The sequence below is a fragment of the Andrena cerasifolii genome, chromosome 5 (genome assembly GCF_050908995.1).
Source record: "Andrena cerasifolii isolate SP2316 chromosome 5, iyAndCera1_principal, whole genome shotgun sequence".
Classification (NCBI taxonomy): Eukaryota; Metazoa; Arthropoda; class Insecta; order Hymenoptera; family Andrenidae; genus Andrena; species Andrena cerasifolii.
Window position 1 is genome coordinate 6,157,085 of NC_135122.1, and position 111,660 is coordinate 6,268,744.

Consider the following 111,660-nt stretch of genomic DNA (forward strand, 5'->3'; position numbering starts at 1 on the left):
GAGACATTACTTTGTGCCATCTCTTTCGACGGCATGTTCTCCTGTTACAAAGCCCAATTTTGTGCATTCTGAAAATTTTTGCCAGATTTTGGCCCAGGTATCAGGAGAACATGAAGCGAAAAGAGGTATTCTGAATTTCAGCTGCGAAGGCATCCTCGATTCTCTCTCCGGAGACATTACTTTGTGCCATCTCTTTCGACGGCATGTTCTCCTGTTACAAAGCCCAATTTTGTGCATTCTGAAAATTTTTGCCAGATTTTGGCCCAGGTATCAGGAGAACATGAAGCGAAGAGAGGTATTCTGAATTTCAGCTTCGAAGGCATCCTCGATTCTCTCTCCGAAGACGTTACTTAGTGCCACCTCTTTCGACGGCATGTTCTCCTGTTACAAAGCCCAATTTTGTGCATTCTGAAAATTTTTGCCAGATTTTGGCCCAGGTATCAGGAGAACATGAAGCGAAAAGAAGTATTCTGAATTTCAGCTGCGAAGGCATCCTCGATTCTCTCTCCGGAGACATTACTTTGTGCCATCTCTTTCGACGGCATGTTCTCCTGTTACAAAGCCCAATTTTGTGCATTCTGAAAATTTTTGCCAGATTTTGGCCCAGGTATCAGGAGAACATGAAGCGAAAAGAGGTATTCTGAATTTCAGCTGCGAAGGCATCCTCGATTCTCTCTCCGGAGACATTACTTTGTGCCATCTCTTTCGACGGCATGTTCTCCTGTTACAAAGCCCAATTTTGTGCATTCTGAAAATTTTTGCCAGATTTTGGCCCAGGTATCAGGAGAACATGAAGCGAAAAGAGGTATTCTGAATTTCAGCTGCGAAGGCATCCTCGATTCTCTCTCCGGAGACATTACTTTGTGCCATCTCTTTCGACGGCATGTTCTCCTGTTACAAAGCCCAATTTTGTGCATTCTGAAAATTTTTGCCAGATTTTGGCCCAGGTATCAGGAGAACATGAAGCGAAAAGAGGTATTCTGAATTTCAGCTGCGAAGGCATCCTCGATTCTCTCTCCGGAGACATTACTTTGTGCCATCTCTTTCGACGGCATGTTCTCCTGTTACAAAGCCCAATTTTGTGCATTCTGAAAATTTTTGCCAGATTTTGGCCCAGGTATCAGGAGAACATGAAGCGAAAAGAGGTATTCTGAATTTCAGCTGCGAAGGCATCCTCGATTCTCTCTCCGGAGACATTACTTTGTGCCATCTCTTTCGACGGCATGTTCTCCTGTTACAAAGCCCAATTTTGTGCATTCTGAAAATTTTTGCCAGATTTTGGCCCAGGTATCAGGAGAACATGAAGCGAAAAGAGGTATTCTGAATTTCAGCTGCGAAGGCATCCTCGATTCTCTCTCCGGAGACATTACTTTGTGCCATCTCTTTCGACGGCATGTTCTCCTGTTACAAAGCCCAATTTTGTGCATTCTGAAAATTTTTGCCAGATTTTGGCCTAGGTATCAGGAGAACATGAAGCGAAAAGAGGTATTCTGAATTTCAGCTGCGAAGGCATCCTCGATTCTCTCTCCGGAGACATTACTTTGTGCCATCTCTTTCGACGGCATGTTTTCCTGTTACAAAGCCCAATTTTGTGCATTCTGAAAATTTTTGCCAGATTTTGGCCCAGGTATCAGGAGAACATGAAGCGAAAAGAGGTATTCTGAATTTCAGCTGCGAAGGCATCCTCGATTCTCTCTCCGGAGACATTACTTTGTGCCATCTCTTTCGACGGCATGTTCTCCTGTTACAAAGCCCAATTTTGTGCATTCTGAAAATTTTTGCCAGATTTTGGCCCAGGTATCAGGAGAACATGAAGCGAAGAGAGGTATTCTGAATTTCAGCTTCGAAGGCATCCTCGATTCTCTCTCCGAAGACGTTACTTAGTGCCACCTCTTTCGACGGCATGTTCTCCTGTTACAAAGCCCAATTTTGTGCATTCTGAAAATTTTTGCCAGATTTTGGCCCAGGTATCAGGAGAACATGAAGCGAAAAGAGGTATTCTGAATTTCAGCTGCGAAGGCATCCTCGATTCTCTCTCCGGAGACATTACTTTGTGCCATCTCTTTCGACGGCATGTTCTCCTGTTACAAAGCCCAATTTTGTGCATTCTGAAAATTTTTGCCAGTTTTTGGCCCAGGTATCAGGAGAACATGAAGCGAAAAGAGGTATTCTGAATTTCAGCTGCGAAGGCATCCTCGATTCTCTCTCCGAAGACGTTACTTAGTGCCACCTCTTTCGACGGCATGTTCTCCTGTTACAAAGCCCAATTTTGTGCATTCTGAAAATTTTTGCCAGATTTTGGCCCAGGTATCAGGAGAACATGAAGCGAAGAGAGGTATTCTGAATTTCAGCTGCGAAGGCATCCTCGATTCTCTCTCCGGAGACATTACTTTGTGCCATCTCTTTCGACGGCATGTTCTCCTGTTACAAAGCCCAATTTTGTGCATTCTGAAAATTTTTGCCAGATTTTGGCCCAGGTATCAGGAGAACATGAAGCGAAAAGAGGTATTCTGAATTTCAGCTGCGAAGGCATCCTCGATTCTCTCTCCGGAGACATTACTTTGTGCCATCTCTTTCGACGGCATGTTCTCCTGTTACAAAGCCCAATTTTGTGCATTCTGAAAATTTTTGCCAGATTTTGGCCCAGGTATCAGGAGAACATGAAGCGAAAAGAGGTATTCTGAATTTCAGCTGCGACGGCATCCTCGATTCTCTCTCCGCAGACATTACTTTGTGCCATCTCTTTCGACGGCATGTTCTCCTGTTACAAAGCCCAATTTTGTGCATTCTGAAAATTTTTGCCAGATTTTGGCCTAGGTATCAGGAGAACATGAAGCGAAAAGAGGTATTCTGAATTTCAGCTGCGAAGGCATCCTCGATTCTCTCTCCGGAGACATTACTTTGTGCCATCTCTTTCGACGGCATGTTCTCCTGTTACAAAGCCCAATTTTGTGCATTCTGAAAATTTTTGCCAGATTTTGGCCCAGGTATCAGGAGAACATGAAGCGAAAAGAGGTATTCTGAATTTCAGCTGCGAAGGCATCCTCGATTCTCTCTCCGGAGACATTACTTTGTGCCATCTCTTTCGACGGCATGTTCTCCTGTTACAAAGCCCAATTTTGTGCATTCTGAAAATTTTTGCCAGATTTTGGCCCAGGTATCAGGAGAACATGAAGCGAAGAGAGGTATTCTGAATTTCAGCTTCGAAGGCATCCTCGATTCTCTCTCCGAAGACGTTACTTAGTGCCACCTCTTTCGACGGCATGTTCTCCTGTTACAAAGCCCAATTTTGTGCATTCTGAAAATTTTTGCCAGATTTTGGCCCAGGTATCAGGAGAACATGAAGCGAAAAGAGGTATTCTGAATTTCAGCTGCGAAGGCATCCTCGATTCTCTCTCCGGAGACATTACTTTGTGCCATCTCTTTCGACGGCATGTTCTCCTGTTACAAAGCCCAATTTTGTGCATTCTGAAAATTTTTGCCAGTTTTTGGCCCAGGTATCAGGAGAACATGAAGCGAAAAGAGGTATTCTGAATTTCAGCTGCGAAGGCATCCTCGATTCTCTCTCCGGAGACATTACTTTGTGCCATCTCTTTCGACGGCATGTTCTCCTGTTACAAAGCCCAATTTTGTGCATTCTGAAAATTTTTGCCAGATTTTGGCCCAGGTATCAGGAGAACATGAAGCGAAAAGAGGTATTCTGAATTTCAGCTGCGAAGGCATCCTCGATTCTCTCTCCGGAGACGTTACTTAGTGCCACCTCTTTCGACGGCATGTTCTCCTGTTACAAAGCCCAATTTTGTGCATTCTGAAAATTTTTGCCAGATTTTGGCCCAGGTATCAGGAGAACATGAAGCGAAGAGAGGTATTCTGAATTTCAGCTTCGAAGGCATCGCCTTAAAGTAGCAGACAAGAGCTACGCCTTTCATGGGCCTTTAAACAGTTCTCGGTTAATGTGATGCTTTTGAAAGACTGGAAGCTTGTAATTTCTGAATAGTATTCCATGGACACTAGTTGCAAAATTTTCTTCAATATCGACTTATTAACAAAGGAAATCTATGGTATTCTTAAGGAAATACCATAGATATTTGAAATTTGGATAGGAATATGTAAAAGGTATTTCTGAATAATAATACAGTTTGTTTCAAGTTTCTTTCATTTTATTTGCATAAAAGGCCTTTACAGTGTTACAATAAAGTATAAGGTATATAAAGTCACTATTTTCTTGTGATTACTATCAAGGTTTCCATCATTCCGTCGAAATATTCCGAAGTTAAAACCTGTAAGAAGAAAAATATTTTTAGTAACTTGACTTGTCTATTATTGAAAATGGGAGAAACGTTACAACATTTTGTCACGTATGAAAATATATTAGTAAAGGGAATAATTCGCTCCAAAATTCTGCGTCTCTTCGTTAAACAGTCACTGTCTCGAAACATCTGCGCCACTTCTCGCTCTTTGATTTGCTCTCTCGTATGATCCGTTTCGAACTTCGCGCTTCTAAAGTTTTTGTTGAGCGCCACTAGAGCGAGAATCGCAACTCGCAACACATCTAGCAGACCATAGCGGAGCGACGTGACGTGAAAATACGCCAATGCCGGGAAGTGGATCGGGACTTGATTGCCAAGCAAATACTTAAATTGGATCCGTGAATTGACGTTGCATCAGGGTCCTCGCGAATTCTGCCTACAATGTGCGCGAGTGATCGACAGAAGAACGACAGAGTTAGATAATCCGAAGACAGAACGGTGTTTTCGTGCGGGAAATTCTTGATCCAGTATGTGAATCGCGGCTCAACGGTAACGGCGTGTTTTTCTTTTGGACTAATTGATTCGTCGATGCTCGTTAAAAGGAGACAGTTGTAAACACAACAGCGAGAATCATTTGGCACTCGAATGCTCGTGTGCCTACGTGAAATTGCACAACATAACCTTTACGTTGTCATTCGTTTCAGATGCTTTGCGTGAAATATGCGAGAACAGCTAACGGCAGGGTACTACTTAACCTTCTCTCGAAGAATCGTTATTCCCGACGTAGCGACAAGAGTACTACCTCGTACAAAGTGGTTAAGACGAATAGTGAAAACTTGGACGGTAAACCTGCAACATTTCGTCATAGCTCGTTCACGAACACGCAGAGCCACTTTCGTCACTACCGATATTTTTTTTCAGACGTGGACGGCGCCGTGCTTGGTATAAATTCTAATTGGGAGTTACTAACGCCGAGAGGCTTCAGATTTTATTTACCAGGGAGCGTCGGTCCCGGTTGGTCAGACGTAACCACGACCGCGCAAGTGAGAACGCACTTGGTGGACATTTCAGATAACGAGGAACGGGGTACCATAGATTATTCCGACGAGAAGTCTCTAGAAACCAGTCGTTTGAAAACCGATGCTCCGCGACCGATGCTTCACTGCGTCGCCCAAGAGTGCCCCTTGTTGCTCAGGAAAGGCATAGAAGAGCTCTTTCCAGGATGCTTAGACGTCGGATCGCCGCAGCTGACAATCATTAGCGTCTGCCAGAAATTAAATTCAAAAGCCACCAGATGGAGCAAAGAAACAGAAACAGAGAAATTAGCCCAATATGTAAGTCTTTGCAAGTACCCAAGGCCGTACTCGGCGAAATGTTGAAAACAGAGGCAGCCGAGAAGAAGCAGCACGTTGTACAATGTAAAGTAAACTGGATGTCTTCCCCTTTCGATAGTTTGTACTAGCCGCTTCTGATATTTGCGCGAAATTAAAGATGATCGGATACTGGGCGGACTTTATCAATCCATTCAGCGGACAGCCACATTTGAACTTGCAAAAGAGCGGCGCCCTTTACAAGACGGACGAGCGGTTTCGTTGTTTAGGATTTAAAATACTGCATAGGAACAATTGCAAAGTTATCGTGAACGAGAATAGCAATAAGAACTTTATAGGTAAGTGTGCAAACTTGCTGATTTATTCGTAAGATAGTTTAAGGACTGACGCGGGCGTTGTGTCTTGTAACGCGGCTACGACACCACGCTCAATACGTTACAGGAAGTCTCTACACCACAGCGCCGGCGAGTACAGAGTTTTTAAAAGAGATTCTGCACGATTGCGAGCTTGTAAATGTTAACGAAGCCTAATAAAGTGAAGAGTACAGACACGGTGTACGTTTCGTCGTAATGTCGGTGCTTTGGTTCGACATAGATGTAGCATAAATTTTTCAGTTAATCCTGTATAAATTCCCAGAGGAAAGATTGTTACAAATAGTCGTACGCAGAGTGTTTTTCTTTCATCTCTTACACTTCCATTCGCCGCGTTCTACGCTACGGATATCAAGTTATTTCGCTAAGTGGGAGCGGAATCGTCGCACTTTACGTTACGCTGCACGTAAATTTAAACAATCGTAGGTAACTAATACCACCGGCAAAAGTAATACTTAATACTTTTTATAAAGGTTCGTAGTATTAACAACGAAGGCTAGTCGCGCGCAACTCTTGTCGCGCCACTCGCCACGAGATCGTAATACATCGAATAATAACGCTATATGTATATTTAGTACGCTAGCAACGAGGTTGGGGGGGGGGGGAGTGGGCCCGAGCCCATAGACAACTGGGCCGTCCGGCACGCGAAGGAAGTTGAAAGCAGGTTTGTTGGTGCGGGAGGCGAGGAATCCGTTAATCGACTTCTAGTTTGCGGAAGGACCCCGGTATACCGTTTAAATCGTCGTTGGAGGGAAAGTGGCAATTCGTGGAGGAAACCTCTATGTACATATCGTCGAGCGCCTTTATCCGATCCCTTCGTTCTTTCAAGGTGTTCTTGAAAGCGGCTGGAAGAAACTAAAGGTTACAGTACTCCGAAGGTGGTATATCGATATAATTACAATGCGTGTACACATACCGATCATTTCGGAGAGCGGAATTACTCCTCCGTATTCCCTCGGTAAAATTCGTGGATCGATCGCGTCTTTCAACTCTTGCAGGTTTTTGTGCACCTAAGGGAGGAAAGCACGCCACGTTGGGATATCGATATTAATATACGAAGTATCGCTAGAGGAATAGAAAGCCGTACCGAGATCCGAGCCCGCAGTTTCTCATTGAGAAGCGAGACGGCGAATTCGATGATCTTGTTAGCGCAGCTTGGAATATTAACAAAATGCGTCTCCTTGTGTCTGATGGGTGTGCTGTTCTGGATGCACCGCAACATGTTACGAATGTCGGTCAGTGACCAGGCGCTCAGGTGACCCATAGTCAATCCGGACTCGTCGTTGATGTGCGTGTAGCCGCGGACCTGGTTCTCCTCGTCGTCCATCAGGCCCTCCACCACCAGGCTGTGAGCTCGAGCCATCTGGGCGGACGTGTATTTGTACGGATCGAAGCGCCCTTGAACAGGTAACGAGGAATATCGCGGAATATCTGCAGCAAGCGAAGGATAAGATCGTCGAATTGCTTACCGGCGCACGAAAGTATCACTCGACGACCATGACGATCGCGCTCCACTAGCGGTATCAAATAGCCGGCGTCTATGATGGCCTCGATATCTGGATCCTCGATATCCAGGTTCTGGAACCAGTTTGGGTACAGCTGTCTGATAGTCAGATACCGTTCGAGCATTTCTTCCGCCATCGGTAGACTGAACTTCTTGGTTCGGAGAAATCGGAGGAGGAACGGCGCGTCGGTTCTGCAGCGCTTAATAGCTGGATGTTTCTGAATCCAGCATCTGAATTGGTCCAAGGCTTGGTCCTTCGTTGTATCGTCTTCCCGAAGTTCGACACGAGCGATCGTCCTCGTATCCTCGCTGAGCGTGCGCCCATAATCGTCCTCTACTCGCGACTTGGACATTCTCGCCGCTGTTGGAAAGAACGGTGACCAGCGGCGATTAGGTATCCTTACGGCTCGCGCCTTTCCTTCTGCGCTCAGCTTTTGCGCCTTTCCCTCACCCAGACCTAACCCACCCACCCCCCTAGCCTCCCCCACCCCCCGCCAACCGACCCCCTTTCCCACCGTTCCCCTGTTTCACACCGCGAGTGTCCTCGTTTAGCCTGTACGAGCCGAGCTCTCGATGATTACGAGACCCGACGAGTTCTTACGCCACTCGCCGATTCATCGTCCGGGAGAAAGTTCGACATCGATTTACTCGCGAAAGAATAGCCGTCCTCGCGCTTCTCCGCAGCGCTTTCTACCCCGCGGCCGGTCATGTACGATCGGTCGATCGCGCAGCCGTAATTCCTTGCCGAATTTGGGAGCTCTCACGCTCCTGTGTATACGTTACTCGAGCTGGATGCGATTAAACGAACTCGTCGAACATGCACCACCGCGGAAATCGCGTGAACGCGCACTAGAATCAACAACACTAGTGCGCACTTTCTTCCACGCGTTAAGACTGCGGAACGTACCGTGTCGGTAGCTTTCTCTCGGACCCAGGCCACATGGGAAACTGTAAGTTCCGCCAAACACGGTGCGGATGTGCCCTTGTTCGTTCGCGGTTGGAGTTTGAGAGGCGGCGACCGGGCACAGTCCGAGTCTGCGCGCGCTCGCTTTGCGTCGCGTCGAAAGGAGGTGGACGGGCGCGGAAATACGCGGCTCTTGAACCGAACCGAGACGAGACACGAACACGTTCTTTCTCCACCAACTTGGACCGAAGTAACCCGCTTGCTTGCTCGCCCGATCAATTTAAGCCGTCGCTCTTACCGCTCTTACCGCTCCTTCTGCTCTTCCCGATGCTGTTCCCCTGCTGTGGCCGCGTTCGACGCACCTTTTCCTCCTGCCTCGGTTTCGGCTTTCGAAACAAGCCTCTCGTTTTTCTGCTTGTCGCTTCCTCCTCGCCAGTCCAAACGTCAATCATCTTGTCCCATAGCGCGTTCATTTTACCACCGCGTACGATTACTACCGGATGCCCCGCTGCTCTATTTCTCGGTTCTTCATTGAAATTGTCATTTTTCGTTCGAGCAAGTCAGTGACCCATTTATCGATTCGATTCAGGGGACCTCTGCAAACAATACTTATTGAAACACTCTCCGCGAGACACCGACTACTTATTGTTAGTTCGTAGGCAAGGCATACTTGGAGAAAGGAAACAGTGGGTGGTCGAAGATTCACTTTCTTCTCGTAATCCTACATTTTACTTTCACCGTGAGACCACTTTCGACCGGTACGATGAACATCGAGACTATCCCGTTTTCTTGTCGTGGGACGAAAACCAGCGATTCGTCGTACAAATCGCTGGCCAAGTCTAGTTGCTCTTTGGAGCTCGATCTCCGCAGTTTTCGCGTGGTGGGCACGTTCGCGCTCGGTAGAACGAGGCGAAGGACAGACGATCGCCGTTTAATCGGGGCTTGGCCTTGCTGGCTGATTCAACCATTCTAAGGCATCGGCGGTCTTTCTAAAATCCTATCGGTCTCCGTGCAGCTGATTTCCTCGGTAATCATTTTGTCAAATGCCGCCTTCGATCGCCTTTGAACGGTGTAGGATTGCGGTGTAGATTACACGTGACTAACAATAAGTAGAGTTTCTTCGCGTTCGGCCGATTGCGTAATCAATCGTGTATCAGGACGTTTCTCGGCTCGGTGAAAGTTGCGCTTCGGCTACATTCAGGGCACCGTACCTTTCTACTCTTTCCTGCCTCGTAACTCCGGTATAGTGCCTACGTATGTACATGCATATGTATCTGCGCTTTCCCAAATGCTCCGAACACCATCATCAAAGCTGCAAGCGATTTGCTACTCGATTTCTTACTTTTTGTTTTCGATGCGATTAATCGGGGGTGTCGAATCTGTGAGAGAATTAGCAGTGTTAATAATAATTCCATACGAGGAAACAGACATCTCTCTCTCTCGCTCGCTTGCTCGCTGTATAAGGAGCTTCGTAATCTTAATCGTTATCTTACGGTAACACGAGAACGGTCCAACAGGGTTCGTTTCGAGACCTAATCGGTATAGGGTAAAGAAAGGAAACAAAAAAAGAAAGTAGACTTTCGTTTAACCAAAGTATAATTGGCGTATAACGTATAGGTGAGGAATACCATCGTCGAACGAATACGTGCAGCAAACACTGCGCTCGATACGTTTGACCAACCGTTTGTACAGTTCCATCGTGCATTTGTCCACCGAGAGACGTCGAGTTCTTTGCGACTGATCCCGTATCCTCGGACTTCGAGGTGGCCTCTATGGACTGGAGATAGCCTCGGGATATAGCGCGCGTATGAATATACAAGTACAAGTATATGCATATGTATTTATAGAGATACGTATTATACAAAGTCGCGAAGAGACGCGTGACCGTTGCAACATAAGTTTGGCGTACGTCCAACGCGGAACGTCTTTCGAGGCTTGACCGTTTCCCCGACGATTCAACCATCATCTCAGGATAACGTTATCGAACGTCAGGTCCCTGCTGTCGCGCTGAGTGCTCGACTTCTTGAACGGATTCCATGGTAGCTTCTTAGCCACGTGAGCTGTAGTCACGGAGCCGGCTGGGCTCGGTTGACCGGAAGACACTCCGGAAGAGCTGCTCGCCGAGACGCTCCCCTTGTCCTGCTGGTTTGTTTTACCCGGCCTCTACGATCGGTAGACAATTAGACATCTCGTTACGAGGCCGACAATCGCGATCTTTAATCTCCGCGTTTACCTTCAAGTAATTTCTATCCATTGGCGTGACCAGCTTCAGGTTGATAAAATCCCCGGATTGCTTGATCAGTCGAACCACCTGTTCGTGAGACGCCCATTTCACGTCTTTGTCGCCGATTCCTACTATGAAATCGCCCTCCTTCATTCCACCCAACTGAAGCGAGTAAAGCGGGAATAGGAGAGAACCGGTGTGAGCCATCCGACGTTCCACACTCGACGTTACCCGTATCGTAGCGATACTTACATCCGCCAGCGAATTGTGATCGACCGCTGCTATTATCACGGGAGCGTCCCCTCGAACGCTGAACCCGAACCCTTCGCCGTCGGGACCCCTTTGAAGCTGTATCAGTCGCGGGGCTGTCCAATGCCTTTTAGCCGAGAATATAGCCACGGGACCTAACGATCTGAAAAGATCATCCACTCCGTGCTGCCCAAAATCCGGGTGAGTGATGCTCAGTTGAAATTTTGTGGATGCTGTGATTTCGTGATTTGTTAATCAGGCATTAGAATTAACTATCAAGGGATGGAGGGGGGTACACGATCGGTCGATCAATCTCTGCTCTCTATTTACCAATGATATCTGGGGGATCTAGCAATCCTCGGAAGTCATCATCGTCTCCGATGCAACTGTAACTCTCCACGGTCGATTCTTGCACTTTCTTCAAAACTTTGGCGAGCGCCTGCTTCGCCTTCAGGTCTCGGCACATCCTTTGAAGCCTTTGACTCTCCTCGTGCAGGAGCAGAGACTCCCTGAGATGCGCTTTTCCTAAAACGAACCGGTTTAAATCGATCGAATCTCGACAGGAGCGATGAAACGCGCGCACCTCGAAGCATCCCCGTTATCCATGTACCTAGCAATTTCCTTTCGTTCTCGTCCCGCGGCACGGTCAGCTCCAGTTGAGTCTTCCCGTCGCTCTTCTGGGCGTGCTCCAGCGCCAGCTTGGTCTCTGCGCGCCATTCGACGCTCGGACGATTGAACAGTCCGAGCGCGAGATGCTTGTGAGCGAGTGCCAGATGATGCTCGCGTTTCACCAGGATCAGCGAGATCCAAGTCTCCGGAACGTAATCCCGTACTGGCTCGCGCGATATCAGCCCGTGAACATCATTGTAGACAGTCGCAACCTAGGCAAACCAGCGACCAGTTGCTCAGTGAAAAGGCTGGATATTTCCATCGAATTTACGTACAACGTCGACGCCAGGTGCCCGACGACCAACGCTACCTGTGACGCTTCTTGCGCGAGGTCCACAGAAACGTCCACGTTCCTCCCATCTTTCGACTGAAGCTCCAGCTTCTCGAACAAGCATTCCCTCGCTTGGGCCTGTAAACGGGAAAGCGGGCGACGCGTGAGAATCGCAGCCACAATTGCTTGCCGACGCAAGTACCTATCGGTGCGAATGTTTACCAGCATCAATTGAACCAGCATCTCAAGCATGTCCGGTCCAAGATCCATACTCGGCGCGTTGGTAAAGTTTTCGTGTATGTAACGAAAGGTACCAGCGGCTCTGAGAAATGCGTCGATCGCCTGGTCCAAGCCCCGCGCGGACAGGCGGTCCTGCTTGGCGGCCAATTGAGTGTAGAGGGCGCCCGCGTTGAACAGCACGGAGGCTTTCTCGAACGCGACGGTCCGTTGACAACTCGGAACGCCGGTCAACGAGTCGAACCATTCGAAATAAATGCCGAGGCTCCGATCGGGAGGGAAGAACCGACGCTCCACGAAATAGAGCTGATTGTAGTAGCGCAGTAGCAACGCGATGCCAGCCGCATCCCTGGTCGGTGTTCGCGTCGCCTGGAAACGTACCCAACCGACATTACGCGCTCCTCGCTCCCTGGATACAATATAGAATTTATACATTCTCCTTAGTTTCTCTGCTCACCTGCCTGGTTTCCATGAGATCCGCGATGGCTTCCTCGTAATTACTTCCATCCTCGCTGTAGTGCTCCAGAATAAAATCCTGCGCAACGCCAAACAGGAAGAAGAGGCTAACAACAAGTGTCATTTATCGAGCTGCTAGCGAAGTATCCGCTCAAGTTACTTACGCGTCGTTAAGTCGATATGCTCGACGCTACTTAGCAACCGCGAGGCTAACTTCGTTAGGAGCCAATTCATTCGCCATTCACGAATGTGCGTTCGTACATTTCATTATAATGTCGAGGATCACGCTCGATCTAATACGAAAGCGTTCGGAGCACAACGAGGGCGAGATAGGTACGCTCGAGGAGATCGCTCTGCACCAGGAGAATATCAAGAAGATTGAAACGATCGATGGGACGTGCAAACACTTGAAGATTCTGCTGCTGCAGCACAACCTCATATCGAAGATCGAGAATCTGAGCAAGCTGAAGAGGCTGGAGTACTTAAACTTGGCGCTAAACAACATAGAGGTGATCGAAAATTTGGAGGGTCTGGAGAGTTTGAAGAAGTTGGATCTAACGGTAAACTTCATCGGCGATCTACGGGGAATCGGGAGGTTAAGGTAAATGCCGGGATCATTCCTAAGCCGAGTAAACAGGGGACACTGAACAGGCAGGAGCTATTCGCGGCGGGTATAATCGAGTTTCGATACGTTCCGCTGTTCTAGAATAGATGCAACACGAATTTGGAGCAGCTGTTCTTGATAGGAAATCCGTGCGTGGACTATCACGGGTACAGGGAATACTCTATTGCGACGTTAACGCAGTTGAAGGAACTGGACGGGGTTCCGATCGACCGATCCGAACGGATAAAGGCGTTGCAAGCTAGAGCTCGGATCGAGGGAGATATTGTCAGGAGTTGGGCACAGTACAAGAGAACGAGGGAAGTAGAAATACTTGGCTATCGCGAGAGAAGAGCCTCGGAGGCGACGCAAGTAAGTGCGCATGTTCAGTTCCGGGGTTGCTCGACGAGATCGGAGACTCGTAACGCGTGCTCGTAGGAGGAGGCGCTTGCAAACGAGGAAGAGGACGAGGCTTTTTGGAAACGAGTTAGTCGACACACGCCGGAGGAACGAATCGACATTGCTGAACGGTTTCTGCGAAAGGAGGAGCTCAGAAGTCGAAAGAGCAACGAAGGCAACGAGCCAATCCGCCGCGAGCCAAAGCTGTTCACCCTGGAGGGCAGACCGTACAACGTGAATCAGGCGAAAGTGCCGTTCAGGCTGAACCAGGACGAATACGAGGACCGCGTCGTCTTGGAAGTTACCGTGTACAAGTATGTAAGCTTGCGTTCAGCGTTAGCCGTCGCATCGATTCACAAACGATTCGCGACTGTGATTTTAGGTACCTGGACACCCAGTACGTAGACGTGGACGTACAGCCCGAATATGTACGGATCACGATAAAGGGAAAAGTGTTGCAGCTGGTCCTTCCCTGTGAGGTATCGATAGAAGACAGCGTGGCCAAAAGAAACACGACGAACGGTAAGTTGGTGGTAACGATGCCGCGCTTAAATCCGCTACCAGCCATTCGGAAGAAAGCCGCAAGGTCACAAGTGATGCACAACAAAAAGGAACGCGATTGTACAGCGGAACGAAAATTGTCAGCCAATATACGCCGGCAATACCTAGAGATAGGACCAGCCACTGAAGATTTAGATTTTTCGAGGATCGTCGATCGAAGCGAACCACCCCCCAGAAGAATACGGGAACGCACGGCGTGCGAGGACAACGACTGGAGCGATTCGGAGGTGCCCCCTTTGGAATAACGACTGGATACCGCCACGGTAGCTTTCGATACAGGTCTCTGACGCGACAGGCTCGCTCACCTTAAAGGGATCTCGAAAGTCGATATCTTTGGTTTCCTTTAGTCCCAGAGGTATCATGGGCATCACTGGTTCCTCGCTGAAAATATAAAAGATCTTTAGCTTCCTACCGATTACAGAGATTTAGTTTAACCCTTCCTTGACACTCTGGGTGCGAGCCACCCATAAGCTGATTTCAACGCTCTGTACCTTCTATACCCAAAATGAATACCTTTTCTCCGAAGCTGGCTTACAAAGTATTTTCTCTCTGAAAATATTATATCCGAGCAACAACTCTGTAGATTTTTAGCTTCTAATATTGAAATTTGTAAAAGTTACAACTAATTAAAGATTTTCTTCGTTTTTTTCTCGACATGTGGTAATGTAGAATTTTTTTACAAAAACTGTGATTAAATTTCAATGAAAAAACTATTGGGATATATTCTAGAGACCTTAAAACTGATCCATGATTTTTTTTATAACGATTGGATTCCTCAGATGATAATGGCAGTTGTTCAAAAATTGCTCTGGGTGTGAGCCACCCAGGTATGCGAAGGTTGATCGAAAAGGGAGGTGTGTCAACGAAGGGTTAATTTGGTGACACCGCGGTCTTCCTCACTGACCTGTCTACATTCTGGTAGAGCTCGACCGAGCTGTTTAGCTCGGCGAGCTGCTCCTTCAGCAGCTGCAAATTCGAGTTGACGAAGCTAAGCTCCAGAGCAACGGTTTCCCGTAGTTTCCTGTTCGTGGTCGCCCTGAAATATAAATCACTGTGAACAACGTAGAAACCGACAGCGCGAACCAGTTGGACCGCTGTACTCGCTTCAGATGCATTAAATCTCCCATTAAATCCTTACTTGAACAGATTTTCCGCGCCGGCTCGCAGTCGCAGCTCTTTGTTTATTTCCTGGTTGAGCTTGCTTCGTTTGTTCTGCAACTTGCCGCGACAGGTTGCCACTCTGGGATCGGAGCCCTGCGCAAGGTTAAAGAAACATTGGTCGCTTCGCCGAGTCGCGGGAATAATTAATATCTAGCGTAGATTGGGTAACCGTAACCGCTGAAATCTAAATGAAAGCCGTCGACAAACACGCGAAGGCGTCTAGGACCAGTGTCGGAGGGAATATTATCGGATGGACGGCGAATCGGTGGAGCAGAAACAAAAGTTTGATTCTCGTATTTTTCTCACCCCGAGACACTTTCTTGCCGACGATGGTTCTCGGAAAATTTCTACGTCCTCCGAGCGAGAAGGGGAAGCTTTTCCTACGCGCGAATAAAGCGGTGGTGGCGTAGGCCGCGGTGCACTCTCGCAGCCAGTCCTCTTCTCCCGCTCGTTCCACGGGGTCGGCGGAGATGCGCGATTCTTCGAGAGAGGCGTATAGTAAGCCCACTTCAACATAGTACTTGTACTTGCTCCCGCAGCCGCATCGTTCGGCTTCGCTTCGGTCACGCTTTATCCCGTGTCCGCTCGGAGCTGCGGATCGGAAAGCCGCTCTTCTTCTGCCGGTATATCGCGCGGAGAGCGAACGATGCCACGGCCACCCTCTCCTTCTAATCAAACCCGTTGCGCGATTCTATTATCGCACGTACCTTCTGTGTCACCGTAACCGCGTTCCAGTCTGATTCGATCGCGGATCTTCGACAAGGGGGGAAATATGCCGCGATAAACACGAGTACCGTATTACCATCGGACGCCAGCTTCACTCGGATCGGATTCGATCGGGTTCGACCCAAACAGAATCGACGACGCGCGATCCCCGTTGCCTGCGACTCGACTCGACTCGAGAGTTTTCGGTCGCGCGCCAGCCTTCTTGCTCGCGGAAGGGTTTCGATTGCTCGCGAACCTCGATGGTTCGCTGAGCTCGTCTCGGTGCGCTTCACGTGACTTTAGTTTGTCGGTCTGCTGCACGACGCCGCGCCGGCAATATTACGCGCTTCGATAGCCCGGACTACCTAACTGTAACGTTTGCTCGCGGAAGCTGCTACGGACATAGGAAGCATTCTCGTACGCGATCGGCAGCGCTCCCCATCTCCCTCCTTCCTCTGTCTCTCTACTCTCCTCTTCTTCGCAATGTCTCTCTCTCTCTCTCTCTCTCCCCCTCGACACTATTATCTTTAGCGTAGCTACGGGTTTCGATGCCATCAATACGTGAAACGCGTTATCGCGTACCACATTAAGATTACCGTTGGGGCGCCAATTCGCTTACCGCTAAAACAGCTTTGTCTCTTTCTCGCCTCGGTCTCGCGTTACACGCGTCGTGCCCCCAAGACTCCGCGTGTCTTGGACCAATTCCACGGAAGCAGTCGACTCTCGGTGAAAGGAGAGAAACTCTGCGAATCACGGGTGGGGACTTGGGGGAGAAGGATACTGCCCGCTCTGTCATCTTGGGTACGGCTTCTACGCATCGCGGTAATTTTAAGGTCGGCCCGCTTCTGGTTGTCGATTACCGATACCGTGGACTACTTCGACCGATTGGGCGAAATTTTTGCTCCGGTTGTACCACGAAACGGGGGGTGGGGGGGGGTGGTCGGGAGTCGAGTGCACATTCGGGGGAGGGGGGCTAGCTGGTCGCGTCGATCGCGGCAGGACGGGAAACCGGGACGGAAGCGGAACAGAGGCACGCTTCTCGAGAAGCAGCGGGAAACGCGGTCGAAGACCTCCGCGCGACACGCGATCCATCTGGACGCAGAAGATCGAAGAGAAGAAGTTGGGTGAGCCGGCGAGAGAAGACGCAGAGATGCGGGCCACTAACGGGACTATTTTCGAGCGACGATCGAACGTCTGCGCAGCTCGTTTTGTGTACATCGCGACAAACAGAGAATCCGAGGTTCCGATCGTGAGCCGCGAGACGTCAACAACCATAGGCGAGTTCTGTTGCGGGCAACCAATGGTGTCGGCGTTAGTCGTTACGCATTGCATCGCGCGGAGAGTTCAGCGGACCAGGCACGGTCTACCGGACCCGAGGCACGCCGCTCACGCGCGCATTGCTACAGGAAATGCAGGCTTCGTCCGCCCGTTGCCCGCCTCCTGCAATATTCCAACCGTCTCGTGAACGTTGAAACGTTCCTTTCGATATATCACGATGAACGAGCACCGTTATCGAGCAGCGCTCTGAATTTCGCGCGGCGAAACGCTCGCGAGTTTCCTCGTTCGACGGATGTATGGTTCTGGAAGCAGCGGATCACAGCAGCCATACTAGGTACATACACGTACATAATGCATCGCCGACAGAAGAAACAGGGACGGCTGTCGCGATGGTTGCACGGAAACGGCGTGGAAGGTTTGTCGCACAGACAAGAGGGGGCGGAAGCCGGGAGGTCCGATTTACCTGTAACTTCAAGTCCGGTAGGATCAACATGCTTCTGGACTGTATCGAAATGCGCTCTATATCCGCAAAAACGTTACTCTTCGATTCGTGATCGTCCCTCGATCGGTGTGCCGCTCGTACAGTTTTCTGCTCCCTTGCTTTCTGCCTCTGTGACGTCCGGAACTCTGTTGGAGACCAACTCCAAGATCCTTGGGTGCGCCGACGAAACGACTGGCTACCAAGGAGGGCATTCGTCGGGAGCCACGACCACGACGATATTATCAATCCATCCGATCGGTTACATAGTTGGTCGCGCGATCCAAGGCACCGGCTCTGATCGATCGGCAGGCAACACCAAGACGGAGACCAGTCGCGTTCCCTCGCATTCCACTCGCGACGCGGCCGCGGACGTTGAAACGTTGGTGCGAATGGTGCGGAAACGCGTAAGCTCGGAGGAGACGAAAGTATGACGCGCTCGATGTTTCCGCGGAGCGTTTCTTTTCTACGGGAAAGCGGAATTCCCAGAGCCGCGGCCGGAGAGAACGGTGCCGCGTTCGCGAAAAGGGAAGGGTGGCCAGGGGGGGAAGGAGGGGGCTCTCGCACGAACGAAACAGATGGGAGGGGGAGAGAAGAGGAAAAGATCGCCCGAGAAGATTTACGGATCACCGTTGACTCGCGTCGATCGACGCGCACCGCGCAATGGGCAACACAGCCCACCGGTTGCTCACCTTCCACGCGCTATTCTTTCTAGCTGCTAACCGACGCGGACGCGACCGATCGGGGCCGTAAAGCCCTTCCTTCCATCTCCTCCCATCTCATCCCATCTCCTCCCCGCGCCACTAGGCCGGGGGCCCCATACGACGCGCGCAGGCCGCAGAATATTCTTCCTGTCTTCGTACTGACGGTTGCTTCCCATTCGGCAAGTTTCGCTTCAACTCGTCGCAGTTCGCTCGACATCGCTCTCGGTCGGATCGCTTCGGATCGTCCCATGCTCTACCGCTAGCTTCGCTCGCAAGTCACAATTCAGTGATTTCACAATTGTCAGGCGCGAGACGCGACCATTCGATGGGGATATCCGTTTCAATCCGATTCCATTCCTAGGTATACCGATTGAACGCACCTACGAAACGCCTTGCATTCGAGCGTAGCAGTCTCGACTTCTATTGCGCACGAATCTATCTCCCATGACATTTCGCACCCGGTGAATCTTTCCGATTCACCATTTCCGCGGATCCGAGCGTCATCTGTGCGCGTGATCGTTCTACGATGGCGGTTCTAGAAACAGGATTAGACATGTTTTGCCGTTCACCTTTTGATCCGATCGATTTGAAACTTGGAAACCTTACCGATGCGACGGCGGCGGCGACGTCGAGAGGAAAACCATCGAGACGATCGTGGTGTGCGATAAACTTTTACGTAATTAATTGCGCAACGACCTATCGATTCCTACGCTTTGTGCTCGTATCGATCGTTGTAAAGTTGGACACCTACCTTCTACGTCCAACAAGTTCTTTGCGTGAAACGTAAGAGTTTACGATTAAAGCAACTTCACAACGGCGTCGTTCCTCGTCTTTATGTTCAAACGCGGTGTCTTATTGTTAGGGCGCACAACGTGGTACTCTTCCGTGAGACGACATGCGTCGGATCGAGACGTCAACATTCTCCGTCGATCAGCGGAGAAAGTCGAAATTCGATCTTCCGCGTTTCACCTTCCATTTTCCAACGATCGATAGCGGAATTCGCAAAAGTCGAAAACCCACGCAGCCATTAGCGTGACTTTGACTCCTTCGTGTGAAATATTCTGAAGGCAAGGAATTTGAAGAAACGTACGTACCAGACGGTACGAGACGACTGCCGACACTTTTGAACAGGGTTCGAATCCCGCGTTACCGAAATGCCATCTCTCTATATAGCTTAGCACGCGTGCTTTACGAATTAGCCGTATCGCGCGCAGTACCCTTCTATCTTTCTGTTGCTTTATAAAACGTGAAATAACCGTCACAGTTAACGTTCTCCCTTTCTACGAAGTCTGTGTTGTGTCCAGACGAACCGCATCGGTGGGATTAGCGTTTGGTCGTACTGTGGCGCTTCCTACTTACATGTACATACGTATACATATTTTCTATCGAAGATTGATTAGCCTGGCGCGGCGTATCGGTTGATCGTGAGGGAAGAGGAATATGTACACCGCGATAATGACGGGTCGGTGGAAAGTGAGATACGCGAGAGATACAATAGAACAGAACTGGAAGCGAGGGAGCAGTGGTTGGTGGATTAACGATGGTATACTTACCCGAAGAAAACGCGGCTTGAGGGTATCCTCTTCGACTATGTCTCCCGATACGATGGGCACGTTCATTGTATCCTTCTCATTATATCGGTCGCGCGCGACACGCTTCCTCGGTGAAACGTGACACGATTCGACGACCAGCGTCAGAGATCGAATAGTGTGGTAAGTGGTAGGACCGGTAAGTAGTGAGTGGTGCACGGCAACGGATTCACGAAACGTCTATGAACAAAGGGTGGACTCGCACGATCGAGCAGAGATACGAATTGACATAGGCGAAAGCCCAGAGGGGCGAGAGGCCAGATTCCAGCGTCGATCCGTCGTCCAGTCGTGGCAGTCGTGGTACGACGTTGCTCCGTTGACAAGTCGATGTCGCAGGCAATCCGCGTACACCGTTTTCTTCCCGGTAATGAGGCAGAACAAGGTCGTGGCACGAGCCATCGGTTCAAGATGTTTCCACGCTCGAAATCTCGTCGTCTGTGCGTTCACTCGCGTTCGCCCGCCTATCAACCGTTTCGAGCAGCTCAACCAAAAAGTATCGCGCGGTCGGTTGTCGTCGCTTCGGTAACGATCACCGTACGGTCCTCGAGCGGCGTGGATCGCATCCGTAACCTGGTCGGAATGTCAGAAATGGGTGCGGACACGAATCGGTGGAAACGCTGGAAACGCTGGAAACACTGAGAGCACGTCGTTCGCGCGTGCATTTACCCCGTTCACCGTACAGTGCACACTCGTCACTCGTCACCCAATGCACGCGTATGCGCGCGGCGAGAAAAGTACGAATACGCGACCCCGCCTGTAGACGTATCAACCGTTCTCTCGCAGGTGTTCTTTAGTACAGGATCGTTCGCTCGCTTACTCGCTCGCCTGCTAGCGCGCGTGCGTACATGAACGCGCATCGGAGCGTGCGCGCGCCCCTGCGAGAGCTCTAAGTGTTTATACACCAACATGAACAGTAGGTGTGTGGGGTTTCTCGGCCTTCGCTTATCTTTCAAACAACGGACCAGACGAAATACCATCCCCGACAGCTGTAGAAGTCAGGATAAGCGTATCAACCGAATGTTCATGTCCAATAGCCTAAAAGAACAGACGAGGTATAGAATTGTATCTGTCCAACAATTTTTGGAACTCGTCACTCCATTACCATTTCCGTGTCACGTCCAACGTTATCGGCTCGCAATGGAATAAGGATGTAACATTACCAGCGGTAGGAATTAACATCATAACCACAGACGAGACATAGGATGGATCGTTCGCGGAAAAATCAGAGGTTTTGACGCGCACTCTGTATTTAAAGCCGGTGACTGTGGGAACTAATTTAACATAATCACAGAAATCGGCAAAGTTAGCAAAGGGAAAAACAATGGCAGGAATGGCGATGAGCATTTATTCGAGAGAACAAATCGAGCTTATAGGATGAAAATACTGGAGATTTCACTATATTTAATGTTAACGTTCTGTTGAGACGGTTGCATACGACACGATAGTGTCATGGGGTCCCTATCCTATACCTTGTCTGTGGCACGACGATCTCATCGACGTGTTCATTAGTTAAACGGCGTACATACATATACTTTTGCCGAGGATATTTCGTGCGTTGCGTGAAATGAAATACGACACGATCGATTGTACTGATCGCAATGTATTCATGCTATCTAAATTCACATATTCACAATATAGGTACAATTTTCTTTAAAATTCAGCATTATTGCATACAATATAAACAATCGTCGACGTTGAGTTTCGAAAAATAAATTCACTTCTCCTAAAATTAGCTGTATGTATATGTGTACGATATTGAGTTGCTGCTATTTTTACAATCCCTACGATTCGACTCAATCGTTTCGCCTTTCAAATACGTTCATTCTCGATTTGGCACAGCTCTCCGAGCTTACGGAGGTATCAGCGCGCTGAGCGCTCTGACCGTGTGCTCGAAATCAGTCTCTGGACGAACGTTCGGCGAAAGGAAGCCGTACGTGTCCACTGTCCGTATACGCACTAGGTATTCTGTAGAATGCGACTTTACGCGACAGAGGCGGTACACGGTACGCAGCTCACGGCTTACCCTATTCGACTACCTATAAGTGTGTGTTTGAGCGCGCGCGCGTATATATATATTATACGTGTATATAAGTATATATGTTTATAAATATATATATATATATATGTATGTACATTATTTCCCGATCGCAGAAAATGTTTCGTGTCATGTATGGGCGATATCAAAGTTAAACGAGTGAAAAATAGAAAATACATCACTTGGGAGAAAATGTACAAGATCTATCAGACTCGCTGCTTTACCTTCCGTTTCTTTTACTTTCACAGCACGTGGACTGATCGTTGCAAAAATAGCCACAGTCGTACCGTACATACGCGTACTACCTACTCGACCGTGTCGAACGATTCAGCCAGTGGAAGGAAGACTGTGCTGGTGTAATTGTAACTCGGAGGTGTGCAGCAACTCGGAAATATCGACGGCTGTCGGTGTGTGATATATCTCACATTCACTCGACATTCTCTGAGCCCTTCGAAATTTCTTATTTTACCGGCTCTCATCATTTTCTATGCGTGTCGAACGACAAAACGGAAGTTCGATCCATCACAGTTTCGAGTTTAGGACGGAAACAGGTTATTCCATGGATTATGCCGAGCTTAAAAGTTCTCTGCAACAATGATTATTACACAGGTATTATCTTAGAAACAGCCGTTTACCCTATCCCGGTTCCTCGGGTCTACATTGATCGATCGGTATCGAGTACAATCGTGGCAGGGTGTACGAAAGTATAAACGTGTGCGCACCGTCGCGGAAATTGTGCATTTTCCAACTAAACGGATAGGTATTTCGTTGATGTGATTAGGTGAATATACTTACGTTGAAAGTTCTCTTCCCAGTAAACCAGTTCCAACTAATCCTGTTCGCGATCGACTTCTATTAAGTTGCGCTCTTCTCTCTGCTGGAAAAGTAAAGAGAAACATTTTACGTCGTTTATATCCGCACCTTAACGTTTGTACGTTAGTTTAGACTTTGGCTGTATTACATTGCACGCGAGGACGTGTGCATAATCGACGAAAAGCTTCCATGGCGAAAATGGTTTGCGGTACTGATCAACGGTGCAAAAAGTAACTTTATTAAAATGTAAAATTGCGTTATTTACAACGAATACGGTAACAAGCGATCGATACAGATTTACGTGGATTCGACGCATTCGTCATTCGCCGTCGCTCGAAAAGAATGGGACCGCATAACGTGTACACAAGAAGTAAATAGTTATAAAACACAGCCTTCAATTTCCCTGGTGAAAGTGTATCGCTGAAAAAGGTGTTTAGAGAATTAACCGGTATGCGTCGGTCGGTCCTGTCAGACGATCGTTCGAGGAAGAAAAGAAATGTGCGTCAATGATAGGACGATTATCTATCGGTGTGCTTTACAATTTTAATAATCAGAGCGCCGCGATTCGTCGAATTAAAATGTTGTAAAAAGGTAAAAAAAGAGTAGGGCTAACGCTCGAAATTAAAACCGTGTCGGTAGTATAGAGTATTTTCAGTATCAACAGTCGTCTCGGTAGAGTAACAAAGGATGCGATAACAGCGATAGTTAATCGAGCAACAGTCTTTCTTAACTACTAGAATAATAAACGCGTTCTACTGGCCGCGTGGGAGGAATCGAAGAGACGCGACTACCAAAATTTCCAAAGCTTTCTCCGATGTTTTCTAATTGGGAGAGTCGGCCCCGCGCTCTCGATACTTTTGGCACTCGCGTTAACGAACGTTGCGCAGGTGGGTATCGTGTTATCCGTAGATCCGTCTTCCTTGAATATATTCTGGTGAGTAGCCGAAGTGGCGATTCTCGAAGGGCGAAGTCGCGACAGACACGCGATACCATCGGCGGGATCAATGGAATGCTGAAGGAAATCCCAGGTGGCGGATGCGACCGGCCTGTGAAACCGCGGACTGGGATATCTACTGTTTGACCTGCGTACCGACACGTCGTTTTGATTTTCGTCCTTCCAACGAGCGATATCATCGAAATTTCTCGTTCGAATCAACTTTAATGGCGAGGAGATGGTTTTGCCGACTCTGGTCGCAAAGCTGTCCACGGACTTGGATATTCTATTCCGCGTATTCCGGGATGCACGTAAATTCGAGGAGTCGTCGTCTGATCGACTGGGCAACGAAACGCTGTCGCTCGGCGGACTACCTAAATAATCGAAGGCGGCCTTCTCTTGCGACCATCCGCGGCGATGATTAGATTTCGAATGTCTCAGCCTACGGGTTCGAACGGTACGGCGCACGATGCTGTTTCTTTTTCGTTTCTTGCTCACTATGACACGCTGCTGTTTCACCGGTGTGAGTTTCATAGCTTCGCCTATCAAAACTGTTTTATAGAGTGACGGTGATCTTAGGTTTATTCGCACACTGGCGCTCGGCGAGCTAGGCTGCAAAGACGAACGACGTTCGCCGGACACATATTTTTTTAGCTCGTCCATCACGGATCCGTACAAGCCGATGTTCCCATTGTCACGAACGTGCGTACGAGTCACGGGCGGAGGATATCGAATGGAATCGCTCGACGTATCGTTACCGTCACAGTCACCGTCATCGTCACCTACTCCCTCGAGCTGCTCGAATCTTGGACGCATTCTTACAGAAACTCCCCTCTTGGGAGTATCTCCGATCACCGGATGACGGTCGAAACGAATTTTTTTGCTCGCGATCTCGCTGTATCTCTTTCTCTTAAACGAGCTGATTCGAGATACACATTTCTCTGGCTTGGGTGTTTTCGAGACGTTATCGAGCAACAGCCGCTTATAGAGATCTTGATTCTCTTCCGGTGTCGTGTACCAATTGGTAGAACCATTAGCTGTTCCAAGAATCGTTAACGGCGGGACGCGGGAAAAGACCCTATCCGTATTCGTATTCATATTCTGTTTCGGAACGCGTTCTTTCGCTTCTTTCAATTCGTACGGTTTAGTGACAATCAACTTTCGTTGACGAGCGTTCTCCCTCCTGGCAGCTTTTGTCGAAGCGTACGTAGTCCTATAAAACTTACCACCAGCGGCGCGTGCTTGACGTTTGCGTCGTTGATCCGGTCGACTGAACGCGGAACCAGTTTGAAGTGCCTCCATTAAGCTGTCCATAACGCCTTCCTGTGTTTCATGCGCATTCATATCGACCAGAGCGCGTTTACGGGCTGCTCGTGCCGCTTTCTCGGCTTCCGCTTTTTCTCGCGCCTCTCTCGCTCGTCTCTGCTTCTCCTCTCCCTCCCGCAATTTTATTATTTCCCTTTGCGCTTGCTGAAAACGGGCAGTACACATGAGGAACGGGAACTCCCTATTATAGCCAGCTCTCCTCCAAGAAATTATGCGATCGTACTTACCACGAAGTCGTCTTTGAACGTTTTTATGTCGCCAAAGAACTCCTCTATGGTGTACTTTTGTTTGTCGAAGGAGAAGAATTCTGATATCTCGGTGTAGAGGCTGTCCATATTTTTGAACATATTCTGCAAAACTTCGTAAGATTCCCGAGCTTTTTTCGCAAACGGCTGTTACCACGGAGCGCGGTTAAGGAAAACAATTATCTTCCGGAGCCTAACGATTACGGTAATAACAATAAGAATAAGCAGCGACGTTGGCGAGAATAAAAAGGATACTCCCATAACTTCGACAAACATATCTTCTTCGGACTGTGGAATTTTGGCATTCGACAGATCTTGCTCGAGATTGCGGATGTTGGAATCCATTTGTCGCAACGTTCTCTGAACATTTTCCAACGAGACTCTGCTCGCTCTGTCCACGTGCGCGAGTTCCTCCGGAAAATTAAGGCATTCTGGAAACTTTTGTTCTATCGTGTTTACCAAGTAATGCATAAGGGTTTGCTTGTTGTCGATGTCCTTCGTGCTGGTCAGCTGTAAGTGAGAACGAAAAGAGGTTGGGTGGGTGGTTCGGCGTGTCGCGCGTCTCGACGCACTACGGACGAACCTTTGTGAGGAAGCTGATCTCGAACCCGAAGGCTTGCCCGTTCTTCGACCCAGAATTCATGTAATTGCCAAGCAACAAGATTAATTCGAGAATTCTGGCGAACTTTTTGCTGCCTTTCACTTCCTCGCAAGCCGCCGTGCCCGCTACTATGTCCGGCTTTACGTCTTGTACCAACTCTTCGTACCGTAACATAAAGCTCAGCGACCTCAACCTTGGCAACAGTCTCTTGATCGTCGATATCTAAGGAATTACCATAATAGCCTTCCATGATACTCCTGATTATTAGCGGAAAGTTAATTTTATAAAGATTTCGAATACTTACGGTAACACAAAACTGCTCGGCTTCCGTCAGGTCTTCGTACTGGTCTTTATGCAGTTGCAACTTTGACAGCTGATCGGGAGGCGGTAAATACTGGATCAATCCTTGGAGTATATTGTCCGATATAACCGGCCCCTCGCACTTGAGCAAACACGATTTAACCTCGTTGTACGACGTGTGCTTCAGAGTACCGCTAAGAAGTATCAGTATGTTCTGAGCGGCTTTGCTGTCGAGGACTTTCAGATCCTTCACTTTCTTCGCAGGAGCCGACCTACCCGAACAAAATAGCGTGTGGCTGTTACGTAAAAGTAATGTTAGGTTAGAGGATGCTTACGCGCGATATTTACTTGTCTACGACGTCATCGACCTTCTTCCCGCTCGGTTTCGACGCAAACTTTTGGGCTAAACCGTCGAGGATTTCGGGACTCGCCAGCCTGTCCTCCTGCACTTTCGTCCAAAACGACTTTTCGGTGAGCTTGTGCGGCAAGATCTACGTTCACGCGCGAACACGTTAACTCGGATAGAATCATGAATTTTAACGGGGGTGGAAGAAAAGTAGTGATTGGGCCGTTTCGGATACTTACAGCCTTCCAATTGGCTCTTTTCAATGGAGCCTCCACTTCCCACTTCTTCTTCGGCTTGAGACCCAAGGGTAGGGGTTGTGGGGCGCATGCATTGGCCAGTAAGCCGAATCCTGGCATTAATGGGGGAGGCGCTGGTCCTAGTCCGGGCATCGGCGGCGGTGGAACCGGGCCACCTAGCATGCCAGGCATAGGCGGAGGAGGTGGTCCCATGGTGCCAGGCATCGGTGGTGGTCGAGGCCCTCCTAGGCCGGGTAGTGGTGGCGGTGGTGGGGGCGCAGGACCAGAGTTTGGAAGCGGTGGCGGCGGAGGTGGAGGAGGCGCACCCGTGGCTGCGTGCGTAGCCTGTCCCATTCCAGGCAGACCCGCTGGAACTTTCTGCATGAAAGTATCACGTGAATCGTCCCAGCTGGAGTAAGCTGAGTCAGCTAAGTAAGACGAGGGAACGCGGACACCAGCGGTAGTCTAGGTGTTACAGCTAGAACGGAGATGAAAGTTTACTTACCGCGTTATTACCACCTGATCTTGTCGTTACTCCTTGCTCCAGCTCTCTGATCTTATTCTCTGCATGCTGAAGTTTCGCTTCAGCTTCCTGCTTACTGGCTATCGCCTCCTCTAACTTTTGCGACACCTCGATCAATCGTCTTTCTTCTTCCGCCCGCGACTTTTCTACCAACGTGTCGATCAGCGGTTGCACGTCGATTTGAAATCGTTTGGTAGCGCTAAAATCTGGGTCAGAGCCTGAACGATGCAATACTATTTGCGACACGCATTCTTCTATCAATTTGTAGTAAGCGGGCCTGTCGGCAAAAACAATACAAGCAACCGGATAACGGAATTAGGGGAACGGAAAGGAAAGAAAAGAAAAGCACGCGCGAATATCTGGCCGTTACGCGTTCACCCTACCTCACCAAAGCGTCGTCCCTGACGAACAGCAGGTGCTGGAGTATCGATAAGAAATACGGTTCGGCGGACGTTTCCATCACCATGTTCTTGATCACCTCGAAGCAGTCGTTTACGTCGTCCAGTTCCAATCGGACGTGATCGAACCTTTGCACGAACTCTTCGTAATCTTCCTCTTTGTGATCGTTGAAGATCTTTAGATGTCTGGACAGGTCCTCGGACTCGTCTTTCTCGAGCATCTCCAAAATATCAGCCAGACCTACTCGCATAATTTCGTTTCGCAAATGCAATCTGAAATCCAACTCTTCGGCCGAGGAGATGATCGAATTGATCAATTGCAGGCACTCTACCTGTACGGCGGTAAGTCATGTTGACGATGAGTTAGTCGCAAAGATATATCGATGCGTACGGTTAGAAGAAACGTAGGACTAGTTATACCTACCCTTAGGTTTTCGTTCTTTTTATTCATCAGTCCCTGCACGATGGGCAAAAATCTTTCTCGCCTCTTGAATTCACCATTCATGGTGATCGCGTCTAAAACTTGTTTATGGCTGTCGCTGGAAATTAGGCAAACCGCACCGAGTAATTTCACAGTCTCGGACATGACGGACGGTTTGGTCGGCTCCAACGACCTGGCCACGATCGTCAGCGCTTCGTGATGAGCCAACATCTCCTTTATGCCAACGGTATTGTTCATGATAGCCTTCAAGCATCGGATGCATTCGTATTGTATTCGCTCGTAGTGATGTTCACTGTTAAATGGCAGAGAAATATCGTTTTAACGGGAGAAGAATTACTGTGGCAAAAATGGATTACATCTAAGTTTCTTGGATACGCATCGCACAGGCAAACCAAATCCATCATGCAAAGAATCCACGAGTGGCAACTATGCGTTTTGCTAATTCTTTGCTAATTACCGAGGCGTTAATTGAAACTTGTAATCCTGATCCTGAGGGGAAAGACAATCGTGACTTTTGGTGAACCTCGCCACCACGAAAGTAGGGGTACAGTCTTCCTCGGATTACTGAAATGCTTTTCTCCCCCGGATTACCGGGAAAGACCTACCCACCCCACAGTTTTCCTTCCTCGCTGTGAGCGAGGGCCTGTGGTCCAGGGCCCAACCCAAACCTGACCCTGACAAGGGTCAGTTTATTAGGTGCTATAGTCTGATTTTCGAGAGTTGAGACCTGAGGCGGGACAATCAGAATATAACTACTTCCACTGCCTCGGTTTATAGAGAATTCCCCGGTCCCAAATATTTCTCGATAATCCGGGGAAGACTGTACATACGTTACGTTACGTTGCGCTCGCGATACGTACGTACGCGAGGGCACGCGACGCACACACACAAATACACTATCTGCCTCGCAAACGTTATATGGAAAGCTAAGAGCAAAATAAAGGAGTCGCTGCAGAAAATTCTATCGCTAACAAAACTAAAGCAAATAGTATTTTTACGTGAGTTACCTATCGTAATATATGAAGGCACTGGAATAGAACAAGACGAAGATTAGAAATTCTTAATCGGACGATATCGAATATTGATAGCCATGGCACTTAATGACGGTGACTATTAACTGCATCGAGAATACACTTACTTCCGATAGCATTCGTTGAGCGTGGCTAAAACCTGTTTCAGCCCCTTTGTTCCAAATTCCTGTACCCAGCTGAGTGGATTGTTGGTCAACGCGATTCTTAACGATTCGATGCAACTGTAGATCTTGTTTACGCTCAAATCGGCCTGGGCCAAATATTGTATGTAATCGGCTGGCTTGTCAAACTTTGACCGATTCTCCTGTATGCTACCTTTGTAATGTAAAACCAACATTTCTTTCTTCTTTGCTTCCGATTGTTGCCGCAGGGGCTCCCTCTTCTCCTCGGTTAGATTCATGTTGGCCTAAAGAGAAAAACATCGAGGAGTACGCAATCGGCGTGTTTCCGTGGTTGAATCGTCTCGGTCGAGCAAAATCTACTAACCAGCATCTCTTCGAATTTGTCGTTCACAGTTTCCTCGTCCATTCTCTCGATGATACAACGCTGTTGCTCGATCTCGTTGAAATCATCGCCCGAATGTGGTCGGGGCATCGTGTGACTTCCCGAACCACTTCTGACCCCAGCTCCACGCCCGGATTTTTTTGGCCGGCCAAACCATGTGTCCAGCTGAAACACAAGCAATCGTAAGAACGATGGAAAACATTCTGCGTCCAAGTCCCATGTCCCACTGTAATTGAGAATCGTACCCATTCCGTCATCATAACTCGAGCCGTTCAAAATAACGGACGGAGTAATAACGCTTTCCTTTCCTGTCGTTCCCGGCTCGACCGCGCGATTCATCCAACTCCTCGTCAAGAGGATCCGCAGATCGCGATCGAAACGAAATCGTTCGCGGTCCGCTCAACAGGTGTTACGGTCCGCTTGACACTGCGATAGCAATATCGATAACAACAGCGCAGCCTTTTGTAAACTCGCGAGTTACGCCGGTGGCCCCGATATATCCAGTCGACTCGAAGATTCGAAGTCGGACAGATCGAAGCAATGGGCCGGGGGCCGATCGATTTCCTACCGATGCGCGATGGACATTTCGTTTCTTCGTTCGCCGATTGAGAGTAGTGTGTTCGTGAATTTAAGACGCCAACCGTTTACGCGATAACGTCCGAGTAACTTGAGGTAGAAAAGATTAAGGTAACGGCATCACTGACGGCCGAGTCATCCAACGAACCAAAAGAAGGGAAGATCGGACTCACGTTGGCCCACGGAGTGGAGGAACGCGCGTGCGTATTCGCCACTGCCGTCATCATTGCCGTGACCGTTGCCGTTGCCTTTACCATCGCTACCCACCTTCTGATCGTCCGTTCGTTTCTTGGTTCGCTGGCGTACATATCCGACGTATATATTCGTGCCTTTCGATGTCTCAACAATGGAATGAAAAAAACGTTTTCTCCGCGCCACGCGACTATTACGAACGGTTTTGCTCGGACACTTTAACTCCTAGCAATAATATATATATATATATATATAAATATATATATATGTATGTGTACTATATCTCGATCTCTCTCGCGCACGCGCTTTCTCTTTTCCGTTGACGATTGTATGGTTGAAAACAGAATGAAAAGTGACGACAAGGAACCTCGAGGGACATAAAATGTCACGAGTCACATTCCACGTTTCATACGTCGGAATCCTTCCGATCGAGTGTCATGTCCGAGTATGTCATGTCCGCGAATAGCTCAAGGTTTCGGCAATTCGCATGAAAACCTTGTCTCGAGAAGATTAAAGTATTATCGCTGATGCCGTACTTTCGGAGTTTCAGCCGGATATCTATAATCCAAACATTAGCATCTTAATATTTATCAGTGTGACCGACGCACAGTGTTTCGCGTAATGCACGCAAGTCGAGAATCCGAAGTGTCCGATCAACAAAATCTTGTATGTTGAAATGTTAATAAAGGAACGTAGGTTTTAATGTTTCCCATAACTTCTGCTGAATTTACCAGTTTGTTGTCAAAAATGATGCTTGAAATTTATTGGAATTTTCGGTGCGTTTCTTTAAACACGTGCTATTTGCCGAATGTTTATCTGATTAATTTGATTTTTTATAAATTATGTTTAGTATTTTTTTACGTTAAATGTTTATCATCTATGACTTGAGTTTTAAAAAAAATACCAAAAAGTACCTCCGTGATTTTTTGTATATTAATTGAGGGAACATTAAACTTTATATTAACGTCAATTTCAACCGCCCGAATTTACTCGAAACGGAAAAAATAGCCGAAATCATTACGACGTTCACCGCTCAGGCGCGTGCTACGCCCGGCGCGTAGCGTATGAAACACTTGATGGTAGATGATTCAAATTATTGCGAATCGTCAGAAACAAACCCAAATACATGTTCCGAGTCCGATTCTGATTTAATATGTACTACGTAATGAAAATTACAAACCAAATACAAGAAAAAATTTGAATGTATACGAAGTTATGATATTTGTTTCCCAAATCCATATATGTAAAACGGCCGAAACGGTTTTCAGGTATTTCTGCGAGACTGATGAACAAATTTTTCCAACCAAAGTGAGTCAGTATTCAGTTGACAACGAATTGCAAAAGTAAGAATTAATAAAAAAAACTTTTTATTCGATAAATAATCAAGATCACCTCATTTACTTTTAATGGAACTGCATATTTTTTATACACCTATCGATGCATCTTCATATTCTCTTTAAAAAAGTATTAGTCTACTGAGGTCGAAAACTGATTAGTTCAGAAGCTATGAGTTTTGCCCCGAAGCCCATACACGCGAAACACTCTGCGACGACGCGCCATTCCAAACATTTGAAACAACCAAACGAATGACTGTTTGAAGTTCATTCAATGTCATTGCTGCGGCAAGAAAAATGTTGCTCACACGGGTGAGATCGCTCGAGCGAACGTTCGATGATGTAACCGACCACAATAGATACACGCGTGTTTTCGTTTCGTTTCATTTCATTTAATTTAGTCTTGTGTCATGCGCTATCTTTTCCCTGCTGTACTTTTCCACTTAGCCGATTAAAGAAAAGCTCGAGATAGTATCGTCATTCCCTCTGGCTTCCTTCGTTTCCGGGTATTACTCTAATTAAATATACATATATGCACCGACTGGAAACCTAAACTAGATCAATTTTAAGCCGACGAATAGCATGATTCAAGTTCGCGTTAGCGGCTAGTTAGAGAGGAGGGAGTTCGAAACGATGGGGAAAAATGGAGGTTGGTCGTGTTAAGTTGTAGCGGCCGTGATAACTCGTTACCTTGTCCTAGAAATTTCTTCGTCCCGCATCGCAATTTCGCGAGCGTAGTCTTTCCACTCTTTCCCCCGGAGTGGAACGGTTCACCTTGAGTAATTTTTCGTGACTCATACGGAGCAGCACCTTATCTCCCATTGCCGATTTCGGAAAGTTCTTTACCGAGTACTGCAATGTTTGACGCGTGCCTTCGGCAGTTTTTTCGTTATCACGTCGCTCTGGACAGAACCGATAACTGCAAGGCAGGAAATGCAACGCGAGCCTACGTATGCCTACGTGTGCCTACGTATGCCGCCGTATCGCGGTACCCCCAATACTGTCCATGTTTAACTTCCACACTCTAACGTTTCTAATTTTCCACGGCGCTAACATCCACTCTTTCGCGTTCTCTTTAATCGCGCCGGGCATCTTTGCCTCGATATCCCGTGACTCCGTCCGATCGATTTAATAATTAATTTGCACGACCACAGTTCCGCTGCGAAGTCTATTAGCATGCATTTATGTCGTCGCGATGTTCAATTGCCGCGCTAACATGTACCAAACTTTCTATCCTCTACATGCTCGTCGGCGAATTGTATACGAATCGACGCCGATACTCGAATGCCAGTAACCGAATCGCCGAACGAAAAAGAGAAACTGTTAGGTACTTACAAAACCAGTAGACGATTTGTCTTTTCTATTGGCCATAGCTTTATCTTCTACAACCGTTACCTCCTACTGCACATCTTCTTTTCCTGTAACAAACAAGGGAAGCAATGATGTATATACTCCTAGGTTACTCATAAGTATACATATAGAAGTGTATATTTATTTCTGGAAAAGTAGCGTTCCAAATGGCAAAAGTTACTCCACCGATCTATAGATCGTACGGCCAGCCTGCACACCAAGCTGCTCTAAGCTTAAGAGAAACTCAACGAGTCCTTTCAATCAGAATTGTTTCTTATGGCGTTTCGAGCAACATTATCTACAAGGTGATGATAAACATTTATGATTCTTATATATGTGGAATACCATAAGAGAAGTCCAAAAAGAACTGCTTTGGGAAGAATAACCAATAGCTCTAAGATGATAACAAGAGTAGATTATTGCTGTAACAGAAAGAACCAGACAATACGTATTAAAATGTGTCCGAGCAATCAACATGCACGTTTAAACCATTCGAGAGTTTATCCTTTAAGCGATACAAGGTAGATTAATGAATTTGACGAAGGGAAAATTGCGCGTCGATAATGGAAGACGGGGGAAGAACAAAGTGGGAATTTAAACGCGAAGTGTTCAGTTCAGAATTCGAATAAGCTGTTCTGAACGTGTTATTATATTAGTTACCTGGTTTAATTCAAGTTTCGTTGGCAGTGTACAGTTTAGTAATCACAGATTTTCGATGGTGTTCTCACTGCTCCGCAAATTACGTTAAATCGCTTGGAGATATATTAACAGATTGCTATGGGCCAAACAAAGCATACTCGCAATTTCTCAGGCGAAGTAGAATGACCTTTCCAAAGAAAAATATTCATTTCGTCCGTTATGACGATGAAACACCTGCCAATACAAAGCAACCTCCTCTATAGACAAGAACTGCTAAATTATGCGTAGCGGAATTTTTGCCGTTTGACGACGAACAGACAACTCGCTAAAGGAACGCCGATATCGAGTAATAGTGAACTGAATTAGAAAAAGTTCGCATCGGTTAATATTCGTTGAAAAAATAGCCGTATTAGAAGAAGAAACACCAACACGCGAAACGCTGCGAACCTGCGAGAGACAAGCGCAACAGCGCCAACGGGCAACGAACCGCGAATGTCATTCCCTCGATGCCAGTTTCTGTGTCGGTGTTACAGATATCCTTCATCACTTTTTCGCAATGCTACGGCGATAATGCTGTATATCCTATCTCCCTACGGTTATTAATCCTACGGTTAATCCTTAAAATGCTCTCTACATATTTGTAAAAGTAGACGTGAAAACACGCTCGTGTGCCAGGCTACGAGATAGATTCTATTTGTTGCTTGGAATTGTCGTGTTTTCACGTCCACTTTAGTACGCACCATTTACCGCTGCGTGGTGATGCAGGTTATGCAGCTAGTCTTAATAATATAGGAAATGAACATATTAACAAGTTCAACAAGTTCAATAAAATATTACCACAGACGAGGTACAGGTACCTAGGGAGGGAAAATGAACTTATAGGTAGATATTGATATTGCAGGAGTGATGAGATATTAATGAAATAAGTTTCAGGTAAGGTTGAAATAGCCGGTTTACAAGTAAAAGATAGGTATTACTTCTAAAACAAAAACTCAAAATATTTTCAAAAATCAATAAAAGAAGAAAGTAAACAGTTTTATTCACTTTAATTTTCTCTTTCCACCCTTTCCACCAATTTTGCCGCTCCGGGCGGTTGCCCCACTTGCCCTGGTAGGATTGCGATCGAATTCCACTCTGAATCGATAAAGTTGCATGCGGCACGGAAATGGTAAGCGTGTGATACAAAATCACATAGATGACAGGTCTATCCTATGCTTTGCCGATGCTACCAAATCCACTTTTCCAGCTCTAACCTGGCAGTGACGCGTTTTTCTCTCAGTCTTGCAGGGAAATTATTCACATACACGTGTAATCTAGATACATTTCAGACTAATGCTAGCAAACACAATTTTATAGTCCCGTAAATTTAATATATATTTCTTGCAAAAACTTCCTAGGCTAATCATTCCATAAATTTGAAAAATCAATAATCCTCTAGCGCGAAGATGAAATTGAAGTAACGCATTACAAATTACAGGCACAAATCGGTCAAGCGAACTTTATAAAAGACGCTGTCAATTTCCCACAAACAGTTGGTAATCGGGGGGGAAATCATTCGAATCGACTTTGTCTTTCACCTCTCAATTAATCCGACAGAATCTAAATACGAATTAATACATAGGATGCGCGCTACTATTTATATCCAGGCTCGCCTGTAATAGCTGCGGAAGTGATCGTCGAGACCTTTAAGACCAAACAAAAGACGTTGCGTATCACGTGCGATAATGATATTAGTTTAGTCGTACCGTGCACAGTGCACTGTGTCCTCTTACGGCACGTGGAAAAAATACGACCCAATGTACTGTGCGATTTGTAGGTCACTATAACCTAAAAACGTTGCATTATGCAGAATCAATCCGTGAGAAGTGGCCTTTGAGCGTGGCGTATAAGTTTAAGATATCGTAGCTGAATCTTCGTTTGCCCTTGCCACCGTCACAATGGCAATTATGAAGATATTGCTACGACCGGGCATCGCGAGGCTCACGGGTGTCAGAGTAAGTTATATTCCGCTATCATTATGTTTCGCATTCTAGTTTTATGCACTTCAAGGTGGACTCGTCATGCATGCCTTCTTTTGTTTATGACACAAAACAGCTGACCTACTTTCGTCAAAGCGCAGCGTACTCATAAAAGCTTAATGGGAATTAATTCGTTTACACTCCGCGGTCACGAATTAATAATTTCACTTGCAATTAGACATCGTCTTTGTCAATTTCCTTCGTTTTCATCGACGTAATCTTCTGTGAAAAGTATTTAATTCGATGTCTCCGTGGCACTCCCTATTTTTGCTCGTCAATCATCGATGTATTTAGCGTAGAGCTCTACTATCGTTTGCGCGTGAAATGACTTTCGCGCGGAACGTTTCTCTTTTATCGTTATGGGACGATCGATTACGAATTGCGATTATAAAATTGGATAAGATAAATGATGCAAAGTTTATGTGATATTACGCTCTCTGCTGGTGTAAAAATATACCGCCTAGCATCCAAGTCAGCGTAGCAGGTATATTTTTATATCCTGCCTCAAGGTCTCTGCAGCCGTTTCAATGTCTTGCTCCAAAAATATGAAGCAGCTGTAGGACTCCAAAGAGCAACTTTCAGAATTTCATAATAAAAAATTAACAGCGTAATATATTAACGTTCTGTTCTTTCTTTTCAGCATCTAAGCTCCAAGCCAAAGTTTGGTCTACTTTTTGACATCGACGGTGTCATAGTGCGAGGCAAGAACGTCTTACCACCAGTACCGGAGTCGTTTAAACAGCTCCAGGGCAAAGATGGCAAATTTCGCGTGCCAACTGTGTTCGTCACCAACAATGGAAACGCTCTGCGCAGCCAAAAAGCGGCAGACTTATCCAAATGGATAGGATACGAGGTGAAAGAGTCGCAGGTCATCATGGCCCATTCACCATTGAGAATGTACCAGCACTTTCACGACAAGCAAGTGTTGATATCGGGGCAGGGCCCGATTAGAGAAATAGCTCGAGAGCTGGGCTTCCAGAGAACGATAACCATGGAAGAATTAGTAAAGAATTTCCCCTCCTTGGATTATGTAAATATGCAAAAGAGAAATCCACAATGTGGGCCGATAGATCCCAATTTTCCTAGAATCGAAGGTATCGTGTTATTTAGTGAATCAATCACCTGGGAGACGTCGTTGCAACTGATGGTGGATCTTCTGATGACTAACGGCTCGCCGGCTAGCTTGCCTAGCACTATTCCTTACCCACACATTCCGGTCCTGGCGTGCAACATGGATTTATTGTGGGTATCGGAGGCACCGATTCCAAGATACGGTCACGGTGCTTACTTATTATGTTTGGAATCTCTATACAAGAAGATTACAGGCAAAGACATGGCGTATTCTGCTCTGGTCGGGAAGCCTAGCGAAGTTACGTACTACCATGCGAATCATATGCTCCAAGAGCATGCTAGGAGTATTGGAATAGATCATAACGTGGACACGATATACGCTATTGGGTAATTAGTCCCTCGACGACCCGAGAAAAGCAGAGCTGCGGGTGGGTGTTAAACAGTTTGTATATTTTTTTCAGAGATAACATCAACACCGACATTTTCGGCGCAAATTTATACGACAAGTATCTCTCGTATCGCGCGAAGAAGGAAGTATTGAAGCCTGACAAGCTGCACAAGTTGCTGAGCAAGGAAGTAAAGCCGCCCAGCGCGAAGGCTTGTATCAGTATTTTAGTCGAAACTGGTGTCCATCAACGGGATTCGGAGTTCATGCCCGAGCACAGCCCGAGAGACTTCTTGGCGATCGAAGACAGTCTCTGCAAGCCTGCGTTCATAGTGAAAGACGTCGGCGAGGCTATTAATCTCGCGTTTAAGGAGGAAAAGTTCGACTGAAGTAATCCACGTAGAGCGTACATTTAGCCTTGGAGTGTTCACGTTCTAATTAAGAAAAGTAAGAAAGTAGTTAGTAGATGTAACTTTGCTGACGCAAGTATTACGCTGATTTAGGGGACATTGGCCTTTATTTTTCAAGGCGATACTCCACAGCCAGAGGCTCCAAATCGATAGGGAAGAAGGAAGCTGTAACACATTGCGTAAGCACGATATTTACTTTGCTTCTTTATCGTCAACTAATTCTCGACAGTTTTACGGAAGGAAGGTCGCGTCTGCGGAACCAGGCGAATATTAGCTATCGTTGCGAGCCAATGATACCGTGTACACCAAGGATACTAGGTAGAACAGAAAACGGTCTTTCAGTCTACGCAGATTTCTCTGTGGATTGGAAGCTTCTAGGATTTATGTTACGATTATAGTATTTAGAAGAATGTTCGAAGGATAGTGCTGTATGTACATATAAATACGCATGTATCGTAAAACGGCTATATATGCACATATATATCTCATGTCTATATGTATATATATGTATAGGCAATTTTTAGTTTGATTTTTACTACGTTATATAGTCGGTCCACTGTAGTACAGAGGTTGAATGTGAAAATTATTTTAACGCACCTGGACGCCGACGGCGATGTTCACGCTTGCGATGCGCTAAGTGCCGATTCTTTTTGAGAAACCGATGATAATAGGAGAGCAATGGCGAGCCCTATGAGACGCGTCTCCGTTGCTTAGCCGACTAGAACTCTAACTATCCGGCGATTTAACATCCATCGCCGAACAGCGCTTTGTACATTAAACTTCATCTAGTCCCATGGAACAGTCTCACGCGACAGCGAAGGGTGGAAGCTACCCTTAACGTCGTTCGGGGAAGTGACGCGTTAAGACGTGCAGGAATAGGATTTGAAAGCGCACATTGCACACAGCACCTGGCCCAGCCAAGCATCTCTGGCTGGCATGCACACGACGAATGATATCGAGACGTCTGCCGAGACGAAGACTGACCCACCCATCCCGAGTAGAATGAAATCGACGGGCGCGCTTGCAGGAGCCGGTCCATGACTTGTTTTAATTTTAGGAAGTTAAAGGGAAGGAAGGAGATTATCGTTTCGACGGGGCACAGGGGACTGCGTCCTCGAGGGCCTCCGCGGACTTAGTAACGTTGTAGATAGCGAAGGGCAATTACACTCGTAGATCGTTGCGAGATCGAGAGTAATACGTGCACGCGTTATATGTATACCATTTTGTCAGCCACGGCACGATTATTTCGTAGCAGCCGTATCCGTAGAGTGCCTGTGACTTTTATGGAGCAAATTAGAATCTATTTTAGTAAACCGCATGTTCGTTCATTTCATCCTATTCACTCCCAACGGCCGTGTCCTCTATGAAAGCCACAGGACGCGCCGAGCTCTTAGCTTTCCCTTTTTCGTTCCGTGGAGAGTGATCTTCGGGAGATATAAACGTCGGTAGGAAATCAGCGGAGTTCCTTGGAGACGGTTTCCGAAGGTCGCCGTGTAATTAGCACATATCAGCTGGGAAAGATGCGAACCCGAGGGCCGTAGAAGGGCACGAGATCCACGTGCTGATGGATCCCATCAAATTCGTATAGTCTAGCCTATAGTTGAACGAAGTAATGTTGACTTCGTTGCAGGCAGAAGTGTGTCGGTCTACGTATCTCCGTTTCTTCAGCAATTATTAACTAGCGACGCCTCGTTAGAATAAGAAGAGCGTATTAAACAGAGGAGAAGCAAGCATCGCTTCACGAGCTGTGATTTATTTTCTTTACGAATATGTATATATGTTAACGGTCGATCATGTAACAAGGCGCTGTGTTCCACGAATCCCGCCGATAAAGAATGGTGATCAAAGGGGGACCAAGGTTACTTTTGCCGATCATTTCCCTTTCAACGCGACACCCCTGATTTCTGGATCCCCGTCGCCTACCGCAAACAAGTTGTACTCATGGGGAAGCAACGAAATATACGATATATTTTTCGTTAACAGAGCAGCGATCTTATTGTGACTAACGATGTTGCGAACTTTTATTGATTAAAGGCGATTATTCTTTCCTACTCTGGTGAATACTTTCTCCGTCGCTGATCTACAGTTAAGATTTGGGCATTTAATGGCCCACAAAGTGTTGAGTTGAAACTAATAATTGCCCCCTGTTGCGGTGGAGCCTAGTAACGTCTGGGTCCCATGACCCATGAATTAAACCGTCAATCGTTCGATTAAATAATTCAATTACCATCGAGTCGTCAACGTCCGCGGGGAATAGATCTATATACCGAAGTCGGGACCGCTGGTGGGCTCGTTGCTTTTTGTTTAACCAGACAGAGCAATTTTATCGCTCGTGGACCCTCTCGATTAAACGCTTGGCCACTAACAAGGGAACATCCCGAACCCGGAAATTCAAGAAATTCTGAAACTTTGTAAATATGTGGAGAATTTCCCCCCGATTACAACACAATTTTTGTTTGCTGCCCAAATTCACTCTAAGGGGGTGTAATTGGCCCCCGAAAATTCGGTTACTTTCCGATTTTCTATTATAACTCGTGAACTGCAAAATATTTTTTTACCAAATGATAGATCTAATTAAAAGAAGTAACTTTTGTCTTGAAACTTTTTTTCTATCTCTTACATTTCGCGAGTTATAATACAAAATCGGAAAATAGCCGATTTTTCGGGGGTTAACTTCACCCCCTTCGAGTGAATTTGGGCAGCAAACAAAAATTGCATTGTAATCAGGAGGAAATCCTCTACGTATTCACAAAGTTTCAGAATTTTTTGAATTTTCCGGTTCGGGATCTTCCCTTGTAAGTACAATAAAACCTTTGCATTTCTAGAAATGAGGAGTAAAACCATTTTCTTCGCAGGTAAGTCTTCGGGATCAGAGGCCTCCAAGAAGGAGCTTGACAAAGAGAAAAGAGATTCCTAGACGCCATTGAAAGGGGAATCTCATGGACTTCCGGTGTCTGAAGTGCAAGTCATTCCCGAGGAGACCGGTTCTTCGCTGGGGACGTGCTTAACATTTTTATGAACTTAAGTTTAGGAAACGTCGCGGAGTTAAAAAAAAAAACGACCCAGTCGTCGCACCGATGAAGTTCAGAAGATTAAGTGGAACAGCAGGTTCCGCGTACCGGAAGAGAGGCTCGAAGAAATCTCGGCCGATTTCTTCGACGATGAATCTTCGCCTGGGTGCATGCCCGAGCTTAAACGACCGGAGCTTCGTCGCACGCGAGACTGAGCTTAATTCACGGGTTCATTAATGGCCAGGTTATCGTAATTGACCCTGTCGCCACGTCGCTAATCAGCGTCGCGTACTCCGGCTACGTTACCGACCGAGGGGAGTTGCAGGGGCCCCGAAAGATGTAGAAGATCGGGCCCGAAAATGTAGAAGTCGAGGCAACAGCGACTTATCTACAATCGAACGCTGTTGATCAACTAGTTTCAGATCAACTCGCATCGGGGAGGCATCGAAAGCCGGAGACGATAGGATTACTAAAAGAAACGTAGCCCGATTAGGTTGACAGTGCGCTTACTAGGCCAGTTTACGGAACAAGTTCAGGATTTATTAATGAAAACTGACGCGCGGTAATACTGACGCCGAGTGCTGAAACCGGTTACCCATTTCTGTGTCATGATGCACTTCAGCGCAGTGAATCGCGGATGTCGTTACTGATTCGGAATTCAGGGCTCGTCGCGACGCGCGAAACGCTCGAATGTAGGCCGCAGAGCGCTATGCACAAAACAATTCAAAATAGTCGCAACATTTACGCACATCCCAGTTATAATCGTCGCGCCTACTCGGCCGAGACGGGAGTTACAAACGCGAGTCAGATCACTGCCATTGATCCAGCTCGCCGAGTACTTGTCTGGAAAAGTAAAAGTCGCACAGGGAGCAGGCGGAGCGACTCGTGCTGCACCGATATCGTTGTTAATTAGAGGAGGTCTGGCAGTGCACCCACCAGTACATGGCTGCGAACAGGGTCGTAGGTAATTGACCCGCGAAAGTTGTCTTCTCACGTCGGCTCGTTACAGAAGCGTTTTCACTGTCACCTTCTCCCGCTGATAGCGGCGGTCTACCGCGGGGGATCAATTTATCGCGCGCAATCAACTACCAGCAGCGAGGAAGCCTATCGAGGAGAAAGCACCGCTGGCTCTTTGTATTTCACTAACGTTACGCTACTATTATTATATTACAGGCAGTATGTACATACGAGACTCGTGTACCTCCACGTTCGCTTAGAATAAATTAGTAAAGGGAGCTAATCATGCGTCAACAGTCATCCACGCCGGCGTCCCTCTTCCTCCTCTTCTTCTCGTAGCACTCCACAGCTCTCTGCAGCTGCTCGAGGTACTCCTGGATCGCTTCTTCCCGCGAAACCTCCCACGAGGCAGATCTGCCCAGGGACCTCTTCTGCACGAGGGCGGTGAGCATCAGAGTGACCACCGGTAGTGTCATCCCCAGCAGGAACGTCGGCGTCATGATGTTCTTCAAGCCGTGCTTCTTGAAGCCCCGGTACAACTCCGCCCAGATGCCTCCGCCAGCTTCCTCTTGGTACTTGCCTAGCTTCCCGTACAGATGAGGCTTGATCTTGCCTGTTTTGGCGATGTAGTTGTAGTAGTAAGGGTCGTAGGACTGCGCGTACAGCTGGGAGTAGTAGACGTCCTTAGGGGGCGGAGGGTGGTCCGCGTCGGGGAACCAGGCGCTGGCGTCTTCGTACGGGACGGGAGGGTTGCTGATGGCCGGCGGGCCGCGGTGGAAACCTGGGGGTTTCGTGTAGATCACCTCCACTGGCGGCTTCTGCTTGAAGGGAACTGGGGACACCCGTCATGGGATTACGGAGTGTTTCTACAAAGTTGTAAGCTATTTCGGGGGTAGTCGCGGGACAGAGGAGTTACGTCTAGTCCAGGGGTGGGGATAATAACCACGGAGGCCCCCTAAAAATGAAAATTTGCGGATGGCAGAATCTTGAAAAATTGTTCGATTTTTACCAAAGATTTAGCTGTTTTCGGTCTGTAAAATTAATTTTTTACACTATTATCTGTGTATATGTGCGATAAAAAGGCCAAAAAAAAAATTGAGTACCACTTCAAACACACCTTAATATACAGGCAAAACGCCAGACAGTATAAACGTATAGTTTTTGTTAAATAAATTCCCGAAGATGGCATTGAAAAAGGGGCAGTTACACTAGAGTACCCCCTTTAAGGGGTTATGCCTACCTGTAAGGAGTGAAAACACAAGTATTTTCGGGATTTTTTTCTCAAGGTGGCGTAACCCCTTAAGGGGAGGTTCCGGTCTAGAGCCCATCAAAATAGGTGATTTTTAGGAATTAATTAAAGGAAAACTACTATATATAATTTAATGGAACTTTTTGCATTGTATTAAGGATGCTTTAAATTATAGAAATATATTTTTTGTTTTATAATTAATCATTGCAGACCGCACTGGGGAGTCATTAAAGTCGAGGCGTCAAAAAATTCATCCAAATCGGTGGGACCTGTATCTTCAAAAGTTATTATCCGATTCGACTGAAACTTTTTTTATTTTGAAGAATATACTTCTAGCTAGGGGGGGAACCAGAAATACATGCTACCCATGCATTTGCCGCTACTCAAATGCCTATAACTTTGGTAGTTTTACGAATTTCAAAACATCCTTTAAACATATATTCCTAAAAGGTTGAACATTCGAAAAATGAAATAAAAAAAAATCGATTTTTATACCGGAACCTCCCCTTAAGGACCTAGAAGGCCACAAGTTTTCCACCCCTGGTCTAGCCTATTCCCACGGTCTAGGTACCCAATCCTTTCGACAGCAATACAATTACCCTAACAACAGAAATTCTATAATCTCCATAACCATCTAACCAGCGCAACTTTTAAATACCCCTATTTCATAACTCCATCGCCGACCATCGCGCTTAATTAAAAGAAGATTGGTAATCCCCAGCAGGATACCTACAGCACCTCCTTGTTGTCTCACCTGGAGCAGGCCCATTGTAGAACACCGGCCCCCCCCTGGACTGAGCCAAGGGAAACGGCTTGCCGCGTATCCTTCTCACGCGATGATGCCATCCGGGAGGATAGAAGACGTCGTTCCTCGGCTGAAGCCCGCCGACGTACGGCACCTGTTGCTGCAACAACTGCTGCTGCGCCAGAGGAGCAGCCAAAGCAGTCACCTGTGGATTCACCGGCAGTCCGTAAACCTGCTCGCTCGCCTGCTGCCTCTGATCAACGGGGAAAGCCTGTCGCTGTTGCATAAGTTGCGCCGTTAAGTGCTGATTGACTGGGGACGACAGAGCCAGGGATTGCTGGCTGAGCTGCGGCGCGGGCTGCTGCGTTAATTGCTGCAGATTAGCGACCGATACCATATGCTGGCTGGGCTGGTCCCGAACGAGGTCGTTCCGCGGAGGCTCTCTGCTCTGCAGGTAACTGTCCAAGGAGTAACGAGACTCCTCCGGCGTCTTCGAGTTCAGAAACGTGCTCAACGCGGATTCCGCTGGGCTGATAGCGATGGGCTCGGAGCTACTGGCGGACAAGTGCCGAGCAACTTGGGCAGGCTTGCTTCGTTGAACGACGAGAGGACTCGAGGGGCGTGCCATTTCCTCCTCGTTCATCGAATTGCTTCTTGGCTTTAGCTCCTGGGAAACGTTTCTCCCGGATAGTGGATGAAGCTTCTGGAGGTCTACCGCCCCGTTGGTCACGTTCGCTGCGGTCGCTTCTTGCCTTGCGGTTCTTTCAGAGAGCCGCGACTCCTCGGCAGTGTACTCGGTGTTCTCCGTCAAAGGACTGCCCTCGAAGTTCAATTGAGCGTTCGCCAAGCCTGCCACGAGCACGAGGAACACCGTGGTCGGGTTCATGGTCCTGGAAGCAACGAGAAACGTAATGGTCCCTATTATTACCCTGGTGCACATGGAGTAGGTATGATCCTCTGCTGCTTAGATCGCAGAAGAAGAAAAACCAGGGAGGAAACGAAGATAGCCTTCGAAGGAGATCAATGCCGAAGCTGTAGCCACGCTAATTACAATTTTCAGTTTGCCTTGGTAATTAGAACGACTAAGGAGAGCCGCTGCGAAGCGTTCTCTCGCGCCGTTCTACTTACACCGCAACTGACCAGGAAGAAGTATCTACACGGAAACTATCGTAGGACCACCAACGACCATCGATACGTGCCTGGAATAACCCTCGACGAATTCGTTTCTCCAATTATCACTCGCGTAAACCCCGTTTTTTAATAGCCTGCTCGTGTTCGGTCAAACAAGGTATAGCCATTCTCGTTTTGGAGATCAAGCCAAGCTTTGCAGATATTAATATACGATGTTCTTCGGGGTACACCCTGTGGATTGAATTCATGGAACTTCATGCATAATGTAAGGAAAAACCGAAATTGTGAACGTAATAGGGCGACGAAATAGACACGTGGCTGTAACCTCGATGCATTCATGAATCTCGCAGCGCCGGTTAAAGACCCCCGTAACACTTTCTTCGGTCAAGGCGAACGCAGCTAACGCGAAAACGCCTTCGTTGATCGTTTCCTGACGAGAAACACCTTTTCCTCTATAATACAATGCGTAATCATCCACACGCTTGTTTTTGCTCTGCCTTCTACAGTGGCGGACGAAAGAAAGTTTACACCTTTTAAAAACGATTAACTTTTTTAGAATTGGTGCGAACAACTTTAGTTGTTTTTTTTTTAGATGCTAGAAGGATTAGTTTGCTAAGTGACGTGTTTCGTCGTTTTGAAAAAAATTGTAATTGGTCGGGATAGCGTAAAAAATAGTAAAGGTCGTTTTTTAAATTGCTGATTTCGGGAATTCCGCGATTTTCGACTTTATTCTGCGATCTTTAAGCGTTTGTAGCTCAGAGCAACGTTAGAGAAGTTTACGAGAAATTTTCAGCATGTATACAACTTACTTGAACCTGCAAACGGGATTTTTGAATTTTCGTTACAGACTCAGAAAAAAGTTTAAGAAACGACCTTTACTATGTTTTTTCGCTATTCCGACCAATTGCAATTTTTTCCAAAACGACGAGACACGTCACTTAGCAAACTAATCCTTCTAGCTTCTAAAAAGAACTAAAGGCGTTTGCACCAATTCTAAAATAGTTATGCGATTTTTAAAGGTGTAAACTTTCTTTCGTCCGCCACTGAATATTCATAAAAATTGATTGTGATCACAAGAATTCAATACTAAGCCCCGATGTACCACGCGCACTCAGAATTCAATCTTGGTGGGAGTTGAACGGATAAAAATATTTTTTTATTATTATTATTTACTTAAACGGGAGTAGCCCTTGGTATACAAATTGTACAGTAACAAGTAAATATCTGAGGTAATATCTAGATAAAAAATTTCGTCGGTGCAACAGCTCTCGGTTAATCGGTGGGAGTAATTTTATTCTCAGTGATCTGAAAGGACGCTAATGACTTATTAAAGAAGTCTAATACAGAACTATATTTCTTCGCTAAGTTTAACTCTTACTGCAAAATCAATAAAGTTCACTAGATGATTACAAAAATTTCTTTAAAGAATAAAATCCAGTTTTCCTTTCTTCTTGCAAAGCTCTTGAATTACTTCAGCCGAGTTTAACGCACGTGAGTAAATGTATTTAATTTCAAATTCAATAAAATTCACTAGGTGATTATAAAAATTTATTTTCAAGAATAAAATCCAGGTTTCTTTTCTTTTTCACGGATGGAGATTTTACCCTACAAAGTATTTCCTCCTCGACTTGAACGCCTCCAACAGTATACCGTTCGAAAGCTCAACCACCCCGGCAGTAACTTCGTGAATCTTTCATACCTGCTCCGGGGAATTGCAAATAAATCTAGGCGAATAAAAATTTGCATCAGGGTTTCGCCAGACAAAGCGACGCTAGAATTATAAATGAAAACAGTGGACGCTAAATCTGCCGACTGGTGCGATGCTCTCATGCGTATAAAGCTGCTGTATAAACCAGAGCGCTGAAGAGATGCTGTAGGTGAAAAATGGGGATAGACGGATGATCCCGGGGAAAAGCGTGATACGCGGAAGAAAAAGTCGTCCAGAGAGAGTGGTTCCGTTTAAAAGTCAGCCCACGTGCTCTGTGCTCTTCGAAGAGAGTTCAGGGTCGCCTGTGACACATTCTTTTTCGAACTTAGGACCGAAAGTTCTGCGCAAAGCGCTGCCGAGAACCGAACGAGGCCACCCGATGAAATCGATCGAAGAATTCTAACGATTTATTCCTGAGAATGGTACGCAAAAGGAACGGCACCTACGCGTTCACCATTTGTCGATGTCCATCACAGTTCCCGAGATAAAAGACTAGCCACGGTAAAAGCTTCGCCGATCCTTGCCCGTGTGACCGAGACTTTCTAAAAACCGTTAATCCATTATGAATTCAGCGATCGGCCGAAATCCGCAAAAAGACGCCTCGATCATTCTCTGGCGTGCAGAACCGGCTGTTGACACCGTTCGTGGGTACCTTTCCTCAGATTTCAGGAGCAGACCGTGAAGAAGAGATCGAGACCACTCTTTTGCATCAGACTACGGATCCTCTGCGAACTGTCTGTAGAAACGCGAGGGGAGGAAAGTAGGCGATAGTTAGTCGAACAACACCATGGCCCGTTGCGGTAATTAATCGACGAATGCTGGAGTAACAACGAAACAGCACTGACGCGCAGATTTAATTACCATTGCCTGCACAACTCGACGAGGAATTCTCTGTGAAAGATTCTCCGAGGTGTTCTACTAATTCGAGGATGAAGCTCACCAGGAATCCGCCGATACATCGCGTGCGGCGTTAAATAACAGCTGAAGTAATCTAGCGATTTTATTCGAAGGAAAAAAAAGACAATTCTATTAATTACTATGGAACAGTAGTTGAACGAGTGTTCGTGGGATTTCTACTCACGTTTCGATGAATACCGTCCAGGTCGATCGAGCACCGACGTTCAACCACCGATTCGGCTGCTTCCACTTGGTCGCGGTTCAATTACGGTTCAACATTTACGAGTGGATTGGTATATGCTCGATGCGGCGAACGGCGCGCGTTGAGAGGGACCGTCCATCGGCCCGAATGGAACCAGGAATACTGAAGATTCACGGGGTGATGGGAAAGGCATTCGCTTCGACTGCTCCCTACCTTGCTCGAGTGGCTGGAGCCGGTTCCGCGGCGCGTTTTCGTCTCACCTGTACGAAATCTATCCCCTCGATCGCTTCGACGCCTCCGTGGGACCTCTACGATCTACAATTACGGCGTCGATCCTTCTGGCCCGACGAGCGATCGGGCACTAAAGGAAAGGTGACGCGCGGCCATTTGAAAATAAACAGGGCCCCGATGTTCCACGCATCGGCCGTCAACACCGCAGGTATACGGGCCACCCACTATTCGCTGCACCAGAAATGTATTTCACTGAGGATCAAAGGGCTGATCCTGGAGAACTGGAGGCGCCAGGAATAAAGCTGGGGATCCACCTGGATGATAAGCTAAGCTATGCTAAGTTTTAAAAAAATTAACTCCAATACATCCTTATGGAACCGTTTCTACCAAAAGCTAAGTTCAGCTGTGCTATGTTTTTTCGGAAGCTAACTTACAAGGGAAGATCCCGAAGCCGAAAATTCCAAAAATTCGGGAACTTTGTGAATATGTAAGGGATTTCCTTCTGATTACAACGCAATTTTTTTTTTGCTGCCCAAATTCACTCGAAAGGGGAGAAATTAACCCCTGAAAAACCACCTTCGCTACACAGTGCATACTCTCGTTTCAACTCCCCTTTTCTTAAACGTATCGCGGAAAAATATTTCGCAGTGATATCAAAATGCTAGCAAAATTTGCGGATGAAAAACGTCCAAGAGAAAGGCTCTTGGTCGCGATATGAAGCAGCGAAGTTTAACTCGCTTCCATTACCCCCAATGTCAGTAACGAGGCCTTAGATAATGGCATCGCGGACGCATCGACGCGCCTCGTTATTGAAACAACCGGAGAAAGCCGGCAAAAATATCGATCGCCTCTTGCAGAACTCTGTCCAGAAAAATCACTCTTTCCGCGGCCGTGAACGAGTCACTCAAGCTTCAAATGACTATGCATCCTAGAAGCGGAGGAAGCAGGGGCGCGGGGGGAGGACGTGGGGAAGCTCGCGTACGCCAATTACGTCGAAATTAATAAGTCGAATCCGATGCGCCATTTTCGTTCGGGCAATTCTCAGCCGCCACTCCGAGCCACCCACGGAGCATTATCTATCTTCGGACACATCAATTTGTTATTCCCATTAAATTGATAAGACACCGGTGCCCTTCGACGTCGCAGCGTTGCGCAGGATGAAGCGCCTCGCTCGCGACAGGATTAAAAAGACCGCGCGGCGCGGCCGTCCACTTTCGAAGAAGATCCGATAATTACACGGATATGTGGGTCACCTAGTCGCAGCGCCGATCTTCCGTAGATCGGACGCATTACAGCCACGATAACTGTGGTCATCGAGCGATTCCTACCCGGCGAGACGAGAGTGAACCGAACGGTAGTTTAAGCATTTTGTTTCCACTGCCTTTCCAACCATCCGCCTCGGTGACATTGTTTAACAAGCCGATCCCTACCTCCTCGGACCCGCAACGACGGGTACGAGGACTTATACGAGGCACCGATAAACTCGACTTGAAAGAAATTTAGAAACAAGTGGCACGGATCCAGAATATCGAGAGCGTTGTAAAAGCGCGCAGCGAATAGCATCTGCTTTACAAGAGGACGCAAAAGTCAAGGTCTTCTGAGGTCGAGGAAAATCGTCGAGGGTATTCCTGTCTTCTGGTGTTTCTCGATCTGCTTCATTTCCATGAGTCATGTGACTCTTACATAGCGTACGATTATGCTAATGGTGCCGTATAAATCGCGCCTCGGAGAGATCAGATTACCGCAGCAGACTGGCTGCTCATCTGGAAATCTGTGGCGATACAATTTCTATTGAGAGGCGAGGGCGATGCGCTTTACTATAAATATAAAACAGACTTCCTTTCCTGTGACTGTTGACCACCGCGTGCCCCAAGTTTTCGTTGACTCAAAATTTCTTCCACTGTTCCTGAATGTTAATGCATCGACGTCTGGCGAAGGACTCCGGAGGATCGGTTGGCGGTGTCGTTGGAAAAACGAATACCCGATGGAAGATGAAGACAATAGGGAGGGGTGATCGGTGTTCTCCTCCTCGGCCACTCGATGGCATCAGCCGTGCAGGCGAGCCTCCGTAGCGAACGTTATATAATTGTGGCAGATTACTGCCGCCGTTGCTCACATCCATGCTGCCGCACTCTGGCCTGTGTGCTGGCTGACGCTCTCAGTGGACATTCGGCCACGGAACGACCTGGGCGTCGCACGGCGATGATGGAAACCCAGCGAGCAAACGCACCGTCCAACGCGATCACGTGGAAACGCCTCAAGGATATACTCCTCGACCTGCACCTCAACTCGGATCGCATCTTTTACCGGTAAGTGTAAGCGCGGCGAGCACTTCCTGTCGCCTCTCGAGGAATCTTCCTAGTCAGGAGCACCGTGCCAGGGATTCGAGCGCTCTTATAAACGATGGTTGCTAAAATAAAGGGAACTGTTAATTTGTGAGACCAGTTGCGTTCGTCAAGTGGTCGTCTGATCCCCTTTCTAAGGGCTTTTCATTGAAGAATGATAGCTCTAAAGACCACTGCTGGGCGCATCGTTCTTCTACAGACGATCCTGAGACCGTTCGCCGGGCTTTTTTCTTCTAGAGCGAGGAGTTGTTCCGGTGCAAATGGCCTGGAGAGGAAAAAATAGATCGGATGTCAGCGAATTAAACGCGACCGCGTCCTTCTGTCGGAACTACGCTATGTAGACAGAGTGCCGGCGTTTCCGCGGCGCTCCTGCATTCCGCATTGTCACCGGAACGTCCCCGCCGGGTCTGGGTTGAATAACAGATTCCCTCCAGCGAATTGGCATTGAAATATACGCCCGTTAATGATAGTCTCGCGCGGAGAACATAATTGTCGGGGTACGAACTTCGACGTGGCTGTAATTTTGCAACGATGAGCTTCTAGAGTAGCAAGAAACCTTCCACGTGACATTCTCGCCGTCTGCCAATTCTGTCTCAGGTTCCGAGCCACACACTGGTTCTTTGAATCGTCCGCGACTGCATCTTATAAAGAGGATTCAAATATTTTGATCCGCGCTTTGTACCAGTGCTAAACGTGAATGAAAGCCTAACACTGGACTGACACGTGACGTCGGGTCGACGGCGTGAACTTATGCATGTACGAGCGCGGTATCAGATAAATTTGATCTTCAGCCGCGACGACGAATCGATCGGCTGTCGCGTGCCTCTGTGCGCGGTAGAATGCCAGCGAAAGGAAGAAAGCGTAATAGGTCTAGTTGAGGATAACGACGCTGCTGCCCGTTCAATTTCGGGGCTTGAACTTTGCTCCGTTTAATCCACTTAAGGTGAGATCACCGCGGCCCTCTTAATTAGCTGAATGAAGAATGCTCCTTTCGTTCCACGAATTATGACTGGCCTACATAAGGCCGCCAGTTCAGGCGCCAACCCCCCCCCGCGTCCTCTTATTACTTCATTCAGGGACCGTTGCCCTTTGCATTACCCAATTATATCGACGAATCTTTCTCCTAATTGAACGTTTTCGTCCTCGAGACAAGGAAGACGAACTCCCAAGGCTTAGCCATTCACTGCTTGGTCATCCTGCACACGCTTATACCCAGGCCCGGCTCGTCCTATTTTTTTAAAATAAATGAAATATTGCAAGTTGTACTATAACTGTTTTAAGATACGAATAAAAATCCAGAGCAAGGTCATCGGAAAGCTCGATTAAATGTAGATATTATAAATAAAGGGCGCAATTTGGCAAATTCGCCTGAGGCGCAAATCCTTCAATCATTCATACTTAATTAAAATTCAATAGACTAACTCCTGAATCTCTAGCAGCAGCTCCTCGTAAAATTCGCTCGATTTCAGTCGCGATGTCTCGCGCTTCGTCTGACGCTGCGCTCAGCACACTTCTTGCCTGCACAGGAAGCTTCCCTGACGCAGCGTCGCAGGAAACGACGAGCAGTGCTCATGTTTCGCCTGTTCAGCTTGGAAAGTGATCCTCTTCGATCACTTCGAGAGCAGAGCTTTGGGTGATTTATTTAACAGCGTGGGCTGTACACCATTCCTTCTTCCTCAGTATTGGCCTGAACATCGGGAAGAGGCCCTGGCTATGGCTGCTGGTGTCCATCTGCATCAACTGTGTCTGCGCACCCGGGATCCTCTTCTGGCGAGAAGAGCTGGACGACGTGCAGATGTTCGTGCCCGACGGCTCCGCGCTGCGCGTGGACGCAGCCTGGGTGAGGAGCCACTTCCACGACGACTTCCGGTACGAGAGCATCATCGTCACTGCCCCCAACGTGTTGGAGCCGGAGGTGCTGCGCTCGGTACATAGGCGATCATGACTTATACGAGTATCTGCGAAGGTTCTTTTCCACTTTCACGCATGGCCCTTTAAGAGATTCGTGCTGAACAGACTCTGCTTGCACACGTACACCAGGTCCCATCCAGTCGAGCCTTACATTCTCTTCCTTCCTAGATCAGCAAGATCGAGCAAACAGTGAAGACCGTGATGGTGAACAACAATACCTGGGAGGACGTCTGCGCTGGGTAAAATCGCCATATCCCTTGAAACTAACTTGTTGCCCCTATTGAGGATGTTGCAGGATGACGCCTCTGTGTCTGCAGGTACTTGACGTGGTTCACGAAGGACGACACCACGGACCTCTTCAGGGAACTGGAGCTCTCCGAGGACATCCTGCTGCAGCTGAATAGCACGGTGCTGAAGAATGGGTGTATATACCAGTCGATCGTGCAGCTCTGGGAAAGTGGCTTGTCGAAGGACGTTCGGAATCTGACGAAGAAGGAGGTGCTGGAGGACGTGAACAGAGCAGCAAGGCATAAGTGAGTCCCTGGCGAGAAACTCCGGTATCCGTTCGTTCTTCTCACCCATCTGGAATAATCAAATCTGTAGGATCGACGGAATTGGCGCTCTGCTGGATATTGGGCCGCTGCTCTCGGGCGTCGTCTACGACAAGAAGGGTCGCATCCGTGGCGCGAAAGCGACGATCCTGAATTGGATGCTAAAGAAATCGAACCCGAGCGCGGCAGATTGGGAGCTGGAGTTCATAAATAGTGTCCTCCACGCGAACACCACGCTCCCGCCGGGAATGAAGGTTTACGCGATCGCCACGCGCAGCTTCCTAGACACCCTCCACCAAATACTGAACAGCAATCTGACAGTGCTGTGCTGCGGATTGTCGTTGATCGCGGTTTACCTGATGACAATGATCGGTAAATGTAACGCGCTGGAGCAACGAATTTATTTGTCAGTAATGGGTGTCTCTGTGGTTGGCCAGGCAATCTTGTCCTCATACGGGATCTGCTACTACTTGGGGTACTCTTACGGGCCGATACATTCCATTCTACCGTTTCTGTTGCTCGGTATAGGCGTCGATAACATGTTCGTGATCATGCAGAGCCTCGCGAACTTGTCGGAGACCGACCAGGCTCTGGAGATCCCCGTTCGCATCGCGAAAGCGTTCCAACAAGCGGGTACGACGCTGGTGGCTTCTTCAGGGCGTCGACATCGAAATTGTTACATATAATGGACTGTGTATTTCGATTTCGACGCTCTTCTCTAATAACGTCCGCGTGCTCTGCCATTTCAATCTTCAGCTGCTCTCCTCTCTTCAAGGCTTGTCCGTGACAGTGACATCCTTCACAAACGTAATCGCGTTCGCCTTTGGCATAACGACGGTGATGCCATGCCTGGGGTCCTTCTACGCGTTCGCCACGCTGGGTATCTTCTTCCTGTACGTGTACGAGATCACGTTCTTCATGAGCTGCCTGGTGTACGACGAAAGGAGGCTGGAGGCGAGGAAGGACGGCTGCTTCTGTCGTCCCAAATTGAACTGGAAGCCAAACGAGTGCAGCCAAAGGAACACTCAGCAGATCATCTTCGAGAACTACGTCGGCCCCTGGGTGACTAAGAACACCACGCGAGTGATCGTGCTGATGATCACCGGCGGTCTCCTCTGCGTCAACACCTGGGCGGTGTTTCAATTGGATCAGAACTTCGATCCTCTTTGGTACATAAACCAGGACTCCTATCCCATACAATTCAACGAGAAGCTGAAGGAGTACTTCCCCAAGTACGGGAAGCGAGCCGCCATTTATATGACCGGCGTGGACTACTACGAGGACCGCGAGTCCCTCGCCCAGCTAGTGCAAGATCTCAGGAGCAACCAGTTTATTAATAACGCTACCCTCGAGCCGTGGTTCATTGCGTACGACAAGTGGCTCAATGTTACTGACAAAGGTAAGTGTCGTTGAGCTTAGGATTGCTTAAAGATAAGTAAATGGTAACACTTGCTTTGTAGGTGATATCGAGAGCAAAGAGGAATATTACAATGTCCTCACGGAATATTTACTTTTAACGAAAGAAGGCCAGGCGTACATTAAAGATATCAATTTCGATAAATTGCCAGCTGGAGAGTATAACATAACGGTACTTATAAAGCTCTATCTAAAAGATTTTCACTCGCTCTTTTTAGAGAAAGTACAGTTTATTTGCTTGCTCTTTAGACGTCGCAAATCCCGATACAACACGTTCTCATTAACTCGACGTCGGACCAAATAAGAGCGATGCAGTCGATCAGGGAAACAGTTCAGGGCACTAACTTCTCGCAGGGGCACGATCACATTGCCATTTTCTCGCCTGACTATGTTTCATGGACAGCAAACAAGGTGAGGGGGAATCTTTGTGTACGATCCTTTTAGTTACTAGGTCGTTAAGTGGTGATTCTTTCGCAGGTGATAGGAGAAGAATTGATAAGAAATTTATGCCTGGAAATAGTGACCATCGGGGTGGTGATAGTATTGTTCCTCAGGAATCTGCAAGCCTCGCTTTGGGTGCTCTGTTGCGTTTTGTTCACGCTCATCGACTTGTTGGGTTCCATGTACTTTTTAAACCTGACTATCGAAATGTCAGCGAGTATTATGATTCTGTTATGCGCCGGGCTGGCGGTCGATTACGCTGCTCATATTGGATTGGAGTTCACGCGAACTCAGGGTAGCAAGAAAGGCAAGGATCAATGCGCGTGTAGTGGAGACTAGAATAGCATATGAACTCTTTGGTCTTTTGTAGAACGCGCGATCCAAACACTTTCCATCATCGGCCCGGCTGTGTTTAATGGAGGCTTAAGTACGTTCCTAGCGTTCGTTCTGCTGGGTTCCAGCGAGGCTTACCTATTCAATACTTTCTTTAAGGTATTGTTAGACAATTTCGTGTAGTACTTATTCAACTATCGAGATAGATAAGAATTCTTTTATTTCAGTTATTTACGTCTGTGGTAGTGTTTGGTCTGTTCCACGGCCTACTATTTTTACCAGTAATTTTAAGCTTATTAGGCCCGGAAGAGAGAGTGAGTAATGCGAAGAAGGAGAATGTTGTGCAAGAACAGAATGGATACTGTATCGTTCCTTTACCTCGAAATGAAAAAGGTAATAGTCTGCGAAAGTAATCGGATTTAGTCGATACTATTTCATGTGGTTTGATGATTGTGTTTGATTTTTTAGATATAGAAACTAAAACTGCCAATTAACGTTTGGCAGTGCCTAAAAGACTGCTTAGATAAGTATTTGATTATGAATATCCTAGCATACGAATTGCAATCGCAAGAACAACGCACATGTACTGTAAAACAGTAGTTTGTATATTCTTTTATGAAAGAGAACAAGAACGAAAGAGTACCATTTTAAATGCGAAATCTCAGTTATCTTTTCCGCCTACTCTTCACTTCCGTCCACTCGTCTGCAACCTCCATATCCTTAGCGCTTTCCTCCTCCCCTTCGGAACTATCTTCCTCCACTATGGAGCGACTCTGAGTCCTCCTTACAGGCTCGTTTGTGACTAGCCATGGCTGCAGCGGTGGTAGCTTCTCCAACTCCGCCACCGCCAGACCTTCATTATTCTCGGTGCAATAACGGTGGAATCTCAGTAACTCCTCTGCAACCTGCATGGCACTGTCGTCGTGAAGTTCCGTATTAAAGTGCTCGTCCATGTAGTTCTCCAACTCGTTGGCAACTTGACTATTGTCCAGGTTCTCTGAACAATCATCGAGATCTCGATTACAAGGTGTTTAAGATACGAACACAGGGTGCTTAAATGTTTCTGACCACGTTTCACAGGCATACACCACTGATCCAACTCGTCAACGCGAAACTATACTAGGGTTTACACAAAAACCGAATTTTGAAAAAACCAGTTTTTGAATTTTCACAAGAAATGTAATTAAAATAGAAAATAAATATTTGTAATTATTCTAAAAATTTCAGTTTTTTTAATATTTATGGAATTACAAAAATATAACAAAAACTATAATAACTAAAATCCGCGTACAAAATATAAATTATAAAAATCTTTATTTCATTTAGTATTTTTCTTCCGAAAATATGAACTCGTGAAGATTAGTTTTACAGTAAACTGTTACCTACTACAATATGCTTGTGTCCGAGGCGATTTCAAGTCAAAATGTTATCCGGTTCTTCGAATTTCACAAGTTTATAAAAAAAAAACGATTTTTACTCCCAGTTTCTAAAAACCGACAAACCCTAAACTATACTCTGTTCCACAAGGAGATGGATCTCTTCGCACAGCTTGTCCCCATATGAAAACAGGTCAGCAGACGAGTTCATTACCTTGTGAAGCAGAGTATATCTCTTTAATCCTAAAATACGCGCAACGATCCTTCTACGATGCGCTTGCTGTGAATCTTGGTCAGACATTCTAAGAAGATCCTGTGTGAAAGGAATTAAGGGGTCATTCTGGTAATCACGCCACAAAATTCGGCAACATTCGATAACGGTACTCATAATGATTAAGAATCAGCATGGTTTTTTTTTTGTTTCAAATGAGTCTGTGAGCTGAAATCACTCCCGCCGTCTTTTCAAAGGCGCGATTTTTAACTCCAGAGAACATTGAAAAAACACAATTAAAAGTGAATTTAAACAATTGTTCCGTATACATTATAAGTAGCTTAATAAATGAAAAAAAGTTTGACATTGTTATTCATTGTATTCACTGAGAAAAAAAAACCTGAATGTTGCCGAATTTTACGGCGTAATTACCAGAATGACCCCTTAAATAGAAGAACCAACCATTCATGTACATAACCTCTGTCATGTAAGGACAAAAGTCTACCGCTCGTTCTTTCGGCCCCATTCCATGTTCCACTGCCATCTAACAAAGAAATATTCAATAAAATACACAACAAGGTAACACAATTATTTTCCATCACAAGCTTCGAGGAAAGAAGCGTGCTTACCTTCAATGCAGTCCAATTACTAAAAACGCGTTGCGTGACGGATAAGAAGAATTCCGTTGCGTTCGACATTTCACTTTTAATTAACAACTCCTGGCAATACTTATTAACGGTATTTAAAGCACAACTGCCCGATTCACTTCACACGTGCACTGACCTAGCAACTCGGCCATGTGTTGCCGTCTGCTCTCGTCTCAGGTGAAGATAGGTCAGGACAGGTTAGGTTTTCCGTTGTTAGAAGTCAGTGGTTTGCGGTCGTTCAGCTTGTTTATAAAAACGCATGTATTTCTAAGCGGTTTGGAGTACTTTGACTGGTGTCGCAAGGTAAAGAAAATTCTAAACTTTTTCGCTGATTAATATTAGCAATTTCTGTGTATTAATATATCAAGTATGCACAGGTGTTATATTTTAATTTGTAATGTTTCATTTGGAAACTTTCTCTGGAAGACATGTCTGACGCCTTTGAGGAGATCCAGGCTATTAAAATAAAAAGGAATAGCTTGAGGGAGAAGCTACAGAAACGAAAACGAGAGAGACATGAATTATTTACTCTTACTTCTGCAACACCGGTATCATCCACCATGACAAATGAATCGTCCAATACTAATGGTAATTCAACTATTCGATAGCGTTCTTTCAGATGGTTTTACAGATTGCGATCTTTAGTTTGCAGGAGGGTAATCAAGTTATTTGTTTTCTTAGACTCAACGGGGCATATTCAACGATCTGACCACAGCGAATACGAGAGGGACGTTTTATGCATCCTGCACGAATCATTGCCCAATTCACCTATCACATCCGCAGAATTGATAGATCAGCTTCGTAAGAATTTGAACGCTGACGTGTGTTCCGCGGACATTCATAAGATTTTGGAGAAGCTTGCTGCGCAGGATATTGTTAAGTTAGTAAGTCTCCGCATTATCGTACACTTTTGTTCTACGTGCGGTTGAGAAATAATTGAGCCTCTTTCTAGGATCAAAGAAGTGACGGAGAACGGTGTTTTTGGATATACAGTATTATCGGTGACAGAATCACACTCGTCGTACCAGTCGCAGTCAGATGACACAGAAAATCCAGAAAGTGCGGAGACATCTGCGTCCGAATTGAATGATTACGCGCCTGCAGAGAAGCAGCTGAAATTAGATAAAAAGAATACAGAGGACATAATGTCTCTAATCTCGATGCCGACGATCAGAGAGAAGGAGAATAAAAAGGTTGGGGAGCAGATATTAGATTTGTTGTCGAAACAGACATCTAAAGAGAAATCATTGGCTGAACGGTTTCGATCCCAAGGGGGGGCCCAGGTCATGGAGTTCTGTCCCCACGGCACGAGAGTAGATTGCGTTAAACTGAATGGCGGGCCCGGGTTCGCAGAGAAATGCAAGAAACTGCATTTCAAAAAGATTATTCAAAGTCACACGGACGAGTCTCTAGGCGACTGTAGTTTCCTAAATACTTGCTTTCATATGGACACATGCAAGTACGTATAGCGAACGAAACGCGTCCCCAATTAAGTGTAATCCATTTCTTAAATTTCTCGCCGTACAGGTATGTTCACTACGAAGTAGATGGACCGACAACTCAACAGAAGGAGTCGAGCGACGGGGACAGCGTTACTAATGCCGCGGCAGCTAAAGCTTTAACGTTAGATAGTAAAAATAGTAGCAGTGCTCCTTGCCCGGCTGCCAGTGGATCCCTTGTGGGTAGCGAGCTGACCCTGTACCCACCGCAATGGATACAATGCGATTTGCGTTACCTTGACATGACTGTGCTGGGTAAATTCGCTGTTATAATGGCTGACCCTCCATGGGACATTCACATGGAGCTACCGTACGGTACCATGTCCGACGACGAGATGAGGCAGCTAGGTATACCTGCGCTCCAAGACGAGGGTCTCCTGTTTCTGTGGGTAACCGGGAGGGCGATGGAACTTGGTAGAGAATGTCTGCAATTGTGGGGATACGAGAGGGTAGACGAGATCATATGGGTGAAGACGAATCAATTGCAGAGGATAATAAGAACAGGCAGGACGGGTCACTGGCTGAATCACGGGAAGGAGCACTGCTTGGTTGGCATGAAAGGAAACCCGAGGATTAATCGGGGATTGGATAGCGACGTTATCGTGGCCGAAGTTCGAGCGACCAGCCACAAGCCGGACGAGATTTACGGAATTATTGAACGTATGAGTCCAGGAACGAGGAAGATCGAATTGTTCGGTCGACCGCATAACGTTCAACCTAATTGGATAACGTTAGGGAATCAAGTAGACGGTGTACATTTAATCGACCCTCAACTCATCAAAGCTTTCAAGAAACGTTACCCAGACGGAAACTCGATGAAACCCGCTAAACCATAATAAACATTTTAGAGTATTGTAACGTACATGGACTGTTATTTTATTACGAAAATTATAAGAATAAAATCGTGTTGGACAAAAACTGAATGCGGATTTCCAGCTCTTATTTTTTATATTGTAGCGTAAGAGAATTTTAGAAACATAGTTTCGTTTTTAAATATATATGTATATATAAGCTGCATTTAACGTAGTAATAGTACATTCACCATCAATGAATCATTCCGAATTCATTGAGAATACATATGCGCAGTGGAGAACGAGTCATCGATGGCCTCTGTACAATTGCATTATTTTACATGTTAGCACCCCAATTGCTATTTAATTATATATGATCTATATATTTTACAGTAATGTCGTTTATTATAAGTACGCGCCTTAATATAAACTTATATCCTTTTTGCAATTGTACTGAGAGCAGAATGCAATCTCTGAAGACATTTTAAGTACCTACACCAAAGTGTTGTATAAAATGAGTATAGTACATGGACATAAAAAGTAGCTTAAAACGGAATGTAGAGCTTTTAATACCAAGTATAATCAATACTGTCGCGCTTTTGCTTCAAAAGGCTTCTCTTTAATGTCAGAGAAAAAGGATTTTCACTTATTTTATTCGTGGATGACCGAGTAGGCGGATTCGGTTTTACGGTGTCGAAACATGCCGATTCTCTTTTTCATCGGCATCGATTACATTTTCTAACAAATCAATACGCTGTTGACAAACTTTGTTGAGCGAGTCGATCCAGTGCCTCTTTCCGTGGCCATCTTCCGTAATTAAAAAGTGATTGCCAATTTTAAACCCACCACTCGTGAAAGACTTTTCCTCTGCACTTATACAAATCTGGTCTTTCGGTATAACAGGGAAAGACAGATTGTACTTTTTACTCGTGGATCTTGTTCCACGAGTTATTGCAAAGCCAGTGTTGAAAAGGAAGCACTGATATTTCTGAAATGAAAGTTCAAGATTCCAATTTATTTTACAATTATCTATAAAATGAAATAATCATTCCTGAACAGAGTTGGACATTATTCGACTAAATTGTTCTTCGACTAATCTTCGAATACAAATTTCGAAAACAGTGAAGTTATTCGAGAATAACGAATAAATTTTTAGTCGTTATTCGTTCCTCGTTATTCGAAGGACCGACGTGGCGACTAAAGGTGCAATTTCATGCTGACGCTCAACGCTCGTTTTGAGCGTCAAAATCGGTCACGTGATCGGTCCACGGGACTTTCAGCGTCGACGCTCGTTTTGAGCGTCAAAACCAATCACGTGACCGACGCTCAACCAATGAACGAGTGAGTCAGAGCAAGTCGGAGTGAACGAGCGTCTAGCAGAAAAGCTAGATTCGCTAGATTCGTGTCGCTTAGTCGCCACGGCAGTCCTTCGAATAACGAGTAACGACTAAAAATTTAGTAGTATAAAAATTTATTCGTTATTCTCGAATAACTTCACTTTATTCGAAATTTTTATTCGAGTTCATTCGAATAAAAATGTATTCGACTAATGCCCAACTTTGTTCCTGAATTAGCCTTACCATTCCTCGACTATCTTTAAGTTGCCCTTCAATGATAAGTTCCGTTGCACTTTCAATAGACTTGGCAGGGTCGTAGTCCGACTTTATATTAATTTTCGACTGAGCTAACTTGCATTCCGCAATTCCCATGGTTCTGTCTATATCGTTAAGTAACTTGGATAGCATATCGTATGCCTCTTTCAGAGATGTCTGATCTATATGCGTGGCCGCAGTGTGCCTCAGTATCTCTTTCACCAATAAAGGGTACTTAACGATTCTTGAGCGTGCCACATCTATGTACGTCCACAAATCGATCGAATGCGGAGATTCCAAACGCTTTTTTAAAAAAGATTGGAAACGTTTATTTGTCAACCTTTTCTCATCCAACAAATGTTTCGCCCATATTTGTGTTCTACACCTTTCCAAATACGGTTTCGTTAATTTTCGGATCTATAAACATTGAGGGATTAATAATCCTGTGAGATCGACAGTGTTGTATTAAACACTAGAAGTTAATATAACTAACCCAATTTAACACTGTAGGAGCAACGATATCTGTAAATCCATACTGATCTCTTAGATCCACCAACTCATCCCTCAAACTACTATGTATCTCAATGAGATGCGTTACACCGCCGAAAAGTGTAAGTAACTCGTCCGAATTAAAGATACCAGTGGGTATCAATGGTTCATAATAAAAGTCTTTCAGAACGCACAGGTCATTGATAACCACATTTTCTCCGCAATACAATTCATAGATCGCTTCTTGTCTCTTAACTTCCTTCCTACTTAAGGAATAATTCGATCTCTCCTTGGTACTTATCTTTGCCACGTCGAGTGCCCAACTCCGAAGCGTAAAACTGCTAGTGTTTTCAATACTGCCCTTGCACCTGAGAAATAAATCTAAAGTCAGATGAAAACAAACCCTTTGGAGTTAAGCTAGAAATATCATAAACGTCCGCACTTCTTCCTCAACGTCCCTGTATCTGCTTCGTTTTCGGCAAACGACAGATCTGTCGCACTCGGGTGAATGGTGAAAGACCTATGAAGAGTATTCCCTTGTTTAGTTAAGCTAGAAGCGGAGAAGATACTGCTGGCCACCTCTGTAATCCTCCTACGTTTCTTCTTTTTACCCACATCCGACTCGATAGACATGTCCATTGAACTGATACTGATAGCGTCGCTCTTTGGGCGCTTTCTCGATCGCTAAACCAACAGGACACCAAATAAGACTGCTTATACTTTGTTATAACAAAGGCGACCTCTTAAATGAAAGCTATGTACAGACAATAAACAAATGCAAAAATGAAAAGAACGTAATACGCATGACTGATAATTGAAGAGTCTCTTATAAAATATTTATTTTTCACTTAAAACAAATGAATGACGAGTGGCATGAAACGTCGGTCACGTAACGGTTGAAGTCGATCGTGCGTTATTTTTAAATATTGCTGACAGCACGCGCAGAACTCACCAGCCAGAATTTCTTTCTGGGTTCTTGGAAAGCATCTTTGATTGTACTGCTACTATCATCGTTCATTGTTCCGTCACTTTTAAAAAATTAACGACCAAACGATTCAGGTACGATCATTCATATTCCATCCATACACGGTCGCCGTGTAACCGTCGAACTACGCAGGCTTTTGCGAAAAACAATCGTCGGTGCAAACTTGGCAGACGTAAACTCTAGAATATTTAGTTTCCTAGTTATTCTAGCATGGTCATCTCGTTAATCTTCACCGCGTGCTTTATTGTTATGGTATTATTCATAAGGTAAAATAACATCCGCATTAATGAAAGGCGTCCTTCGCTGTTTCTTCGCTAGCACCAATTTCATTTCAAAGAACATAACCCCCCGACGAATATGAGCATCACGAACGGAATTAACGATGTTTTTGATTACAATTTCCCTTTGATATATTTCGTTTCATTCCTCACCGTGAATGCTATCGCGAATAGGAATCAATGACATATCAATTACAGTTTATAATTGCAATATCTTCGTTCGATAACGTTCATGCAAGGAAACAAAACTGACAGCATCAGTTTTAAATTGTATGTATAACCGTAGTCTGAATTTATGCCGCCATATTTAAGTTGACGCATTATCTAACATTTCCCTGCTAATTGCAATTAATTTTTGCATATTTCTGTATACCTTATGGAATAGACGATGCATATTTTGACGTACGATTAGGATTGTATGAAAATTTAATAGATCCGTGTTTCTCTTCTTACACGTGTTAAATGAAGAGGTTAGGACACGTACCGATCGAAACAATTTGTACACGTTATTAACGTAGAGTGTTGTAAGTAGTCTTTCCCATTGATGCTTGTAGGAAAATGGAGGAGAGAAGGGAAGAATGTTGTTGTAAAAAGTCTGCTATCAAACGACCTGTGGACGAAGAGGACAGAATAAGCTCTCTGCGCGTCATCCCGCATACGGAGCGGAACGCGTCCGGTCGTAACTGGGAGCTGTCCAAGACAATAATCTGTAATTCATCAGTGAACGAACCCGAAGGTCTGAACAAAGAGCACGTTAAGAAAAAGCCCAACCCCCAGCACGTTAAGAAAAAGCCCAACCCCCAGCACGAGAAATCGAAGAAGAAGAATCACTTGAAAAAGGAGGAAGTTTACGACGAGAGGAAAAAGAAGTTAACTAAGCAGGTGGCGATGGACTGCGAGATGGTGGGCATAGGCGACGGCACCAAGAGCATGATAGCTAGGGTGTCCGTTGTGAATCTCCATGGCTTCTGCGTCTACGATAAATACGTCAAGCCACGAGAGCCTGTTCAAGATTACAGAACCAAAGTCAGCGGCATTCGGCCTCATAATCTCCAGAACGGAGAAGACTTCCAAGTGGTTCAGAAAGAAGTGGCGGAGATCTTAAGAGGACGCGTTCTGGTTGGTCACGCGTTGAAGCACGACCTCGACGTGCTGTACCTCTCTCACCCGTGGAAACATTTGCGAGACACGTCCAGGTTCAAAATCTTTCGGCAGGTATCCAAGGGAAACACACCCAGTTTGAAGAAGCTCGCTTGCGAACTGTTGGGCTGGCAAATACAAACTGGGGAGCACAGCTCCGTCGAAGACGCGAGAGTTGCGATGCAATTGTACGTGCTGTACAAGAGCAAGTGGGAGTCTGAATTCTATTCTAGACGGTAGTTACTGTGGATATGTAAGATCTCTTTCATCTAGTTAAGACTTAATTTAAGTACAATCCTAAAAAATGTTCATTTTTATGTAAGTCACCGTTGCGCGAAATGTTTTAATTGTATGTTACAAGATCATTACTTATAAGAAGGACCAATGTTTCTCTAGCTCCAACACTAAACACATACGTATGATATTGTTGTCAGAGTGTAGAGTTGTGTTAAAACAAATTTGAAATATATTTCCTTTTCATACACATCCCGCATTGCCATCTATTTCTCCTTTCGAAACTCTAATTGCTCGTATGTTGCAATTAGAATGACAAGTAGTTACCATCCATTCAGATAAGACGCGAAAAATACGGCCGAGATCAATAATCACTGATCCTTGTTACGTGGATTCTGAGCGCATTTCGGTTAATGGACAACACGGGGGTCGTAGGGTGACTCCCCCCCGTTTTGAGTAGCACGACTTATTATAAAGCGAATGATTAATGCACGGTCATTTCGAATCTGCTTCCTAACTGTGTGACATTGAAGCCAGTGACTCTACACTAGGGCTGTTCGAGTATTCGAATATTCGAGTAGCTTGAAATTCGGATCCAGCCGAGACTCGGCTCGCTTTTTCGGATTGCTCGAACACCTTTACACGCGATTAGTATACTCGTGGATCTGCGAGGTGATTAGTGTACTCGTAGTTCTTCTCTGGATCTTAACTCGTAAACTACCGGTGTAATAATTACGAAAGTGTGTTGTACGAGGGAGAGAAATCAATGACTGTTAAAATAGCACGTGTGCACCGTAAACTGAATCGAGGTGGAAGATTAGGAATATTTCGCAAGTTCCATTGAATTTATAAGTTATGAAGATCGCTGTGATCGGTGCCGGAGCCGCGGGCATTGCGGCCGTGCGGCATTGCAGAGCCAATAATTCCAACGAAGTGATCTGTTACGAGAAAACAGACCAAGTTGGAGGCACATGGGTTTACAGAGAAGAAACTGGCGCGGATCAGTATGGTTTAAAGATACACACTAGCATGTATAAAAGCTTAAGGTAAAGTGCCTATAAATGGGCACAAAGCTCAATGAGCCGTTCCATTGTCATTTCATGTGTAATATTATAAAATTGTCGATACTATCCAGAGCAAACCTTCCAAAGGAGATAATGGGGTACCCAGACTACCCTGCCCCGGAGGATCCTGAGAGTTACTTGACCCGCGCGCAAATACTCCACTTCCTGAACTCCTATTGCGATCACTTTAATATCAGGGAGTGTATTCGGGTAATTTGTCAGCCCTGTGAACAATTTACAATATCTCCCAACTGCAATGGATATTTAAAATCGAGCTTTGCAGCTTCTGCATAACGTTGAGTCAGTGGGACCCTCCAAAGGGGAACGGAAGTGGTTGATCAAGGCCAAGGACCTCCAGAGGGATGTTGTAACCAGTGAAACCTTCGACGCGGTTATGATCTGCAATGGCCACTTCTCCGAGCCCAGTGTTCCAAAACTGAAGGGCCAGGACATTTTCCAAGGCGAACAATTGCATAGTCACGATTACAGAACTCCCGACGTGTTCACCGACCAGACCGTAGTCATCTTTGGCGGTGGCCCTTCCGGTACCGTATCACATAGCAGTGGCGCACTCAGGATTTAATCTTGGGGGGAGCCGAGTTCAAGGGATAAAAACATTTCTAATTCAAGTTCAATAAAATTCGCTAGGTGTTATTCAAATTTATTCAAAGAATAAAATCCAGTTTTCTTTTCTTCAGTCGTGGTTGCATTAATCCCTTTTGCCTTTTTCTTCGGGGGGTCCCAGGGCCCCTTGGTCCCCCTCTGGGTGCGCCACTGTCATATATCATTCCTTTTTACTGTATCTTTCGTTATTCGACCGCATATATCCCTTGTAAAAACTGCAGGGCTGGATTTGGCACTGGAAGTATCGAGAACGGCGAAGCGCGTGTTTTTCAGCCACCACTTGAAGGGCATGGAGACCAAGTTCCCTGATAATGTCGTTCAGGTAATTGGCTCAGGGTGAATTTAAAAGGGACTATGTGCAGAGAGAAGGTGGTACTATGATTAAATGTTTTCAGAAACCAGACGTGGCAGAGTTGACCGAACGTGGTGTTCTGTTCGAAGATGGCACTGGTGAAACCGTGGATGCGATGTTCTACTGCACAGGTAAATTGGAGCAATGTGTAAACGCATCAAACGATACCAAAGGCGTCCGCAGACTTTTTTCTGGCGAAGGGAGGGGGACAACTTTGAGAAACTAGACAGCGTTGTAGCGCCAATTTGATTAAAACTTTAAAATTGAAACTGAAAAATGTTCAGTTTTTTAGTATAAATTTAATAAAGATTAAATTTTAAAAATAAGCAATTTTTTCTCAAGCCAGTTGCCCAATGCGGATGCCCACGAACGATACACAAATTGTTGATTTTTTAATCGCAGGGTACGACTACAGTTTCCCCTTTTTGGACGAGAAATGCGGCGTTCGCGTAAAATCGAGCATGGTCACACCGTTGTGGAAGCACGTGGTATCGATCGAGAATCCGAGCCTGGTATTTATTGGCCTCCCCAAAGGTATCTGCGCCTTCAATATGTCCGACCTCCAGGTGCGATCCAACAGAAAATCATTATAATCTATTTTACGGAAGCCAGCCACCGTTAGCATAATCGTTATCTATCGGTTGCAGATTAGATTCGTCCTGGAATTCTGGAGTGGTAAGAAAGACTTCCCTTCCAAGTCGGACATGCTGCGAGATGAAGCCGAGGAGCTGGAGCAGCTCAGCGGCAAGGGTGTCGCGAAGAGGCAGTTCCACGTGATGGAAGAAAGACAAGGCGATTATTACGCCGATCTCGCGAAAGCTTCAGGAATAAAGCCGTTAGCCCCGGTCATCGCGAGCCTCTACAACGAGTGCAACAAGAGATTCTTCGAGAACTTGCTGTGTTACCGTCAAGTAAAGTACAGAATCGTTGACGACAACAACTTCGTTCGATTTTGAAATCATGTGTAATCTTCGTTTTGTGTAAAGTTGGATAAAGATATTCTTTCCTTTTCCACTGGAAGCATTTACAATAAAATTGCACGACGGACCGTGAGACTCGCCGCTCAGTTATTTCCTAACGCGTGACCCATCCCATGACTCCACAAGATGATATTTAGATTCAGTTAAACGTCTCAATTGCATGTAATCCCGCGCGTTATCAGTCTGCTGGTATCCAAAGACGCTGCAAAGATATTTGTAGTATCCTATCATTAATTTCGTAGTCTTTAAAAGTGCTTTCAGTTTTCTAAACCACTGACTCATTGCCAGATAAACCAATTACCGCATCCACGAAATTGATTTCATAATGAAAGCGTAGAAATAACACGAAAAGTATGGTACGTTATTATTATTACTTTTTTAACTCTGAATTCGATATGCGTGGATATGGAAAAGATTTCTGTGTCCAAGTTTCATTTCAGGGATCAGATACACTCGTCTAAGTTCTCATTAAAAGAACTTTTCTTTCTTAAAAATTTATTAAACACCCCAGGGTGATCGCAAAAGTCGGCGGAAAGTTTTCATCTAGACACACATGGAAAAACCCATAATCTTAATTTTGACTCTTTGAATTCTTTATTTATTTATACTTTTTTTTTAACGGGTAACAGCCTTTGTTGACAGTGACTCGACAGAAATATAATCCATACGGAAAAGGCAAAAAAAAAGAAAAATAAAGGAAAGCGCAAGAAGAAATATTATTAAATCATATATACGCGGAAAGTTATTTTCAATAGTTAGAGAATATTTTCATTTGCAGTTTACATTTTAATTACTCACATTATTACGAACTATTTTCCAGTAGATAAACATATGTATTCTAAAATATTCGAAACATTCAAGCTTCAAACTACTCGACATACTTGGACTGCTCGGTTCTATTCGAGCTACTCGGTTCTTTCGAGCCGCTCGCTTTTTTCGAGTACTCGGTTCGGCTCGAAAACCGAGTCTCGGCTCGGTCCGAATATCAAGCTACTCGAATAACTCGAGTACTCGAACAGCCCTAGTCCTCTCTGCCGGACGATCGTACGATCACCCTCCAGGTTTCCCAATTCGTGAGTGACTCGATTAATATACTGCTAGGTCATTGTATTATCTTATAAATCCACATCATCATGTTTTGCTCCTCAACGTTCTAACGAAGTCACCGCGTTGATAACGCTGTACGAGTTTGATTTGGCGCACCGTACTCGCGTGATAGCGAGGAAAGTTTATTATAAGAGAAAAGGAAAGAGGCGCCCGCGCGTACGACTTTCGATCGCAGCAGCTTTCTCGCCCGTAACGTGGCTGACTCGAAGCAAATTGTACTACTCACGCTTCTCATTAGCTTATCTGACTTTTGACAGCGATAAGCGGCACGCGCGCGAAAGTGGATTACTTTTCCAAGCTATCTGCAGCTTATATCGGGACGGAAAGATTTCTTCGAGATCGTCAGCGAACACGAAGATCGCCGTGATCGGCGCTGGATCCGCTGATCTCGGCGACTCTAAGGCACTGCACTTCCAGTGCATACGACTGCAAAGTACTTTGCTAGAAGACAGACCAAGTTGGCGGCACATGGGTCTACAGAGAAAAAACTGGATCAGTGTGGTTTAAAGATACACACGAGCATGCACAAAAAATTAAGGTAAAGTGTACTGTAAACAAGCGTAGAATAGATTATCTCGAGTGGTGCACTAAAACCTATTCGTACCGTGCAGAACGAATTTTCCAAAGGAGGTAATGGGATACCCTGACTATCCTATACCGGACGCACCCGAAAGTTACTTGACTCGCACGCAAATGCTGGACTTCCTCAACTCGTATTGCGACCATTTCAACCTTCGGCAGTATATTCGGGTAAGAATTGGAATATTCGAGGAATCGGGTTAACTTTTAAAAAATATATTTCAAAGATGTAGTGTATGTATCCTACAACAGACTGGTACTCCGTCTCGAGTCGGTTTATGGAGGGCTGCCTTCCAGGAAAGTCCTTCCGTCGTCGCTGGCGAAAACTCCTTAAGGGCCCCAGACTAAATTTACGACGGGCCTAGCGTCATGCTGTCCGGACCCGTCGTCACCGTGCTCGTCTTAATGTAAACATCTGCACGGAATGCTTTGCCTCTTTCGTTGGGTGGTGTATCGGATTTTTCAACAGAACAAATTATGGTACGTCATCGTAGAGAGCAAAGTGTCTGAATACGTATTTTGCAGCTCCGACACAACGTCCAGTTAGTGGAGCCAACGAATGGGGAGCGGAAGTGGTCGATCAGGGTAAAGGATCTACAAAAGAATGCCGTCGTAAACGAATCGTTCGACGCCGTTATGGTATGCAACGGTCATTACTTCGAGCCTAGCATACCGACAATGAAATGACAGAATATTTTCTTAGCCCAACAAATGCACAGTCACGATTACAGAGAGCCCGAAATATTCGCGGATAAGACGGTGTGCATGGTTCTTCCTGTCCGTTATTATGCGACGTTGCCCTCGCCCCTTTTACGCCACTTTTCTTCTGTAAACATCAATATCCCGCGATAAACAGGATAGGAATGGATCTGGCATTGGATATATCGAAGAGAGCGAAGAGAGTGATTCTGAGTCACCACGTGAACGGCTCTATTGGCACTGTGTTTCCTGACAATGTCGTTTAGGTAACTGACGAACGAAAGAGTCGAATGGATTAAAATTAAAGAATCTGCATAATAAAAGGCGCCAGCGAAACCGTGGATACTCTTTTCTACTGTACAGGTACAATTCTCGTTAAATTTTATCTATTAACATTGGTTAACTGTTCTTTAATTGCAAGATACGAGTGTACAGCTTTACTTTCTGCGCGAGTGGACTCTAACATGGTGACACCGTTGTGGAAGCATCTTGTATCGATCGAGAATCCCACCCTCGCTTTGATCGGTCTTCCATTTCACGTATGCGCATTGTTCGATCTGCAGCTGTGACCCGAAGGAAAATCAATATTCCGATGAAACTTTTATAGAAACCACTTAAGTTGCACCCTCTCGATTGCCGGTCCGCTTTGTCCTCAACTTTTAGCACGGTAAGAAGGATTTTCCTTCCAAGGTGGACATACTGCGAGAAGAGTAAGACGAGCTGGAGAAACGAGAAATGGAAAGGCCTGCGGAAAATGCACTTCCATATGATGGGACCTAAACAGAGCGATTACTACGACGATCTCACGAGAATAACACCGCTGCCCCCTGTTTTCGCGAATCTGTACAACGAGAGCAGCGCGGGATTCCTGAACGACTTCCTACATTACCGAGAGAAAAGATAAAGAATCATTGACAAATAGAATTACATTCAACTTTGAATTCTAACGTCGACCACTTCTGTTCAATTTTCTCCTAATATGAAACGACCAGAGACAAACTTTGCGCGAGGCATTCGGAAATTCGTAACATCCCCGGAAAATCACCACAAGTTCAATACACTTCGTGTAAACGGTATAAGCGCAATTTATACTACGAGCTGGCAATAAAAGCACATACCGGGGCGTCGACAGAACTTGATCCCTTTCTAGTGCATCGCAGGATTGAATGTCGCGCCACGTTGCCTAGTGCATGATCTAACCGTAAGGTGATGCATCGGCCGCGATGCTCGGTTAAATGCCTCGGCGTTGCGTGCGAGTGCAGTGCCGTGTGTGATGTAGCTGCATGACGAACCGGAGTGTACGTATCCATTCACCATTATCACTTGGAAAAATGATGAGCATTTCCGCGGTCCCGAAGTGATTCAGTGCCGAAAGATTTCAGGCCGTTCGACACGGCTGAGCGCCGCGATGGTCGGGTCGATAGGGAAACGCGCCGTTACGAATCAGTGTAAGTACAAGTACGATATGTGCCCCGTGAAAAAACCTTACCCGACAGAGTACGTGTGTGTTTTTCCTAGCCCGCACAGTATCATTATTTCCCACCTCGCGAATTTCCATGCGATCTCGATCTCGGTTCTACGAACGCGCTCATGTGTGGCAGAGAGAGAGAGAGAGAGAGAGAGAGAGAGAGAGAGACAGAGGGGGGAGCGCGAGAGAGTGAGAGCGGCAGAGGGGGAGAGGGAGAGAAAGAGGAAATAAAAGTAACGTTTTTTTTTTCCATTGAAGGTATGCATAAGGAAAGCGGATCCCCGTTCGCGTCCCTCGGCAAAAACTTATTTACGTTCGCTCGGGGGCTACGGGAGTCACGACGTTAACTTTCCTAGATAGAAAGTTGCATTCAATGATGCGCGATATGTGGGCTACGCACCAGCTACTCTCGGGTGAATGCATTCGTAAGAATGCATCCACGTCCGCCGTGTAGCCCGACTGCTTTATGTAATTTTATTACGGACACCTGTCCCGCCTATGGTGGGCCCAGAGTATCGTGCGCAGGGTACGTGTCGGTTCAGCGACGGCCTCGGGGAGCACAGCTTTCTGTTGACTGTCAACATTTTCGTCGCCCCCCCTCTCTCTATCTGTCAGATGTGTTTGGAGTCGACGCGATAAAAGCGTTTTCGGGGAGCGGCGGGGCTACCGCGGATCCTAGATAACGCGATTACAGCCACCGCGCAACTAATCCCGAAATACCGTTCAAATTCTTTCGAATGGTTGTATAAATGGTGCCGTAACGCGTGAAATGTAATACGCGATCCTGATACCTTATATCATTCACCAATATTCTCTCTCTCTCTCTCTCTCTCTCTCTGTCTCATGTTTGTTTGCACTATACTCCTTTATATCGTTCGTGAAAAGTGGCCTCCAATGTATAATTCACTGTACTGCCATTAAATAAAGTCTAAAAGGAAATGTGTGAATGTTTTCTTTGAATCTGACTTGGAAACTTGGAGCAGTAGAAACTGACAAATCTGAGTAGGGAGGAACATAGTACGTAGCTGCGGTGTATCAGCGGTGTAATTTTATCATTACTTGCTAGGGTACTAACGTGGAACCTCGAGGAATCATAAAATGGCTACAAAGGCAGAGGACGCAACATCGATCGATAATACCAACGATGGTAAAAAAATATGTTTACATTGGGTGGCGGGTCTACACGTGTTACTGTAATGAGTACAATTGCAGGAGAAAGCATGGACAAGGAGGTATTAGCGATTAGTGGGACTGATGAGACCGGTCATCGTATTCCGCCTACGTATTTGTACAGTTCAAGTTCTGAACAAAATACAGGGCTGTCCAATCAAGAGCAGGGTAGTAGAAGTCGTAATCAAGCCACAGAGGACCAGTTGGGACCTTTACCATCGAATTGGGAGAAGGCTTACACGGAAACGGGAGAAGTGTATTTTATAGAGTGCGTGTAATGTGTATAATTGATTAGGATAGACTGCGTCTATCGCATTGTTAGGCTTTATGTTTATATATATTTATCAATGATTATATTACAGCCATAATACAGGCACCTCGCACTGGCTGGATCCACGTTTATCCAAATTTCAAAAGCGATCTCTCGAAGAATGTCTGGATGATGAATTACCATATGGCTGGGAGAAAATAGACGACACTCTTTACGGTACATATTTTATCGACCACGTGAACCGTAGAACTCAGTACGAAAACCCGGTGCTGCAAGCCAAGCGTGCCCAGCAAAGTTTAGGAGAAAGGAAGAGCCCTAACTTCACGAGAAACCCTGAGAAGCTGAAAGGTCAGAGGATAAGAACAACGCTAATAAAAAGTTCCAGGGGGCTAGGGTTTACCATCGTTGGTGGGGACGATTCGGTAGAGGAATTTTTACAAATAAAAAGCGTCGCGCCGAACGGTCCAGCATGGTTGGATGGAAAATTGCAAACTGGTAATGTATAAAGTTGCGTAAAGGCGCCGTTTGCCGCGATATCAGGGGGATTGCTTAACTATGAAATTGCAGGAGATGTGTTGGTATACGTCAACGACACGTGTGTCTTGGGCTTCACGCACAACGAAATGGTGAACGTTTTTAAGTCGATCGGTAGCGGTGAAACTGTTACGCTGGAAGTATGCCGGGGTTATCCATTGCCATTCGATCCGAATGATCCCAACACAGAAGTCGTCACTACCATCGCCGTTAATGCGCCAGGTAAATACCCGTTTAGGTAATAGTTCGCTCTTGCCAGACGAATAAATTCTATTTCCTCAGATATTTTAACAGAAGATCCCAGGATGTACATGGACCTGGACCCCACTCTACAAAGCAACGGTCGCTTCAATTTCCTGGATTCCACATTCTTGCCGGTGCATAGTCTACAGAACGGTGAAAATCTTGCCACGACCTCTGTCAACTCAATGCCCGATCTTTGCATCTCGGATAAGATTAATACCATTAAAAGACCCAGCAGTACGGACATTCTTCTATCAGAGAGCAGCGATTTAAACGACTGCAAAGATTCACCGATGTCTTCCAAGCCGGAATTTCTCAGTATTTCGATCGTGAAGGGAACCATGGGATTCGGATTTACAATAGCGGATTCCGCCCACGGCCAGAAAGTGAAGAAGATTTTGGATCGTCAGCGTTGCAAGAATCTGATGGAAGGGGACATTTTAGTGAATATAAATGATATCAACGTAAGGAACATGTGCCACTCCGAGGTAGTGCAAGTTCTGAAAGATTGTCCCCGCAACGAAGAAGCACTGATACACGTGCAGAGAACAACATCGAAGTCGAATGACAAGAAGGAGAAGAATTCGCAGGACTTCTTCAGAAGTAAGACACCCACTGCGGACATTTACAGCACTCAAACCAAGACTGTGGTACCGAGCCGACCAAAAACACCCCTCATTGATACCAGAAATCGTCCGAAGTCGCCAACGAGTGCGATGAGACCGAACTGGAACGAGCAGAGCGAGAACGAGCTAAATCCTCTCGATAATCGGTACAAATACTCCGAATATACGCACGGCATGTATTACACTGACCCGTACAAAGCGAACATCACGAACTTGGCCGACAATTTCGCTACGATGACGAACTTGGACGACGATTCTGTGAGAAACACCGCGAAAAGGGATTGGGTTACGAACGACAAATTAAACATAAACAACGACGTGTATTCTATTGATATACCTCATCATGACAACATGCTGAAGCAAAACGGATGTTTACACTCGGATTACTATAAAGAGTTGTACACCTCGCAGTCTCATTCCCAGTACAGCGAGCAAGATTACAATGTATACTCTATCGGGCAGGAACAGAACGTTGACACTGGGGAGATATGGGATAAACGAAAAGAAACTACCAGCTTCGAGCACGAGCAACCACATTCCAGTTCGATACCACGGTACACATACCGATTCCATTAAATTTACGTTTCAATTTACACAGGTCTATAAATCGTTGTTTAAACTTCAGGTATTCTCAATACACCAATGAATTAGTGTGCCCGATGGTGCCCGACATAGAGTGGATAGAGACACTGGTGACTTTAGTGCGGCAAGACACAGGATTTGGATTTAGAATAGTAGGTGGCACGGAGGAAGGATCTCAAGTGAGTGGAAGAATCGTTAACACCCTGGATTAAGGGGAATCGAAGGTATTGATAATGCGTTTGTCAGCAGGTATCAGTTGGGCATATCGTACCTGGCGGCGCAGCTGATTTGGATAACAGGTTGAACACAGGCGATCTGATTATGTCCGTGGATGGCGAGAGTGTTATGAACTCGTCCCACCACCACGTCGTCCAGTTGATGATAGCCGCCGCTCAAAACGGCAGGGTCACTTTAGGGATACGTCGTCGAATCAACACCCAGGAGCACCTTCCAGAGAATCTCCAGACTCCATATAGCCGGCAAATGAACCTCCAATACCCTTACGACGTGACGGTCACTAGAATGGAAAACGAAGGTTTCGGTTTTGTAATTATTTCTTCGGTAAATAAAGCTGGCTCGACGATTGGTAGGATCATCGAGGGCTCGCCCGCGGAGAGATGCGGGCGATTGAACGTCGGGGATCATATCCTCGCCGTTAATCATGTAGATATTACGAACGTTTGCCACAAGGATATTGTAAATTTAATTAAAGACTCCGGCTATTCTGTTACTTTAACGATCGGTTACCCCCTTGACGATTGTTGTAGCAACACGTCTCTGTCTCAAAAGGTACTACGCGCTTTCTTAAAGATACGTAGCTCGGATCGAATGCGTGTGATATAATATAAATTGTTTTAGGACGAACCAACGTGTGACGGCGACGGAGGACAATACCACGCCGTCGAATTAACTCGTGGAACCAGAGGGTTCGGCTTTAGTATTCGGGGAGGGCGTGAATTCCAAAATATGCCGTTATTTGTTTTACAAATTGCAGAGAATGGCCCCGCATCTATTGATAATCGATTAAGAGTAAGTACATTATTGTCGAGGCGTAATAATTTAGCGGTTGGAGGTATCGCGGTAACATTTTCATAATTCTCTCTAGGTGGGTGATCAAATAATTGAGATAAATGGGATCAATACTAAAAACATGACACACACAGAGGCCATTGAGATTATACGAAACGGTGGACCATCCGTGCGACTTTTAGTTCGACGTGGTTGTCAGATGCCTTCAGTGGTAGGTGCTCCTCCACACCTCTACGATATGAATATATGAGATTAACCGTTTCTAGTAACACCCTATTAATCTTAGAAGAATTAACGACACTTATTTCTGCAAGTGACGATACTAATGCTAACGTTGCCTCTGTATAACTCTCTTGATAATTTCACACGAAGCTTCAGAGTTTAACCATTAGGCATCGTAGTAAGAGAACATTTAAAGACAATACGAGAAAGGAAAAAAGTATGATTTTGCAAGAGGTTGTTTTATTGCAGCGAGAGTTAGATTAATACTGGTTTGCAGTACTAAGACGTTCGGCACAGAAACTGTTCTGTTGCAAAGGGGAAACAGTGTGTTATATTGTATAATATTTTATGGAGTTGGTTATACATATAGGTATGTAGTAAGATATATATATATATAATTTTTTATACGCGACACGTCGAGATCAAGTTTTACAACATTCACATGTCGTGCAGCTTTTATATTCGATCAATATTATTTACACGAGCTTCGAATTATGCATATTTGCAGTTTAGTAATATACTGTTGCGAGTGGCCGAGGACATGGCTGTTGACTCTCAGTTGAAATACTTTACGGCGGTATAAATATTAACCATACGCCGATCGCAATTGTCTTTGCGAATTAAAGTAAGAGGATCTTTATAAACTTTCAGTTCAGGAAAGGAGTGCGTGAATGTAGCTGTTGCGTTGATGTAGTGAATGCTGTTCTTGCAGCTATGAATGTGACTTGTAATAAGCTCCCGATTTACAGGGGACGATACTTGCTCACTCTAACAAGATTTGGACTGGTGCTAACTCTGTATTTAAAACGATCTAATTACCGAGAGGAGACGAATGTTAATTCATCCTAACACGTGTGATAGCTTTTGACAGTATTGTGCCTTGCGCGTGTTCCAATTTTTAATAACAAAATTTACTAAGTAAACGCTTAAGATTTTCGAGGGCGGATTATAAATTTTTTATTAAACTTCATTGTAGAGTAATCTCACAATCGACCAAATAAGTATTCGACCGATTGATGAGGGCACCCCACGCAGGCATTTATTGAAATTACACGAGATGGGTGTGCACCCCAAAAAACGTCAGAGAGTACGATTTCTCATTTTACTAAACTGCTGTTCATCCAAAAATAGATATTTATGATAAGCGTATTTAGGGTAAACGGAAATGATGACACCTTTAGTGGCGATTACGTTATTAATACGATAAGTTTCTATTTTCTAAGATTATAAGTATTAACTTTCGGGAAGAGAATCTCAAGTCTTTTTACCGCGCAAGCGGTATCTTTGCATTTCTCTCGAAAATTTAACTACGAGTCTGTACCGAGACGGCGTGCAACTACGCGAAATATATACGAAATGTGAAAAATTAGTGGAGTACGATCCATTTGCAATGGCAAATAGTATTGATACCCATGTGGGTCATGGAAATTAGATATCTCAGTATTTATCTAGGAGGACGATTTTGCATTGCTAAGCTTTCGGATAAGAGAAATTTGTAAGCTGGAAAGATGTTACTCGTATTCAACGTTTTTACATTTTCTCTTTGGTAATCGTATATGTTGAAGAATTCATCGTATAACATCGTTGTGGCCTTGACTGTGAATTCATATAATATTGAGTCCTATCTAATCTATCGTTTGACTGTTTACCTGCCTTAACTTTTCGACCAGCATTTAAAAAAAAGATATTATCAATATTGTTTTTGTTTTTAAGTATTTATTACGACTGTATGAAATATGTACGTGTAGCAATAATTAAATTAAGTACCGATACAACCAAAGAAGCGAATGCACTTGTTGGTCACTTTGCTGAGAGGTGCAATTCGGAAGATCAATATAAAGGCAACTTGTTACTGTGTTAACATTTAAAGTTCTCTCTCTCTCTATATATATATCTCTTTCTCTCTCCTACTGATTACTCAGTAATATTTATAATAAATGGATGATGACCGAAGAGAAACACTTATTAGTGACGAAGATTGGACAAAGACATTTTACTTATCGAAACAACCTCTTCCTATCTTTTCGCGATATTCAGGCGCAATGAATATATAAAAGCTAATGGATATATTTTTTTACTAGTAAGTTAATAACGACTAGAGAAAGAATGCTGTTCCGTAAAAATGCGGCAAATGAAACAAGCGAGGATGAATTAGATTATATTTTTAAATCTCATTAATGTGTAAACGGGAAGAACAAAATACTTACGGAATCGTCAATGTTCATTATTCGCTTGATTAAGCAATTTACATTTATATCATGTAATAGATAAGCGGAGGTAATTGCATTTAAAGCAAATACTTCATCCCTACGCCCCAACTATTCTGTTTATTTTTTATAATTATATATGTATACATATACAGAACTTGTATATTACGTAGGAAACGATAAAACGTTTCAAAAGTAATTTGTAAATATATACATATACATATGTCTAAAAAGAAGGTCCAAGAGTGTAAGCTCCAAGAAGGAATTTTTGTAATTTGGTCATTAAAGGAACTCCATGTCTTCTGTACTTATAGTATATGATATCTCTTGCCAAGATATGTTACATTTATTTTGTACTTACAAACCGTAACTAGTTTATCAAGGAACTTGTTGCTTCACTTCGCCGCTATCACGTATTTACTAATTATATAATTTTCCCGAAATGTTTCTCGATACTGTATGTACATGGCTGTTATTCCAATCGATAATCGCTGAACCGCAGCGATATCGAGTAAATTCGAAAAATCGATGTTGTTACTGCAATTCTATTATGTGATCATTATATCACTGTTGACGAATATATATATGTATATATATAAACTGATAATAAACAGATACTGGTAATAAAGCTAAATCTGTGTTTCGATCGAAACGAATATTCATGACACTTTCCAAAATCCATCAGCCCATTGATCCTAAGCGCAATAATAAAAAGATTCGTCCCTTCTATGAGAATAATCGAAGTAAAGAGCAAGGAATCGAAACGTACCTGATTGCAGGTGGGCACGAGTACTCGGGCGATTTTAAAAACGGCGCCCACCGGACGATATCGCGGTCAACAGTGAAGCCTGCGCTTCTATTTCCAAGAACGCGGCGCTTGACGTCTCGACGTGACGTCAGTCAATGTCGTCAAGCTGCCACGGTTAGGACGCGACTGGCCCCATCCTGTTTACGTGTCGTTACTATCGTCGCCCTGGAAAACCACCTTTCGAGGATACCTCGAGGAGTCCCGAAATTCGAGGAACCGCGGGCCCCCAGGCCATCCGATCGTGTCCGCCCTCGGTCGTTCGATTTCTCAATTTCTCGTGCACGATCGCCGACATGTTGGCACCACTGTCGATTGATCGCACGTATTTTACCCAGAATGTGTATCCCGTATATATATTTATTCGTGGGTCCCTCTGGGCGAATGTAAACAGAATTTTTTCGCAAATATGAAGTGACACGGCCGATTCGTGCGGCTGCGACTTTGTGCGTGGAGGCTGCGACTCGTGATACACGGCCGCGTCAAGCGTTTCTAGCGTTCCGCGAGAGGAGGGCCCCGTTGCAATTGAAATCTCGGGGAGCGCGTTACGGTGAGACATATACCCAGCGGGTAGAAGGTAGAACGGGTTCGCGTTCGACCGCCCGTGTGCGTTTAGTTCGGTGAAGTGAAGTGGAGACGGGGCTTCGGATACGTGGTTCGTCGCGATGAGGGATCTGCGGCAGCTCGTCAACCACTCGTTGACGGTGAGTATCTGAGAGCTACGGAATAATCGAGGAACGGCAGCTCTCGACTTTTCCAGCACCCTGCAAAATATGTCGTGTGTCGGTGGGCTCCCCTCGTGAAGCAGGACCCTCGCGCCTCTCGATTGCCAAGATTTCTCTGATCGATCGAACGCGGGCATTTCGTGCCCCGCTGCGAGCAACGGCGACGTTTCGCACACGTTACATACGACAGCGAACTTTGTTACGTGCATTGTTTCGCGTGTATATGCCGCGTACGTGCGCGCGCGAGCTCGCCAGTGCGCGTGTGTGCATGTAGGCCAGCATTTATGAGGCCCGCACACAGGCTCGCGCGCAGCCATACACGCATACGTGCAACAAGAGGAAATACGAGGGACGGGTATCTATACAGAACGCGTTACGTCGCGGGCACACCGTATGCTCGTAAATAAACGATTGTAACGCTTTTAACGCGATACGCGTCTCAAATATCTGCGAGTATTCTCCGTGGCTTCGCGGTAGAGACGGCAGTACGCTGCATCGTACTAAATAATTTCTGTACCCGTGATGCACGCCATGCATTAGTGTGCGTGCACACGTATGCACGTGCGTATACGTATCCCCCCCCCCCTCGTTTTCCTTCTCTTTCCCACTTGCATCACGACCGTGATGACTGATTACGGTTTTCGAGTTATCAACTTTTCCTACTACTTCGATAATCACGCTTTTCTAGTAAATAACTCCAACAACGAGCCGCAATTAATGAAACCGCTCGGGTGATTTATTAATAACGCGAAACCCTGTCGCGCGCGAGACGCGTCGTTACTCTTCGTTTTACTAGTTTTTTGTCCGTATGTTACTTAAATATTGTTATTTAAACAGCAGGCTGTTACGTCTGCCGTTAGTGGATATTAATATCCGATATCAAGATTCTTCTGTCGATCACGATCATAGCACAAATTTCGTTATGTGGAAAGTATAGAATAGCTGTGTTTATAAATGCATTCGCAAACGTGTGTTTGCGAGGCATTTGCATAAAGATCATTAAAATTTATCGGAAACATTCTAGTAGGTTGAGAGACTGTTTTGTAAGTTAAAACGTGGTCATTGAAAGTAGTGGTTTATACAGTGCTGAACCGGGTGAACTCTTAAAATCTCGTTTGGGCCATATATCGGATAATGGTGTTGAATCTGCTTAATGAATAATTCATTATACAATCTTTTATCCGAGCAAGTCATCTCCGCGATTTTAGTTCCTTCGCACATGTATTTGGTATGCACCTATGTTAGAACACCATAGCACACAAGAGAAGCGTTCTGTACATCTACGTCATATATTTTTATATTTACTTGTATCTAGGGAATTCAATCCCGGGATCCCGGCTGTTTTTTGGACTCTAAAACTCCCAGGATTTGATATATGAAGTTGTAACTTATCCTGAGAATTTTGAGAATTTTTAAAAACGTAAATTACTTTATGAACAACTGAAAAATATAAAAATGGAATCCAAAAAACAGCCGGGATCCCGGGATTATGATCCCAGGATTGAATTCCCTACTTGTATCCCATGGTTTTACTCCAAACAAGATTTTGCGTCTATTACTCAATTCGTTCAATTACCTGCTCCATATATAACTTTGTAGACTGCTTTATAAAACAGAGTATTCTAAGAATCATCTGTACATCGGAATATTGCTACCAAGAGGTAAACTTCGTAACAAATTATTGGAAACTCGTAAGATAAAAACATACAAGCGATATGCCGCGACGTTGAATTTGCCAATCGGAGAGCTATTTTGTCTCATTAATTTCCCTCTTATCCACATCTACTACGGTCGTACAGATTTAGTCGTAGCTCAGCTGTGATACAGTACTGTTGAGTGACATTCTAAAGAACTTTGTCTCTTAGCGTCTCGTATATGAGTTTGCTGCATTGTACTGTTTATATTTTCATTGTTAATTTCCGTTAGTAGAATCATTTTATGTAACTGGTAATATTGTAACTTTTCAGTGATGGGAACACAAGATGTCGTCAACCAAAGCAGGTCCCAAAAGACTTCTACAAGAGATGTTTCGATTCTCACTGTCAGATGCGGAGAGTGCGTTGAAACATGATGTTGATAGGTTTTTGGACGTGCGTAGAATGACGGAGACGCTGCGCTTGGACTCAGAGAAATGTGAAAATAATACGCGCGTAACTGCTAATACTTGTCCTCATCAGACGGATGTCGATAGGATAGAAAATGAGTCACGCGACGCAGCTGAGTTTTCAGCAGCTATTCAGTACTCTTCGGGCGTATGTTCCGTCGATCCCTGTATATCGAGTGAAAATGTTAATTGTTTTATTTGTAATTGTGGTATGATGCAATGTGAGACACACGAGCAAGTCTCAAGTAGTTATACGCGCTCCGGCACATGCGATTCATGGAGGACTCTAGTGGATAAGAAATTGCTATTACCGATCACAAAGAGAGTCGGTACACAGTGGAGAAATTGTTTCTGGAGAACATTTTTAATCCCGTTCGTTATCTTATTGTGTACGACGTTATGCAACGCAGATTCAAATCTGTGCGCAATTGGTCTGAAAACACCTGGAAGTGAGTAGCTGAGTTTCTAAATAAAGCATGCACCTTACTTCTTCTTTTGGAATTCTAGTTGTTGGCACTAAATGCATATATCTATATTTAATGCACCGGGTGCACAGTGTGCACTAAGATTTCAAGCAGAATCAGAATGTATTAAACGAGCCACCTTTCATTTAAAATATAAGCTGCGAACTAGTAATCGATTGCAGTTACTTAACTTCTCTTTTAAATAAACATCTTTTCTTTAAGGAACTTGGCCTCAAGGTGATATAGTACTCGAATATGGCCAATCTCTGAGAATACTGTGTATTTTAAATCAATCATTCGTGGATACTGCATTCCCTGGGAAAAATGCCTCCGATCTTGTATTCTTTCGCAATAAAGAGGAGATGCAGCCACAGTTTATCACCATTATTAATGGAAGTACAATATCATTAGACGTGGAGAGACCTCCACCTGCGGAAGATATGTATTATTGCAAACTGAGGCTACATAATCAGCAAGACGAAGCAGTTTGTTTAAATAAAGTTGTAGTCGGATGTAAGTACTGTATCTTAAATAATATTGCATCAATTAGCTCTGGACCTTGGGATCAGAAAATACTACGCAATTCACTTCGTCGAATCGTCAGAGTAATATTATACGAATTCCTTAATAAATAACGTCGTTCATACGTGCTTATCAGGATAGGTCAGAAGGTATTTTATGGGGACAAGAGCCCGCATTGAGTGGATGCTTTCATTAGAATTGTAGGAACACCATTTAATGGGCTTTGTATCTTGGAATTCGTATTTTCCTATCATTTAAAGTGATACGATCACACAGAGAACTATCTGTACAAAGAAGGCAATTTATAGGCATTCCTAGTATGTCTTTCTCGGGGATTATTATATAGAAGAGAATTCTTATTGTTCAATACAAATGCATTCTTCAAAGATTACTCAATCGGTTTACTAATCGTAATTAATTAATTATCGACAGTCAAACCTCAAGAGCCAGAGAACTTCACTTGCGTATCCCACAATTGGGAGAATATGATCTGTTCATGGGATCCCATCCAGAATTACGTTACAACGAGATTTACGCTCGTGTTCAAATTGCCGGGAAGAGCAGGAGGTCGAAAGTTATTTCCGTGCCCAGAAGAAAATCAAAAACCATTGCCGCCAAACACGTGTCTGTGGGACACATCTACAAATCCAATCTACCGACAGCCTTACGAGTATTATACGTTTATATTAAACGGAGAGAACGTTCTAGGGAATATTGGCTTTCAATACAAATTCCATCATTTTGCTCACGGTTTGTATTTATGATTTCTGCGCTCCGTTTCAATCTATTAAGATTACTTCGATGACAAAAGGCTGTTACAAATGCTTACAGTTATTCCTGAAAAACCGGCCAACTTGTCAGTCGTTAACAAAACATGCGACAACGCACTATTACACTGGAGCGTGCCTTTTCCGATGCAGAATTTTCCATCTGGATTGCATCACAGAATCATGTACCAAAATCAGTGGGATCACCAGAAAACATGGCAGGTAAGAGGAAAGCTTCATTGTAATATAACAGTGCTAAATAGACGCGCGCACGGTATTGTTTATTGATAACCCATCTCTGCTAGGTAATCAATATTACAAATGACATCCACCTCCATAAGAGATACTATAATCTTACTGGCTTGGAATATGCCAACACTGTCTACGACGTACGTGTTTTCATGAAAAGTGCCGTCGCTACGGACGAGGATACGTGGAGTCAATTCAGTGTTGTCACTTTTAGAACACCGCCAAGATGTAAGCTACGCTGGCGACAAATTTCAATTTTTACTATTAGGTATTGGATATGTTTCTTTATATTTTCATGTATTCGATATTTTAGTACCTGGCCGTCCTCCAAAAACCGATATTGGAAGCTTTGAAATAGCGGAGAACATTGGTAGCAGGGACGTGTATTTGTATTGGCAAGCGATACCGGAGTATTTGAAAAATGGTGACAATTTCAAGTACGAGATCGATCACGTGGAAGAGAACGGGCGAAAATTGTCGCTCACTCCGAATGAGACGACGAGAACGTACGCGAAATTCAAGGGGATTGGTTGCTACAGTAGCTACCGATTCGAGATCGTTTCGACGAACGTCGTTGGGGCAAATAAGGAGCGCGCAAGGATTTTCGTACCTAGCCAGACTGAGAGTAAGATCACAAAGAATTGGAGGAATTAATAATATTCAGTGTATGCATACGCGTATAACGAACCGGTGTTAATGTGTACATATTACAGAACCGCACGAACCAGTAGCGTTCACGAAAATCGCGTTCGACGGGGGTTTGTACGAGCTATCCTGGAAGCCCCCTACTATGAACGCAGAGATTACGAATTACACAATATTTTGGTGCGATAACGAACGGGATCGCCCTTATCAGTGCACCGTAAGTATCCATTCACTACTGGCAATTTCGGGATTAATAAGTATTCGTATTAAAAATCGGTGATTGCAGGGTTATCTGGATTGGGTGAACGTATCGAAGAACACAACGATTTACAATATGACCGTGCCAGATCCGGACAAAGTCTACCAATTCGCGATCTCCGCGAATACGAATAAGGGAAGCAGCGGAATGGTATGGGCTTCCTGTACCGTGATTCACAATAAGGTCGTTGGGAAAATGAAGTCTGTGTGGATAAACCGAATTGGCTCCGATTTCATCGAGGTCGGTTGGAAGCTAGACTGCTCGGATCGCATCGGGATCGTAGAGGGATTCAACATTTACTACTGCCCCATTGTCTCGCCGTACAACCTGAACTGCAAAGGTCCTAAACTTAATACAACGATCAAGGCAGATCCGCACACTATACACGGTATAGTGAACAACTTGAAGCCGTACACGACGTACATGTTGGCCGTTGCCGTTCTGACGAAGAGCGGGGAAGGGCTGCACAGCGATCCTTTGTACAATACAACCCTGGAAGCTGCGCCGACAACCCCGCCGCAAGATGTCGAGATCGCCAACGTGACGAACACGACGATGTGCATCAAGTGGAAATCACCGGTGGCGATGAATGGCGTGTTGCGCTATTACGAGGTGTACTACAACGAGCACGCTCAGAAAGTCGAGGAGGCAAGCCAGGTCGTGCTGAAGAACCTGCGGGCGCACACCAACTACAGCATCAGCGTGGCAGCGTGCACTGTGTCTTGCAGCGTCAAGTCGCCCACCATTCACAAAGTCACGAACATTGGAGTGCCGGGGATAATCAATGTGCCTAACGTGCGCTTCATGAACTCGAGCCAGGTGATCGTCATGTGGGGTAAGCCTGAACACGCAGCTGGTCATCTCAACTATTACGAGATATCTTCGGGGGACGGTGAAATACACAATAGTACTGCAACAGGTAATACGAGACACGGATATATTTACCAGGAATACAGCTTCATGATTAACGCTGTTTCTATGCACATTGCAGAGGCTCAGTTGCCCATCCCCGATTGCAAGACTGTAGGACGGGAGCAACTGTACCAATTCAGTGTAAGGGCTGTCAATATCGCGACGGATAATACGTATTTGAGAGGTCCTTGGTCCGATCCCGGCCAGGGAACTTGTTACAGCGATGGTAAGTTAATACGCCATTTTCTTATACCGACGTCTTTGTATCGAATCGGTTACTTAATAGTTTGAACGCATCATAGGGCCGTCGTTCAGTGTGTGGGTGATAATATGGGTGATCGGAGGTGTCAGCGTTGTCGCGGTTCTCCTTTGTCTTGCACATGTGTCCAAGAGGTATGTATCACCTATTTATAATAAAGTGTATTTCATAAAGAAACAAACTATATCTCACTCGCCTTTTTACATATTATAGGATGTGGTTGAAGTGCAAAGCCATGCAGGATGTCGAAGTGAAATTACCACCCGGATTGGCGCCAAACATGGTAGCGTATAGTTTTCCAGGGCTTGACTTGACTTCTTGTTAGAAGATTCAGGTTTACTCAGATTTCGTGTACGTTTGTTACAGAAGCTGCTTCAAAAGGTGGGCGAACAGCACATACGTCAATCGTCAGCTGACTCAAGCGGCTGCTCGAGTGGACAAGAATCGGTTACCTCGTCTCTCACGTCGGATTCTCAAGTTTCAAGTGATAGTGGTACAGAGATAGACCCGATACCAGTGTCGCCCAACAAATTACTGGAAACGTTACCGGCTTGGGAGTCGTCGAGTCTGCGGCAAAGAAACGTCGCAGTGACCAGGCCGGGCTTTGCAACGGAGACAGCACGCTGGGAGCCATACGTAAAGGTAGCAAAGTCCGGGGAGCCGATAACTGGGGACACGTTGTCTTTGGCGCGATCCACGCCGAATTTAACCGACAGTACAGGCTACACTCCTTCTCAACACACTTGGTCCTCGACCGGTTACATCAGCATGCCGTCATCGGAAGAGCTGTCTAGTAATCCAAGCCCCGTCCCTAAAGAAGCTACAGCAGCTGGTGGCTACAGCGTCATAGGAGCGGTCCCCAAGCCCACGAAAGCAAAATCCGAGGACGACAGTGACTTAACGGAGTCCACCGCGGACACGCTGATACCTATCAAAACCGACGCCAAGCTCGCTAATCCGTATATCAGTTTAGCTTCCTTGGAGCAGAAACAGAAGGACAAGAAGACCATCGACTCCCTGCGCGATCTAGACGATCTCAAGTTTACGGAGTCAAGCAAACCGAAACTGGAAACTCTAACGCCGTTCTCTGTGTCTGATAACACTCCGAAGCCGTACGTGCAAACAGGTTTAATCGATTCGTTGAAGAAACCGTTCACTCTGGCAAGCGTCGACGGCGCAAGGAGTATAACGATGTCCACTCCGTTTGCATCGACGTCTCTGACTGACTCGTGCAGTAAACCGTTCGTCTCGTCCTTCGCTAGTCCGGCATCTCTAGCGTCTGCGTTGGAACCGCCGTCGAAGCCGTACGTCTCCGTGTCGTCGATCCCCGAGATTTCGATCAAGCCGAATTTCCAACCCGCCGCCTCGGAGCTCTCGCAGAAGGCTGGCACACCACCAACGTCTACCACGTCCGATGGAACGAAGCCGTACGTTCTAGCGAGCTCTGTCTTTCAATTGCTGCAGCAGCAACAAAGAGGGAAATCGGAGGCGCCTATGCCGGAAGTGATAGAGGATCAGAGGGAAGAGGACCCGCCGACGACGTATCCTCTCTGTTGGCAGACCGACGGTACGAAGCCAGGCTCCAAGTTGAGCGCGGATAAGCCGATTATCGCGAGCAAGCCGAGCACTGGCTACGTTACCATCGCGGAGAATCCAAAGCTAGAGCAACACAGATCATCGACAATGTCGCCGACATACATGCAGCACGAAAGGTTTGAGAAGCCACTGCCACAAAGTACCACTGGACAGTCCGATGAACAGTACAGTAAAGTGACCGTTGTGCCAAGTACTATTCAATGAAAATAAACGGGTGCGAACGTGTCGACTGTGGCAGTGTAGCTCGTGCGTCTGTCCACCTCGCGTGGACTTCCGTTCGACGCGGGAAAGCCTGCGCCCCAATGAACTAAGGTGGTGCAATACGATTTCACGTTTGTAGGTGCTTTCAGAATCTAGCCGACGACAGTAAGTCCTACATTCGCTTCTGCGAATTTAGTATTTTAGCTCGGAGGCCCGAGAAACGCTGAATCGAGACGCAATGGCCTCGCGGTTTTTGGGAGCATGGCCGCGTGTCGGTGTGTTTAAAATTCGAGTGCTGCCGGGGATCCCGCGCGAAACAGCATCGCTCGGTGCTGCATCACGACTGAAACCGAAAATTAGGAGCGAAGGGACATCGTGCGCGACGATACATGTGAGGTAGGAGGACACGTCGAATCACGAAATGCCCTCATTTGTGAAAGTATGTACAAAATGAATTACTCTTGTATCATATATCGTCCAATGTGATGCGAGGATCACTAGCAACGCCATAGCATAAGGATACGTAGATTAAGTAAATTATGTGGCATACACCCATCGACAGACAGCTATTTGTTGTTGGAACAATCAAATTTCTTCGCTGACTATCTATGGCAGTATAAGTCTCCTGGTAGGGGAACCGTTATTTAATCATTGTGAAGCTTTTAATCAAGTCTGCGCAGTAGTAATAACACGTCGAAATCTGTTCAATGAATTTCCCAAGTTACGGCCACGTACGTGCGGACGTATTTGTTTCGTTCGTGGAACTTATTCTTCCTCGTAACAAGACAAATATTTATGCTACGTCGGAAGAGTTATTCGCCGTCACGAATTGCATACATGCGTGTACTTGCCAGTTTCTATTTTTCTCGCCGTTGACACGACAAAGATAGGAATTGCCGATGTTCAAATCACTTGTTTTTGTTAGAGTCGCGTGGTACGTACAAGAGTTACAACGTCTTTCGCTGAACCTGCATACGTACGCGCAATGTGTTTATCTGTGTGTGTGTGTGCGTGTGTGTGTGTGTGTGTACATAAACTTACAGATCGTTCCTGTAGTACCTTACTATCGCTAGCAATGACTCACTGAAAATACGCAGTAAAAGGAAACTATGATAACGAGTACAGGGTCAAGGATAATAAGATAAGGAAAGATTAATCAAATGTGCAGTTTCAGATCACTTAAATTTTGCATGTTTCTTAGATATTTCGTTATCTGTGGAATACCTGAAATAGCTCAAGCATACCAGAGAACGATCATTGTTCATCTCTCTTCATTTTAAGCGCCTTCGCTGGCTGCGCCGTTCGGTCCAACCATTTCTGAATAAGAGAAACCGTCTGATATCTAATTTTTAAACCAACGTCCACGAGCAAACGAGTCGTTTTAGAAGCTGCCGCTTTCTTTTTCAATAGAATGGCCATTTTAAGGGCGAAGCTATTCACAGAGTTCGAGGGAATGATTTTACCGGTCAGCAGAGTTAATAGAATTAGGGAATGCCTGGTACACAAGCGACTCGCTTTAAAGAAATTTTAAGAAACCATGCAATGCCATTGAAACATTTACGCTAAAACAACGCAAGAATATATATGCATAATACCTTAAGCTAGTCATTGACGGGGTACATGAGTTTTTACAGGCCTTTTTTTTAACGCTTACTGTTTTTTAACATCGATCATCGAGCAACTATTCGGAGGCTTCAATGTTGTAACGTTGTCAATTCCTTAGAGATCACCGACATATCGTTTGATGCTAAAGCATTGTATCATACTAAATATAAACGCAAACTCTTAATCGTCGCATTAATTGACGTTCGGAGCGATCCATTTGCAGAATTTTATACGAACTAAAATAGAGGAGTTTATTTTTGTCGCGTTGCCATGAATAATCATTACTTGCGAACGCGTAAAACTGTCCGCGGTTTACCTCGTATGTCGAACAATCAAAGAAACTCAATTACTATACGAATGTATATATCTACTACGTATATATATATATACATGCATTACCAGTACAAAAAGGCCTGGGAGGATTTGTAACCGAGTTGTTTTACAAGTTCAAACAAATCTTGCCGGCGATCTTGTTCAGCGCGTTTTCATTAGAGGGACGATAATTGATGAAGCGTTGTTTGTACTTGTGAAACGACGCGTAACGAGGCTCCGCGGACGGATTCGGCGTCCGCGGGGCTTTCTTTGGAACGAGCTTACGTATACTCGTATGTTATATTGTTGTTACTAAGGGAGGAGCCGCTAATATTTAATGAAACGTGTGTGTAACATGTAAATGCTATTTAGTTAGTAACGAATTTAGTAAGTCGAACAGGGGGTGGGAGGGAGGGAGGGAGGGAGGGGGGGGGGGGTAATGTAACTCGAATTAACATTTTTTTCATTGAAGCAAGAGCATGGCATTAAAGGGCGCGTAATTGAAGCGACACCGTCTTGCGGCGAAATTTCTTTCTGCCTAGTAAAATGAAGGAAAGCTATCGTTTAAACGTACAGTCGTTTCACAAAAAACAAAAGCTGCACCAATGCACGCAAGATTTCGAATATGCTCATGTTGAGGTAATGACGTATTTTTCACGGTAAAAAGCTTATAGATTGATTTAGACGAATAGCCGGGCGCATCTCTACTTTGTTAGGTTTTACATGTCTACATTGTACATACTATATATACATATATATATATATATATATACATACATACATATATATCTATTATTATCTATTTTTGTTACATATTTATAAATGAGAAGAAGAACTACTTTATTGCACACTAAAAAATATATATATATATAAATAGCCTAAGCTAAAAAGTTTTAAACGATGGAATTGTGGTTTAAGCGATTTATATATGTATATATATATTATATATTATATATATATATATTATATTATATATATATATATAATATATATATAGAAGATATATGGATGGTTTACATACGTGACACGTGTAAGACAACTTCTATAATTAGAAAAAAAAAACATTTATCTCTATCGATTAATTTGCCTTGCAGAAATCGGGCATATATTATAGAGCGCGTATATTCATGATTTTTTTTTAAAGAATGTAATCAAACCTTGTATAATTTAGTTGAGTAGTGAATAGTTCGTTAGGTATGTCTATAATGTTTATGTTACTATTTCATTGATACTGCGGGAGCTCAGTGTCAACGATAATGAATTTAATTGACGATCGAAGCCACGTTGAAATTTAAACAATTCGATGTTGAATCATTTTATATAGTTCGATGCAATTCCTAGTGCAATGACTCGCGAGATAATCGACTTTCTGTAAATATTAACTGTTTTTCCCCCCTCTCTATCTATCTCTCTCCTACGTGTAATATAATCGTAAATCATATTTCCCCGCTGGGCTCCCTGGTTGTAGATTCTTTTTTTTTTTTAATTATATCCAGAGTGCAGTGAATTGTTGATGCGGTTTAACAGATTTTGATTGAAATATTTGTTGTTGACACAAGCGAAGGGAAATGTTCGAAATTGCGCCCTTACGTGTTTGTTTTACGTGCCTGTTCATTTCTGCGGATTAATTTTGAAGACAACCGTTCGCGGGGAAGCTTCAGTGTTCGCCAGCGATTTGCAAACGGGGGATGATTTTATTTCAGTTTTACCGACAAATCGAACGTATTTGAGATACCTTTTGCAGAGATATGTAGCACGCTGCTCCACAATATTAATCGTGGGATACTGTGACCTGATATTGCAAACTCATTCTGTGAATCGGTGTCTAAGTAAAAAACAGTCCGGCTGTGTACAATCGACTACCGGAAAGTAGCTTTCGCGACGTAGTTAAACGAAAACAATAGTACACGGGACGCGCTTCGTTTCGTGTTTCTGATAATAAGTTATTGAGAAACCCGATAACAGTATTCCAGGGTTGATAGGGTTTGTCTCTCGTGTTAACCACTCAGCTCCGAGCTAACTCGACACTAATTCTAAATGAGATCTTGTACAGAGTACTGTAAAATATATTTTTACTACATTTTTTTGTTTGGTTTTATTATTTATTTCTTACGACACGGATCGACGTGCTTAAGTTTATATTTGTAGATCGCTGCCGTTACGCCATTACGATGTTATGCCATGCCGTCGAGACTTGCCATTTATATAATAGGTTCATCTTACAATCAATCCCAAAGTTTTGTTTTCAATACTCATATACACGGATCGTAGAGCGAAAGATGCAACAACACTTTGTACAACTTATCTTCAATCAACGCTGTCGATAAGCGCTTTCAGAAGCCATTACTTTATAACGATTATGCTGAAATATATTACATTTATATCGACCGTGGTGCATTTTACTTTAACAACTCTGCGACGTATCCCCTAACCGCTCTCGATCTCCGTGCGATTTACACGTCACCCTACGATGGAAGGGCCACTCAAGCTCCACGTTCACAGAGGAGGTCTTTTTATTTACGCCGTAAATTACAAAAATACTACGCTTTAACAAAATCTTCCTATTGCTTTCGATATACAGTAATCGTTCTGTTAAATAGTTGCTGGTCGCAGAGTTAATCGTAGACGGGAGGTGAACGTTGAGCCATACTATCGTGTACAACGTGTGCATTAATTTCTGCAACGTTCGCGCTTCATTCTTATATATACGTATTGCTACGCGCGATCGGCGAGCGCCTACGTCACTATGTCGCAGTACATGCACGTGTGTACACAGGTGGTTCTATTTGGTTCTGAATAGTGCAAACATACAACCAAAGTATACTTGTGTTCATACACCAACCCGTTCTCCGTTCTCTTGACACTGTAATATGTGCATTCATCGAGGTGTAAAATGTCAATTGTTACTGCTTCTACCGACTCAATTCCATTACTTCAGGATTCGTAAGAATTCCTTGAATTCCTTACATCTCTCGGAAGTTTGTATTTTCTAAAGGAAACGCGCTGACAAACATGTACCTACTTTGTGCAACTTGGGACGACAGGTTTAGGCCTTTTATAGGAACACTGATTTATCATAGCCGGGACCGATAAAGAAACAGGAACTAGCTTTCCTCTCACTTCTGCAGCTAAGATAAACCAAGAACGAGTTACTATCCCTTCTCGAGAGCGGGAATTTTTTTCTCGAATATAAAATTCTACGTATAAAACGTACTTCCTTTGTTTCATTCACAAAGTGAGAATTGCATTCTCAGTGAGGTATAAAAGGTACAGGAGATGCTTAAATCAATAATATAAACGTGATTATGTTCAAGGCATCATAGGTATTTATTTGTTTTCTGTTCATGACCATTGATATTTCCTTTTTTTCCTTATTCTTTATTTTTTTTATTGAGGGAGCGACACGATCAATTATAAACGGGCCAATCTAAGAAGATTATTACCCGCGCTAATTGCTCTTCCTACGTAATTATGTACACGACCGGAATTGCTCGACATAGTTATTCTCTTGTAAACAGAAACACCAAGCGCAGGTAGCAAATAATGACTGCCTCATTGAACAAATTGAGAACGATTATTGGATGTAATTGACACGGAGGCATTAACTCATTGGACGATGTGTATGCGCGTGATCTATACGGTGATTAATGTTTCGCAACGCTCGACTACTCTATGTATATGTACAGATTCTCGATGGCACCAGAAGAATTTAATGTTTCTCACAATTAATGATTTATGGGGTACAGTGCCTTTTGGCTGGGAAGAATCTCAACTGTAGCTTTTAGTAGTCTACGTCATTTATAAATCTTTATACACGCGTGCAGAACTTGACACGGTTCCCTTGTCATTTTCGTAATGAAAAAGAAAATGGCACTCGGCAAACCCAAATCTCGATTCCACTGAACAGCTGCACATTTGACTCTATGCTTGCACAGTTTATAAATTAATCCGCTATACGTGTGTGAAAGTTAATCCAATATATATATTCACTTATGTAACTCTTAGTTATTGATCATCGCGGCCAGCACCGAGGCGACGTTTCTGTTGCAATCACAGGGGAAATATTCTTCGGGATATACGCAGAAAACACCCTCCTATAATGATGGCATAGCTTAGAATCGTGTTAGGTAACAGGGAAGGTTATCGTAAGTCCTCTACTGATCCGAGTAAACGAAATCAATAGAAGGAAATTCATTAAAATGAGGCAGCTTTCTTAATACTCATAAACTCATACACTTAATACTCATAAAAGTTGCGGATATCGCGTGTACTGTGCCACGATACTCGTTCGCGTTCTTAATAGCTGAAAATGAATCCGTAAATAACAGTTAAATATTAAATCTGAATCGTAAGTTTTTACGTAATAATAAGGACTGTATACGAACCGATAATAATTAGGCTTAAAAGGTCCAGCCTTGTTAAGCCCCATGTATTTGGCTTGCTCGTCCGTTAACTCCGTTAAATGTGCATCGAATGTTGGTAAATGTAACGATGCCACGTATTCGTCTGTCGAGCGGTGGGATTGTTTTATAAACTACTCTGGTATCCCGGCAAGAAACACGAGGTGAGATTTCACTTACCCATCTTTTTCGGTAGCAGATAAACGTCGCTCTTATATCGTCCCGGAGGCGCGTTGAATAGTTCGATAAGCGCTAGGGCTTGAGTAGCGGCTGTAATCGATACAACGAACGAAGGAATGCTGGAACAAGACAAGTTGACTAAACGGCCTTCCGCTAATAACACGATGCGCTTTCCATCTGGCCAGATAACATGATCCACTTGAGACCTTACTTTTTCCCAAGTTAAATCGGGCGTGCGCAAACTGTTCTGTTAAGAACATATTAAAGGATTCTTTAATGTCTTACCAATATATTTCTTTTTTTTTTTTTGTTCTGAAATATAAGAAACACGAGTTTTTTCTCCCTAAGGAAGGACTGATCGAATTTCAGAGAGATCAACTACGCTATTAAAGCTCAAACGTACAATATCTATTTCTGTATTACTGTGTCCCATATTGCACACCACGCATCCGTTCTTCATCTTGTCCATGTGTTCCCGCGTGACTACATTTTTATTGCCCGTTGCTGTAATAACGATGTCTACGTTTCTGATAACTTCGTTTAGCTTCATCACTCTGAACCCGTCCATGCTATAAGCAGAAGGATTAACGAGCGATTCGAATACTAAGGTACTTCTAATCCTCAAAGAATTATTTACCTAGCTTGCAAAGCACAAATGGGATCGATTTCGGTTATATAAACAATGCAGCCCAAGCCTTTAAGAGCCTGGCAACAGCCTTTACCAACTTCGCCGTAGCCGCAGATCACGACTTGCTTCCCGCCGAACATGATGTCTGTAGATCTTTTCAAACTGCGCAGAAACACGTCAGTTACGACTGTTAAGCATACCAGACTGATTTACGATTAATTTACCTATCGATAATACTTTCGCGGCAGCTATAAAGGTTGTCGAACTTGGTCTTTGTTACGCTGTCATTTACATTCATGGCAGGGACGGACAATTTGCCTGCTTTGGACAATTGGTATAATCTATGTACACCTGTTACACTCTCTTCGACGATCCCTGAAAGTTGTTAACATTGCCATTGATATTGTTGACGCGCAAAGCAAACGATGCACGAACCTTGTATCATTTTGAACATTGCGTTGTATTTTTTCAGCATCAAATGCGTCGCGTCTCCGCCGTCGTCTAATATCATGTTGGGCTGCCAATTTTCAGCCGCCACGCATTTGTCGATGCACCACCAAAAGTCTTCTTCCGTTTCGCCGCGCCAGGCGAAGATCGGATAACCGGCATGGGCGAGGGCGGCGGCCACTTCATTCTGTGTGGAATATATGTTACACGCTGCCCACCTGACTTGCGCTCCCAAATGCACCAAGGTTTCGATGAGGACTGCGGTTTGAGCATTGATATGAGTGCATCCCACGATTTTAGCATTCTTCAGTGGCTGTGCGAAAGAATTTCTCGTCAAGTACGTAGTAACATCGTTTACCGGAAGTTTATTTTAAGTAATTAATTGGGTTTCTCGAAACCTCGAAGCCCAAGAAAGTTTCAAGTTTCGATAATTTGAGACTTTGCACTTTTTCGTGATTCGAAAGTAATAAAGAATTGCAGCGTGCCTCGAGGATTTGTACATTGTTATATTTTTGTTTGTATTTTCTTTAACCATGGTAAATAAATTTATGCAAAAATTTTGTTGACTTCAGTTCTTAAACCAAGGCTAAACTTGCAAAACAGTATTAGCACTTCAAGTTTCGAAGTTTTACAAAGTTTCAGATTTAAGTTTCGAGAATTTAAAAATTAGCTTCGAATCCACCCCTAATTTTGATCAGCTTATAAAACATGCGTCTACCTTATCATCAGCCGCGCGTTTACGAAGTGCCATAATTCCAGGCATTTCTTGCTCAGCTATCTCTATTTCCCTTCGGCCGAAAGCGTGTTGATTAATATTGCGGACGCAAAAGTCCGTGAAGCCCTTCTCCGTCTTCTGGATCTTCTCGCGCGGCGACACATCATCTTCGTCCGACGAACTCCCTGTATAAGATGCTAAAGTACAAAAGTGCCAGAAAAACGGACATGATTAGTACCACAGCAAAGTGCACGTGCAACAAACTTGCAGGAGCGTTCGTCACGAGAAACTGTGATCACTTGCGAGTGTTTGGTGTAAATGTAAGTACTTAGGTTCGAGTGAAGCTGCTAACGAGATGAATATCTCTCCAATAAACATACACACACAACAGGGCAACAGTTAATTAGCAACAAGTACAACGAACATATTCCTACCAGAGCTGTAACTGTCTGTGCTGCTGGCTGACAAGGAGCGGCTACGGTAGCGGCTGGACTTCTTCAAGGCTCCAGACTTGGAATCCTAAACATCGGACGAGATAAATTACTAGAGTGATCATTTGTGTTGGTTGTCTTGAAAAGGGCTGCGATGAATCGAAATGGACTACAAACAGAAGAGTGCAAATGAAGCTACTTTATTTGACTGAATGGACACAGATTAATATAGACGATTGTCTATCAAATTCTATACTCCGTGTCACGTATCACACACCTGGGGTATAATATCATTTGCGGAACGAAGCAATCTATATTGTACAGACAAGTAGACGCGAGTCGGTTGTAATATCAACTATAATTTAGAGAGAATTGTCCGATCGTTACCCTGTGTAGCCTGACAGGGAGGCAAGAATGGATAAACTCACTGACACAAACCACACTTATGTAGTCATGGGAATTAAAGCAGCCCCGAGGAAATAGCAAGGATTGCTCTATGGAAAGGAGTACAAGTTTACGATGTGTTTTGTACACATATATTCTTACTTACTAATTTTGTTCTCGCGCCGTGAAAGGCATTATTTGATGCCTCTAGGCTCTGAAATCACAACAACCACCATTTCATGATTCAAATTGCATCAAGTTTCTGTAGTACAGTCCGTAGTTTGGTACAAAGCTCCCAAAGGCGGTACTCGTACGTAAAACTGGAGTTATTAAAGGTACTAGCCTTACGTACTTAAAAGTACCTCCCTCTTTTTGTTTCGTTTTGTAATTGCTCCTCAGTTATTTTTATAACGCTCAATACATTCGGTTCAGTAGTGCTAATCGTGCCACGCCTATATAGTGTATTTAGGCTTGTAATGAGCGATGCATGAGTGATTGGTACCGAACCTACGGACTACTGTGAGAATAATGCTCTATATGTAAAATAATATAAGCGCCTCGACAGCGGGCAGTACGTGTAACAGCATGCAAATCACCTTTCAACTTTTGCATTATCAGAGTCGTATATGTAATACGCTATGCCCTTGAAAGTATTTAGAGGGCTGTATAATCTGTTATCATGATATAGTTGGTGTGCTAGAGAAAACTGATCATAGGATAAAATTATTATGTCACTCTTAGTCCAGTGAAATTAGATGGAAATCTACCCAATCTACGGAATAAAGCCCAGCAAGCTAAATTTTGGTATGGGCCTTTATATGGTCGTTTCAAACAATATGTCAAAAGTCCCCATCGATCCGACCGCCGCTAAAAGTTTTACAGGGGGTTAAAAAAAATAACAGTTTTTCACGAATATCTCGTTATCTAGCGATGTTACGACAAAATAGTTATTATGAAATTTATAGCTTAGGAAATTCTGCACAAAAAAGATTCTATGAGTTTTTTTCGTAGGAGTAATCATTTTCTGTATGTCGGGTTACCAAGTTCCAACCCCCATACTTTTGAAAAGGGAAGATCCCGAACCCGAAAATTCAAAAGATTATGAAACTTTGGGGATATGTAGAGGTTAATATAGGTATGTATTAAGCAATTTTTTTGTTTACTGCCCAAATTCGCTCTAAAGGGGTGAAATTGACCCCTGAAAATCTGTTTTTTTCCGATTTAGTGTTATAACTTGCGAACCGTAAGAACTGTAAAAACTATAATTTACCAAATGACAGTCCTAATTAAAAGAAGTAACTTTTTCCTGAACATTTTTTTTCTAGCTCCTATAGTTCGCGAGTAATAATACAAAATAGAAAAATTTCAGGGGTCAATTGCACCCTCTAGGAGTGAATGTGAGCAGCAAACAAAATTGCGTTGTAGTCAGGGGGACTTCCCCTATATATTTAGAGTTTCATAATTTTTTGAATTTCCGGGTTCGGGATCTTCCCTTGTCAAAAGTATGGGGGTTGAAACTTGGTAACCCGACATACACGAAAATGATTACTCCTACGAAAAAAACTCATAGGACCTTTTTTGTAGAGAATTTCCTAAGCTACAAATTTCATAATAACTATTTTTGTCGTAAAATTGCTAGATAACGAGATATTCGCGAAAAACTGTTTTTTTTTTAAACCCCCTGTAAAATGTTTAGCGGCCAATAAAGCTCCATACCAAAATTTAGCTTGCTGGGAATTATTCCAAAGATAAATCCTAAATTCCCTGGACTATCTGTACGATAATGTTGCACGAAGAGGTATATCTCTTCGAGTTCAATTTAAGCACTTAGTTCCTTGTCGAGATGCGAGAAGCTGCCTTCGGTATACAGGACAAAGTACTTAGAGCACTGTTGGCTTCAAAAGACACAGCGTCCTCCACAGCTGATGTCACGTACGTGAATTGTCTACCAGTCTCGTGCCAATTACCATAACATTACTTCCACGTTATATAACTTTAATACAGTGCTAACTGCGATAGGTTTTGCAAATGAACATTCAACGGAGACTTTTACATTAAGGTCCCCAATAAATTATTACTGCATCGTTCCATCACCATGTACACATAAACTTATACACAACTATGCTAATAATGATCGAATATTATAAACAGCTATCCTGGATTCTCAACATTTACCCCTCAGATACCAAACACATTTGCGAGTTTCATTGTGATCATGTTTCAACTCGCAAAAACGAGAGTAGGAAATAACTTGTTTGGCAACAAACAGGAGGTATATACAAGACCATACATCGATTACTACCATGTGCTGTATTTACGCGATTGCAACACGTGGCTACAAGGTCCCAAAGGGTTGGGTCGAATCGCAATGTAAAGAATAATACAGGTGACAAGAAGAGAAGAATAGAAGACAGACAGGGGTGCATGAAAGATGGTGCACAGTGTTTCCAAAGTGGAAGGCGCGAAGTAAACGAAGGGAACACGTTTCCCCGCGCGATCGTTCTACTTTCGCGAGTTGAACGAACGAGTTGATAAAGAATCTTATCGAATCTCTATGTGACTTAATTAAGTAGAGAGACCAACACGACGGCAAGCGATAATCGTGACAAGACACCGTCAAGTTTTCGCGCGCGGACAGCTCGAGTTAGCGAAACCGCGACTGTTTCAATACCACACGGCAGTCTCCTTTAATTTACCTTAATATTCGATGCTGGATCAGTGACAGGCCCATCGATGACGGTATTTCTAGCCTCTTTTCCCGACGACGTACTGTTCACGGCATCCCCGCTGTCAGCCATTTTTTATTCCAAGTCGAAATACTTCTCCCACTTCACAGCAGGTGGTGCTTTTATGCGCTCGCAGGAGCGTGTTCACGGTGTGCACCCGCAGCCGTCCACTTTTTCGTCGATACCGTTCATAAATATTTAATTCGCTTTAATAAATAACAACGACGCCCGTGCGCCACTACTTTCGGAATATACAAACTGCTCGCAACCCTCTTCGACTACGTTTACTCTATAGAAACTACATAAATCATACAAACATCGCAAAAGTTTTAATCAGCCTTCAAAGTATACATGATTCATTTTCAAATCCTACAAGATACATTTACTTTTACGTCCCATAAAAAAGAGCGCGTAGAAAATAAGTTTAATTGAATGTAAATGGAAGGTGTATGGTATCAAAGACTTTAATTAGAAACGAGCAAGGAGAACAGTGTTGCTGGAATGTGTTCGGTGAAGTTTGAGTAAGGCGCGCGCTTGGTACGGCCTTGTTCTTGTTCGACGCGTACTGTCCGGCCCGAAAACATTAATCGCCTTGTGCCCACCCACCAAGATGGCTCCTTTATGGGGCAATACTCGATGTTTGACGTGAAGTTATTTACACAGACCTGGTGTTAAACGTCGGTCAGGGCGAGTTCTGGACGTTCTTTCGGTGCATCGCGCGCGTGCAGAGAAGATCCAGAAAGAGTGCGTGGTCGCGGAGCTGGCGAAGGATCGATCGAGTTGCCGAGGAACGGATTTTTGCACGGGGGACGGCCGGTTGGCGTACTAGTTCGCTCCTCCAACGAAACTCTGTACAGGTAGCGTAGCTTTTCGATGCCCTCCGCTGGCGGATATTCCTCTACCGCTCTCGCGATTCCGATCGACTAAACTGCTACGCGCGTTCTCTCCGCGCCCGGTCGCTCTTCCTTACACCTTGTCAAAAATCACTCGAGCCCCGGGACACACTATCGTCGGTGTCAAAATTGACCGCGGTTGTGTGTACAATGCATATTGATCTATTCGTAGCTGTCATTTGTGTATCGAATAATTTGTCTTTCTGCCGCACGGATTCGAGCGGCCGTACGAATTTCGCGTCGGTCCCGCGGACGACGTGCCGTTCATTAATTTAACGACGATTAGAATCGTGATAGAATCCCGAGCGGACGATTTATCTCGCCCGCGACAGATGCACCCTCGCCGAGTGAAAGCAAATTTTTATGTACAACAAAAAGCAATTCTTCCTTCGGAGAGGAGAGTCGTTGATAGCTGTCACGGCGGTGGTCTGGTTTCTGTAAAATTCTACGTGCGAGTTATTTACGCGGAGGTTAACGCAAAATCTGCCTATATTAGAGCAACTTTTTTCTTGCTTCACTTTCGTTCCATAACCTGCAATACGTAGGAGGGAACGTATAAGTGTTCGTAATAAATTTCGTCGACGTAAGAATTATTTTTATGTACGATTTCTGCTCGCCTTTCGTTCGGCTTGTACCATTTCATTCGTTTAGCTTGAAGTCTGCTGTTTAAGGAGGGACTTAGTCCGTGGTTTATGTGATATCATGCAATTAATAGTGTTTCCATTACGCTTGATTCATTTGCGAATTGTTGTCTTTTCAGATACACAGTGCCATTCCAAAGAACCATTGCTCACAGCTGCGCTAAGCTATACATGCTATGCTTGATAGAGAATACAAATTTTAATGATTCTCAGAGATCTGTGTTATTAATTCCTAGTAATGTAAAAGTTTCTTATTCGCGACGTCGGGGATAATAGATTTAGATTAGTGAGGCTCAAATGAATATTTGGCAAGCGTCGTTCGCCTCTAACTATTTATGCGCAAATCTGCAAATCATACATCGATTGGAAGCAGGACATTTAAATGCTGTGAGAGGAAGGGGAAGATAGACTAAAAGAGCGTATTGTTTGAAAAATGTTACCAAAGGGGAGGCGATGCTGATTTTCGTATGAATTTTTAGATCTGACATAATGACCAAAGGAACAGAGAGAAATTTTTAATAGTCGCGAGAGATAAACAGGCAAGAGAAGCTATTGATAGTTGTACTTAAAAATGTCCTGAGTAGAACTTGAGAAGAGAAAGATTTTTATTTTCGCACTTATTAATCGTATAAGCAAACTAATTGAGTTAAGCTTTAAAAATGGCAAGGAAAGGTGATAACATTAAGACTATCAATGTTGCTGTCGTCGGTCTTTCGGGCACTGAGAAAGACAAAGGGCAGCTCGGCGTTGGGAAATCATGTCTGTGTAATCGTTTCATGCGTTCTTTGAACGATGATTATAACGTGGACCATATATCAGTGTTGTCACAGGTAATTGTTAATAATATCGCTTGCGTACTTGGAATTAATTCATCGCTACCAATCCCTATTACTTTCTTGCAGTCGGATTTCAGTGGCCGAGTGGTGAACAACGATCACTTCCTATATTGGGGGGAAGTGACGAAGATGGCTGAAGATGGAACAGAATATCAGTTTCAAGTGATAGAGCACACTGAGTTTATAGATGATGCGTCTTTCCAGCCGTTCAAAGGTGGTAAGATGGAGCCATACGCGAAGAGATGCGCGGCCACGAAAATTACCAGTGCAGAGAAGCTTATGTACATTTGCAAGAATCAATTGGGTATAGAGAAAGAGTACGAGCAGAAAGTTCTGCCGGATGGTAAATTAAATATCGATGGTTTTTTGTGTGTATTCGATGTAAGTGTTGTGCCGAACAGGTCTATGGAAAAGCAAGTTGAAATAGTAGCAAACATAATGAATAATCTAATGAAAACTAAGAAGCCCATTGTCTTGGTAACGACTAAGAACGACGATGCGAATGAGCAGTACGTGAAAGAGGCTGAGAAATTGGTAATGCGTAAAGAATATAAAAGTTCGATTTTAATAGTCGAAACCTCGGCGCACGAGAATATTAATATCGATTTGGCATTTATAATTGTGGCTCAATTAATTGATAAGACCAAAACGCGCAGTAAAGTGACGCCGTTCGCTGAAGCGGCCAGAGCCAGGAAGGAGCTTCTGGACGCATCGACGGAATCTCTGCAAAGATTAATCCGAATACACGTTACTGATTATCGAGCACTGTGGTCTCACGCATCTAAGAAGCTGGCGCAGCACAAAGAATTTACAACGTTTGTGGAGCTGTTTGGCATCGATGCAACCCAAAGATTATTTAGGAGACACATCAAGAAGTTGAAAGATGAACAAGTGGCAAAGAAAATTCAGGGATATTTGAACATGCTACCTGACATCCTTCACGAAATGTGCTCTGGCTTAACAAACTTGATTAACGAGTATGTTTTCGAACGAACTATTTTATTCAGTTTAGATAATATGATTGTAATTAATCTTTTTTACTTTGTTCCTATAGAGAATGGTCGGCGGTACAACAATATATGAAAGAACATCCCGATTTTCATCAATATTTCTACGAATGCCCCGAGGATATTTCGTGGATCGATTGTGATTTCGGTGACAACAATGGAACAAAGATTCCGTACGATGTTTTGGAAACACCGGAGGCTGCAAATGTCTTTAAGACTCACACAAGTATGCTGCAACAAGAGCAACGACGTTTAGAGTGAGTAGTATAACGCGTTCAGCAACATTAATTATGAAATATATGTATAGATATTCCTTGATTATAAATTACTATAATTGCAATATGCTGAATTATTGCTTTTCACAAATAGCAAAGAAATCATTGGTTCATTGCTACATATACTATAATTATTAAGATCCCATAATCATTCGGCATTCTAGAAAGTAACACCCATGTATAATACACTAATGCTTTGCTTTATTCTGGGTGGCGTTTCTTTGTGCAGACTTCCCAAAAGGTAAATTTTCCTCTTCACTGCTTCACGATATACTCTACGGAATTACTTTTCATTCAAAATAACACTAACATTTTTACAGTACTTTATTCTTTGGTATACTCGTTTACTTATCTTATTTAATCGAGTATATTTAATGATTAATGTTTCCGATACATTAACATGCATTGTTCATTAGATGGAAGAAGCAGTTTAAGCAACTGTTAGAAGAAACTGGTTACGTTACGCCAGGAAAGCACTTATCCGAAGTCAGAGTGCTTTTTATGGGCAGGGAGTGCTTTGAGGCTCTTTCTCACCACGATTGCCAAGAGATATATGACCAACATCAGAAAGAAATTGTTGAGAAAGCCAAACATAACTTTCAAGTAAGGAAACACGACTTTGATGATAAACGAAACATTTTCCGCTCTGCTACTATCCATGCTATTTTGTATTTCAGGAACTGTTACTGGAACATGCCGATTTGTTCTACCACTTCAAGAGTATAGCTCCGTCTGGAACTATAACACAAGATGACATTAAGGAAATAACGGATGCGTTGGTGGACGATTTTAGGTACCCACTTGAACATGTTTTCTTATATTTTAATAGGTGCTTATAAACATTTTCTCATAACTAATCGTGACGCACAGGTATAAAGCTTTAGATAGACTGGATCAAGATAGAAAATTAATGCTTTTTCAACACTTGGGTTTTGTACATTGTCCGATAAGGGAGCACTGTCCGGCTTATCCGAACTGCATGGACGCGCTCATAGAACGAATACTCGGAACGAAAGCCCACAGGTGACTATATGGCGCAATTGAAAGAAAGACTTTGATCTGTTTGGCTCGGTGTTACTAAAATGTGATTTCTTAGGCCTTCTTCCTGGAACCACAGTAGCCAGTGGCAGTTGACATCTGATAACAATCAATTAAATTTAGTTATACTTGGAAGTAATGGGCTGGGCGAAGAGTTCGCTCGTGAAATAAGAGCCCAGACAGAGGACGACGAAGTGGAGATCGATTGTCAATTGTATACGCTTGGATATCGAATTATTGACGGAGATGTTGGTCTGCCGCACAATTCATTTACTACTTCTGACTTTATGCCACACGGTACCTGTTGCTATTACAATTGCTACGGAGTCAGTTTCATAAGCAGACGATTTCACAGAATCATTTAAATTCACAGGATCCTTTTGTATTTACTCGAACGAGGATTCGTTTGAATATATCCGCTCTTCTCTGGAGAAGACATTATTGTCAAATCTGGAGCAAGAGGACAGGTTGCCATTTCAAGGATTACCTATTGTTATCATGTTTGTGCCAGAATCCACTATAGATGAGATGGAAGCGATAAGGCTTAGGGAAGAGGGCCAGAATCTTGCAGACAGGTACTATTAGCGGGCCTCGTGTTTTATAAATTGAAAGGAATATTCAATTAACAATTATTTCTTCGTGCAACAGCTTGCAGTGCCCCTTTATCGATGTCTGCATAGAAGACTTAGAACAAGACAAAAGGTTTCCTACTCCACTCGTGAAGGATGCATTACAGCAGCTGATACAATCCATAAATCACAGAGCAGGTTTTCTGAATATTTACCAAAGCGTCATCGAATGCCTAGAGCCCGATATTAGGTGAAATAAACTTTCGAGCGAAGTAGACGATGTATCGCATGAAAATAAAGGATAACGATGGGATTTTTTGTTTCAGAATAATAATGTGCATGTTTTGCGGAGATCCTTATTCCGTGGAGAATGTGCTTGGCCCTTTACTCAATCATCAGTGTTGTTTTCTTAGTGGCGATCGATCGATCGTTTTGGAAACATTTCTAGGAGAATCGAAACGGAGAGTTGAAGTTATAATCTCAAGTTTCCACGGGGCGAATGCATTTAGAGACGAGTTGGTGCACGGTTTTATATTGGTTTATTCGACGAAACGGAAAGCATCGCTCGCGACCCTTAAGTATGTATCGTGCACGCTCGTTAATTATTTATATACACTGGAGCAAACCTTTATTCCTTACTTGATACGCTTTCCAGCGCATTCTCCATGAATATACCAAACCTACCGATTCAAATAATGGCTGTGACTGATACTGGAGGTGCTAACGCTTTCTTCAGTAGTGACTTGAGTCATTTACTTATCACGGAAGGGAATGCAACGGCCGATAGATTACAAGCACATTTTATGACCTCAGCGTCCAGTTGCCAACAGAAAAGTATGCCGTAATCTTTCGATCTTGCTTGAAATTACTAGCTTGTCGTGGATCATATAATTTTTTCATGGTACATCTGTTTTCAATTACAGCGGCATTTTATACACCGTTCTTCAAGGAAGTGTGGGAGAAGAAGCCCGAAATCGAGCAGGCATTTAACATGGAAGAGCCGGGCAATTTGAACGACAGCGGCGAAGGAACTTTAGAATATTCCGCTCTGCACCCTATGCCGCCGCCGCGGCACGAAAGCTACCACCTCCAAACGCCCGATGACGGGTAAGTAATCTGAAAGCGATCTTTGGATTATGGTCTGCTTGCATTAATTTACCATCGACATTTTTGTGTGATCCAAAAGTCTAATGTGAAGCAGTATGTCTGTAACTTTTAGAAGCGGCTCCGAGTCGTACGAGCAGTTAACTCCTGACGGTGATCTCGGGGACACAGGTCTGAACGAACAGTTTGCGGACAATAGAGCCACGCCTAGCGACGACAGTGATATTTATAGTCAAGTAGATTTTTATAGAGAAGACAGGGAAAGGGATTTGTTAAAGACGGGAGATATTACAAGCAAACTATCCGGTTAGTTCAGTCGTGATAAGGACGTCGAGATTAAACCCGCGCAGCTCGCGGGTAATCTTATCTTACATCGTTCTGTTGTGACAGGTTGGGTGAAGGATACGTTTATGCACCAAGACGGAGTAACCAATAGTTACCCTCACAGAGCATTCACTACGGGTAGACGCCATATATCCCAAACGAAGCCGCGGCCGAAAGGGAACAGCCAAACTCTGAAGCAACCCGGAAAGATCAATTTGAAGGACTTCTCGAACGTAACGGACGTCATAGCTAAAATGACCATAGGCGAGAAGGACGAGCACGGCCCGAAAATGACAATGGGCCATGCTCCCCTCGCTACGCCTGAATTGGTAGATCTGGGCTCTGAGTACGCCCAAGTGAAGGATGTTGTATATTCTTCTTATGACGGTGGTTATATGTACGCTTTGGTACAAGACTCCATTGGGAATAACAAAACAAAGCTGCGCCATAGACGCGAGAAGGGCCAACCCTGTGAGTATTTAATTGATAAAATCTGAACCGCAATTTGTTCGGATAGGTGTTCGTCAATTGTGTACTTTGTTCCGCAGCGTACAGCGACTCTGATTCGGAGCGAAGTTCTCTGGAAAGGCACAGGGTAGCCGACGTCTCGGGCAAAGGGAACAAGAAACCAGCGACGCACAAAAGGATTCGTAAAAAAACGTCTTTGGCTAGCATGGGAAGCGGAGACGGTATTATTCAGCTGGGTTACAGTGTCAAAGAAGATAAAAATTGGCGACTAAATACAGTTGAAAGAGGTACATATTCGCCGTGATATTTCTAATATTCAGCTGTAAGGGCGACGTTTAAGTTTTTCTTATTTCTCATCTAGTATCCAGTGAGACTCCAGACTCGTCCGAGTCCAGTGATCCAGACATTACTTCGAGATCGAGATCGAAACAATACAGACACGCGGCCGCGAATCTGCGGAAGAGATTTGGGAATTCGTTGCCGCAACAACACTTGCCCGCAACGTCGCAACGCCCGTACAACATGAAGCATATGACGCAAGAGATGTTCAGCGCTTCCTGTAAGTGGAACGCGGTGTCAGTAGAAACGATTTTGAATACCGGGGTACAACTGATGGTTCGGATATCGTTGAAGTGGTTCTATCTTTGCATGTCTGCCTGAAAAGAGTATGTCTAGCACTTGAAATATACTTCGTGTAACGGTCGTGTGCCTTTTTAAATTACCTTTTAAGACTGTTCAGACAGGACACAGCAGCAGGTTTGCATAGAATCGTTACCTTCGTCTGTATTTGCTATTGCATGAGATTATTATAATTTTAGCGAGGCACAGGAGTGACAATACCTTTGGCAACATTCCAGATGACGAGTCCAGCCTGGACGTTTCGTCGCCGCGAGAGATTAATTCTCCTAGTGTAAGTAAAGCGCGCGCGAGATCGGAGCGGAGGAATTGTTGCGGGGATTTTCACAAAGACGTCACTTTTTAGTTCGGTATATTAAACAAGGTAAAGGATGGCGATAAATTGAACAGAAAGAAGGACAAGCAAAAGGCGAAGGAGGACGAAAAGCTGGAGAAACGTCGGCAGAAAGAGGAGAAGCTGAAGAAAAACGCGGAGAAGGAGAAGGAAAGGGAGAAGAAGAAGCAGGAGAAGATAAAGCAGACTAAAGGGTCTGGCGGAGGATTGAGTCAAGTGCAGCAGCAGCCTTTGATCGAAGACTTTGCTCAGAGCGAGACGAATCGAATACCTCTGTTCCTCGAGAAATGCGTGCAATTTATCGAGGACGAGGGATTGGATTCCGAAGGTATATATAGGGTTCCTGGAAATCGAGCGCACGTTGAACTTCTCTTTCAGAAATTCGAAGAAGGTAAGTTCTTTTCTAAAACCCTCGAGCTATAATCTATTTATCCGATTACTCAGTCTTATGTTTACCTATCGTAGATGGAAATGTGGACATACACGCATTGGATATACCAGTTAATGCCGTTGCAACCGCTCTAAAAGACTTCTTTTCAAAGAGGCTACCGCCGCTGATCGACAAAGATCGCATGACCGAGCTCGAGGACATATCGGGTACTTTATCAAACATTTCTATCGTATCTCTGTTTCAAGAACGGTCAGCTAAGCTCTTCTATCCTTTCAATTAGGTGCACGCGGTATCAGCAAACCAATGTCCGCAACATGCATGAACATGGAGGGTAAGTAGCACTCTGCGAACGTGATTAAAGTAAATCAATTGGATAAAGCTCCAGTACAAATTGTTGTGATTTGATTCCAGATCGAAGCTGCAGATTATTGGCCCTACGTTTCATGCTCAACAAATTGAACCCGGTGAACTTCGATGTACTGAAATTTATCTTTCACCATTTTGTAAAGTAAGTACGCTGAATTTCTTTGAATTCCCTTCGCTCGGCTCGATACAAATGGAATTGTTCTGATGTTCTAGAGTGGCCGAGAATTGTAAACTAAACAGTATGGACAGTAAAAATCTGGCGATCTGCTGGTGGCCTACGCTATTACCCATAGAATTTAACGATCTCGGCAGATTCGAGTCGATGAGGCCATACTTGGAGGACGTCGTGCAAACGATGATCGATCAGTATCCCTTCCTGTTCTGCGGCGAGGAGGCTATCGTAATGGTGTAGTGGGATACCACGTAATTTCACGTCGTACAGCCCAGAGGTTCGTACGAGGAACAGGAAGAATGCAATCACGCTTGCACATTGATTCCGCGATGCGTGTTGCCTCCGTGCATCCGACTAAAACGTTCAACCCATACGGTCACGAAATAACGATTGGTCTCGCTATAGTTTATACCATGATGATTTAAACGTAGTTGCGTTCGAACTACGGGCTAGGATAATTCTCGCGACGCAAAAGAAAAAAGACCGAACAAATTAATTTTAAGTTTACTCGCGCCCGTTCCATCGCGAAGTGTGATTGGCGGAGTGGCAGGTTGATGGTCCTAATCACGGCTGTTTGCAGGCTCGATAATAAACGCGATTAATAAGAAGTCAATCCATGTGTCATAACAGTATGCATGTATTATGTTGGATGTAATCAGAGCGATGTATTTATTAACATGTATTTAGACACGTAAGACTCGGTATTCGATAATAGGGAATAATCGTAGTGAACTCGATGTTGCTTTATTATCACGAATTTTCTTTTCTTCTGTTCTAACGTTTCTTTCTGTAGGATAACAAACTGTTTGCCGTATGCGACCTGTACGTGTGTGTATATGATGATGTGTGCGCGTGAGAGCGATCCGAGAGGAGAAAGAGGTGGGGCGATCTCGTAAAGAAGAATACTCGTATTCTAAAAACGCGTTAAGCACACTATCACGAGAAGTCTGAAACGGACGTCACGTAATGAATTTTCACTGATTCAATGCGCATTTTATATAGCAACGATATCAAAAACGAAAAAAAAAAAGAAGAGAAAGTTCGAAGAGCATTCGTACGGGGTAATCTGATTTCTCGGATCAGTCGATTATCGTTTCTTAGTCTCGAAAGTATTTCTAATTTGCATTTAGTTTGATATTAATCTCTTTCTCGAACCAGTATTTGATAATACTCAGTTTGAATTAATAGGGGCTGCTCGAGGCTGGCGTTCGTGATAAGCGCGATCCATATATCCATTCCGTCTGAATGAAGAGAGAGACAAAAAGAAGAGGATGAGGAAAGAGGCTTAGAAAGAAACGAACGACAAGCGTTGCGTGTAATGGCATTTTCATTTTTCAAAATAACGCGCTGCGAGTTTAGCGTTGCGATTGTCGAGGGGGGATACGTAAGAATATATCGATACGGTTCTAATACTTAAACTAAATCATAACAAAGGTTTCCGGATTTGTGGAGACGAATCGCTACGCGCTAAGAACAATACTTAGACAGTTTTTCAGGTTTCATAAAAGCGAACGTGTACATAAGATTATACGATTGTAAGCTACGGGGAGTTTATAACGAGGATCGACTATCGATACTTTCGAGATTATACAATGGTCGTGACGTTTCCTGAAACCGCTTGATCATTTCCGCTTCGTCGCGGGTGAATGTTATTTGCAAGGGGTTGACTAATAGACGAAGATCCGTGCTTTTAACCGCGAACTGTTCTCTGTACCGTGTCTCGTCTGTATTTATATATAAAAATGGTATTTATAAACTTTATTTCACTTTATTTATCGCTGAACCGTTGAGCGCCACGGTCGCAGGGCAGTTAAACCGATCGTGCGAACGTTCCCGCCATTTCTCTCGTACCTGCTGCGTTGTCCTTAATTGCAATTGTACTCGTTGCGAATCGCGATGCAAAATTGTTGCGATATATTTTTTATGCGTTTGCAAAGAAGGATAAATGGTTCTGGTTAGTGTCCTAGAGTTGAATCCGGGCAATGCGAGACAGAGCTGGGTAAGTTGCTTTGGAATTAAAGAACTTGAGATAACCTATCGAATTATCTTCAAGTAAGATTTCAAGTGACATTATTTCATGAACGCCCAGGTCTGATATGACGCATCGGTAGACCTGAGCCATCAGAACTGTGATGTAGTTACTTGTTTAACGGCGTATGTAAAGCAGTAACTATCGAAAAGTGGCCATTAATTTTATCAAGATCTCTTCGTCTATTAATGCGGAATGTGGTCCGATTCCTAATGTGACCAGATTCATGGAAACGGAACAGCAAGGAACTGAAACGGCCCCTCTCCCCAGAGGAAAGCCACAGTCCACCATTGGTGTTCCGTCCAGACTCGAATACTTGAAATTTCTGACGATTACCGCGAGAATTCTCAGTCGGAGGTGAACCTGTGGCAGCTGTCGCGAGTCTGGTCATATTATTCGATTCGAAATTCGTTCGAGCAGCGACGATTTTACGCGAGTGTGCCATAACGCGCGTACGTGTCACGATCGTAAACGTATAACCTTTCGAAGTTAAGGATCGTTAAAAGATCGTCGAGAGGTAGGAACATTGAGATTAACCTTCAGAGGGCCTGGCTGGCCATTACAGTGGCCACCTAAGAATTTGGATACTTTGCCGGCCATTTTGGTGGTATACATGCATAAGTTTTAAGTACATAAAATTTACAATTTCCATGAAAAAATCCCGGCCCTCTAAAGGTTAAGAATCATCCGACGATTAACGGTGTCACTGTAAGCAACTGTGTTCGTTTGTCTTTCGCTCTTCAATTCGAAACGTAACGAGAAACATTCCCGCGAGTGACTGACGTTACTTTCGTTTCCTCGCTGGCGAATTCGACGAGCTTGGCAAAACCCCTTTGGCGTTAAAAGGAAACCGATGATGGCGCTTCCGTTCGTCTTTGCCCCGACGAGTTCGCCCCCGACGAATTTTGCACTGTCGTATTTATATAACGAGAGCCGTTGTAACGAGTATTTCGATAACCTAAAAGTAGAAAACGAAAAAAAAAAAAGAAGAAGAATAAACGAAATGGTGTCGCGGCGACACTTTGCGGCGAGCAGCGGATCGTACATTCCCGTATTTAGTCGTAAAGGATCGAGAAAGAAGACGGTGGGTGAGACAGAAACAACAAAACACAGAATTTTATACATTCGTACGTGCATAATTGTATAATGTTATTAAATAGGAACACAGAGGCGTCGATGTTACGTGTGAGATCTGGGATACGGATCAACAAATGCTGTCTGAAATAATAATGACATTGATTCCCGCTGAATCACTGTCACTGAATTCAAGTTGCGCAGTTTCCTGAGAACACACCTCGACGTTCGATTCACTTGAATTCCTCATAGCTTGTCGCTACGTCTCTTCTGTTTCTTCATTATCGCCTTTCTTCGCATATTTCTCGGCCAGCATTCGATATCAGTGACGAACTTTACCGTTCCGTTTTCAATGTTAATTCAAGATCCCTCCGCGTCACGTAACAATC

General features: G+C 44.7%; 17 protein-coding genes and 1 pseudogene across 50 annotated transcripts; 11 read left to right on the forward strand and 7 right to left on the reverse strand.

Moving 5' to 3' along the window:
- Positions 1–4,561: 4,561 nt before the first annotated feature.
- LOC143369246 (methylmalonic aciduria and homocystinuria type D homolog, mitochondrial) lies at positions 4,562–6,243 on the forward strand. Its single transcript, XM_076812944.1, has 5 exons — positions 4,562–4,799; positions 4,955–5,093; positions 5,172–5,584; positions 5,703–5,919; positions 6,023–6,243. The coding sequence occupies exons 2-5, from the start codon at positions 4,955–4,957 to the stop codon at positions 6,109–6,111; spliced, it is 858 nt and encodes a 285-aa protein (XP_076669059.1). The 5' UTR covers positions 4,562–4,799; the 3' UTR covers positions 6,112–6,243.
- LOC143369245 (clavesin-2) lies at positions 5,921–9,332 on the reverse strand. Of its 3 annotated transcripts, XM_076812941.1 has the most exons (6): positions 9,031–9,332; positions 8,659–8,956; positions 7,422–7,817; positions 7,040–7,350; positions 6,869–6,962; positions 5,921–6,797 (listed from the first exon to the last, which is right to left on the reverse strand). In XM_076812941.1, exons 2-6 carry the CDS (start codon positions 8,831–8,833, stop codon positions 6,646–6,648), a joined length of 1,128 nt encoding a protein of 375 aa, XP_076669056.1. In that variant the 5' UTR covers positions 8,834–8,956; positions 9,031–9,332; the 3' UTR covers positions 5,921–6,645. The 3 variants fall into 3 exon arrangements, with proteins under 3 accessions (XP_076669056.1, XP_076669055.1, XP_076669057.1); XM_076812940.1 differs by having other exon boundaries at positions 8,659–9,332; XM_076812942.1 differs by lacking the exon at positions 9,031–9,332 and having other exon boundaries at positions 8,364–8,801.
- Positions 9,333–9,938: 606 nt separating this feature from the next.
- Positions 9,939–21,374, reverse strand: Rhp (GTP-Rho-binding protein rhophilin). 4 transcript variants are annotated; one of them, XM_076812938.1, is made up of 12 exons: positions 19,907–21,374; positions 15,166–15,281; positions 14,932–15,063; positions 14,333–14,408; positions 12,468–12,545; positions 11,996–12,379; positions 11,813–11,911; positions 11,444–11,714; positions 11,164–11,358; positions 10,837–11,066; positions 10,594–10,746; positions 9,939–10,523 (listed from the first exon to the last, which is right to left on the reverse strand). In XM_076812938.1, exons 1-12 carry the CDS (start codon positions 19,970–19,972, stop codon positions 10,323–10,325), a joined length of 2,001 nt encoding a protein of 666 aa, XP_076669053.1. In that variant the 5' UTR covers positions 19,973–21,374; the 3' UTR covers positions 9,939–10,322. The 4 variants fall into 4 exon arrangements, with proteins under 4 accessions (XP_076669053.1, XP_076669052.1, XP_076669051.1 ...); XM_076812937.1 differs by lacking the exon at positions 19,907–21,374 and adding an exon at positions 17,635–18,335; XM_076812936.1 differs by lacking the exon at positions 19,907–21,374 and adding an exon at positions 16,513–16,770.
- Positions 12,611–14,443, forward strand: Tilb (touch insensitive larva B). Its single transcript, XM_076812939.1, has 4 exons — positions 12,611–13,067; positions 13,178–13,439; positions 13,506–13,780; positions 13,849–14,443. Exons 1-4 carry the CDS (start codon positions 12,739–12,741, stop codon positions 14,270–14,272), a joined length of 1,290 nt encoding a protein of 429 aa, XP_076669054.1. The 5' UTR covers positions 12,611–12,738; the 3' UTR covers positions 14,273–14,443.
- A 148-nt stretch (positions 21,375–21,522) lies between the features above and the next one.
- Positions 21,523–34,265, reverse strand: Dia (diaphanous related formin 1). Of its 10 annotated transcripts, XM_076812932.1 has the most exons (18): positions 33,789–34,253; positions 33,474–33,550; positions 33,114–33,196; positions 29,659–29,841; positions 29,280–29,578; positions 29,149–29,169; positions 28,120–28,433; positions 27,685–28,027; positions 27,284–27,578; positions 26,782–27,156; positions 26,545–26,687; positions 26,201–26,468; positions 25,879–26,118; positions 25,551–25,805; positions 25,278–25,442; positions 24,951–25,194; positions 22,773–22,854; positions 21,523–22,563 (listed from the first exon to the last, which is right to left on the reverse strand). In XM_076812932.1, exons 3-18 carry the CDS (start codon positions 33,147–33,149, stop codon positions 22,542–22,544), a joined length of 3,285 nt encoding a protein of 1,094 aa, XP_076669047.1. In that variant the 5' UTR covers positions 33,150–33,196; positions 33,474–33,550; positions 33,789–34,253; the 3' UTR covers positions 21,523–22,541. The 10 variants fall into 10 exon arrangements, with proteins under 10 accessions (XP_076669047.1, XP_076669048.1, XP_076669040.1 ...); XM_076812933.1 differs by lacking the exon at positions 29,149–29,169 and having other exon boundaries at positions 33,789–34,251; XM_076812925.1 differs by lacking the exons at positions 21,523–22,563; positions 22,773–22,854 and having other exon boundaries at positions 23,008–25,194; positions 33,474–33,551; positions 33,794–34,265.
- A 1,000-nt stretch (positions 34,266–35,265) lies between these two features.
- On the forward strand, positions 35,266–38,964 carry LOC143369030 (haloacid dehalogenase-like hydrolase domain-containing 5). 3 transcript variants are annotated; one of them, XR_013085324.1, is made up of 4 exons: positions 35,266–35,761; positions 36,426–37,243; positions 37,318–37,688; positions 37,745–38,964. XR_013085324.1 is itself a non-coding variant. In XM_076812397.1 (3 exons), exons 1-3 carry the CDS (start codon positions 35,705–35,707, stop codon positions 37,628–37,630), a joined length of 1,188 nt encoding a protein of 395 aa, XP_076668512.1. In that variant the 5' UTR covers positions 35,266–35,704; the 3' UTR covers positions 37,631–38,964. The 3 variants fall into 3 exon arrangements, 1 of the variants encoding a protein (XP_076668512.1); XR_013085325.1 differs by having other exon boundaries at positions 37,770–38,964; XM_076812397.1 differs by having other exon boundaries at positions 37,318–38,964.
- Positions 37,761–55,557, reverse strand: LOC143369027 (uncharacterized). Of its 3 annotated transcripts, XR_013085323.1 has the most exons (4): positions 55,423–55,557; positions 43,623–44,503; positions 41,851–42,451; positions 37,761–41,766 (listed from the first exon to the last, which is right to left on the reverse strand). XR_013085323.1 is itself a non-coding variant. In XM_076812393.1 (3 exons), the coding sequence occupies exons 2-3, from the start codon at positions 44,497–44,499 to the stop codon at positions 41,910–41,912; spliced, it is 1,419 nt and encodes a 472-aa protein (XP_076668508.1). In that variant the 5' UTR covers positions 44,500–44,503; positions 55,423–55,557; the 3' UTR covers positions 37,761–41,909. The 3 variants fall into 3 exon arrangements, 2 of the variants coding, with proteins under 2 accessions (XP_076668508.1, XP_076668509.1); XM_076812393.1 differs by having other exon boundaries at positions 37,761–42,451; XM_076812394.1 differs by lacking the exon at positions 55,423–55,557 and adding an exon at positions 47,534–48,037 and having other exon boundaries at positions 37,761–42,451.
- On the forward strand, positions 49,760–55,431 carry LOC143369023 (patched domain-containing protein 3). Its single transcript, XM_076812383.1, has 12 exons — positions 49,760–50,091; positions 51,808–52,054; positions 52,207–52,277; positions 52,356–52,571; positions 52,642–53,222; positions 53,365–53,988; positions 54,050–54,177; positions 54,255–54,416; positions 54,483–54,753; positions 54,817–54,938; positions 55,007–55,172; positions 55,248–55,431. Exons 1-12 carry the CDS (start codon positions 49,823–49,825, stop codon positions 55,271–55,273), a joined length of 2,883 nt encoding a protein of 960 aa, XP_076668498.1. The 5' UTR covers positions 49,760–49,822; the 3' UTR covers positions 55,274–55,431.
- LOC143369032 (uncharacterized) lies at positions 55,209–57,132 on the reverse strand. The gene is made up of 3 exons (XM_076812403.1): positions 56,996–57,132; positions 56,829–56,910; positions 55,209–55,776 (listed from the first exon to the last, which is right to left on the reverse strand). The coding sequence occupies exons 1-3, from the start codon at positions 57,062–57,064 to the stop codon at positions 55,445–55,447; spliced, it is 483 nt and encodes a 160-aa protein (XP_076668518.1). The 5' UTR covers positions 57,065–57,132; the 3' UTR covers positions 55,209–55,444.
- A 46-nt stretch (positions 57,133–57,178) lies between these two features.
- Mettl3 (methyltransferase like 3) lies at positions 57,179–59,818 on the forward strand. 3 transcript variants are annotated; one of them, XM_076812385.1, is made up of 5 exons: positions 57,179–57,316; positions 57,440–57,601; positions 57,659–57,893; positions 57,966–58,472; positions 58,541–59,818. In XM_076812385.1, the coding sequence occupies exons 2-5, from the start codon at positions 57,442–57,444 to the stop codon at positions 59,346–59,348; spliced, it is 1,710 nt and encodes a 569-aa protein (XP_076668500.1). In that variant the 5' UTR covers positions 57,179–57,316; positions 57,440–57,441; the 3' UTR covers positions 59,349–59,818. The 3 variants fall into 3 exon arrangements, with proteins under 3 accessions (XP_076668500.1, XP_076668499.1, XP_076668501.1); XM_076812384.1 differs by having other exon boundaries at positions 57,193–57,316; positions 57,391–57,601; XM_076812386.1 differs by having other exon boundaries at positions 57,193–57,316; positions 57,391–57,601; positions 57,695–57,893.
- On the reverse strand, positions 59,365–62,478 carry LOC143369028 (neuroepithelial cell-transforming gene 1 protein). The gene is made up of 5 exons (XM_076812395.1): positions 62,337–62,478; positions 61,827–62,068; positions 61,389–61,752; positions 60,884–61,312; positions 59,365–60,291 (listed from the first exon to the last, which is right to left on the reverse strand). Exons 1-5 carry the CDS (start codon positions 62,400–62,402, stop codon positions 59,989–59,991), a joined length of 1,404 nt encoding a protein of 467 aa, XP_076668510.1. The 5' UTR covers positions 62,403–62,478; the 3' UTR covers positions 59,365–59,988.
- On the forward strand, positions 62,310–64,273 carry LOC143369031 (RNA exonuclease 4). Of its 4 annotated transcripts, none has more exons than XM_076812401.1 (2): positions 62,310–62,443; positions 63,202–64,273. In XM_076812401.1, exon 2 carries the CDS (start codon positions 63,206–63,208, stop codon positions 64,025–64,027), a length of 822 nt encoding a protein of 273 aa, XP_076668516.1. In that variant the 5' UTR covers positions 62,310–62,443; positions 63,202–63,205; the 3' UTR covers positions 64,028–64,273. The 4 variants fall into 4 exon arrangements, with proteins under 4 accessions (XP_076668516.1, XP_076668514.1, XP_076668517.1 ...); XM_076812399.1 differs by lacking the exon at positions 62,310–62,443 and adding an exon at positions 62,497–62,635; XM_076812402.1 differs by lacking the exon at positions 62,310–62,443 and adding an exon at positions 62,809–63,127.
- A 574-nt stretch (positions 64,274–64,847) lies between these two features.
- On the forward strand, positions 64,848–67,066 carry LOC143369029 (senecionine N-oxygenase-like). The gene is made up of 7 exons (XM_076812396.1): positions 64,848–65,067; positions 65,157–65,295; positions 65,369–65,630; positions 65,931–66,031; positions 66,105–66,192; positions 66,464–66,627; positions 66,709–67,066. Exons 1-7 carry the CDS (start codon positions 64,877–64,879, stop codon positions 67,015–67,017), a joined length of 1,254 nt encoding a protein of 417 aa, XP_076668511.1. The 5' UTR covers positions 64,848–64,876; the 3' UTR covers positions 67,018–67,066.
- A 380-nt stretch (positions 67,067–67,446) lies between these two features.
- Positions 67,447–69,868, forward strand: LOC143368821 (uncharacterized; annotated as a pseudogene). Its single transcript, XR_013085295.1, has 5 exons — positions 67,447–67,461; positions 68,597–68,686; positions 68,760–68,898; positions 68,980–69,366; positions 69,584–69,868. The product of XR_013085295.1 is annotated as an uncharacterized LOC143368821 (transcript).
- Positions 69,869–70,008: 140 nt separating this feature from the next.
- On the forward strand, positions 70,009–78,412 carry LOC143369021 (membrane-associated guanylate kinase, WW and PDZ domain-containing protein 1). Of its 3 annotated transcripts, none has more exons than XM_076812380.1 (11): positions 70,009–70,874; positions 71,961–72,041; positions 72,107–72,332; positions 72,427–72,830; positions 72,903–73,091; positions 73,152–74,292; positions 74,364–74,499; positions 74,567–75,109; positions 75,179–75,349; positions 75,426–75,560; positions 76,548–78,412. In XM_076812380.1, exons 2-11 carry the CDS (start codon positions 71,993–71,995, stop codon positions 76,710–76,712), a joined length of 3,159 nt encoding a protein of 1,052 aa, XP_076668495.1. In that variant the 5' UTR covers positions 70,009–70,874; positions 71,961–71,992; the 3' UTR covers positions 76,713–78,412. The 3 variants fall into 3 exon arrangements, with proteins under 3 accessions (XP_076668495.1, XP_076668497.1, XP_076668496.1); XM_076812382.1 differs by having other exon boundaries at positions 73,164–74,292; XM_076812381.1 differs by having other exon boundaries at positions 70,011–70,874; positions 74,570–75,109.
- A 469-nt stretch (positions 78,413–78,881) lies between these two features.
- Positions 78,882–89,111, forward strand: Dome (cytokine receptor domeless). Its single transcript, XM_076812379.1, has 13 exons — positions 78,882–79,287; positions 81,276–81,861; positions 82,099–82,389; positions 82,831–83,148; positions 83,230–83,387; positions 83,471–83,642; positions 83,728–84,039; positions 84,128–84,276; positions 84,346–85,237; positions 85,310–85,456; positions 85,533–85,623; positions 85,703–85,772; positions 85,856–89,111. Exons 2-13 carry the CDS (start codon positions 81,291–81,293, stop codon positions 87,287–87,289), a joined length of 4,605 nt encoding a protein of 1,534 aa, XP_076668494.1. The 5' UTR covers positions 78,882–79,287; positions 81,276–81,290; the 3' UTR covers positions 87,290–89,111.
- A 3,395-nt stretch (positions 89,112–92,506) lies between these two features.
- On the reverse strand, positions 92,507–99,922 carry LOC143369026 (adenosylhomocysteinase-like 1). 5 transcript variants are annotated; one of them, XM_076812388.1, is made up of 12 exons: positions 99,780–99,922; positions 99,085–99,284; positions 96,555–96,602; positions 96,008–96,092; positions 95,577–95,758; positions 94,847–95,171; positions 94,636–94,786; positions 94,421–94,573; positions 94,187–94,352; positions 93,784–94,030; positions 93,589–93,709; positions 92,507–93,506 (listed from the first exon to the last, which is right to left on the reverse strand). In XM_076812388.1, exons 2-12 carry the CDS (start codon positions 99,184–99,186, stop codon positions 93,500–93,502), a joined length of 1,587 nt encoding a protein of 528 aa, XP_076668503.1. In that variant the 5' UTR covers positions 99,187–99,284; positions 99,780–99,922; the 3' UTR covers positions 92,507–93,499. The 5 variants fall into 5 exon arrangements, with proteins under 5 accessions (XP_076668503.1, XP_076668502.1, XP_076668505.1 ...); XM_076812387.1 differs by having other exon boundaries at positions 95,577–95,770; XM_076812390.1 differs by lacking the exon at positions 96,555–96,602.
- Rhogapp190 (Rho GTPase-activating protein 190) lies at positions 99,829–109,939 on the forward strand. Of its 4 annotated transcripts, none has more exons than XM_076812374.1 (24): positions 99,829–99,971; positions 100,768–101,478; positions 101,551–102,461; positions 102,539–102,748; positions 102,996–103,007; positions 103,183–103,369; positions 103,444–103,559; positions 103,637–103,789; positions 103,863–104,101; positions 104,178–104,379; positions 104,453–104,623; positions 104,700–104,951; positions 105,029–105,207; positions 105,297–105,480; positions 105,575–105,783; positions 105,868–106,272; positions 106,350–106,556; positions 106,631–106,828; positions 107,088–107,179; positions 107,252–107,630; positions 107,705–107,836; positions 107,911–107,961; positions 108,042–108,138; positions 108,210–109,939. In XM_076812374.1, the coding sequence occupies exons 2-24, from the start codon at positions 101,308–101,310 to the stop codon at positions 108,406–108,408; spliced, it is 4,956 nt and encodes a 1,651-aa protein (XP_076668489.1). In that variant the 5' UTR covers positions 99,829–99,971; positions 100,768–101,307; the 3' UTR covers positions 108,409–109,939. The 4 variants fall into 4 exon arrangements, with proteins under 4 accessions (XP_076668489.1, XP_076668491.1, XP_076668490.1 ...); XM_076812376.1 differs by having other exon boundaries at positions 107,127–107,179; XM_076812375.1 differs by having other exon boundaries at positions 105,593–105,783.
- The last annotated feature ends 1,721 nt before the right edge of the window (positions 109,940–111,660 follow it).

What these genes read in the sequence shown, in the direction of transcription:
- LOC143369246 (XM_076812944.1), top strand. Translation starts at nt 4,955, where the DNA reads ATGCTTTGCGTGAAATATGCGAGAACAGCTAACGGCAGGGTACTACTT. An exon ending in CAGAGAAATTAGCCCAATAT is followed by an intron (nt 5,585 to 5,702) that starts GTAAGTCTTTGC and finishes CCCTTTCGATAG; the next exon opens with TTTGTACTAGCCGCTTCTGA. An exon ending in TAGCAATAAGAACTTTATAG is followed by an intron (nt 5,920 to 6,022) that starts GTAAGTGTGCAA and finishes AATACGTTACAG; the next exon opens with GAAGTCTCTACACCACAGCG.
- Tilb (XM_076812939.1), top strand. Translation starts at nt 12,739, where the DNA reads ATGTCGAGGATCACGCTCGATCTAATACGAAAGCGTTCGGAGCACAAC. An exon ending in GAGCCTCGGAGGCGACGCAA is followed by an intron (nt 13,440 to 13,505) that starts GTAAGTGCGCAT and finishes GCGTGCTCGTAG; the next exon opens with GAGGAGGCGCTTGCAAACGA. An exon ending in TTGGAAGTTACCGTGTACAA is followed by an intron (nt 13,781 to 13,848) that starts GTATGTAAGCTT and finishes CTGTGATTTTAG; the next exon opens with GTACCTGGACACCCAGTACG.
- LOC143369028 (XM_076812395.1), bottom strand. Translation starts at nt 62,402, where the DNA reads ATGAACGATGATAGTAGCAGTACAATCAAAGATGCTTTCCAAGAACCC. An exon ending in CCAGAAAGAAATTCTGGCTG is followed by an intron (nt 62,069 to 62,336) that starts GTGAGTTCTGCG and finishes CTGTTGGTTTAG; the next exon opens with CGATCGAGAAAGCGCCCAAA. An exon ending in TTAAAGATAGTCGAGGAATG is followed by an intron (nt 60,292 to 60,883) that starts GTAAGGCTAATT and finishes CTTTCATTTCAG; the next exon opens with AAATATCAGTGCTTCCTTTT.
- LOC143369026 (XM_076812387.1), bottom strand. Translation starts at nt 99,186, where the DNA reads ATGGCTGACAGCGGGGATGCCGTGAACAGTACGTCGTCGGGAAAAGAG. An exon ending in AATGTTCAAAATGATACAAG is followed by an intron (nt 94,787 to 94,846) that starts GTTCGTGCATCG and finishes AACAACTTTCAG; the next exon opens with GGATCGTCGAAGAGAGTGTA. An exon ending in GTAATACAGAAATAGATATT is followed by an intron (nt 94,031 to 94,186) that starts GTACGTTTGAGC and finishes TGTTCTTAACAG; the next exon opens with AACAGTTTGCGCACGCCCGA.
- Dia (XM_076812926.1), bottom strand. Translation starts at nt 33,149, where the DNA reads ATGGCCAATAGAAAAGACAAATCGTCTACTGGTTTT. An exon ending in AGGGACGACGCTTTGGTGAG is followed by an intron (nt 27,579 to 27,684) that starts GTAGGGTGAACG and finishes TTTTGCCGACAG; the next exon opens with GCCCGCTTACTACAAATTGA. An exon ending in CCGAGCAGTTTTGTGTTACC is followed by an intron (nt 26,119 to 26,200) that starts GTAAGTATTCGA and finishes GTAATTCCTTAG; the next exon opens with ATATCGACGATCAAGAGACT.
- LOC143369027 (XM_076812393.1), bottom strand. Translation starts at nt 44,499, where the DNA reads ATGAACCCGACCACGGTGTTCCTCGTGCTCGTGGCAGGCTTGGCGAAC. An exon ending in CTACAATGGGCCTGCTCCAG is followed by an intron (nt 42,452 to 43,622) that starts GTGAGACAACAA and finishes GGGTGTCCCCAG; the next exon opens with TTCCCTTCAAGCAGAAGCCG.
- Rhogapp190 (XM_076812374.1), top strand. Translation starts at nt 101,308, where the DNA reads ATGGCAAGGAAAGGTGATAACATTAAGACTATCAATGTTGCTGTCGTC. An exon ending in TATTACAAGCAAACTATCCG is followed by an intron (nt 105,784 to 105,867) that starts GTTAGTTCAGTC and finishes CTGTTGTGACAG; the next exon opens with GTTGGGTGAAGGATACGTTT. An exon ending in AGAGATGTTCAGCGCTTCCT is followed by an intron (nt 106,829 to 107,087) that starts GTAAGTGGAACG and finishes TTATAATTTTAG; the next exon opens with CGAGGCACAGGAGTGACAAT.
- LOC143369023 (XM_076812383.1), top strand. Translation starts at nt 49,823, where the DNA reads ATGGCATCAGCCGTGCAGGCGAGCCTCCGTAGCGAACGTTATATAATT. An exon ending in TTTCATGGACAGCAAACAAG is followed by an intron (nt 54,417 to 54,482) that starts GTGAGGGGGAAT and finishes ATTCTTTCGCAG; the next exon opens with GTGATAGGAGAAGAATTGAT. An exon ending in AACTCAGGGTAGCAAGAAAG is followed by an intron (nt 54,754 to 54,816) that starts GCAAGGATCAAT and finishes GGTCTTTTGTAG; the next exon opens with AACGCGCGATCCAAACACTT.
- Mettl3 (XM_076812385.1), top strand. Translation starts at nt 57,442, where the DNA reads ATGTCTGACGCCTTTGAGGAGATCCAGGCTATTAAAATAAAAAGGAAT. An exon ending in TGAATCGTCCAATACTAATG is followed by an intron (nt 57,602 to 57,658) that starts GTAATTCAACTA and finishes TGCGATCTTTAG; the next exon opens with TTTGCAGGAGGGTAATCAAG. An exon ending in TTTCATATGGACACATGCAA is followed by an intron (nt 58,473 to 58,540) that starts GTACGTATAGCG and finishes CTCGCCGTACAG; the next exon opens with GTATGTTCACTACGAAGTAG.
- LOC143369029 (XM_076812396.1), top strand. Translation starts at nt 64,877, where the DNA reads ATGAAGATCGCTGTGATCGGTGCCGGAGCCGCGGGCATTGCGGCCGTG. An exon ending in AGCATGTATAAAAGCTTAAG is followed by an intron (nt 65,068 to 65,156) that starts GTAAAGTGCCTA and finishes GATACTATCCAG; the next exon opens with AGCAAACCTTCCAAAGGAGA. An exon ending in TCCCTGATAATGTCGTTCAG is followed by an intron (nt 66,032 to 66,104) that starts GTAATTGGCTCA and finishes AAATGTTTTCAG; the next exon opens with AAACCAGACGTGGCAGAGTT.
- LOC143369030 (XM_076812397.1), top strand. Translation starts at nt 35,705, where the DNA reads ATGGCAATTATGAAGATATTGCTACGACCGGGCATCGCGAGGCTCACG. An exon ending in CGAGGCTCACGGGTGTCAGA is followed by an intron (nt 35,762 to 36,425) that starts GTAAGTTATATT and finishes CTTTCTTTTCAG; the next exon opens with CATCTAAGCTCCAAGCCAAA. An exon ending in GACACGATATACGCTATTGG is followed by an intron (nt 37,244 to 37,317) that starts GTAATTAGTCCC and finishes TATTTTTTTCAG; the next exon opens with AGATAACATCAACACCGACA.
- LOC143369032 (XM_076812403.1), bottom strand. Translation starts at nt 57,064, where the DNA reads ATGTCGAACGCAACGGAATTCTTCTTATCCGTCACGCAACGCGTTTTT. An exon ending in GTAATTGGACTGCATTGAAG is followed by an intron (nt 56,911 to 56,995) that starts GTAAGCACGCTT and finishes TTTCTTTGTTAG; the next exon opens with ATGGCAGTGGAACATGGAAT. An exon ending in AGAGGTTATGTACATGAATG is followed by an intron (nt 55,777 to 56,828) that starts GTTGGTTCTTCT and finishes ATGATTGTTCAG; the next exon opens with AGAACCTGGACAATAGTCAA.
- LOC143369031 (XM_076812399.1), top strand. Translation starts at nt 62,580, where the DNA reads ATGGTCATCTCGTTAATCTTCACCGCGTGCTTTATTGTTATGGTATTA. An exon ending in GTTATGGTATTATTCATAAG is followed by an intron (nt 62,636 to 63,201) that starts GTAAAATAACAT and finishes TGATGCTTGTAG; the next exon opens with GAAAATGGAGGAGAGAAGGG.
- LOC143369021 (XM_076812380.1), top strand. Translation starts at nt 71,993, where the DNA reads ATGGCTACAAAGGCAGAGGACGCAACATCGATCGATAATACCAACGAT. An exon ending in GGATGGAAAATTGCAAACTG is followed by an intron (nt 72,831 to 72,902) that starts GTAATGTATAAA and finishes ATGAAATTGCAG; the next exon opens with GAGATGTGTTGGTATACGTC. An exon ending in GTTGTCAGATGCCTTCAGTG is followed by an intron (nt 75,561 to 76,547) that starts GTAGGTGCTCCT and finishes ACTTCATTGTAG; the next exon opens with AGTAATCTCACAATCGACCA.
- Dome (XM_076812379.1), top strand. Translation starts at nt 81,291, where the DNA reads ATGTCGTCAACCAAAGCAGGTCCCAAAAGACTTCTACAAGAGATGTTT. An exon ending in AAATAAAGTTGTAGTCGGAT is followed by an intron (nt 82,390 to 82,830) that starts GTAAGTACTGTA and finishes AATTATCGACAG; the next exon opens with TCAAACCTCAAGAGCCAGAG. An exon ending in ACACAATAGTACTGCAACAG is followed by an intron (nt 85,238 to 85,309) that starts GTAATACGAGAC and finishes TGCACATTGCAG; the next exon opens with AGGCTCAGTTGCCCATCCCC.
- LOC143369245 (XM_076812941.1), bottom strand. Translation starts at nt 8,833, where the DNA reads ATGAACGCGCTATGGGACAAGATGATTGACGTTTGGACTGGCGAGGAG. An exon ending in AACTGCGGGCTCGGATCTCG is followed by an intron (nt 6,963 to 7,039) that starts GTACGGCTTTCT and finishes TTCCTCCCTTAG; the next exon opens with GTGCACAAAAACCTGCAAGA. An exon ending in TCCGCTCTCCGAAATGATCG is followed by an intron (nt 6,798 to 6,868) that starts GTATGTGTACAC and finishes AGTTTCTTCCAG; the next exon opens with CCGCTTTCAAGAACACCTTG.
- Rhp (XM_076812935.1), bottom strand. Translation starts at nt 15,704, where the DNA reads ATGTTGAAGTGGGCTTACTATACGCCTCTCTCGAAGAATCGCGCATCT. An exon ending in CTCTACCAGAATGTAGACAG is followed by an intron (nt 14,409 to 14,931) that starts GTCAGTGAGGAA and finishes TTATATTTTCAG; the next exon opens with CGAGGAACCAGTGATGCCCA. An exon ending in ACTTTCGAGATCCCTTTAAG is followed by an intron (nt 12,546 to 14,332) that starts GTGAGCGAGCCT and finishes GGCGTTGCGCAG; the next exon opens with GATTTTATTCTGGAGCACTA.